The 119,583-nt window shown below is 32.8% G+C and overlaps 6 protein-coding genes and 1 non-coding gene across 8 annotated transcripts; 3 read left to right on the top strand and 4 right to left on the bottom strand.

The window, feature by feature from the left end:
- Positions 1-2,701: 2,701 nt before the first annotated feature.
- LOC129921332 (proton-coupled amino acid transporter-like protein pathetic) lies at positions 2,702-5,349 on the bottom strand. The gene has a single exon (XM_056003132.1). The coding sequence runs from the start codon at positions 4,908-4,910 to the stop codon at positions 3,477-3,479; it is 1,434 nt and encodes a 477-aa protein (XP_055859107.1). The 5' UTR covers positions 4,911-5,349; the 3' UTR covers positions 2,702-3,476.
- A 5,409-nt stretch (positions 5,350-10,758) lies between these two features.
- LOC129921331 (glycine receptor subunit alpha-2-like) lies at positions 10,759-35,669 on the top strand. Its single transcript, XM_056003131.1, has 11 exons — positions 10,759-11,290; positions 23,338-23,456; positions 27,559-27,626; positions 27,699-27,824; positions 27,947-28,056; positions 32,071-32,153; positions 32,221-32,373; positions 32,431-32,669; positions 33,098-33,268; positions 34,778-35,010; positions 35,098-35,669. Exons 1-11 carry the CDS (start codon positions 11,130-11,132, stop codon positions 35,258-35,260), a joined length of 1,626 nt encoding a protein of 541 aa, XP_055859106.1. The 5' UTR covers positions 10,759-11,129; the 3' UTR covers positions 35,261-35,669.
- On the bottom strand, positions 14,261-15,051 carry LOC129921334 (peptidyl-tRNA hydrolase 2, mitochondrial). The gene is made up of 2 exons (XM_056003135.1): positions 14,894-15,051; positions 14,261-14,828 (listed from the first exon to the last, which is right to left on the bottom strand). The coding sequence occupies exon 2, from the start codon at positions 14,686-14,688 to the stop codon at positions 14,293-14,295; it is 396 nt and encodes a 131-aa protein (XP_055859110.1). The 5' UTR covers positions 14,689-14,828; positions 14,894-15,051; the 3' UTR covers positions 14,261-14,292.
- A 17,983-nt stretch (positions 35,670-53,652) lies between the features above and the next one.
- Positions 53,653-85,141, bottom strand: LOC129921328 (protein FAM91A1). 2 transcript variants are annotated; one of them, XM_056003129.1, is made up of 10 exons: positions 75,063-75,185; positions 74,885-74,969; positions 74,606-74,815; positions 74,360-74,547; positions 74,195-74,295; positions 73,298-74,132; positions 73,108-73,235; positions 54,451-55,461; positions 54,320-54,389; positions 53,653-54,260 (listed from the first exon to the last, which is right to left on the bottom strand). In XM_056003129.1, exons 1-10 carry the CDS (start codon positions 75,111-75,113, stop codon positions 54,150-54,152), a joined length of 2,790 nt encoding a protein of 929 aa, XP_055859104.1. In that variant the 5' UTR covers positions 75,114-75,185; the 3' UTR covers positions 53,653-54,149. The 2 variants fall into 2 exon arrangements, with proteins under 2 accessions (XP_055859104.1, XP_055859103.1); XM_056003128.1 differs by lacking the exon at positions 75,063-75,185 and adding an exon at positions 84,872-85,141 and having other exon boundaries at positions 53,654-54,260.
- On the top strand, positions 59,754-67,065 carry LOC129921329 (delta-1-pyrroline-5-carboxylate dehydrogenase, mitochondrial). Its single transcript, XM_056003130.1, has 8 exons — positions 59,754-60,218; positions 64,922-65,398; positions 65,488-65,659; positions 65,711-65,898; positions 65,956-66,178; positions 66,237-66,604; positions 66,657-66,775; positions 66,843-67,065. Exons 1-8 carry the CDS (start codon positions 60,172-60,174, stop codon positions 66,956-66,958), a joined length of 1,710 nt encoding a protein of 569 aa, XP_055859105.1. The 5' UTR covers positions 59,754-60,171; the 3' UTR covers positions 66,959-67,065.
- A 3,167-nt stretch (positions 85,142-88,308) lies between the features above and the next one.
- On the bottom strand, positions 88,309-96,347 carry LOC129921333 (ras-related protein Rab-23). Its single transcript, XM_056003133.1, has 6 exons — positions 96,032-96,347; positions 90,464-90,585; positions 90,163-90,325; positions 88,840-88,919; positions 88,600-88,766; positions 88,309-88,532 (listed from the first exon to the last, which is right to left on the bottom strand). The coding sequence occupies exons 1-6, from the start codon at positions 96,125-96,127 to the stop codon at positions 88,426-88,428; spliced, it is 735 nt and encodes a 244-aa protein (XP_055859108.1). The 5' UTR covers positions 96,128-96,347; the 3' UTR covers positions 88,309-88,425.
- Positions 96,348-110,314: 13,967 nt separating this feature from the next.
- Positions 110,315-110,462, top strand: Trnay-gua (transfer RNA tyrosine (anticodon GUA)). The gene is made up of 2 exons: positions 110,315-110,351; positions 110,427-110,462. It is a non-coding gene; the product is annotated as a tRNA-Tyr (tRNA).
- The last annotated feature ends 9,121 nt before the right edge of the window (positions 110,463-119,583 follow it).

Below are 119,583 nucleotides of genomic sequence, written 5' to 3'. Positions count from 1 at the left end.
CGACTAAAAAGTATTTTGATAAATCTCATAATAATATTGTTCTCTGATAAATGTTTTTTTTATGTTTCTTTATTTATAAATAACATATTTTAAAGAATAACTTTTATGTTCTTTGCTTTAATTTTACCTAATAACTTAATAATATTATTGTCATATCATTTATTTGGGATTTTGTCCGCACCATTATTTTTGTTCCTATTTTATTATATATAAACTAAACTTATAATAATTTATCAACAAAATAAAATTGATAGATTTTTGTTTTTTTTCTTTTTTCAAAAGCACCAAGGTTATAACAATTACTGTCACAAAAAAGGAAATCATATACTAAATTAATTTTAACAAAAAATATTTGATATACATAATTTTTTGGTACAGAACTATTAAACCACTTTATTAAACAAAGGGAATGTTTAAACACAAATTTTTTTCTGTTTTCTTATTTTAAATAAAATAAACAACAAAAATTGTTTATAATAATGCTTTTATGCATGTGTGTATACATGGTTTTGTTATCATACTTTTTTTTCAATTGAACTAATCTTTAATTACAAAGTAATTGGCAATTTACTTAAATAAATCACAGAATAAAATAGCAAACATAATAATATACATAATTATATAAATTTTATAGAGTACCTACATATCATTATCATTTTTTTTTTTTTTTTTTTTTTATTATTTTGTAAAGCACCGAGTTGATTTTGAACAAAACAACTTGATATTTTGTTCTTATACTGTTATGTATTTTTATTTGAAAAAAAAAGATAATAAAGAAACTTGAAGAGGGTGGTTCATCATTGAGCATCAAAAATTAATTGAGAATAATTCGAGAGAAAGCAGGAAAATAAACAAATAATTACCAAACTATTCAGCAAACTCGAAAGAGATTACGATTTTTCACTTGTTGCCTTACGTAGGGTATTAAGATACATATATATAAATCAATTTCATGGAAAATTGATTAGAATTATAACTGATTTTATTTATATAGTAACATTGTGAGTTGAGCCTCAAGTAACTAATTCAGTAGATAAAACTGAGCTTCAAGAGTTTTTGGACGATTGAGTTGTTGAGATTATTGTTCTAGATCAATTCATCGAATGAAACATTTTCGGTGATGAAGAACTAAATAAGAACTGTTAGACTTAAGATTATGAGTCGGAAATTCATTTACGATTCCTTATTAAAAGCATGTTTTAAGCTTATCACACTCCAACAATTTTGAACATAACTTTTTTTGATAACATAATTTTTTTAATCAAATCTCTAAAGTTAAGCTAAAAATCTACCACTTTATACTTCTTATTACTATACTTCAGGTGATTTTTTCACTCATCTTAATTAAAAAACAAAATCCGAAAAACGTACCTTTTTTCCACTACCTGGAGTAGCCTAACTCTTCAAAGAAAATTTATATTCCGAATTTGAAAATATAGGAAATAGTTTAAGACTCAAGTTTGGAGAATACTTTTTCTGTGTTTCAAAAAGATTTGAATTCTTTTGTTTGTTTTTGATCTTCTTGGGATATGTTCATTCGCGAAGTGGCCATCTGTTTTAACAATTTTCTAAAACAACAACAGCTTATTGCCATATGCACCTGTCTGCCAAGTGGTTACAATTAAGAAGTAACAAAGCAAATAATAAGCAAACAAGCGATCTAAACAAATTAGATTTTAATTTATATCTTGAATTTCAGCAATGAAATTTATTTTTGATCACTATATAAACCAATAGAAACCAGTTTATTAATTTTGTGACATTATTTACTGTTTAAATTATTATTTAAACAGTAAAGTATATGACTACGTTTTCTAAAATTCCACAACTACAACTAAGCATCTTTCTCACGGTTTTGTTTGAACAATCAGTTGTTTCAATTTGCTGCTTGAGCGAAAAAATAACTGAAATTATAAACTTATTGTTATTCGAGTTCGTTTTCATTCCTTTCAAATTTTAGAAAAAAAAAAAAAAACATTTTAAATATCTTGGAAGTTTTTGAGACCATTTAGAATGAAAATTTTCCTTGAAAATCTTTAATCTTTTCAAATGTTCTCTTTTACGAATTCAATTGTATTGGAATTAAATTTGCTACATACTGAGTCGTAAAATGTACGAAAATAAGATAACAGGTTAGGTATTCCGTAGAAGAAAAAAAAAATTCTAGGAAATTCACTATAAGGACTATTATACCTGCTAGAAATGAAATTGAACAATCAACGGTATTTAAGAGGAAAAGGTTGTTTTAAACTTCTGTCTAAATGCAGAGTCTCTGCTTATTTATGATTTTGTAGGTGAAAGACCACATTATGTAGTCGCAAGTAAGCTGTAAACTCTTTTGAATTGAGCCTCTGAAATTGTCTTAAAGAATTCTGTGACTCAAGTATCTTATGATGAAATTCGTTCGAAAAAAAACATACAATTCGAATAGCCAACTATTGCATTTCACGCCAAAAAATGCAGCTCTTAAAAGTACAAAGGAATTCTACGGTCAAATATGTACTCAATTTGACGAGTTTCTTTCAAAACATTTTGGAAACTTTTTTCATATTAAACATTCTAACTATGAAAAGAAAATCCATGCAAAATTAGGTCAAAAATCTAATGAGGTAAAAAACTGCTGTCGAATTCTCACCTTGAACACTTACTCATTTTTAATTTTAATTAATTAATTACAATTAGAACGTTTTTTATATTTTTTTTAAATCATCATGGCTAAGGTTTCAATGAAAATAAGGCTAACACGACTATTTTAATTGGGAAGACTTTTATCCATAGAATCCGCTTAGGTAATAATTTCAATTGTATTATTATATTTACTTGGGACATCCCAAGTCGGATCTATAAAAAAAAAAGTTTAACTGCCTTGAAATCTAATTCGTAGTGGAGTTCAATTGGCTTAGATGAGTTGTCTTGAATTTAGTAGAACTTAGCCGAACTGCTTTGAAATGGCATATTTAATTTTTTTTAAACGTTTTATGGCTCTTGATATTTTATCATTGATTATAGCTTGCACATTGGCTTAATAATAGTTATACTAATTTAGAAATATTTATTTTTTTTAGACTAAACAGAGAAAAATGAATTCCTCTTTGATATATAATTTCGAAACTTATCAAAAATAGAACCTTTGATGCATTTTCAATGCAACTTTCGAATAATTTTCACCTAGAAACATTTTTCATTTCCCAACTTTCTGCTCTAGCATCATTATTTTTGTCTTAAATTATTATTATCAACAAAATTCAAAATTAAAAAACTATAACTGAACCACCCTCATTTTTTAACTTAATACATACTCATTATATCTAAAAAAAAATTATTATAATATTATCAACTTATACCTCACTGGCTTTTGTGGTTTAAATATTAAAAATCTTTTTGGTTTTAAACAACTTTTACCTTAGTTTGTTATTTATGTTTTTTTTTTGTACGTGTCTTTTTTTCATTCAATATAAACTTAATTCAAAAAAAGCTTAAATATTAACTGGTGGATTAAGAATTTGTGCAACACTCGTATAAGTACCAAATACAAATCCCAACAAACCAAATATCAATATAGCAATATCCTTCCACAGCATCCAATTATAACGTCCATATCCAACTGGCCAAAATGTTATCATTTCAATTATAGGTGGAGCAATTAATGCAACTATTGAACTTGAAACAGCACCCACAAGTGATATAATCGGTCCAAGATTTGGTATACATGCAGCCAAGACAAATGTAAATGTAACCATCATAATACGAAGTCCATTAGCAGCTAATTCTTTGCCTCGCTCAGTTTCAAAATGATCTCGAACTGTTGGTTCAATTATATTAACTGGGACATAAAACTGTAGAGTGTACGAGAAGAATATTGCCACAGCCATTGCCAAACGAACAACTTGTGATAGAATCTCATCTGGAGGAAGATTCAAAGTGACACTTCCTTCAACTTTATCACCGTATTTCAAGTAGCCAAAGAATCCTACAGCTGTGTAGGCGGAGGCAACTGTTACCATTCCTGTATTAAGGACTCCCGTAGTCCCACCAAAGTCCTGAGGATTTGCCATATTGTTTTCTAGTGGCAATACTACTCCAATGCCTTCAAAGGCGTATATAGCTGTTCCAAAGTAAAGTGGCAAAGTTGACCATGATCCAACATGACTCACAGTATCCACATGAGGAAGATTATCCAACATATAATAGAAGGTGATTCCCAAACCAGTGACAGTAAGAATGGAAGCGAATAGAGACATTGGCGTAATGAATTTCAAATTCTTAACCATATTAATCAAAATCATTGGAATCAATAGAATCATTAAATATATTCTCACATCGAGTTTAACAAAATAATGTGAGACAACTTCTTGGACATTCAAAGCAACAAAAAGAAAATACACACAACAAAAACCAAATTGTGTGACACAAAGAAAAGTCGTTATAGTTTTAGTGGCTGCTTTTGAGTATCTTCTCAAAGCTAACGGGCCAGTATCAAAACTAGCTGCAGCGACTTCTGGGAAGCTTAGCGCTGGCACTTGCAGACGCATACAAAGTTCATGTGAACACTTGACCAGCATATGCATGCAATGTGTACATATTGCGCCCATAATAAGTGTGCCCACTAAACCAATATATAAACCAGCATTTTTAAATGCATCTGGCATAGCTAAAATGCCTGTTCCAATGTTACCTTTTAGCAAATGTACTAAAGTGTCTAGATTAGAAGTTGGATGTTCATTTGTGCGATGTTCTGATGGAAGGTAATCGTTTTTTGTTTGTTTTTCGAGTGAGTCGAGACTATTGTCACTTTGGACATCGACTAGGCCATTGTCGGGTGAGTTTCGGAGATCGGGTCGAGCAATGATTCGACCTTGTTCATGGTCGGGTTGTTCTTGTAATTGTAAAAGTGGTTGTCGTTCTGTCATTTTCGATGGGAAGTTGTTCGTAGTTTCAATATGGAATTTATTGATTTTTTTTTTCTTTTTCTTTCTTTTATCTTCTCCGTGTTTTTTTTTTTTTTTTATTTTATTTCAATGTCAAGTTTAGAAATGATATGGAAAAAAGTCTTTGATATTTATTAAACTTATTTGAGAGATAATCAAGTATTTTTAATAGAAAATTTGGTCACAATTTGAGGGAGAATAAACTCAATTTAAACACACGTTGATAACAATACAAACGACAATGAAATTTTTTTGATTGATTTTTTCACTTTTTTTGTGTGTAAAATCCGATTATATGGGAGTGTTGTCAGTGCGGACTTTTAATGTTAAATGAGGAATTGAAATAAATGATAGAGGTACTGGGACTGGCTCCGAAGAGAGTTCGGATGAACTTGCGCGCTAGGAATATGGGATGAGAAAAATAAAGAAAAATATTTTCTTTGTTTTCGATTTTTTTGATATTTTTTTGACAGGTGGTTGATAAGGAAAATGACAGATGACATTTGTTTTTTGTATTTTTGAGGGATGTGTTGAAAAATAATTAAAATGAATGCATTCAGCACTTATTGAATTTATTTATTTTTAAAGGCTTCGCCACACCGAAGGGTATATGCGGTAGCGGTACGGGTAATTGTATAAAGGCTTGGCCACACCGGAGGGGACGCGGTAGCGGTACGGGTAGCGGCAACGATATTTGTATTAAAAAAATTCCACACCCGAACGTTGATGTGTCAGTTTGGAATTTTTTCCATACAAATACCCGTACCGTTACCTGTACCTCTACCGCGTACCCTCCGGTGTGGCCAAGCCTTAAGAAAAATCCAAACTGAAACAACAACGTTTAGGTGTGAAATACTAATCATACAACTACCCTTACCGCTACCGCATGTAACCTTCGGTGTGGTCAAGACTTCCTGACTAACAAATTTGCTTCTATAAAGCCTTACAGGTGGTAATGTAGCTTCTGTAAAGCTTTATAGAAAGGATATCCCGACTAACAATTTTGCTTCTAAAAAGCTTTACAGATGTAACTGTTGCTTCTGTAAAGCCTTATACCACCAACATTGTTAGCTGGGATTGTTTGTTGGGTTTAAGCCTTGTACTTATGTGTGTAAAGGCGGGTACTTGTGTGAAAAAAAAATCCACACCTGAACGTTGACGTTCCAGTTTGGAATTTGTTCAACCTTTCCCAACTAGCACAACAGCTTCTATAAATTGAAATCCCGCAGGATCTACTTTCTATACAGCTTGTATTGAGCTTGCTTCTGAATTTAACTGCTTATAGAAGTTCGGACTTGTTTAAAAACTTCTAATAAGTTGTTTAAATACTGTTAAAGAAACTTAAACGAAAAAAACTTGTTTTTCGGATAAGCCTGTTTAATGAATTTATAGAAGCTTTACAGAAATTAACAAGTTTTGTATTTGATTTTTGGTTTTGATATTAAATAATCTAGCTCGGACACTTTTTGGTTTTGACATTGAATAATTTAGCTCGGACATTTTTTTGCTATTTGAACTGATTAAGTTTTTGATTTCATTAATGAATATACTAGGATGGCCGAGTGGGTAGAGTGATGGACTACCACCAAGCAGATACGAAGTTCGATTCCTGGGTGTGGTAAAAAAATTATATACTTTTAAAATTATTATTAATAGATATACTAAAAACGAATGGAATGTTATATATAATATCAGATCAAAAGATAAAATTCATGATTTAAAACCAGTTGAAAAAGAATTCTTTTTTGTTTTTGTAGTTGTTTTTTTTTTTTTTAATTTCGATAAGACATGTATTAAAGAGCTATACAAGCTCTTCCGAAGCTATCTGTCAAACCTCAAAGCTTCTGTAGAGCTTCGGTAAAGCTTCGTTTAAGATCCTTATAGAGGGTCAAAGTTGTATAACGTTCTCCTTTTTCCATGCCCAACAACCTTACTAAAGTTTAAAAGAAGCTGAAATGTAGCTTTTGTAATACCTTAACCGAAGCTGAAATGTTAGTTGGGTTCCGGTGTGGTTGAGCATTAACTAATGGTTAATGTGGATTTAAGCCCAAGTAACAATTTTGCTTGCATAAGGTCCATTTTCTTCGATTCGGCAAGCTATAGTTTGTATACGTTTAGTTTAAGACTTACTTACGCAAATCATCCATTTTGGAAAAAAAGGAGGTCTCCTTAAGGCTATCTGGAAGTGTTTAAAAGAAGCCTTGTAAATATAAGTTAAAGAAGACCTTTATAAGACCTGTTTGAACCGTTCTAAAGAAGCCTTCTATTTTCAAGTGACAGAAGGCTTTCATAAGACCTGTTCCAAGAGGTTCTTGTAAGTATGCAATGTTTTCATCTCTCAAGTATGCAATGTTTTTCACCAATAAGTATGCAAAGCTTTTATCCTGCAGATATGCAATGTTTGTAACGCTTTAGAAAAAAACATTGCATTTTTATGTGAGGTTTCAATTAGCTTCCTTTTTTCCACTTATCTTTAATATGTCAGCTATTACATGAAGCCTCAAGAGGCGCGACTCTTTTTTCGAATTTTCTTTTGATAATCATTCTGTGAGGCGCGTACTATTACACGATGCCTCTTGAGTCGAAGACTCAAATTTGACATTTCTCTTTTGATTTAAGTATTGTTGTTGTTGTATTCCACCAAGAAGCAAAAAGAAATGAAAGGGAATGTTGAAAAAAGAAAGAGTGGAAAAAGAAACGTCAAAAAAGAGTCTCAGAATTTTGGCCCACGACTCTCCGGTCGGATAATTTTTTGTTTTATCTTCTTTCTCTTTTGTACTCATTGGTTTTGAAAAGAGGCGCGCCTCTTGAGGCTTCATGTAATAGCTGACTATTCGAGTATGGTCTACTGGTAAGGTGCTGGCTGGGTATGCAGAGGTACGTGGGATCGATTCCTGGCCGGGCCATGAGATGAAAATAAAAAAATGTGTTCTTTTTCAATTAAAATAATATTCTCATCATTTCAGAACAACAGAAAAAGCAGTGGAATTTCCGAAAAAGGAAAAGAAACAAAATGGAAGAAATGAAAAAAAAAATAAAATAAATTGAAGTAAAATAAAAAGTAGAAAATGCAAACAGAAAAAATCAAAAGAAAATAACAAAAAATTAAATAAAATTCAATAAATTCTTTTTTATGCATAAAATTCAACATTTTCTACAACACCTTCAACAACTTCTATAAGGTCTCATTATAACATCCTACGCAAGTAATCCGGTTTGTGCATTAGATAAACCCTCTGCAGGAAGACCTCCGTAAGGCCATTTTAAGCTGTTTGTCACAAGCTATTAGCTTGCGGATTACCTGTGAAGGAAAGTCCTATGCAATTTCGGTAAAATGCGCCAAAATGATTTGTATAAGACCTGTCCTTCTTGCCAAAAAATAGCTTGCATTGACCCTTATATTATTTTATATTTAATTATATTGCTTCTTTTTTCTATATCGCTTGTTGCATTATAGCCGTTTTTTTACTATATCCCACTTGATCTATATAGATCTTTAATAAACACGTATAACAAGAACTACATGAGACCTTGCTTGTCATCAGGATCACGATCACAAAATTACCATACAATATCCGTTCCTAACTCAAAAACCTGAAAAGTGGAGTATGGAACAAAACAATTCTGGGGCGACGCTATTCCTTCAAGTTTTTGACAAAAATTGAAAAATAAGAAAAAACTACTTTTTTATCAGATTTTTTTTATATTCTTAATAACTGTGTGATCAAAAGAGATCCTTAGAGTTGGTTTTTTGGGAGCATTGTGCGTAAAAGAAACACTACATATACGTTATGTACACGCAAAAAAAAGTGTCACGTTAAAATAAGATGATGCGCACATTAAATAACACCACCTTAAAATAAGGTGATATCCGCTTAAAATAAGGTGATTCCACTTAAACTCAGTTAAATTTAATGTTAACTTCATCTTATTTTAATGTTAATGTTCATCTTAAAAAAACCGGCCAAAAATAAAAATTTTAAAATTATATGCACACTTTAGCTTTACTTGCAGTTTATCACATTTATAACAGTGAGATAGCACAGTGGTATGACACTGGCCTAGTAACCCAACAGTTGTAGGTTCGATCCCCGGTGGCTGCCAGTTTTTTTTTAATTTGCGCATTCAAGATATAAATGTGACTTATCACCTTAATTTAAGGTGATGTCACCTTAATTTAAGGTGAAAGTCATCTTAGCAAAAAACTATACAGAAATCCGCTTAAATTAAGGTGTGATCCGCTTAGTTCTATATGGTCTGTTTTCTCCGTGTACGCTCACCGTGCGTAGGGAAGCCTAAAGTGCATGAAAATAAGTCCCTGCAAACTATAAGTCAACTGCGAAGAGACTTTTTTCTCTCTCTGAATACTCTGTTCGACTCACGCAACTTTGTTGCTCCTACTTAAGCCAGAACTATAATTTTAGGACGCAGCCGGAATCTAATGTCAATTGTTGTTGTTTTCTTTGACTTTTTCACAAATTTTCATCTATCGAGTGCGGTTGCGAGCTCTGTTAACCTCCGTTTCATCGCTTCAGTCAATTATAGTTCTACCTTTAGGGTATGAAAAGTGGCCAGGCAGGTGCTTATATGTCAACAGATTGCCTTTCCTGGCCCAGCTTCGCGGTTTCTCAGTAGATATATTTGATTTTTGCTTGCATGTTTTTTTGGAAAATCTAACCGATATAAGCTATTTCTCCGGTTCGGCATTCTACAAGTTTCTGTTTCTCAGATTCTATTGATAATGCTGTATGATTCTTCGTCTGTTGTCACAATTTTTTTTTTTTTTTTTTGTTATTAGGAACAAATAACACAGCAAATCTGAGACACATAAATCATACAGCATATCTACATACATATATTAAAATTATACAGTGTATTGTGTTGTTTTAACTGAGAAACAGCCTCCAATTGATCTATTCCCTGTGGAAAAATTATAACACATTAAACAACAAAAATCGTAAGCAAAATAATTGTAAGATGAGATTTAATTTATTTTTGTTTTTATCATCTCATTTTTTCTTATACTTTCAAAATATGCTTTTCAACATTAAACATTTTATAATATTTAAAAATTTGAAATCATTAGGTTTCAAATAATAAGGTATTAATTATTGTTTTTAATAAAATTTAAAATAATTTTTGAATCAAGTTAACCTCACTTCCGTTTTGTTTGCCATTACATTTCATATAACATTTAGCCACATTTTGCACCCTAAAACCACCACATCTACTAGAAATACAAGGAATAACAAACCCACACCCCTATTATGAAAACAATGACGACAGCAACACCAGCCTCCCCCAATCAACAAAACAATCAGCTGTGAAGAAAGCTTCTTGGCAAAAAGGAACTTAAGACTTTTTGGTTGATAAATTTTTCAAACTCAAAGTCATTTATTCATTCTTACCTTAGCTTAGCTTCGTTGAACTTGAAAGGTCTAATTGGATTTGCGGCTTGAAAAGGAATTTTGTTTTGACTAAAATGCAATAGCGCACAGTACCGGAAACGCTTTCGTGCCTTGCTATTCGTATAGTGTCTGTAGTGCGTGCAATTTTGTGATGTGTTGTTACTTTTCTGTTAGGTGTAACACTAGCCTACTGTCTGTTATTTTGAATTCCTTAAGATTATTGACAAAGAGAATTACACAAAATTGAATGTCCTAAGTGGTTTTCATATAAGATATGGTTGAATTAACTGACAAATACGTAGGTGATATTGCCTAAAAATATCTGCCCTTATTAATACAAAATCAAAAAATGTTTTTTTTTTGCAATAAATATTTGATTTGAAGCAAAGTAATAAATTTTCATGGGCATTTAAAAAAAAAAATGTTATTGAAAAACTTAAATGAAAAATTACAAAAAAAAAATAAAATTGTTGAAGCTAAATTAAATGTCAAATGAAAATCAATGGGAATTATAAGCCACCGGCTTAAGTTGTTTTTGTGTTATGTGTGTCTTGTGCGATGATATGTTTTTTCATTGTAATAACTGAGAGTGTTAGCTTGTAAACAAAACGAAGAAAATTAAAAGTGACGGTTTTTATTACATAAAACAAACATAAATAGAAAGACGATATCAAGACTTATATCGCTCATAACGGAAATAGAAAATGTTAACATGGTCTGTAAAGTTTCTTCAATACATTTACCTTCGGCAAAAAGTAAAATTCTATAGCTGCCAGCTTTTTAATATGAAAAAATGTTCTTTTTACGTTCCATTTTTAATAGCATAATACATAACAAATTAAAAGAGGAAGTTCTTACGAAAACCTTTCTTTTTATTTGTAATTACTCATTAAAAATTATCAACAGAAATAAATCAATTAAAAAGGATAGCATGAGATCGGTTTTAACCGTCAGGTAAGTAATGTTTACTACTTGTTAAGGTTTATTTTAAAATATTTAGTTTTTGATATTTTTTTTTAGTTTCAGACAAATTTAGGCACATATGGTTCTGAAATCTAAAAAAAAATCATTGTATTTTTTAATGTTAAGGAAATTGAAAAAGAACACATTCTTTAATAATTTCTACATGGTAATCCTTGAGAAAAATTCAAATTAAATAACTCACTTTAAAGCCTAATACGCTGCTGAAACGAAAAGTTTTGAAGTCTCCAAAGTCATCAGCGCACATGTTGACCAAAAAATACCATCAGGTATTATAGAAAAGTAAAAATAATAAAAGTACAAATCAAAAAATTCAAGAAAAAACATCAAAAAATAAGTTTAAAAGCAAAAACAAAACAAATTAAATTTCGTTCAAGATTTCGTTAACGAAATTTTGTATGGAAAATTTCGTTTCGCAACAGCAGCGTACTAGGCTTTAAAGTGAGTTATTTAATTTTTTGTTGTCATAATTCAATAAATTCCAAATTGCGGTTCCAAAATTCTGTACTTTACTCTACAAATCTGAAATTCTACAATTCAAAATTCTGTAAATAATAAAAGAAAATTGTTTTGATATTGAAAAAAATAAACTGCGCATTAATTTTCACTTTGAAATTAATTTTTCTCGTCAATATCAAAATCAATATCAAAAACAATTTTTAAAATCATTTTATAATTTTTGAGTACGGGAATTTTTAAATCCAGAAAATTTGAGTTTTTGTTAAAAAAAAGATGTGCATTTTTTTGCATTATAAAAATAATTTTTCTTTTATCATTTCTGCATATTTTTACTTCGACTTGCCAGATTTACAGATCTTCGAAAAGCAATATAGGCTTACACAATTCTGAAACACAAATATAGAATTTTTAAATATAAAAAATTGAAAAGTATAATAAAAGTATACCGAATTTTGGAATAGGGAATAACTATACGTTCTCTTTACAAAATCTTATCGTATATTAGCTGCGTTCCTTTGGAAATATTTATCTACTTTTTAGTACTTAAAGCTGCTTTGAACTACTTTTTCAGTATAGCAAAGTAGATCAAAGTAGTTTTAAGTACTAAAAAGTAGATAAATATTTCCAAAGGAACGCAGCTATTACTGGTTATCAACAAAACCAATGGATTGAAATAAAAAGTGAAAATTTTCAAACTCGTTTTGTGACATTTTTTCTGACCACAAAATTAAAAATAATGATGCAGAAAGCTTATTTTAAAACAATTTTTTTTTGGTTTCTCTAAAAACGAACAGCGCTAGAAATAAATAAAAAAAATTTTACTTTTGTAAATTTCCCACTTTTTAGGTCATTGTAGTTAAGGCTTAAACCCAAACCAAATTTCAGAAATGAGTGGAAGCGATTCAAACTGTTTAATTGGGTTTCAGAATTTTTAATTTTAAAGTTACTAAAATGATTCAGTAAGAAAAAAATCGTAGCAATCAGTTGAGTCGTTTACGATAGAGTCGAAAATCAAGAAACCGTTGGTACCATTAACAATGGTCTTTAACATATAATTTTTTTAATTCACTTTGAACAAAATTGCTGCAAATATAAGGGCTTTAAAGACATGAAAATAATATTTATTACCTTGATTTTGATTTTTCGTCAAACCCAGAGATATGACATAAAAACGTTTTTATTCAAGAAAATATTCAGCCCTATCGGCAATCTCACGTGAGAAATTTCCCTGGGAGTAGGTTTTGTCTCCCGGGAATTTTTCTCCTTATCGGCAATCTCCATCGGAATATCGTTTTCGGGAAAGAAGTACAGCCAACTTAACAAAACAAAAAAAACCTTCGAACACATATCTTCGAAAATTTTGACAACTCTAATTTGATTGTATTTAGTGCACAAAAACAATTAAAAAGTTTAATAGTCAATATTTATATAATTTTTTTCTTTGGTGTTGATTTGTGGATTTTTATTCAATATTTTTTTTTATTTTTTGCCCAACTTATTACTTTGTTTGTTTCTTCAGATGGACATGTAATTAGTTTTGTGTTTGTAATTTTAATTAAAGAATCAATCAATAAAGTTTCTTAAGCTTTGTTTTTTTTTGACATGATAAACAAATAACTGTAATACATTGAGGTATTCCACATAATTTGATCATTTCTTCGATCAAAGCAGCAAACTAATGCTCTCGGAATGGTCTCCTTTAGTTCCATGCTTTTTTTTTAAGGTTTTCTTATATTTTATTTTTGTCTACTATTGCGTTATCCAGTTGCAATATCATTTGCTTTTTGTTGGATTAAGGAAGTAAATAATTTAATATTTTTAACAGAATATTTTGAAAGAAAAACACGTACATTTTGGCTTCAAAAAATCTGTTCCCCATAAAAAATATGATAGAAATACTTCGGGGGAGAAACTTCATTCCCGATAGGTATTTTTGTGTGGGAATTTTTTCCTAGGAAATTTTTCCATTCAAAAAGTATTGCCGATACCGATTTTTCGGAATAGAGAAATTTTTCCAGGGAAATTGTATTGCCGATAGGGCTGATTATAAATTTTTTATTTATTAACACGGTTACAATAATTAAAAAATAGTTAAAGAAAATTTTAAATTTATCAAACATTCTACAATAGATACATTATGTAAATACTAGTATTTCTTAAAATTTTGCTGTAACAAATTTATTTAATGTTCAGATGTACATATGTAGGTACTTCAAAGAACATTTTTTTTTTAATTTGTTAATAGCAGGCGAAATCGAATTTTGTATAATTTTCGGAGTATGGAATCCTACTGTCCACATGTTATTTTTCCAAGCAGTGCAAACATGGCCTTACAAATCCCATATCTAACGTTGAATTTTAAAAGTATACTTTCAGGAGTTTAAAATATGCACTTCCTGCATTCCGCAAATTTGCATAGCAATTTGCAAATGAGAGGAAGCAACAACTACAACACCGACCATTTGAATAGAAAAGAAATAACAATTTTCAAAATAACAATTTTATTGAAGACTACTTCACAACAATTTTAAATGCCTCACTAATTTATCAATCTTCTCCCCCTCATCCGGCCCAATTCCCAAAACAGTAGCCGTTCCTGGTTCAAGTTGTGTTCGTCCAGCATCTTTAACAATTTCCGCCACCACATTCGCTTTATGTGCCTCATCACGAATCTGTAATATTTCTTCCAAAGAATCAACTTTCAGCACGATTTTTGGCTGACCCCAAATACACCATGATTCCAATGCACTAGCATTGACTTTCTGTGAACGTTGATAGCACAATATGGATGCATGTGAGCACTGAGCTGCAGTTTTACCCTTGGACATTTTGATGTCAGCTCGAACGAGTAGAGCTAATTTGTTTTGGCGTCGAGTTACATTTGAGAGAAGACGGAATACTTTTGTTAGCATTTTTGATGGAAAACTTAACGTTTTCACTTGATATTTTTATATTTTTCAGTTTGTTCTTTTGTGTATTTCAACATACACTCCTTGAATTCTTTTACTTTGTCTTGGCAGCTGCGCCAGTCTCCTGTTTCTGCAATGCACTCCTTTTTTTTTTGGGTAAGGTTAGTTTTCATTTCGAGGGGAAAAAAAACTGATTAAATGGATTTACCTGAACTTTGTAATGCAACTCAATGCAACCGGTCTTTTTGAGCATTAATTCTACGGGATCTTCAATATCTGACATTATTATTAGGAATTTTTATTTGCATTTATTTTGAATGCAAAAATTCTTTTAAAAATGTAAAAACATAACCAACAAACAGCTGATAGAATATGACAGCCGACAGACAAAAAGACAAGCTGTCAACAACTCATGACATATATCGCTGATATATTTAAGGTTGATACACAAGCAATTGGAATCGACTTGTGCTCAGCTCACACTGAAAATGACAAATAGGTATTTTTTTAAATTTTGATTCATGTTGTAGTTGCTTTTGCTTTGTTATAGAGCTGCTTTGAGCTTTTTATTTACATATACAAAAGCTGAATGTATTGGACTTGCGTGTTTTTAGTTCATTCATGTTTTAGGTATTGTAGATAACATATATATACAAAAAACAAAGTTATTTATGCGCTTTACCTACTTGCTCTTGTGATAAGAAATTAATAGGAAGCACGTGGCTTCTTCTGCATGTTTTTGAAAGAAACCTGTGAGCTCACTAGTGAAGGTATATATGTAAGCAATAATTTATTCTACTGAGCTTTTTTATTTATCTATAGTTATTGTAGTTTTAAGCTACCACTTAATGAAAAAAATAAAACTACGAATTAAGAAATATGTTCAAAATTGGTTCTGAAAAATCTTCATACCTATACTAAATCACCTATGTACATATCGCTGACTGAGAATTATAGGGTTGTATGTCTGCAGGGGTTTCCATAAAACATACAAGATACAACCTTATAATACCCGGCCAGTGATATCTTATTGAACAACCTTTCATATACAAAAGGAACCATTAAAATCGGTTCACCCACTCGAAAGTTCTGAGGTAACAAACATAAAAAAAAAACATAGGAATTGAGAAGCTCCTTCTTTTTGGTAGTCGGTTAAAAAACAAAACCATTGTATATATATTTCTATAGTACTATCAATCGAAGAAAACACTTTAGAGACATCTTTTGGTAGATCTGCATTTCCTGCAGATCTACCCAGCGATCCCATCTACTTCATGAGAGTACTATAGGAATACAATGACAGGACTATATACAATAATAATTATGAGAACTAGATGGTGCTAAGAACACTAGTTAATCAATTTGACATTCTTGTCAATAAAAGTAAAAAAAAATACCCAAAAAGTGTTTTCATTACAAAATCTATTTTCGTTTGACAGCTTATTTGATGGTTTTTCTATTCGATTCTCATACACTTCCTTCTATCCATTTTGTCACTTGTTTCATTCTCTCCTAGACAGAACTTATATAGTGATCTGTTCACAATAGAGTATTGGGTGTGTTCATAAAATCACCACTTACTTTCCTTAGTCATTTCGTATCTCACTGCAAATTTAAAGTTTGTATTTAAGGGGCCATGTTATAGCTATCATTGAAATTCATCATTTAAACAAATCAGTGAAGTGGTTTTTCACAAGTCAGTTATATCATTGAAAAATATACAGCATTGAAAAGCCCTGTCAGTGAAATTTACTACTAGAGTTGATCATTGAAATAAAAACTGACAGATGAGAACAGAAAGAGATTTGAACATCTTCAGTTCATATGGAAACGAAAATCAGCTGTTCATTGAAATCGCAATTTCAATCAGTGAAATGATAAAATTATATTTTAAGAAAGGTTTTATTCAAAATCAATTATTTTTTTAAGTAAAAATATTATATTTCTCATTATCTTCATGCTGATACCCTTTATAACCATTTTTGTTTGCTTCTCGAGGTTAAAATTGCAAATAAAAAATTTCAATAATGCATTTCATTAATATTTAGCTATAACTGGCCCCTCATCTCATTTCGTCGCTCATTTCATAGAAATCATTTGCTCTTTGAACAGCCTATTTAAAAAAAAAAAAACAATGGATTATCGTCGAATTGAGTATGTTTTTAATTATGTTAGCCGTTATTTGTTGTATGATGTAAAAGCTTTACAAGTTTTCAAAAACTTTTTGCCGAAAACCGCGTTAAACGTTTAGTTAGACTCAGCTTTTGGAATAAATGATAATGCCTTAGCGGTTAAATATACAAAAAAAATTAAGTGGTCACTGTGGTGTATGAGTATTTTTTTTAAGGATATCGAGATATATGCTTCCGATTATGTTTCGACACAGTTATGTAGTAAAGTAGACAGGAAGTGTCCTCTTCTGTGTTAATTTAAACTGACGCACAAATATTAAGAAGGTTTTCAACATAAGGCATGTCGCATTGATTTACGAACCATACCAAACGAAGGAAAAATCCATCTCAAATACATAATCAAGGATATTCAATTATTTTTGGTGACGACTTAAGTCTTAAATCAACAAATCGGTAATCCATCAAGGTCTTCAAAAATTCGACAAACTAAACTCTTCATATAAATAGTGGTTTAAATAATCTAAAGCGTGCAAATTTTCTTGCCTTCAAATTATATTTTCAAAATCATGCAAATTTACAATTTTATAAAGAGTCGCAATTACAATTCCAAGTAGGTACATTGTACATACGTTCATGTATTAAGGACCCAATTCTCATTATTTGCAACACGTAGTTTACGTACAGTAATGAAATTTTCTTCTAAGCTAATCACAAGTTTTCCTTTCAATGTGACATGAAACTCTTCAATTTCATTCATATCGTGATTCAAGTGAAAACAACTATGCAATATCCGATGACCTTGTTCGATAAGCAATAAACCGACGCGACGATAAGGTGGTGTGGTCCTACTTATAACCCTCATAAATATTTAGGCAAAAGAAAACTTCATAATTGTAGAAAAAAGAAAATAAAAATAAATAAATTTGAAAACAAACATGCACAATGCAATGTCGTGTGCTGGGCCTATAAAATGTTTAAAACAGGGTGATTCAAATAATTGCATTAGCTTATATATATTAATATGATTTAAATTGAAAATTCTTGTACAATGCAATTAAGATGGCGCCCTATCGAAATCCCTACCACATTACCTTGCATCCTTTTTTCGATAGCAAATGGGAAATTTTTATGGTGTCGCTAATCGATTTTGATAGATTTTTGATAAATTTAAGATACTAACTATTCTTGCACTTAATTATTCCGGAGAATTAAAATACCCAAAGTTAACTTAATAATATTTTTATCAAATAACAAAACCGACTTCCATTAATCAAAACTGGGTCTAATAGTTTCTATGGCCAAAAGTCAACGAAATTGAAATGGGACCACACTGCAGTCACCAGCTTTCTTATTGTTTCACTCAGTCCAAAGTTATGAGATAACAAACATAAAACAAAACAAAAAAAAAAAAAAAGACGAATTGAATACCTCCTCCTTTTTGGAAGTCGGTAAAAAAAACTCTGCACTTAAAAAATTCGACTTGAGAAGCTTTTAACTGAGGGAGTTTCATTAGTCAACTTAGGTCTTTAAAGTAATAAATTGTAAATTGATAGTTCCACAATTAGGTTAACGATCGTACCATTTGTACAAACGGGTTTAACCGCGGTTCTTGCCTATTTCAACCTAAATTAACCATACAACTTCACCTCACTACGCGGTTAAAAATTTTGGAGTATTTTTTTTTTTAATGCAGCTCTTGTATTAAAGGGGGAAATCCCTCCGGAATTTTATGTTTTTGCATTATTTTTTTTTTGCGTAATAAATTTATTTATCAACCGAAGAAACTATTTTCAGTGGTCTTAGCCTTAAATAAAGCCTCAAAAGTGCCTAGATAGTCCCGAAACCAATGCGCTCCGAACCTACCTAAGTACAAAAACGAAAACTTTAAACGCATTTTTTTCGAAACTAGTTTTTTTCCGCGCCTAGCAATGTAACTCAAAAACTAATGAAGCTATCGACTTGAAATTTGAAGAAAATTACTCCTTTAATCATTGGCCACAACATGAACCTAAAAGTTGAATAAAATTTGTACAGAAAATATTTTTTTTAACTACTTCTTTGTAAAAAAAACATGTTTTTTTTTCGTTTTTTTTTTATTTCTAATTTTTATTTTTCATTTAAAAAAAATTTAGGTTCATGCAATGCGTACTAATATCATCTAACGGAAAAAAATTTCCTTTTTGATTTAAGATGATTTCCTGGACCTGTACATTGCACGGCGCAAACTAGAGGCGTCAACTTTGAAAGGCTCCAGAGCCGCCATTTTGTTATTTTTTCATTTCAAAATTTTTTTTCAATTCTTGATAATGTCAGTAATATCTTGTCTTTTTCCAAAATTCAATAAGTGCTTTCAGTTTTTCATAAAAAAATAGTGAAAAATGCGTCGTCTGGAGGGTTTTCCCCCCTTAAAGCAACAATACAAAAAATATTACATTTTAATACTTCCAAAATATTAAAATTATTTTTAATCTTTTTTGTATTAAATTTAATAAATAGTTAAGTATAAAGCTTACAACATGTAAAATTTAAATGATTAGAAAATAACCTCCGTGGATATTATATATGTATATTTAAAATTAACCCGCCGGTATTAAATTCCAATCTTGTATTGAATTTTAATACCGCTGTATTAGATTTTAAAATTGCTGCATTACATTTTAATATCATTGCATTAAAATATAATAAAAATTTACTAAAAATTAATATGGCCATAATTACACGATTAAAATTCTTCTTTTTTTAATACAATAATATTAAATTTTAATCAAATTGAATTAAAAACCTAAACAACAACCGGAGCAATTTTAAAAAAGAAAACAAAAATCTTATCCATGGTTTGAGAGTTACCGTAACCTAAAAAAGTAGATTTTTTTAAAAAAAATTAAAAACACAAAAATTGTAAATTTGTACTAATTTGAAGGCGCTTTGTGTTTTTTCGAAGCAAAATGCATAAATTGCAGACCAAGTTTGATCGGTAATATGATTTCACTTGCCACAGTTTATTTATGAATTATGATGAATAATTATATTTTGAGTAATAAATTTTGGAAAAAGAATACATTTTATTACATTATGTAACTTTCAATACTTTTGGAATTAAATTGAAATAGTTTTGTATTATCTTTCAATGTAATTCTTATAAGAAATTAATACTTCCTAGGCAAATTTTAAAATAAAAAGATTAAATTTTAATATGCAAGAGTTAAATTTGTTATTAAATTGTAATTGCTGTATTTTTTTTTTTTTAATAAAATTTTTATTGAAAAGTAATACAATTTGTATTATAAAATATTATTTATGTAAATAAAATTTTAATATATTTTGTATTAACTGATGTATACAGATGGATGCACTAACACACAGACCGACACGACGGATGTCATGACGAAAAACACTTTTTTCGACTTCTTTGGCAACCAACACTTGGATCAAGTAAAAATTGTTAAACTTTCTCTTATTTTCAACTAAACCAGTTAAGAAGTAATATTATTGTTCAACATACCAAGCAATCAATCATTTAGTATTAAAGGGATTAAAGGGAAAGGGGATTAACATAACATATTCTTATAAATATTCAAAAAAATGTACAATTATTTGAAATGTTACATCGAGTAATAACAAGTTGATCCAGATAAAATCTTCGTAATCCTTCAGCTAAAACCTTATCCTTGTTGATTACTCAAGTGAATTGAATACTGAAACGGTAAAGGATATTAGGTATATAATCTTTCCATTTTACACGTGATATTGTGTATTGTTCTTTGTCAAAAAGCTTAGACTAATTACCTAAAAACTTAAACAAAATGAATGAACTTCTTCAAGTAAAAGTGAAAGCCACACCTTACTTTTTATTTCTTTAAAATATTAGCAAGCAAATTTTGAGGCATATGTATTTTCCTTTAAAGAAACGTGGTAAGTATAATGTGGCACGAAATTTGATTGCTTGGAATGCACCACCTACGCCAACACTTTGTGGTGGTGGTAAGGTTAAACAAGTACTTGACTGATGGTATTTTTTTCGCGGTATGGCACCAAAACTAACAAAACATTTGGTTAGACATGCGAATGGCTACTTACATTTTTTTTTTCTTAGCGTTTTGACTAGGAATTCCTTTAAATAAGGGGTTGAAGATTATGTATTGGATCTGTATGTAAAACTACGTAGGTTATGTTTTAGGTTCCAAAGCATATTTTAACACATAGTCCTTTTATTTTTGGTGGTTGAAACGTTAACCTCTGTTTGCTAACAATAATATAAGTATAAATTTATTTGTACTTATAAATGTTTATGTCACATAATGGGACTATATTTAAAATAAAATACTTGCTAGTCACACGAGGGCGAGATTCTGTAAATTAAAATGTTTATACAATATAAATTAAGAAATGATTTTTAAATTGTTATGAAGTTGAAATGACTATTTTTTAACATTGGGCCTAATTCTGTTTTGTTGTTTGATACAAAACTTGAGCTTTAAACAATGTAAATAAAATGGATGCATTTAAGCTTTTCTTAGCAACATCTTGTCTTTAAATACGAGCATATATTTTTAAGTAAAAAGTATGAATCGACCTGTAACACTGTGATAGTTCGATTTTGCAACAGAAGCGAGACACATCGATTCTAGTTAATTCGAGTATGCTGAATTCAGTGGTGGCAACCGTTTTGAAAGTTTGGCTCAAGTTTTCGAGATATATCGAAAATAAAATCTTAGGTCGGGACTATTAAAATACTGATAATTTCGAATAATTAAGTTTTTTTTAAGCAGTTTTTAGTTTAGAGAAAAGCTATTCCTGTATATAGCTATATGTTTAACACTATTCCAACCTAGGTTGTTATGTTTCGGTCGCTTACAAAGCATTTTATAAACAAAAACTTCACTTTTTCATGTTTTTTTTATTTTGTTGACTTTCAAAGCCTTTAATATTAAGGCAATTTGAGTTTAACATTGATTCGGGATATTTTATATTATTTAAATAGCATATCATTCCAAAAATGAATAAAATACTGCAAATCTGAAAAAGTTCACTAGTGCAAATCTGCCTACTAAGCTACGGAAATGTATCAAAACGTGAACTTAAGATTAAATTAAGATAGTTTTTGGATTTTCAGCTTAAGCTTAAGATATATCAGAAAATAAATTAATGAATTAAACAGTTTTTCAAAAACAAAAAACGTTCTTATATACTTACATCATGTCGGGATAAAAGCAGTCAAAATAACGTTTTTTCCCTTTTATAACTGTAATATTTAAAAAAAGGAAGCCAAATAAATATGTATGGCTTCGGATTCGAGTTCAGCACCCCTTTCACCTTCAGAAAAGTATATTTTGGTTCTTGTGGCAAAAAAAAAGTTTAATTTTGCTTACCAGTGTTATTTAATACATTTCCGTAGCTTAGTAGGCTGATTTTCACTAGTGAACTTTTTCAGATTTGCAGTATTTTATTCATTTTTGGAATGATATGCTATTTAAATAATATAAAATATCCCGAATCAATGTTAAACTCAAATTGCCTCCATATTAAAGGCTTTGAAAGTCAACATAATAAAAAAAAACATGAAAAAGTGAAGTTTTTGTTTATAAAATGCTTTGTAAGCGACCGAAACATAACAACCTAGGTTGGAATAGTGTTAAACATATAGCTATATACAGGAATAGCTTTTCTCTAAACTAAAAACTGCTTAAAAAAAACTTAATTATTCGAAATTATCAGTATTTTAATAGTCCCGACCTAAGATTTTATTTTCGAAATTTCTCGAAAACTTGAGCCAAACTTTCAAAACGGTTGCCACCACTGAATTCAGCATACTCGAATTAACTAGAATCAATGTGTCTCCGCTCTGTTGCAAAAAAAAAGTTATAAAAACTATCACAGTGAATTAACGACAAACAAAAATGTAAGAAAACGACGACATTGAAAAAATAACTAAGTGGACGTCAACTCCAAATCAATGTCAAATGTCAAACACTGTAGTAACAATCTATACATAAATAGTACCAACTATGACCCAAATTTAGCACTATAGTTCAAATAGTATGTAAGTTTCTAAACAAAATATCCTTCTCCTGGAAAAAAATACAACTTTTAGAGAATATGTTTCACAAAAATATATTGTTGAAGGTTTCGTGTTTGCATTTAATTTACATAACAAGTAATAATAATAATATAATTCTAGCACGGAAGAAAAAATTAATAAAAAATACTTTTAGGGTCATAAGTGGAAGAGGTATAATGTATATTCTTAAAGGAAAACATTAAGAAAATACCTAATCCATCAACAAAGTTCTTTTGCAAGTATAAATGATTAATTATGTCTAATCTCTGCACATTTTTCTAACAAGAATTAGAGTTACATTACTCACCAACTTCGTCACTTATTTAAATAATATGAAAATTATTTAAGTGTTATTTGACTTGTGTGCCAAAAATAAGAAGGTTTCTTTCAGACAGAAAGCTCTTATTATGAATTTATTAATAACCTATAATTATTAAAATTGTGTTTAATTTTTGCTTACAGTTTACTGATGTTATTGCTTCTCAAAAACAATGATATGATTACTATGTCCGAAACAGTGAATTCGAGTTCATCTTTAGATTACCATATGGAAGAAGGATATGACAAAAACCAAAGACCGAGTAAGTATAAGATGGTTGGTATTTTAAGAAATGAATTAAAAAACAATTGTGCATCAAAAAAAAATAAAAAATCTGATAATGTAGGTAAAAAAAAAAAAAATAATTTCGCGGTCACTACGGTGTATACGTAACTTTTTTTTTAAAGAGTGTTAAAAAAATGTGCTTCCGATGATGCACCGGTATTATTATATTTACAGGTACCTAAAAAAGTTTTATTTGTTATTTTGTTTATACTTTTTTTTGAACGCTCTGTGGGTTAATGAAGCAATTAAAATTAAATCATCGACAGGGTTGAGCAAAATTATTGTGATAATGTGATTTGACTGCATATTGTTAGAAATAAAAAAGCTCGATTTTCTTGTAAATTTAAATTCAAAAAATTATTTCGCTCAAATCACTACCCCGAAGTTGATGTACGTAAGTTTTACGTCATTTTTTATTGATGCTAGCTATACCTACAGGTACAACAAGTTTTCCATTTCATTTTCTTTTCTTGTTTTTCCTTAATCCATTAATCTTAAAATGGAAAATTAGAAGAAGAAAAGACAAAGATAATTTTTGAAACTGACCCATATAGCATATCTGACTAGGGTTATTTGGCCCAATTGCCAGATCAAGTTCAAACTCATCAGACAATTTACATAAAAACTAATTTTTAAGCTTATTTTAAAGGTTTCTTTCAAACAAAAGAAAATCGTATATTATACTGTTATACAGATGTGTTGTTCAAATTGGCTAACGTGTTCGTTCGGACAGCAAAAAATCAACCACATAATGACATTATTTTTCCATATCCTTGATCATGATTTAGCTTATTGTAAGCTGAAGAAAAAACGGTTTTTGGGCGCAGCCATTTTATTCTATAACAATCATACACCAAGAACACAAGTGCGGTGACTGTGTTTTGACCACCAACGAGTCTTTTTCCCGCAACTTCACAGCATGAGTAGATTGACGCAGCGTCACGGTACTTGTCTCTGATTCCTATATAATCAAGTGGCTCAATCATGCGTGTCCACAGCGCACTTGCTTCTTATCTGATTTTACCGCGGATCACTTTTCTCCAGTTTTGAATATTCCAAGGTACCGTGGTGATACCTAAGCATTTTATAAATGAACAGCTTAATTTTTCAAAATAGTTTTCTTTTTAAATCGAAGTTTGCAACGGTATTTATTTTGATGTTCCCGAGACTTGTATGGTACGCCAGGTTGACAGTTTAAATACCAAACTAAATCAATTAATAAGTAAAGACTTCAGAATTTGTTTTCTTAAATAAAATTTGATAAAAAAGCGTATAACATTCTAAAGGAAAAACTCTATGAGCCCTACTAATGATCAAATTTAAAGCTCACTTTAATATTCAACCATAGATTTTACATATTTCACCATACCAATAACCAATTTTATAGTCAGTTTAAAGGCTAAAGGAGAATGGGCATTTTGGACGTTGAGCGGCCATTAATGAAATTGGTATCAAATGAAAGGGCTATATCTAAGGACAAACTTTTACATTGGATGTTTCATTGTATTGCATTTAGAATGCAAGATATTGCAATATTAGTATTGTCAATGCATCGTTTAATGTGTGAATGAAAAATTGGATTACATTTTTATTTTAAATATGCAATATGAAGCTCTGTCATTTTCCCTGACCCTGAAGACATTGATCTTGAAAATCCGACCAATAGAACTCATAATACAAGATTTTTAAGCGAGAGTTTTTCAAACTATTCAAACTAACAAAAAATTGAACAACAAAGCTCTCAAAATAGGCTTAAAATTGTTGTTTAAAAAAGCTAATAGTTTGGGTTCTAGTGGTGGGATATTCAAGATTAAGGTCTTCAGAGTCAGGGAAAATAACAGAGTATCATAATATGCACTTTAAATACATATTAAAGATATAACATTGAGGACAATCTGCATAAATTGTTAAATGCAAAAATGCATTTTACCCGTTTCTGAAGTACGTCACAAGGATAAAACTTCTGCAAAACATATGTAAGACTTAATAACATCATAAAATAATAAATTCATTAATGGCCGCGTAACGTCCACGTTCCATACAAATTTTCCCATTCTCCTTTATAGTTGAGTTTTACAACTTTAAAATTTAACCGAATGATAGCCTTTAAACTGACTATTTAATTGGTTTTTGGTGTGGTGAAATATGTATATTAAAGTGAACTTTAAATTTGATTATTGGTAGGGTCCTAAAAACATATTGATTAATTAAATATTTAATCAAATAATTTTTTATTTACAAAAGAATAGACATCGTTAAGCCTTCTTTTATTGTTTCTTTTTATTATAAAGTGCCATAATTTACTGAACAAATATATATCTTAACTCTCTAACAATCCTTAAAACTGATTTTCAAATAAAGACATTAATTTCTGAAGAAACCGTTTAACCACACCATTTTGATGGGAAAGCCAAACTATATTGACCCAAATGTAGATAGACCACACCTCTATAGCGCTTTATGTTTCACTTTGTTTATTGTTAGTTTAAATCCCACAAAACATGAACTCCCTCTGTCTATAAGGTTTTGTTGGGTAAAAAAGTTTAAGTTAGAGGTCAAGTTAAATGTCAATAATAATAATAATAAACATTGGGGCATTATGTTCTCTAAGAGGTAATATTTGCATTAGGAATTAATCAAATAAAATTTTGATTCTTTGTAAAAATAAAACCAAAGCTCTCATAATTCGAATTATTTGATCCAGAAATTACATTAAGAGACTTTTCGTTTGAAATTTTTATAAATGCTTTTTTTGGCAAAGGGTATGTCAGCTATATTTTTTTTTTTTTTTGAAAATCTAAAAAAACCTGATTGGAAACGCATAATTTACTATAAACTCATAACTTGAAAGGCTTTAATGCTAAGTAAAGGCATTTCATCACTATGAAATAAAAAAAACCTCGATAATTACGTTTGCACACAAAAATATGTCTGCAGTCAATGAACTGGTCAAAAGAGTTTTCAAAATGCTCCAAAAAGGATTCATATTTCTTAATGAATAAATGAAATTGAATACTTAACAAACGACTCATCTATAACGGTTTAATTGGCGTTCAATTCTGTTTTTTTTTTGTAATGTTTGTTTAACAATTAATCATTTCATAGACGTGGGTTTTTTTTTTTTCTTAGAAGCCCCAAAATTTAAGCAATCAATCATTAAGAATTGAGAAAATTTCCAACCCCTATACATAATTCGGGGAGAATACGCACACTTCTGCTAAGTGCAAAAAAGGTTTCACCCAAACCATCAAACCAAATGACCAACTTTGATATTTTGGCCCAAAACGTCTAATATATTGACTTTGAAATTTTAACGTTTTATTTACACGAGCGAAAAAATATAGCGTGTTAATAGGATAAACCATCAACTCTTATCTCTTTATTTTACTTGAAAGAAAAAAAATTGATTGCCAATACCAACTATGCACCTCAAATTTAGTACAAAAAAATCTATAAATAACTTTTCTTTTTTTTTCAACACGACGACGACTTCCGGTTTAAATGTAGGTAAACATAACTTTAATTTAAAAAAACTAACTTCTGCTGGGAGGAAGTAGACATCACCTCTAACTTTTATCCTTGCAGAAACAGTAGAAGTAGGATATTATCTTTTTTCCAATTCTGGCAATAAGCTGTAATACAATAATTTCATCCATCTTCAATCTTTTAAAGTAGTAAAGAGGATTGTGTGTCGTCGCTGTCGATGTAGACAAACATCCAACCCACAACCAACGCAATATTGTGTTGGGCCATTTTATTTGCCACCTCATAGCTTCACTTCCGATTGAAATGCGTCTTGTGCTTTTGTTTGGCACATGCATGGCCACTGATGATGAACTCGCCTTATACAAGGGCGCACCTTTTCATTGATTTCAATATTTATGGTATTTCCTTCATGAGGTTCATTTGCTTTGTTGTATAAAAGGAGGTTGAGGTCTGTTTAAAATTTTTTTCTGTTCTTGTCTTGCCTTTTTCGCAATTATCTTGAAAAGTTGTATTAATAGAAAAAAAAAAACCTTGAAGGGCATCAGATAATTTGAAATGTTATGTTTTTTTTTTTTTAATTTTTGTATTTACAGATTCAACAACATATGTGGATGTTGGACTTTTTATTAATCGCATCTCTGCAGTTGAAGAAAATAAAGAAGTAAGGATTTAGCCAATTGGCCTATGAATGATGTCCTTTAAGCCGATTGATTAGTTGTCTGAAAAATTTCAGGAAATTTCATTTGATGTATTCCTTCAAGTTATATGGACAGATCGAAGGATACGACCGCGTGAAGCTAATTTGACACGGAGCAAAAATTTTACAGAATTACAAATTGAAGAGAGACAAAAAATGTGGGTATGTTAAAATATGTTAAAAAATACCAAACTATATTTTTTATAAAAATTAAGTTGTTTATTATGATATTTTTTACTTTTCTTTTAAGGCTCAGTAAATTTTATTTATTTTTTTTTTTTCAGGTACCAGACTTGTATATAAGACAACTAAAGGAAATGAAAATAATTAAATTATTCGAGGATATATCTAGTTTACGACTTTATCAAAATAGTACAATTGTTCTTAGTATAGGGTAAGTTTACAAAAAACAAAATTTTCAAGCGATTTTTTATTGAATCGATTGCCGTTGAATTGATCGATTGCCAATACGCAGACTGGTTATAAAAATTGGGTGCATTCAGTAGGAACGAAACCAACTTTAGTAAAGTGGCGTTCGTTCCCATGCAAGGCGGGATTAAACTCCATTATCTAATGGGAACCTAATACACACTCAAAATAATGAAAAGGGAACTAATTTATCAACAACGATTTAATAAAGAATAAAAAGAAATCAAATAAGAATCTCAGATTTTTGATAAAAGTTCTTTTTTGTTAAAAAAAAACCAAGGATATAAGTCCCGATTTTTTTTTCTTACTCATTTCCCACTTTACTGGATTATAGTAAGTCCCGAATCGAATTCGGGCCTCAAATTAAACACTACTTACACCTACATAATTTCCTAAACAAATTTTTAACCTTTGCGCTCGTACCTGTTAACCGTAGTTTTTGCATTTATATGCTACATAATAGACTTTAATTTGATTTGGTGTATTTTGAACTCCAAATGCCCCTCTGGGTATGGACTACCAAAATATTGTGTTCTCATTCCAACTACAAATTTGTACAAAATTTCAAAATTGAAACGGGGTCAAAATTGACTTTTAAGATTTCATTACATTGGTAGTTAGTGTGTTAGTTAGTTAAAATTGAAGCTAATAAAATCGTATTAAAAATAATTAATAATGATTACACAGAGAAAAATAGACCACATAAAATAGAACAAAAACAATAAGATTTCTCTATGGTTTTCATCCAAGAAGGAAACCTTATTAAAACAATCGGGTTTTCCTTATTGTTTTAAAATCTGCAAAAAAATAAAAAAAACGATGACCAGGCTGGGAATCGAACCGGAGACTTCAAATCATTAGTCGCCCACCTTACCACCTGGACCAACCTGCCATGAAAATATTGATCGCGATTTTTGTTCTAGTGCTAAGTTGCAAAAAAAAACAACTTTTCAGTCAAATTTTAATAAGATTTTCTCTATAAAAATAATAAGAAATCTCCTTAAAAAAACCTTATTAATCGTTGATTTTAATAAGATTTCCTTATGAAATGTATGGAAGGTAAAACAATATGGCAATCTGTTAGTTTTTAGCGGGTCATATTTTTCTCTGTATACAAAGGTTTTGACGTGATTTTTGTGTCTGACTTCTTACTATAAAATCCTAGTTCCTTGGACGTAATAAATAAAAGGAAAAATAAAATTTGTAATCAAAGTTTGCTTGAGAAAAGGCTGAAAAATTCTTCATACAAAATTCTGCTTTTTTTTGAATTTTTCTATTAATAAAATGCACGACTGGGGTCGCACGTACTTGCTCTTATGCTTAAAGTTACTCTAATGTTAAAGCTTTTTATTCAAGAAAATTAAAAATTTGATATTTTCAAGAAATTAAAAAAAAATAAAATCTGTTTTTATAATTAATTAAATACCGTTTTAAATGACCTTTCACAAAAAACCAAGTATGCATGTTTACTTCTTATATAAAAAGGAATTTTTAGAAAAAATTTTCGAAAATCGTTAGAGCCGTTTTTTAAAAAAATAATTTTTTATATATAAAAATTTTCTAACATTTTTCAAAAAAAAGTTGGTATGCCATTTTGAAGAAATAATTTATTTACGCAGAAAAACGAAATTTCAAAATTTTTCATAAACCCGTTTTCAAAAAATTGATTTTTCAAAAAAAAATTTTGAAATATTTTTTAAAAATCCAAAAATGAGTTTTTTGAAATTTTTCTAAAATTTTAATTTCACCTTCACCTAAACGCTTTTGTATAAAAATTTTCGTTGAAATCGGGGTGGTCTTGAACGAGATATTCATAAATCAAAAAAACCGTTCCATGACAGGTACCGTTAATAAAGGTAAAAAAAATATTTTTTTTATTTCGAAAGTTGGCTCTTATGTGTAATACTACACTCAAAAATTTTAATCAAAATCGTTAGAGCCGTTTTTGAAAAAAAATAACTTTTCTATTTCCGTTATATGACAGGTACCGTTAGTTTTGGTCCTAAAAAAAAAATTAGAATTTGACCTCTAGGGAATCACCCAAAACTGTTAACTACCAAGTTTGAACAAAATCACTAGAATAGACCCACTTTTTTGGCATTCTCCATCATCGTAATGTCATGTAAAATTGTTATCTCGAGTTCGATTTTTTTTACGAATCCTAAACTTGCCCTATAGTACCTATATCGCAAGTAAAAAATGAAGAGATAAAGTTATAATTATAAAAAACTTTTGATTACATTTTAATTTTTTTTTTTTTGTATTCAAAATAAGTTTTTTAATACAAAAATATTTGAAATTAATAAAAAATAAATTATGTAAAAACTGTAATAAAATCGAAATATGTGTCCATTTTTTTTTTTATTGGAAAACGTCAAAGTTGTTTTCATAACTACTACCGAATTTTGAACTGTGTAGCAAAAAAGGATACGTCAAACGTAACTAAAGTCTAAAAACAATATTCGGCCTGTTTTTCCAAAATGAAGCTTGAAAATAAAGCCAGAATTTTTCTAGTCTTGTTTCCATTTTATTTTCCGACTCTTTTTCCATAGCTGTTTGGTACAATTTCTGCTTTTAGTCAAAATTATTTCCTATTTTAATTTTTTTTTGGGTAAAAAAATAGTCAGTCGTTTTCTTTTCCAAAAATTTGGACTAAGTTTCCGGGAGCCTTTCTATAATAATATTTTAAAGTTTTTAAATCAAATATATATGAATTTTTAGTATTAAACAAGCTCGGTAGTAATGGGGTAAGTTTTTCGAAAGGAAAAAATGTTACGCATACGCAACAGTGACCCTCAAATTCCACAAGTTTTAGCTAAAATCAATAAAATTTGAAGACCCATCGCCTAATTTGTGTTTTAACGGATTTTAATAAGGCTGTCTTCCTTCATTTTACTTTTTTTAAGTATTTGTTTTAATTACTTACATATATTGGGGTTCATATGCAACTTTGAAGTGCTCTTACTTCCAAACGGAAAATGAATACACTAAAACCGCAAAATTAACTCAGTTTCATTCATTTCACTGGTCAGCAAAAAAACAAAAAAAGTCAGGAGAAAAAACTCTGTAAGGTGATATTTCTTAACCTGAATGTGATGAACTCAAAACTGTTTACAGATTATTTCCATCACATCTAGTTTTTGAGCTCTGCTCATCACTATTTTCTCTTAAAAGTCCCAAAAACAAATTTTTAATTAAATGTTTTTTGAAGTTTGATCTAAAATATATATTTTTCCGTAATATTTTGCTTTTTTTATACAAATCAGGAGTAAAAAATCGGAATTAACTTCAAATCTGCTTCATAACAACCAAAATGTCTACATCAAATATTTCTATATCAACAAATATATTTAAGATGATAAAATATGGCTTTTAGAGATTGCAAAACTAATTTAACGGCGATAAAATTCAACGACAAAAGTAAAAACAACGCGTTGAAATTTTGACTGGTTTGGTTGAAACTCTATTTTCGTCACCGACCAGTGTTTTCTTAAAAAAAAAAAACTAAATGGAAATAGATGTCATTGCAAAGTTGTCAAAAACTAACGCAACCAATTTACACCAATAAAGCAAAGCATATTACAATTTTTTTCTTAATTAAACAAAACACTCTCACTGGAATTTGAATCTTTGGCTTCCAAACTAGGAATAAAAATAATTGAAAACTTGATTTAAGAAACTTATAATTATTAAAAATAAGTGAATACAAAAGCAAAATAATTATTGTTCTATTCAGGGTTTTAGACTGTAGCTCTAAACAATATTTTTTTTATTATTTTTAAACCTAAAGCAACGTAAACTTTTTAAACAGGCTACTTTTTCGACTCGCGAGGACTAAATATTCTTTTACTTTATTCAAGCACTATGGATGGCTTTTATTATTTTTATTTTAATATTTATGTACTTTAAATTTATTCTTTTAAGGAATTTTATCGCATTGCATGACTTAAGTTTATCATTTCCTATATTCCTATTACAGTGCTACTATAATTATAAAATGTGATATGGACTTCGTTTTGTACCCGTTAGATGTACAAAAATGTCCAGTAGATTTCAGTAGTTGTAAGTTGTAAGAATTTACAATTAAAAGTTCTTCTTTTAACAGTTCTTCAATAACTATTCATTTTAGATAAATATTCTAGACATGAAATGGAATTCCATTGGAAACGAGGCAATGCCATTACATATCCAAATGATTTTGGCAATGGCTTTTTTCGACTGCCCAAATATGTTGTATCCTTTCATCCTGAATTGGATATGCGTATTATAAATTATGGTGATGGTAAAATAACCTTAAACCTTTTAAAAAATTATATACAAAACAATTTCTAATCCTTAGAGGACCATTCTTCAGCTCGTTTGGAGATAACACTATCACGTGAAGTCAAAAGCTACCTGCTCGAAAACTACCTGCCATCAACCCTATTCGTATCAATGTCCTGGGGAAGTTTTGTAGTGGTCCCAGAAGTTGTGCCCGGCCGAATGGTTCTACTGGTGACAACTCTTTTATCCTTAATAACAATGTTTGATACTGTACGCAATAATTCTCCAGATGCTCTAGAATTAAAATGCCTTGAGGTGAGTATAATCATTTAAATTGAAATTAAAATAAATTAGTTTTTTTTTTTTAATGTTTGTACACATTTATACGGCGCCAAGGATGGCTGAGTTTATTTTGAGAACACACACCCTTGGGTGCATATAAAACTCTCACGAGTGTCTCCTTGACATTGTCCAGTCCATTGTCCAGTATGCTTATTTTGCACAGTGTCGGTTTTATTTTGCTCTGTTGTGTTATTTTGATATTTAATTTTTTTTTTTATTTAATTAAATAAATTTAATGTTTTTTTGACGACACATTGTAGACGGAAATGGCGTGTATGACGAATATATGACCTGGAAATTTGTTCCTGTTAAATTTTTTTTTTTTTTGCAAAATTTAATAGATTTTTTTTTTTTTTCAAGAACTCCATTAGTACATCATGCAAGTAATTATACAATTTCAGGTGTGGCTTATATCATGTACGCTGTTCGTATTCCTCGCACTCATGGAGTACTTCATTGTACTTTTTGGTATACGATACGATAAGCATTGGCGCACTTCAAAAACACTCATACCAGGATTGGCTTCACCTACAATCAACTTGGCCGCTAGTGGAATGAGCTCAGAGACTCCAGTAAGATGCAAATAAAATAGATTTTTGTCTAAAAAATAAAATAATCTGCAAAATCACCAAATCTTTAATTGTTATTTTTATTTTTACTTTGTTCATACATTTCGACAAATTAATTGTTAAACTTAATGTTAAAAGAACGAAAAAGGGAAACCGGGCCAGTTCCAAAATAAACATAAAATCAAGGAATAATATAAAAAAAAATTAAAAGAACAACTCCAGTTGCAATGAATTAGATCGATCGATGGTGATTTATTTTACTACACTATTCAATAATATTAACTAAGCAGCAGTAGGTATTAGTTGGCCTTATCATGAATTCCATAAGTATGAAATGCGCTTTTGTCAAAACTTTGAAAAGAAGATTTTATGCATAAACGGTCACTATGGCGTATGTGTAACTTTTTTTCTTTTATTAAAACGTTTGCGGTTAGTCAACAGTGTTTTATGGTTAGTCAAATATTGAAAATACAATTGATTTGATTAGTATTCAGAAACTAATTTCAGGTTTAAATGTTATTCAGCAATGGAAGAATCTATGATATTAAAGTTTATCATTGTTTTTTGATAATTTTGGTTATTATTTTTTTTTTATAAAACCTTTTACTTAATCCAGTTTTTCAAAATTAGTGACAAATAATATCGAACACCACAGGAGAAAAGTTTTCTAAAACTGTAAACAAGGCCTTTTAGGGAGCTAGTTGAAGCAATTAGGACAATGAAAAATTAAATTGAATAATTTTTCTGATGTTGATTTATACATATCAGAGAAATTATATACATAAGTAGGCAAAATGATTGGTTCCATTTTGTTTAAAATGTTTATCAGCTGACACCATTGATTAAAAAATTGATATATTCCTTGAAAAGAATGCAAAATGTGGCTTAATACCACTTTCAAATATAACGACTCAATTGTTTTTTCCCAATACTAAGAACGAATAGGAAAAAAATGAATTTCTTAATTTTATGAACAATTGGTAATAAGGTAATAGAAGTTTTCAAAAGTCGCGAAATAATCGGCCCTATTGTAAATTTCACGTGAACAAGATTCCAGCTGGTAAATTTGAATTACACTTCTCCTCTATTGTGAGTTTCGGGCAAAAAGTTGTTCACTGAAACTTAATCGTATTTAGGTAGTACATATACGAATAAATCAACAGCTCTTTTCTCACTTAAATTTTGTTGAAGAACATTAACTAGTTTAACGAAAAAAAATTCGCAATAGCTTTTTAAATTCCTATCGAACAAAAATTTTCACGTTTAACCCACAATAGGTGGGTTTATATAATGTAGAAATATTGAGTTACCAGTAGAAGTGTAATTCAACTTTATTAAAGGTAAAACTTTTACTAGAGGTAGTCCCTAATGTAAAAATTCTTCCATTTTGTTTTTAAAGTTTCTTATTGACATTTTTGAGCCAATATACTACACAATTCATTCATCTTTTTCCTGAAATCACATTACATATATAAATAAATCACTGAAATATATAAACTTTTATAATTTTAGATGACTACATTTCGTGGTCCTCGAAGAAATGGCATCGAACACGCTGCAAGAGGTTTCCAGCTAAACAGAGTAAATCCTGAAACAAAAACAATCAAATCAACAAATTCCCTAAGTCCGAATGTACCTCCACCTTCGGCGGAACATCAAAATGCAACTCAACCACAAATATCAGAACATGAAGATCCAAACACAATCGATCCATCAACCATCAATACCCCAATGCATCGAAGAAGGTACAAAATATTTATTCCATTCAAATAAATTCATCCATGCATTCCGATCATCATCATCATGAAATGTAACCCTTTTTCAATCGACAGCTTTTACAGATTCCGCAATGCTGCCGAGTATGCTCTTCTCTATGCTGGATCACAACGTGGCAGGTTAGATCAAATATCTTTGGTCCTCTTTCCATTAAGCTTTTTGGTGTTCGCCATTGTCTACTGGGTGTTGTATCTGAGTGAATCGCGAAAGAAGATATGATACGATGCAGCATTGTTGGACAGTCTTATGAGGTTCTATTTTATGAAGCTTGTCCGATTTGTGTTTCTTTTTCTAAGCTTTATTCCTTAAGTTAGTTTTATTTATTAATTTTAAAGGAATGTGATACTGTACAAAATGATTAAAAAAAAACCAAAAGTGTCAAGAAGAATGTAAAGTTTTATTTATTATTTCGATTTTAAAAACTAAATTGTTAAATTTGTATTCCAAGTCAATATTTCATATTCATATCTCTATTAAAAATCTTCAATCTCATCCAAGTCTTACAAGAAAAATATATTCTGTACAAAAATAATAGATTATAGATTTGGTATATGGGGAAAACATTCATGAAATACTTTCTGTCAAAAATTCAATCTGTTACTTGAAGCCTTTTAAATAATAACAATAAGTAGACCAATGTTTGTTTTATAAAAAAAATCAATAAACATTTTAAATTTTATATAGAAAACAAAAATTATGTATTTACACATTTAAAAAAAATAAACGAAACAAATATTTAAATAAAGTTTTCCAATATTGTTACGTGCCTTCATTCTACATATTATATCAAATATACTATGTATGTATTATATTTATTACATTTAACAAAAGATAAGCAAAATTGTAAATTTTTAAAATCAAATATTTTACTTGAACGCAACAAAGATAAATAAAATAAATTTTAAATCAAATAGAAAATGTTAATGTTTATTGTTTTTTTTTTTTTTGTTTTTTTTTTTTTGTTTTTAAGGTTGGCAAAGTCAACTGTTCGGCGATAGAAAATTTTTATCAATTCATTTCAGTTTTTTTTATTGTAAAAAGGTTACACATACACCACAGTGACTCATCAAAAAATTACTATAGTAAAATTTGCTCTCCTAGCGCAAGGCTTTTTTTGAAGATTTAAAATTTTGATTTAATTTATCAATACTACTTTTTCCTGATAGTTATATTTATTTTAAGATGGTAACGCTAATGGACAGAATTAGCAAAACAAAAGTAGCTGCAAATTTTTGGGTGAAGATTAATTATTGTCCTTTGTCTTCTTTATGACCAGTCAAAATTACTTCTTATTTATGAAAGGTTACTCAAAAACATAGATTTCCTTCGTGGTGCATATTTGGTTCTAAAAAAAGGACAAACATAATATATACAAATCAATTCTTAGATAGGGGAGAGTGGGGAACATTTGAACACTTTTTGCTTTCGCAGCTGCTTGAACGAAATATGTTCGATTTCTTGATCTATAAAGTTTACTAACATTGAACAGTCACATTGAACTTCAATTTGAAATAACGTTTGGTTAGTTAGACGAACTATTTATATTTAATTTTGATGTTTAACCAATATAGGCTCTTATGTTCAAAAGTGCCCCTCATGGGGCATTTCAAATGCCCCACGTGCGTCATTTCCATATGCCCCACGTGGGTCATTTCCAAATGCCCCACGTGGGTCATTTCAATATGCCCCACGGGGGTCATTGCCAAATGCCCCACGTGGGTCATTTCCAAATGCCCCATGTGTGCCATTTCCAGATGCCCCACGTGGGTCATTTCCAAATGCCCCACGTGGGTCATTTCCAAATGCCCCTAGTGGGTCATTTCCAGATGCCCCACGTGGGTCATTTCCAGATGCCCCACGTGGGTCATTTCCAGATGCCTCACGTGGGTCATTTCCAAATGCCCCACGTGGGTCATTTTCAAATGCCCCACGTGGGTCATTTCCAGATGCCCCACGTGGGTCATTTCCAGATGCCCCACGTGGGTCATTTCCATATGCCCCACGTGGGTCATTTCCATATGCCCCACGTGGGTCATTTCCATATGCCCCACGTGGGTCATTTCCAAATGCCCCACGTGGGTCATTTCCAGATGCCCCACGTGGGTCATTTCCAGATGCCCCACGTGGGTCATTTTCATATGCCCCACGTGGGTCATTTCCAAATGCCCCACGTGGGTCATTTCCAGATGCCCCACGTGGGTCATTTCCAGATGCCCCACGTGGGTCATTTTCATATGCCCCACGTGGGTCATTTCCAAATGCCCCACGTGGGTCATTTCCAAATGCCCCACGTGGGTCATTTCCAGATGCCCCACGTGGGTCATTTCCAGATGCCCCACGTGGGTCATTTCAAGATGCCCCACGTGGGTCATTTCCAAATGCCCCACGTGGGTCATTTCCAGATGCCCCACGTGGGTTATTTCCAGATGCCCCACGTGGGTCATTTCCATATGCCCCACGTGCGTCATTTTCAAATGCCCCACGTGGGTTATTTTCAAATGCCCCACGTGGGTCATTTCCAAATGCCCCATGTGTGCCATTTCCAGATGCCCCACGTGGGTCATTTCCAAATGCCCCACGTGGGTCATTTCCAGATGCCCCACGTGGGTCATTTCCAGATGCCCCACGTGGGTCATTTCCATATGCCCCACGTGCGTCATTTTCAAATGCCCCACGTGAGTCATTTTCAAATGCCCCACGTGGGTCATTTTCAAATGCCCCACGTGGGTCATTTCCAAATGCCATATGTGGGTGATTTCCAAATGCCCCTAGTGGGTCATTTTCAGATGCCCCACATGGGTCATTTCCAGATGCCCCACGTGGGTCATTTCCAGATGCCCCACGTGGGTCATTTCCAGATGCCCCACGTGGGTCATTTCCAGATGCCCCACGTGGGTCATTTCCAAATGCCCCACGTGGGTCATTTTCAAATGCCCCACGTGGGTCATTTCCAGATGCCCCACGTGGGTCATTTCCAGATGCCCCACGTGGGTCATTTCCAGATGCCTCACGTGGGTCATTTCCATATGCCCCACGTGGGTCATTTCCATATGCCCCACGTGGGTCATTTCCAAATGCCCCACGTGGGTCATTTCCAGATGCCCCACGTGGGTCATTTCCAGATGCCCCACGTGGGTCATTTTCAAATGCCCCACGTGGGTCATTTCCATATGCCCCACGTGGGTCATTTCCAAATGCTCACGTGGGGCATTTCCAAATGCTCACGTGGGGCATTTCCAGATGCCCCACGTGGGTCATTTCCATATGCCCCACGTGGGTCATTTCCATATGCGCCACGTGGGTCATTTTCAAATGCCCCACGTGGGTCATTTCCAAATGCCCCATGTAGGTCATTTCCAAATGCCCCTAGTGGGTCATTTCCAGATGCCCCACGTGGGTCATTTCCAGATGCCCCACGTGGGTCATTTCCATATGCCCCACGTGGGTCATTTTCAAATGCCCCACGTGGGGCATCTGGAAATGACCCACGTGGGGCATCTGGAAATGACCCACGTGGGGCATTTGGAAATGACCCACGTGGGGCATTTGAAAATGACCCACGTGGGGCATTTGAAAATGACCCACGTGGGGCATTTTCAAATGCCCCACGTGGGTCATTTCCAAATGCCCCACGTGGGTCATTTCCAAATGCCCCACGTGGGTCATTTCCAAATGCCCCACGTGGGTCATTTCCAAATGCCCCACGTGGGTCATTTCCAAATGCCCCATGTGGGTCATTTCCAAATGCCCCACGTGGGTCATTTCCAAAAGCCCCACGTGGGTCATTTCCGAATGCCCCACGTGGGTCATTTCCGAATGCCCCACGTGGGTCATTTCCGAATGCCCCACGTGGGTCATTTCCAGATGCCCCACGTGGGTCATTTCCATATGCCCCACGTGGGTCATTTCCAAATGCTCACGTGGGGCATTTCCAGATGCCCCACGTGGGTCATTTCCATATGCCCCACGTGGGTCATTTCCATATGCCCCACGTGGGTCATTTCCAAATGCTCACGTGGGGCATTTCCAAATGCTCACGTGGGGCATTTCCAGATGCCCCACGTGGGTCATTTCCATATGCCCCACGTGGGTCATTTCCATATGCGCCACGTGGGTCATTTCCAAATGCCCCACGTGGGTCATTTCCAAATGCCCCACGTGGGTCATTTCCAAATGCCCCACGTGGGTCATTTCCAAATGCCCCACGTGGGTCATTTCCATATGCCTTACGTGGGTCATTTTCAAATGCCCCTAGTGGGTCATTTTCAAATGCCCCACGTGGGTCATTTCCAAATGCCCCACGTGGGTCATTTCCAAATGCCCCACGTGGGTCATTTCCATATGCCCCACGTGGGTCATTTTCAAATGCCCCACGTGGGTCATTTCCAGATGCCCCACGTGGGTCATTTTCAAATGCCCCACGTGGGTCATTTCCAAATGCCCCACGTGGGTCATTTCCAGATGCCCCACGTGGGTCATTTCCAGATGCCCCACGTGGGTCATTTCCAAATGCTCACGTGGGTCATTTCCAAATGCCCCACGTGGGTCATTTCCAAATGCCCCACGTGGGTCATTTCCAGATGCCCCACGTGGGTCATTTCCAGATGCCCCACGTGGGTCATTTCCAGATGCCCCACGTGGGTCATTTCCAAATGCTCACGTGGGGCATTTCCAAATGCCCCATGTGTGCCATTTCCAGATGCCCCACGTGGGTCATTTCCAAATGCCCCACGTGGGTCATTTCCATATGCCCCACGTGGGTCATTTTCAAATGCCCCACGTGGGTCATTTCCAAATGCCCCACGTGGGTCATTTCCAAATGCTCACGTGGGGCATTTCCAAATGCCCCACGTGGGTCATTTCCAGATGCCCCACGTGGGTCATTTCCAGATGCCCCGCGTGGGTCATTTCCAGATGCCCCACGTGGGTCATTTTCAAATGCCCCACGTGGGTCATTTTCAAATGAACCACGTGGGTCATTTCCATATGCCCCACGTGGGTCATTTCCATATGCCCCACGTGGGTCATTTCCATATGCCCCACGTGGGTCATTTCCAGATGCCCCACGTGGGTCATTTTCAAATGCCCCACGTGGGTCATTTCCAAATGCCCCACGTGGGTCATTTCCAAATGCCCCACGTGGGTCATTTCCAGATGCCCCACGTGGGTCATTTTCAAATGCCCCACGTGGGTCATTTTCAAATGCCCGACGTGAGGCATTTCCAGATGCTCCATGAGAGGCATTTCCATATGCCCCACGTGAGGCATTTCCAAATGCCCCACGTGAGGCATTTCCAAATGCCCCACGTGGGTCATATCCATATGCCTTACGTGGGTCATTTCCAAATGCTCACGTGGGGCATTTCCAGATGCCCCACATTGGTCATTTCCAAATGCCCCACGTCTGTCATTTCCAAATGACCCACGTGGGTCATTTCCAAATGCCCCACGTGGGTCATTTCCAGATGCCCCACGTGGGTCATTTCCATATGCCCCACGTGGGTCATTTCCAAATGCTCACGTGGGGCATTTCCAAATGCCCCACGTGGGTCATTTTCAAATGCCCCACGTGGGTCATTTTCAAATGCCCCACGTGGGTCATTTCCAAATGCCCCACGTGGGTCATTTCCAGATGCCCCACGTGGGTCATTTCCAGATGCCCCACGTGGGTCATTTCCAGATGCCCCACGTGGGTCATTTCCAGATGCCCCACGTGGGTCATTTTCAAATGCCCCACGTGGGTCATTTCCAAATGCCCCACGTGGGTCATTTCCAGATGCCCCACGTGGGTCATTTCCAGATGCCCCACGTGGGTCATTTCCAGATGCCCCACGTGGGTCATTTCCAAATGCTCACGTGGGGCATTTCCAAATGCCCCACGTGGGTCATTTCCAAATGCCCCACGTGGGTCATTTCCAAAAGCCCCAAGTGGGTCATTTCCGAATGCCCCACGTGGTCATTTCCATATGCCCCACGTGGGTCATTTTCAAATGCCCCACGTGGGTCATTTTCAAATGCCCCACGTGGGTCATTTTCAAATGCCCCACGTGGGTCATTTCCAAATGCCCCATGTGGGTCATTTCCAAATGCCCCACGTGGGTCATTTCCAGATGCCCCACGTGGGTCATTTCCAAATGCCCGACGTGAGGCATTTCCAGATGCTCCATGAGAGGCATTTCCATATGCCCCACGTGAGGCATTTCCAAATGCCCCACGTGAGGCATTTCCAAATGCCCCACGTGGGTCATATCCATATGCCTTACGTGGGTCATTTCCAAATGCCCCACGTGGGTCATTTCCAAATGCTCACGTGGGGTATTTCCAGATGCCCCACATTGGTCATTTCCAAATGCCCCACGTCTGTCATTTCCAAATGACCCACGTGGGGCATTTCCAAATGCCCCACGTGGGTCATTTCCAGATGCCCCACGTGGGTCATTTCCATATGCCCCACGTGGGTCATTTCCAAATGCTCACGTGGGGCATTTCCAAATGCCCCACGTGGGTCATTTCCAAATGCCCCACGTGGGTCATTTCCAAAAGCCCCACGTGGGTCATTTCCGAATGCCCCACGTGGTCATTTCCATATGCCCAACGTGGGTCATTTCCAAATGACCCATATGGGTCATTTCCAGATGCCCCACGTGGGTCATTTCCAAATGCCCCACGTGGGTCATTTCCAAATGCTCACGTGGGGCATTTCCAAATGCCCCACGTGGGTCATTTCCAAAAGCCCCACGTGGGTCATTTCCAAATGCCCCACGTGGGTCATTTCCAAATGAACCACGTGGGTCATTTCCAGATGCCCCACGTGGGTCATTTCCAAATGCCCCACGTGGGTCATTTCCAGATGCCCCACGTGGGTCATTTCCATATGCCCCACGTGGGTCATTTCCAAATGCTCACGTGGGGCATTTCCAAATGCCCCACGTGGGTCATTTCCAAATGCCCCACGTGGGTCATTTCCAAAAGCCCCACGTGGGTCATTTCCGAATGCCCCACGTGGTCATTTCCATATGCCCAACGTGGGTCATTTCCAAATGACCCATATGGGTCATTTCCAGATGCCCCACGTGGGTCATTTCCAAATGCCCCACGTGGGTCATTTCCAAATGCTCACGTGGGGCATTTCCAAATGCCCCACGTGGGTCATTTCCAAAAGCCCCACGTGGGTCATTTCCAGATGCCCCACGTGGGTCATTTCCAAATGAACCACGTGGGTCATTTCCAGATGCCCCACGTGGGTCATTTCCAAATGCCCCACGTGGGTCATTTCCAGATGCCCCACGTGGGTCATTTCCATATGCCCCACGTGGGTCATTTCCAAATGCTCACGTGGGGCATTTCCAAATGCCCCACGTGGGTCATTTCCAAATGCCCCACGTGGGTCATTTCCAAAAGCCCCACGTGGGTCATTTCCGAATGCCCCACGTGGTCATTTCCATATGCCCAACGTGGGTCATTTCCAAATGACCCATATGGGTCATTTCCAGATGCCCCACGTGGGTCATTTCCAAATGCCCCACGTGGGTCATTTCCAAATGCTCACGTGGGGCATTTCCAAATGCCCCACGTGGGTCATTTCCAAAAGCCCCACGTGGGTCATTTCCAGATGCCCCACGTGGGTCATTTCCAAATGCCCCACGTGGGTCATTTCCAGATGCCCCACGTGGGTCATTTCCATATGCCCCACGTGGGTCATTTCCAAATGCTCACGTGGGGCATTTCCAAATGCCCCACGTGGGTCATTTCCAAATGCCCCACGTGGGTCATTTCCAAAAGCCCCACGTGGGTCATTTCCGAATGCCCCACGTGGTCATTTCCATATGCCCAACGTGGGTCATTTCCAAATGACCCATATGGGTCATTTCCAGATGCCCCACGTGGGTCATTTCCAAATGCCCCACGTGGGTCATTTCCAAATGCTCACGTGGGGCATTTCCAAATGCCCCACGTGGGTCATTTCCAAAAGCCCCACGTGGGTCATTTCCAAATGCCCCACGTGGGTCATTTCCAAATGAACCACGTGGGTCATTTCCGAATGCCCCACGTGGTCATTTCCATATGCCCAACGTGGGTCATTTCCAAATGCCCCATGTGGGTCATTTCCAAAAGCCCCACGTGGGTCATTTCCAAATGCCCCACGTGGGTCATTTCCAAATGAACCACGTGGGTCATTTCCAGATGCCCCACGTGGGTCATTTCCATATGCCCCACGTGGGTCATTTCCAAATGCTCACGTGGGGCATTTCCAAATGCCCCACGTGGGTCATTGCCAAATGCCCCACGTGGGTCATTTCCAAAAACCCCACGTGGGTCATTTCCGAATGCCCCACGTGGTCCTTTCCATATGCCCAACGTGGGTCATTTCCAAATGACCCATATGGGTCATTTCCAGATGCCCCACGTGGGTCATTTCCAAATGCCCCACGTGGGTCATTTCCATATGCCCCACGTGGGTCATTTCCAAATGCTCACGTGGGGCATTTCCAAATGCCCCACGTGGGTCATTTCCAAATGCCCCACGTGGGTCATTTCCAAAAGCCCCAAGTGGGTCATTTCCGAATGCCCCACGTGGTCATTTCCATATGCCCAACGTGGGTCATTTCCAAATGACCAATATGGGTCATTTCCAGATGCCCCACGTGGGTCATTTCCAGATGCCCCACGTGGGTCATTTCCAAATGCCCCACGTGGGTCATATCCAAATGCCCCACGTGGGTCATTTCCAAATGCCCCACATGGGTCATTTCCAAATGCCCCACGTGGGTCATTTCCAAATGCCCCACGTGGGTCATTTCCAGATGCCCCACGTGGGTCATTTCCATATGCCCAACGTGGGTCATTTCCAAATGACCCATAAGGGTCATTTCCACATGCCCCACGTGGGTCATTTCCATATGCCCCCCGTGGGTCATTTCCATATGCCCCACGTGGGTCATTTCCATATGCCCCAAGTGGGTCATTTCCATATGCCCCACGTGGGTCATTTCCAAATGCCCCACGTGGGTCATTTTCAAATGCCCCACGTGGGTCATTTCCATATGCCTTACGTGGGTCATTTCCAAATGCCCCACGTGGGTCAATTCCAAATGCCCCATGTGGGTCATTTCCAGATGCCCCACGTGGGTCATTTCCAAATGCCCCACTTTTGTCGACGACTTTTGTCGACGACTTTTGTCGACGACTTTTGTCGAAGACTTTTGTCGACGACTTTTGTCGACGACTTTTGTCGACGACTTTTGCCGACGACTTTTGTCGACGACTTTTGTCGACGACTTTTGTCGACGATTTTTGTCGACGACTTTTGTCGAAGACTTTTGTCGACGATTTTTGTCGACGATTTTTGTCGACGACTTTTGTCGACGACTTTTGTCAACGACTTTTGTCGACGACTTTTGTCGACGACTTTTGTCGACGACTTTTGTCGACGACTTTTGTCAACGACTTTTGTCAACGACTTTTGTCGACGACTTTTGTCGACGACTTTTGTCGACGACTTTTGTCGACGACTTTAGTCGAAGAATTTGTCGACGACTTTTGTCGACGACTTTTGTCAACGACTTTTGTCGACGACTTTTGTCGACGACTTTTGTCGACGACTTTTGTCAACGACTTTTGTCAACGACTTTTGTCGACGACTTTTGTCGACGACTTTTGTCGACGACTTTTGTCGACGACTTCTGTCGACGATTTTCGTCGACGACTTTCGTCGACGACTTTTGTCGACGACTTTTGTCAACGACTTTTGTCGACGACTTTTGTCGACGACTTTTGTCGACGACTTTTGTCGACGACTTTTGTCAACGACTTTTGTCGACGACTTTTGTCGACGATTTTTGTCGACGATTTTTGTCGATGACTTTTGTCGACGACTTTTTTCGACGACTTTTGTCGACGACTTTTGTCGACGACTTTTGTCGACGACTTTTGTCGACGACTTTTGTCGACGACTTTTGTAGACGACTTTTGTCGACGACTTTTGTCGACGACTTTTGTCGACGACTTTTGTCAACGACTTTTGTCGACGACTTTTGTCGACGACTTCTGTCGACGATTTTTGTCGACGATTTTTGTCGACGATTTTCGTCGACGACTTTTGTCGACGACTTTTGTCGACGACTTTTGTCGACGACTTTTGTCGACGACTTCTGTCGACGATTTTTGTCGACGATTTTTGTCGACGACTTCTGTCGACGATTTTTGTCGACGACTTTTGTCAACGACTTTTTCGACGACTTTTGTCGACGACTTCTGTCGACGATTTTTGTCGACGACTTTTGTCGACGACTTTTGTCAACGACTTTTTCGACGACTTTTGTCGACGACTTTTGTCGACGACTTTTGTCGACGACTTTTGTCGACGACTTTTGTCGACGACTTTTGTCGACGACTTCTGTCGACGATTTTCGTCGACGACTTTTGTCGACGACTTTTGTCAACGACTTTTGTCGACGACTTTAGTCGAAGACTTTTGTCGACGACTTTTGTCGACGACTTTTGTCGACGACTTTTGTCGACGACTTTTGTCGACGACTTTTGTCAACGACTTTTGTCGACGACTTTTGTCGACGATTTTTGTCGACGACTTTTGTCGACGACTTTTTTCGACGACTTTTGTCGACGACTTTTGTCGACGACTTTTGTCAACGACTTTTGTCGACGACTTTTGTCGACGATTTTAGTCGACGACTTTTGTCGACTTTTGTCGACGACTTTTGTCAACGACTTTTGTCGACGACTTTTGTCGACGACTTCTGTCGACGATTTTTGTCGACGATTTTTGTCGACGACTTCTGTCGACGATTTTTGTCGACGACTTTTGTCGACGATTTTTGTCGACGATTTTTGTCAACGATTTTCTTTGACGATTTTCTTTGACGATTTTCGTCGACGACTTTTGTCAACGACTTTTGTCGACGATTTTTGTCGACGACTTTTGTCGACGACTTTTGTCGACGACTTTTGTCGACGACTTTTGTCGACGACTTTTGTCGACGACTTTTGTCGACGATTTTCGTCGACGACTTTTGTCGACGACTTTTGTCGACGATTTTCGTCGACGATTTTTGTCGACGACTTTTGTCGACGACTTTTGTTGACGATTCTAGTCGACGACTTTTGTCGACGATTTTTGTCGACGACTTTTGTCGACGACTTATGTCGACGACTTTTGTCGACGACTTTTTTCGACGACTTTTGTCGACGACTTTTGTCGACGATTTTTGTCGACGATTTTCTTTGACGATTTTCTTTGACGATTTTCGTCGACGACTTTTGTCAACGACTTTTGTCGACGATTTTTGTCGACGACTTTTGTCGACGACTTTTGTCGACGACTTTTGTCGACGACTTTTGTCGACGACTTTTGTCGACGACTTTTGTCGACGACTTTTGTCGAAGACTTTTGTCGACGACTTTTGTTGACGACTTTTGTTGACGACTTTTGTTGACGACTTTTGTTGACGACTTTTGTCGACGACTTTTGTCGACGACTTCTGTCGACGATTTTCGTCGACGACTTTCGTCGACGACTTTTGTCAACGACTTTTGTCGACGACTTTTGTCGACGACTTTTGTCGACGACTTTTGTCGACGACTTTTGTCGACGACTTTTGTCAACGACTTTTGTCGACGACTTTTGTCGACGATTTTTGTCGACGACTTTTGTCGACGACTTTTGTCGACGACTTTTGTCGACGATTTTAGTCGACGACTTTTGTCGACTTTTGTCGACGACTTTTGTCAACGACTTTTGTCGACGACTTTTGTCGACGACTTCTGTCGACGATTTTTGTCGACGATTTTTGTCGACGACTTCTGTCGACGATTTTTGTCGACGACTTTTGTCGACGATTTTTGTCGACGATTTTTGTCAACGATTTTCTTTGACGATTTTCTTTGACGATTTTCGTCGACGACTTTTGTCAACGACTTTTGTCGACGATTTTTGTCGACGACTTTTGTCGACGACTTTTGTCGACGACTTTTGTCGACGACTTTTGTCGACGACTTTTGTCGACGACTTTTGTCGAAGACTTTTGTCGACGACTTTTGTTGACGACTTTTGTTGACGACTTTTGTCGACGACTTTTGTCGATGACTTCTGTCGACGATTTTCGTCGACGACTTTCGTCGACGACTTTTGTCGACGACTTTTGTCAACGACTTTTGTCGACGACTTTTGTCAACGACTTTTGTCGACGACTTTTGTCGACGACTTTTGTCGACGACTTTTGTCAACGACTTTTGTCGACGACTTTTGTCGACGATTTTTGTCGACGACTTTTGTCGACGACTTTTTTCGACGACTTTTGTCGACGACTTTTGTCGACGACTTTTGTCGACGACTTTTGTCGACGACTTTTGTCGACGATTTTAGTCGACGACTTTTGTCGACTTTTGTCGACGACTTTTGTCAACGACTTTTGTCGACGACTTTTGTCGACGACTTCTGTCGACGATTTTTGTCGACGATTTTTGTAGACGACTTCTGTCGACGATTTTTGTCGACGACTTTTGTCGACGATTTTTGTCGACGATTTTTGTCAACGACTTTTGTCGACGACTTCTGTCGACGACTTCTGTCGACGATTTTTGTCGACGATTTTCGTCGACGATTTTCTTTGACGATTTTCGTCGACGACTTTTGTCAACGACTTTTGTCGACGATTTTTGTCGACGACTTTTGTCGACGACTTTTGTCAACGACTTTTGTCGACGATTTTCGTCGACGATTTTCTTTGACGATTTTCGTCGACGACTTTTGTCAACGACTTTTGTCGACGACTTTTGTCGACGATTTTTGTCGACGATTTTCGTCGACGATTTTCTTTGACGATTTTCGTCGACGACTTTTGTCAACGACTTTTGTCGACGATTTTTGTCGACGACTTTTGTCGACGACTTTTGTCGACGACTTTTGTCGACGACTTTTGTCGACGACTTTTGTCGACGACTTTTGTTGACGACTTTTGTCGACGACTTTTGTCGACGACTTCTGTCGACGATTTTCGTCGACGACTTTCGTCGACGACTTTTGTCGACGACTTTTGTCAACGACTTTTGTCGACGACTTTTGTCGACGACTTTTGTCGACGACTTTTGTCGACGACTTTTGTCAACGACTTTTGTCGACGACTTTTGTCGACGATTTTTGTCGACGATTTTTGTCGATGACTTTTGTCGACGACTTTTTTCGACGACTTTTGTCGACGACTTTTGTCGACGACTTTTGTCGACGACTTTTGTCGACGACTTTTGTCGACGACTTTTGTCGACGACTTTTGTCAACGACTTTTGTCGACGACTTTTGTCGACGATTTTTGTCGACGACTTTTGTCGACGACTTTTTTCGACGACTTTTGTCGACGACTTTTGTCGACGACTTTTGTCGACGACTTTTGTCGACGACTTTTGTCGACGATTTTAGTCGACGACTTTTGTCGACTTTTGTCGACGACTTTTGTCAACGACTTTTGTCGACGACTTTTGTCGACGACTTTTGTCGACGACTTTTGTCGACGACTTCTGTCGACGATTTTTGTCGACGATTTTTGTCGACGACTTCTGTCGACGATTTTTGTCGACGACTTTTGTCGACGATTTTTGTCGACGATTTTTGTCAACGATTTTCTTTGACGATTTTCTTTGACGATTTTCGTCGACGACTTTTGTCAACGACTTTTGTCGACGATTTTTGTCGACGACTTTTGTCGACGACTTTTGTCGACGACTTTTGTCGACGACTTTTGTCGACGACTTTTGTCGACGACTTTTGTCGAAGACTTTTGTCGACGACTTTTGTTGACGACTTTTGTTGACGACTTTTGTCGACGACTTTTGTCGACGACTTTTGTCGACGACTTCTGTCGACGACTTTTGTCAACGACTTTTGTCGACGACTTTTGTCGACGATTTTTGTCGACGACTTTTGTCGACGACTTTTTTCGACGACTTTTGTCGACGACTTTTGTCGACGACTTTTGTCGACGACTTTTGTCGACGACTTTTGTCGACGACTTTTGTCGAAGACTTTTGTCAACGACTTTTGTCGACGACTTTTGTCGACGACTTTTGTCGACGACTTTTGTCGACGACTTTTGTCGACGACTTTTGTCAACGACTTTTGTCGACGACTTTTGTCGACGATTTTTGTCGACGACTTTTGTCGACGACTTTTTTCGACGACTTTTGTCGACGACTTTTGTCGACGACTTTTGTCGACGACTTTTGTCGACGACTTTTGTCGACGATTTTAGTCGACGACTTTTGTCGACTTTTGTCAACGACTTTTGTCGACGACTTTTGTCGACGACTTCTGTCGACGATTTTTGTCGACGATTTTTGTCGACGACTTCTGTCGACGATTTTTGTCGACGACTTTTGTCGACGATTTTTGTCGACGATTTTTGTCAACGACTTTTGTCGACGACTTCTGTCGACGACTTCTGTCGACGATTTTTGTCGACGATTTTCGTCGACGATTTTCTTTGACGATTTTCGTCGACGACTTTTGTCAACGACTTTTGTCGACGATTTTTGTCGACGACTTTTGTCGACGACTTTTGTCAACGACTTTTGTCGACGATTTTCGTCGACGATTTTCTTTGACGATTTTCGTCGACGACTTTTGTCAACGACTTTTGTCGACGACTTTTGTCGACGATTTTTGTCGACGATTTTCGTCGACGATTTTCTTTGACGATTTTCGTCGACGACTTTTGTCAACGACTTTTGTCGACGATTTTTGTCGACGACTTTTGTCGACGACTTTTGTCGACGACTTTTGTCGACGACTTTTGTCGACGACTTTTGTCGACGACTTTTGTCGACGACTTTTGTCGACGACTTTTGTTGACGACTTTTGTCGACGACTTTTGTCGACGACTTCTGTCGACGATTTTCGTCGACGACTTTCGTCGACGACTTTTGTCGACGACTTTTGTCAACGACTTTTGTCGACGACTTTTGTCGACGACTTTTGTCGACGATTTTTGTCGACGATTTTTGTCGATGACTTTTGTCGACGACTTTTTTCGACGACTTTTGTCGACGACTTTTGTCGACGACTTTTGTCGACGACTTTTGTCGACGACTTTTGTAGACGACTTTTGTCGACGACTTTTGTCGACGACTTTTGTCGACGACTTTTGTCAACGACTTTTGTCGACGACTTTTGTCGACGACTTCTGTCGACGATTTTTGTCGACGATTTTTGTCGACGATTTTCGTCGACGACTTTTGTCGACGACTTTTGTCGACGACTTTTGTCGACGACTTTTGTCGACGACTTTTGTCGACGACTTTTGTCGACGACTTCTGTCGACGATTTTTGTCGACGATTTTTGTCGACGACTTCTGTCGACGATTTTTGTCGACGATTTTTGTCGACGATTTTCGTCGACGACTTTTGTCGACGACTTTTGTCGACGACTTTTGTCAACGACTTTTGTCGACGACTTTTGTCGACGACTTTTGTCGACGACTTTTGTCGACGACTTTTGTCGACGACTTTTGTCGACGACTTTTGTCGACGACTTTTGTCGACGACTTTTGTCGACGACTTTTGTCGACGACTTTTGTCGACGACTTCTGTCGACGACTTCTGTCGACGATTTTCGTCGACGACTTTTGTCGACGACTTTTGTCAACGACTTTTGTCGACGACTTTTGTCGACGACTTTTGTCGACGACTTTTGTCAACGACTTTTGTCGACGACTTTTGTCGAAGACTTTTGTCAACGACTTTTGTCGACGACTTTTGTCGACGACTTCTGTCGACGACTTCTGTCGACGATTTTTGTCGACGATTTTCGTCGACGACTTTTGTCGACGACTTTTTTCAACGACTTTTGTCGACGACTTTTGTCGAAGACTTTTGTCAACGACTTTTGTCGACGACTTTTGTCAACGACTTTTGTCGACGATTTTTGTCGACGATTTTCGTCGACGACTTTAGTCAACGACTTTTGTCGACGACTTTTGTCAACGACTTTTGTCGACGACTTTTGTCGAAGACTTTTGTCGACGACTGTTGTCGACGACTTTTGTCAACGACTTTAGTCGACGACTTTTGTCGAAGACTTTTGTCGAAGACTTTTCGTCGACGACTTTTGTCAACGACTTTTGTCGACGACTTTTGTCGACGACTTTTGTCGACGACTTTTGTCGACGACTTTTGTCGAAGACTTTTGTCGAAGACTTTTGTCGACGACTTCTGTCGACGACTTCTGTCGACGATTTTTGTCGACGATTTTCGTCGACGACTTTTGTCGACGACTTTTTTCAACGACTTTTGTCGACGACTTTTGTCGAAGACTTTTGTCAACGACTTTTGTCGACGACTTTTGTCGACGACTTTTGTCGACGACTTTTTTCAACGACTTTTGTCGACGATTTTTGTCGATGACTTTTGTCGACGACTTCTGTCGACGACTTTTGTCGACGACTTTTGTCGACGACTTTTGTCAACGACTTTTGTCGACGACTTTTGTCGAAGACTTTTGTCGAAGACTTTTGTCGACGACTTTTGTCGACGACTTTTGTCAACGACTTTTGTCGACGACTTTTGTCGAAGACTTTTGTCAACGACTTTTGTCGACGACTTTTGTCGACGACTTCTGTCGACGATTTTTGTCGACGATTTTCGTCGACGACTTTTGTCGACGACTTTTGTCAACGACTTTTGTCGACGACTTTTGTCGAAGACTTTTGTCAACGACTTTTGTCGACGACTTTTGTCGACGACTTCTGTCGACGACTTCTGTCGACGATTTTTGTCGACGATTTTCGTCGACGACTTTTGTCGACGACTTTTTTCAACGACTTTTGTCGACGACTTTTGTCGAAGACTTTTGTCAACGACTTTTGTCGACGACTTTTGTCAACGACTTTTGTCGACGATTTTTGTCGACGATTTTCGTCGACGACTTTAGTCAACGACTTTTGTCGACGACTTTTGTCAACGACTTTTGTCGACGACTTTTGTCGAAGACTTTTGTCGACGACTGTTGTCGACGACTTTTGTCGACGACTTTTGTCAACGACTTTAGTCGAAGACTTTTGTCGACGACTTTTGTCGACGACTTTTGTCGACGACTTTTGTCGACGACTTTTGTCGACGACTTTTGTCGACGACTTTTGTCTACGACTTTTGTCGACGACTTTTGTCGACGACTTTTGTCGACGACTTTTGTCGACGACTTTTGTCGACGACTTTTGTCGACGACTTTTGTCGACGACTTTTGTCGACGACTTTTGTCGACGACTTTTGTCGACGACTTTTGTCGACGACTTCTGTCGATGATTTTTGTCGACGACTTTTGTCGACGACTTTTGTCGACGACTTTTGTCGACGACTTTTGTCGACGACTTTTGTCGACGACTTTTGTCGACGACTTTTGTCGACGACTTTTGTCGACGACTTTTGTCGACGACTTTTGTCGACGACTTTTGTCGACGACTTTTGTCGACGACTTCTGTCGACGACTTTAGTGGAAGACTTTTGTTGAAGACTTGAATCGTAGATTGAGTCGCAGATGCGAGTCGCTTTTAATTTATGCGTTTCTTCCGTTCGTTCATATGTCAGACCAAAAAGATAAAATCATAATCCTTTTACTCCAATTTGCTTCATTCATATTTCAAACATCATCAAAGTCCTACAACCACTAAACCAAAGTCTATTGTTCTGCCCTTTATTTAAAACATGTCCAAAAGTGTCCCAACACACTTGTTCAAAACTGCCCCAACTGTGGCAACTACATAAAATGTCTAATAAATATTTAACATTAATAATATATTCATTCAAAATTTCACCGTGATTTTGTTTAAAATTTATTAAACATTAACAAAAATTGTATTGCGTTTTAAAATCACGCACCAAATTTTTTAATAAACTCTTACAACTAAAAAAACTGAAGTACAAAACCACTATAAAAATCACCTTCCACCTATAAATCTGAAAGCCAGCTGAGATAAACAAGGAAAGTCATTGACAATTATGGATATGGTGTTCACGAGTTCAAATATCGAATAACTTCTAAAAAAGCTTGATAAACTAAAATGTTATATGCAGTGTTCAAATGTGCCCCGTGTTCAAAAAAGGTTCGCGGGTTGACAGACAGACTTCAGCAAATCTCTCCAACTCTTCCCCACATTTTATTCCATACCTTGAATTTAAGATCACTCCTGTCTCATTTGAGAAAAAAAACCGTGATACTGTGACATAAAGTAATAAAAATAAAAATGTGATTTGATGTGAATAAATGGGATCATCTTTTTCTTCTTTTATGTTACTTGCATTAAAAGGTCTTTAATGTTAGGAGCATACGCAAAAATATATATCAATTCAATAAAATAAAACTGCTTTATTTTACTTACGTGATTTTTGATAAATACTTACTTCGGTTTAGCCATATTTTTTTTCCTTAAAAAACTTTTTCAAAGCTTTTTTCATGGAAAAATAATATCTTAAAAATCAAAACATAAGTCTTTCGAAATAAACATTAAAATTTTTGTTTTGTATACTTTTTTTTTAAATAAAACAAAATTAAGTGGACGTTTACAGAAAAAAAAAATTAAACTTAAAAAAAAATAAACTAAACTAAAAACTGCATTAAAAATTCAAAGCAAAAAAACTAAGAAATAAATATAAATGAATTTTTAAACTTGATAGTTTCTGGATCGTTATCTATTATCTCTCAACAAAAAAAAAATAAAACTTATATATTCTTATTTCATAAGAATCTATGTATTGCAAGTTTGCTGATTTTTTTTTTTTATTTATTTTGGCATATAAGATGCATACAATTTTTATATCAATCGCATAAGGTACACATTGCTTCTTGGACTATTTTCAATCGGTCCTAAGAGCTTTAATGGATTGTTATATTCCAATTTTTTATAATAATATTTCTGTTATACAAAAACACTTGAAAAATAAGTAGTAGTAGGGTATGTATAATATAATAAGAGGAAGAGGGAAGGAATTAAGGAGTAGGTGGGAATGTGGGAAAATATATATAAACTAATTAACTACATAGAAATAATTGTATTATGTAAAAGTTATGTGTGTAAAAAAGGAATGCGTAGCAGTTAGGTAGTTTTATCATTTGCCATTCCAGTAGCAAACTTTGCCATTTTCGAATGCTAAATTAATTCGTGGATGTGGCAGGAGTTTACCAATTTTAATCAGTCCAACATTTTCATCATCAAAGTACTAAAAATGGAAAAAAGAGAATTAAAACACGCAAACAAAGGATGTACTAAAATTCTTACCAAACACTGTTTGATGAACTTGAGGAACTTTTCATTCATTGCAGAGTTAATGGCTGGTAATCGTTGTAAGCTGAAAAATAAAAAAACATTTAAAGTGTTAAAAATCAACCCAATCAAAGTCAAAGACTCACCTTTCGTCGTTGCACAAATTTCGTACAATATATTCACAAATCCTTGTATTGCAGTCAACGTCAAAAAGTGGGACGCCAAAGTTAACATCAAGCACAGTCCATGGCTCACCAAAGTCTTCTTCCGAATGGGAATCTAATGAGGAGAGTCTCTCTTCCGATTGCATAGGAATTTCAACTGAGCCTTGTGATACCAGTTCTCTGGTAGGTTCACATTTGGCCAATTCCGATGCTAGCAATTCATTGCAATCCTCTGACATAAAAACATTTGATGGTGAGCCATGTTGTGGTGTCACCGAGAAGTAATCTTCATCGGGACTCTTTAAGTCGGCTCGTTTAGTCGGTGTTTGGCGATTGAAGCTAGTCACTTCGGAGGGATCTGTGGGTGATGTCAATTCTGGAACAATGGTTTTTGCTGGTTGAATGGGAGCAGTCTCAGATTGAGGTTTCACTTCAACTGCACCACCAGGTAAACTCTTTTTCTTTACACGTGGACGTTCCATATGAACATCAACATCATAATTATCGCAACCAATATCAGCTACGCCAGTGTTAACAAAAGTTATGAAACCACAAGTGTTTTCCAAGTCCAGTTGAGTGCGCAAATTTCGAACAGCTTTGTGTTCAGACCAAATAGTTTGTTCTTTTTCATTAAAAGGGAATGCTTCGTAACGAAGTTCGCCTGGTGAGCGTATTCCATAGCCTTGCAGTAAAATACAACCGTTTTTAAGTTGATCATTTAGGTTGCGGAAATTCTCCGAATTTATAACATAAGAGTCACTGTGTAGGATATTGACCAAGAGTTTACCATATCCCAGGAATAGTCGGGGTAGTACTTTTAGTGTTGTTCCTTTGCAAAGGAGCAAACTTGGTGGTCCATAGCCAGAGATATGATAGAAAAATAATTTCGACCATAAATGAGAGTTCTCGGAACTTCTGTAGAATTGGCCAAAAAATGGAATGTTGAACACATGCGTTGTGAAGCCGGTGAGGGGCGATGCCGATATGATAAATCTGAAAGAAATTCAAACATCATAAAATCAATTAAGAAGCTGTTAATAAATTTTTAAAATTGTTTCAAGGCTTAGGTGGAATATAAAAACAGAAAAGTAGATAAAAGTTCCATTTTTTCATATCCATGATGGGGAAAAGGCGGCTAGAGCCACAAGAATTATAAGTGTGAAAATAGCGATAAAAGCGAAAAAAACGGTCAAATTCACAAGGTGACAAAAGGTACAGGGGCGGCTAAAGCGACCAATGCGACAATAAAGGTAAAAGCGGCAAGGACGAAAAAACCGACGAGATAAAAAAAAAAAACCGACAAAAGCAACAGACAAAAAGCGACAAAAACAACAAGGGCTTCATAAACTACAAGAGCGACAAATACGAGAAGAGCGACAGAAGCGACAAGCGCACTCGTGTCGTTAAATTTATCTTGTCTTTTTTGTCGCTCTTGTCACTTTTGTTGCTGTTATTGCTCTTTTTACTACTGACGCTTTTGTCACCCTCTTCGCTTTTCTTGCTTTCAATGCTTTTGCCGTTCTTGTTGATTTTTGTTGGCAGTGCTTACGTTCTGTAATTCTCACATCGTGAAAGAGAGTTTTTTTTTTTCTTAATTTGTTTTCATAATGAAAGAAATTAACTTTTTTTTTACAAGTTTACAAACAAGAAGAAAAACTAGACTTTTTGAACAAAAATGGATAACTCGTTTCAAAAATGTAAAATAAATTTAATACCGCTAAAAATTGATTAGTTTTGTATTTCTGTAAATGTTACATTTTTGCTTTCAGCTTTTATGTGACACCAGTTTTAGTTTTTAGCTCTACACAAAAGCGTTATATTGCATCTAGACTCCAAGTTTAGTCTTTTTATTCTCTATTTGGTATTCAGCCGAATGTTACGGAACTTTGCGGAACTAATCGGCTGAATTCGGCCCAATATTCGGCGGCATATCTACTTCACAGTGTACTCAAGTCTTTCAATTCAAAGCTGCAAAATAAGTTTTATAGTTTTATACTACAAGTAGGTACATAACATATTATATACTTACAACATACAAAAAATTCATTTCGACAGCTCAAGTTTTTGCAACCTAAAACCAATTTTTTGTCTTATGTCACTGACCTATGTGTCGTGCGTCTTTTTTGTTAATTTTCGAAAATTTAAGGCAACGAGAATTATTGCAAAGAACTCAAATACGTTCAGGAGCATTTACACACAACACGAAATGCACAGTAAAATAAATTACAGAAAAAAAAACAAATTTAAATTCTTATATTTAAACGGGTCACTGTGGCGTATGTGGAACATTTTTTTTTTAATCAGAAACGATTTATATTTTATTGGTATTTTGAATTGAAATTGAACTACATAAATGAATTGCCAACTTGGAATGAAGAATATTATTTGTTGTTATTGTTTTGCAAACCAAAATTAAGTAACTCTGGGCACTTCCTGACTGATAAGAATTGACTTATCTTAACGTCAATATCCAGTAAATGAGAAAAAAAAATTTGTTTTCAAAAATCGGTAGGTTCCTCCCTAAAAACCATTTTTGTTTATTTCAGTATTCTCATGATGTACTGATACGATTAAAATGAACAACACAAAATATAAAAACACTCAGGTACCTTGCCGCAAAATAAGTCAAAAATAAAATTTAAAAAAGGAAAGTTTTAACGATAAAAAAAATAACTTTAAAAAATAATTTTGTTATGAATTTTTTTTTTTTTTAGAGTTTCTTCAAAAAATTGTTGGTATAAAGAAAAAAATAGTTATTTTAAGGGGTTAGAATACGAAAAAAAACATAGGTACCTACATACATACAATATCATTTAATTAATAAAATATAAACAAATAAAAACAAAAAATATTTTGAAAAAGAAAAATCTGATCAACTAGAAGACATAGAAACATATAGTTTTCACTGTTCGATAAGGAATCAATTAAGGAAGTTTTCTGTGTGAGTAATTTTTTTATTAAAATTCACAGTCTGGACAAAAATAGTATAAAATGAGTTTTAAAAAATTTTGTTTCGCCTATTTTTAACTTTGAAATCGATTATTTCAAAAACTATTGGTTATAATATATTGATTTAAAAATTAGAATTAAATGTACAATTTTGCCTCTCGGAAATGGTAAGGGAGACTGGGGCACATTTGAACACTTTTTGCTTTCGCAGCTGCTTGAACGAAATGTGTTCGTTTTCTTGATCTGTAAAAATTACTTACATTGAACAGTAACATTGAACTTCGATTTCAAATAACATTTGGTTATTTAGACGAAATATTTATATTAAATTTTGATGTTTAACCAATATAGGCTCTTATGTTCAAAAGTGCCCCATGTATGGGGCAGATTTGAACAGTAGTATTAGTTTTGCTTTAATGAATAAATAACACTCAACTTTTTGTTAGTTTTTTTTAATAAAAACATACACAAACTTCAAAATTGATTATTATATCATATTCAAGGAACCAAAAATTAAAAAAAACTCAGAAAAATAACCATAAAATTTAAACTATAGTTATCACATTTATTAGTTGAAAAGAAAAACAAAAAAACAAGAAAAATTCATTTAAAACATAACTTAGAAAAATGGAATTCATGCCATTTATGCTTCTCAGACTAAAATAGATTTATTTTGGGATCAATTATATTTCTAGACATTAAATGCAAATGTTAACAAAGTGGATGTCCTTCATGTACCAGGAGCGTTAATTGGTGTAGAACTTGAAGATTTCAGTAATTTCTTTTTTTTTATCTTCAATAATGTTGTACCTACATAATTTCCATTTTTTTCCTTAATTTTTCCCACAATTGATACTTTCATTATTCTTTTTATAAGAACATTACGATTTATTAAACAAAACACATTAAAGTTTCCTTTAAATGTCTGATACAAACTGCTGGGGGCGGTTTTGAACATGTTCAAAAGTGCCCAACACACTTGTTCAAAACTGCAGCAACTGTGTCAACGACATAAAATGTTGAATAAATATTTAACATTAATATATTCATTCCAAAATTCACCGTGATTTAGTTTAAAATTTATTAAACATGAACAAAAATTGTATTGCGTTTTGAAATCATGCACCAAATTTTGTTTAAACTCTTACAACTAAAAAACTGAAATGATGCAAAACCACTATAAAAATCACCTTCCACCTATAAATCTGAAAGCCAGCTGAGATAATCAAGGAAAGTCATTGACGTTTATGGATATGGTGTTGACGGCTTCAAATATGGAATAACTTCTAACAAAGATTGATAAACTAAAATTTTATATGCAGTGTTCAAATGTGCCCCGTGTTCAAAAGTGCCCCACTCTCCCCTATCATTTATAACTGTAAGTGTTGCCGTTGTTTTTTATTATTTTTTTTTATTTTGATAATTTTTTTTTTAGAAAACTGCCCCTCCCACCTAAACGTGGGGAGATAGACACATCTCCCTAAGGAAAAAATGTTTGTATTGAACTGCTCTACAAAAACCCGTTATCAAATCCTGGCGCCCATGTATAATAGCTGTGTTTCTTTGGCCTTAAGTATCTACTGCTAAGAACTTCTGGTTGTGTTCAACTCAATTTCTTCTATAGAAAAAATGTCTTTGAATAGATTCAGAAGTACCAAAAGAAAACAGCCAATAAATTACTGACAAAAAATAATTCCTTAAAATCGTTGCTTTTGTGTATCTCTAACTGCCTCTTATCCATTAAAAAAGGCTCTAAAGATTTTGATTTTTTTTTTCTGTTTTCAAAAAACCCAAAATAAATCAAAATATACTTTGTTTTATTTAAAAAAGAATAAACAAATTTCCCTAAAATCAACAGATAATATTCAGTTAAATTGAAACAATTAAACAATTTCCTTTGCCAACAACTAAATTTTGTTTTGTTTTGACATTTAAACCTTATCGTTTGCCAAAAAGAAAAAGACCTTCAACATATTTTTTGCGTTTACTAAAATAAAATTACTTTCACTAATCTACCCACCCATTCTTTTAATTTGTTTTTAAATTAAATTCATACTCAATTTCGATTTTTTCTCTCAACAAAAAATATATATTTATCCAACTAAATAGACACACCCTGTTTGATTTTATCCAGATTATTGTTTTGTGTAGGTATATTTTTTTTGTTTTTTTCTGCCTGCTGCGCTCTGAAAGCTAGCAGTCTGTCATTCTACTGTCACTTTTTTGTGACGTTTCTCTCTCTCTCATTTTTATACTTCATCATACAAAAACAAAAAGAAAAAAAAAATATGTACATCAACTTTTTAACAATTTTTCACACTCACTATTTTCTCAGCCAGATTTCAATTTCAGTCAGTATTCAATTCACACACAGAATTCTTCAAAAAATTTCAGTCGACTCTTCTTCGACCGACCGACAGTCGCACATCTAATTTTGATCTCATTATAATTTGAGAGATCCCAAATAAAATAAAATATTATATATACCTACTTATAACTTACAACAACCACTCGATTATAAAAAAATTTAATATATTGAAAGAAAATCAAAGAAGAACAAAAAAAAAAATCGAGCCCTATATTGGATAAAAAATCGATTTTATATCACATCGTCGTTTTGTCGTATTGTTGTAATTGAAATAAAATTTATTGTTATTTTCTATTCAAGAAGGAAACGACGTCTTGTTGTGAAAAAATCAAATCAAAAAAGCTTTTGTTGCTTGTTAATAAGTTAATTATTAAATTTATTGAAAGATGTTTTCCATATTACCAAGAATATCAAGGCAATCGGCGGCTTTTAGGTGAGTTTTTTTTTTTTTTTGCATATAGAACAAAAGACGTTTATTAGAAATACCAATTCCCAACACCTACAAAAAAACAACAACAACAAAAATTTGTTCCAATTGGATAAATTTTTGTTATGTGTGTTCCATTAGAAATGTGGTGTAAAAAAAAATATAAGACTTAATTGATAGAATAATTTAACTCTCCACCAATTTATTTAAATAAGAGGGTTCTTTTTTTTTTGTCTGTTTTGTCGCTTCAAAGCAAACAGACATCATCTGTAGAAGCACACAGAATCGGAGCCTGGATGGAAAATATTGACAGTAAAATAATTTTTATCTTACATAAGATTCTGGTTGCCTTTGAAACGTCGTTAAGTAGTAGTGAAAGTGGTGGAGAGGAAGAAGAGAGGGAGGTTCGGAGGGGGGTGGAGAGATGCAATGGAAAATGCGCCCGTATGTTTTTTTTACTACTATGACCAGTTATATATTTGGTTAAAAATCAATTTTTTGTTTTTTTTTTTTTTCTTAGATACTTTACTAGATGTAAAGTGATAGAGGATAGTTTACCTATTCACTTAGGAGAATAGTTAAAATAGAGACGACTGCGGTAATTTATTTCTTTGACCTTTTAATGCATAGTATTTCTATGTCTATGTTTATTTGGAGAGACAATATAGAAAAGAACATAATTTACATTATTTTTACATACTTATATCCACACCACATAAAGAACAAAAACAACAGAGAACGTGATAAAAGCAAAAATAATATTAATTTAGTAGGAAGAAAAAAAAAATAATATAAATGATGACCGATTTAACTGTGTGGAGAATTGGTGACCAAGTATATTATGACTATAACAAAAGAACAAAAAACAAAGTTACAAGCGAAACAAGAAAAAATCGCAATGAAAAAAAAAAATAAAGATATATTTGAATATTTTGCTACGTATCGATTTTTACATTCACGGTCTTGTGTTGGAAAAAAAAACATACACAATATAGGTAGGTAGTAAGGCAAAGCAAACCAAAAAAAAAAGATAGGAAAGGGATTGTGTATAAGTTATGTTATGTTAACTTAACCTTTTTTTTTTGAGGACTTGCGAATAAGTTTAAAGGTTTTGCTAAATTGAAGAAAAAACACGACTTTGAGAGCAACTTTGTATAATATGAAACTTTAATCTAACGAAGAAGGAAACACTTGAAAAGTAGAATAAAGAAGAGTGAAGTATATGCTTGTAGTGTTTTTTTTTTTTTTCAATTGCGAAACAGATAGGTACCTAACTATTTCGTCTGAAAATTTACAAAAGTTGAGATTTTGAGATTTAAAACCTTGAAAACAAAATAAAAGAAAAAAAAGATATGACTTTACAGCCTAATTATCAGAAGATACATGCAAAAGTGTCTACAAAACTAGGAGGACCAAATATCTAAATTGCATATTCTATCAATCCACTGAAAAACCTTAATGGAGTACCTAATTTACAGTTAAAAAAAAGTTTTCAGCCTTATTATGAAATTCGAAACATTTTCGATCGTCTCTTATTCATTAAAATGACCTAAATATTTTGTATTGTTTTTTTGTTTGTATATTTCGAGTTGAATGACTTCGATGTTACCAAAGTGCATATTGACATTTTTTTAAATTTTGAACCATAAGCTGACAAGCTTAAAAATCAAATTCGTAATTGGAATCGGCAGTACTTTGTGGTCTGATATTATGATTTTTATTTTATAGGTCAATGCTCTTCCTTGTTACGAATTACAAATAACAAATTTCTTGTATAGGATATAACAAAACTATTAAGAGAATGTATAAAAACAAAAAATCAACCACCCATTTAATCAAAAATCATCTTTTCAGTCCAATGAATGAGAAATTTTCGAACTCCGAGTTAGAAAAAAATTGTTGAAAATTCGAGTTTACATATAAAAAGAAGTTAGCACAATTAGCACGAATTGCAGGCAGTTTATTTACTTTTCTTAGCTTGTATGATGCGCTGATCTTGAATCAGATGTAAAAACTATAATGTAAAATGTTTTTTGAAAACTAAAGTTGATAGAGTAATTCTCAGACCATAATTGTTATTTGAACATGAAAAAAATCTTTAGAGAATGGAAAAGGAATATTTTTATAAAATTAACTCAAAATATGCTTCTATAGGCATTAGTCGTTGACAACACAAAAACCAGTTAGAAATCTCCAGTCAACAAGACTATTGATTCTTTAATATTTGTTGCTTATTCACTCCCTCACAAGATTCTCGTTAGATTTAATTCTAACTTAAAATAACCTTTCTGGTAAAAGTTGACTTTGTAAACTTTTAAATTTTAAAAATTTTAGGACTAAAAAGTAAAATGAGATTTAGCATCCGACTGAAATCAATCTGAAATGTATCACTGTTTTAAAAACTGATTATTAATTGTTTGGCATTGAGAATCAATATTCCAGAATTCTTTTGATTTGGCTTGCTCTGTTGGAAAATCTAAATTTTAAAACTATATCATAAAAATACTAGCATGATACTAAAATAGACGCAAACAACGATATGATACACGTGAAAAGAACTTTTAATTCGTGACAGTCTATCAGACAAAACATTACACAACGTCTACAAATACACTTTAAAAAAAATATTAATAACTACAAAATACCGCGTATAAAAAAACAAAATTCCAATTATATACAGGAACTGAGTTTTTTTATGATCACAAAGTTTGTTACAGAAAATTGCAAAACCTAATTGCAAAAATGTGGGTTTGACAACACTTCCATCATAAAATTGTGATTTAATAACAGCCTCAAATATTTGCTGAACTCAGATCGATAATGATATTTTAAATTCTCATTAAATATAGCCGGCTTAACATGCAAATCTGCTAACTACCACGTGGTATCTCCACATAAAAATTATTTCAAAAATTGATTTAAAAAAACGCTTTCAGATCTCTTAAATTCTTTTAAATTGTATAAGAATGGAGTCTAAAGAATACATAAATTTATATTGTTTTGGATTTATTCAAAAATTTAGAAAAAGTGTAAAGTCTAGTTGGCAGGTTTACAATTTTTAGCCGACGATATGTTAAGATTAGACTTTATTACATTACTAAAAAACCGACTCATGTTAACTCTATTTCATTCTAAATGCTGAGCTGATAAATTGAGCAGAATTTAAGTAAACATTGGTTATGTATAAGAACTCAATTAAGCCTCTTTGGAATGACATGTATTAGAGTGATCCGTTAAATTCAAACTTTAAATTGAATTAAGCCAAACCAACAAAAATCCAGTTTGCTTTTTTGATTTAGTTTTGTTTTTTTTTTTTAACACTTTATCATTAGATTTATAATAAACTTGTTTATTTTGTTTTTTTTTGTATCTATTTTGTTTATAAAAGTCACGTATACCACTTTAAAAACAAACTACTCGCATGCATGAAATCAACACTAAAAAAAAACTTTAAAAAACCTGTTCTTTGGGAGGAATATTAAACAAATAATGTTTATTGGCTTATAGTTAACTTCCACCGTCCGAATTTAGTTCAAGCTCAAGCAACCCGTTTGATTGGAGAATTTTATTTTGCCAAACTATTTGTCTGCCAATTGGCCAACTAAATGATAAACAATCTAATACACAATAGTTTGTTAATGTGGGTGAACCCAAACAAAAAATAATTGTATAAAGTGATAGGCTTTTGGATTGTCTATATTAGATGTTGAATTTTTGTAAAACCTCTGGGCAAAAGCGAATAATACAGCAACCTTATTTTACAAAAGCAAAAAAGTAAACCGCCTTGAACTGAACTATTTTGCTATGAGAAAGATGTTATTTTTGTTTTGGTTCTAACAAATTGTTTCTTTGGTAATTATTTTAAAAATAAATTCTTTGCCGCGCCCCCGAATATATGTATAAATGAAGAGCAGCCAGATAAATAAAAAAAAGAGAATAGCTCTTTAATTTTGGTTTATTTGTTTTATTAGTCTCTAATAACTTTACGTTTTTTTTTATTTAAGTTTGTTTGAAGTTCAGTTAATGCAACTTTGCAAGAGTCAACATTCGAATCAAGAAGGAATGCTAGTTTGACCATGGCCACAGGCCTACAAACTCTTGTTTACGTTTAACTTTCTAAGGAAGTTCTTGCTTCAATAGCATTTTTATTCAAGTCAGCAAAAATAAAAGATTTTTTAAACATTAATTGGTGTAGCGGCACGTGTTGCGCTATGAATCAGTGCTCATCTGTTTGCAAAAAATAAAAATTATAAACAAGAACCTTTATCTTCTCATTGGTATCTTTATTACGCAATGAAGTCATAATCGCAAATCGCCTTATCTAAAGAAATTTTTATTTTTTTTCTTCGTCGTTTGTTATGAATTTCAGGTTGGTGATAAAAAAGAGGCTTGGCTGCTATTATGACGTCGTCGTTTGTTATTAGCAATGAATACAAATTAGAATTATATAATTTTTTTGATTACCACACAAAAGATATTGTGGGCTTGGGGACTTTTATGTTTTCAATTTAAAGGAAATCAAATGATATTTATGTAAATTGACCAATTACCACGGAAAATTTTTATATAATCAACACACTCGTCCTTATTATTTTTTTTTTTTTTGGGATACGTAATATCTTAAATATAAGATATTGTTAAAAATACATCAAATTAATGTCTAACACGAAAACTTTATTGATTTGTCTTCTTCTTTTTTTCAATTTCAGATATCATGAACGCTGCATTAGTTCTGTAGTACCATTAGCAAATCTACCCGATACTGGTATTGTAAATGAACCAATTTTAACATATAGCAAGGATTCCCCCGAACGAAATGCTCTTAAAGCTGCCCTCAAATCGACCGCAGCTAAATGCGAAGAAATACCCATCATTATTGGTGGCAAGGAAATTAAAACAAAAGATGTACGTTATCAAGTGATGCCACATAATCATTCGCACAAAATAGCCAAATTCTATTGGGCCGATCAGAAGATTATCGAAAATGCAATTGAAGTTGCTTGTGATGCACAAACCAAATGGGATCGTACGCCATTAAGTGAGCGTGTTAAAATATGGAATCGAGCTGCCGATTTAATGGCTACAAAATATCGTCAAGAATTGAATGCCGCTACAATGTTGGGTCAAGCAAAGACTGTTATTCAAGCTGAAATTGATTCAGCAGCTGAATTAGTTGATTTTATACGGTAAGCTAAAAAAAATTTGTGGAGACTTTAGAAATATTTGTGTTTTTTGACTTTAATCTTCGAAAAAATAATGAATAAAAAATGAACAGAATGAATGCGTACTTTTTGAAAGAATGCACAAAATATCAGCCAATTAGCGAAAATGTAAAAGTGACTAGAAATTCGATGAGGTATCGTGGTATTGATGGTTTTGTTGCTGCTGTCAGTCCTTTCAACTTCTCAGCGATCGGTGGCAATTTGGCTTATACGCCTGCATTAATGGTAAGCTTGAAAGATTCTAGAATTTAAAAAAATCTTAATTTTGAATTTCAGGGATGTGCAGTATTATGGAAACCATCTGATACAGCAGTGCTGTCGAATTGGCGGATTTTCAATGCTATGAGGGAAGCAGGTGTTCCAGATGGTGTTGTGAACTTTGTTCCTGCTGATGGACCAGTTTTTGGTGATACAATTACTAAATCACCTCATTTGGCTGGTATTAATTTTACTGGTTCAGTGCCGTAAGTTGTTCTTTTTTTTAATTGACTTTGCTATTGCTACAAATTTGTCTTTTGTAGAACATTTAATCGTTTATGGAAACAAGTTGGCAACAACATTGACAAATACGTAAACTTCCCTCGATTAGTTGGAGAATGTGGTGGAAAGAACTTCCATTTTATCCATCCTTCAGCTGATTTAGAAAGTGCTGTAGCATCGACAATTCGTTCCGCATTTGAATTTTGTGGCCAAAAATGTTCAGCTTGTTCAAGGTGTTATGTTCCAGAATCATTATGGCCAAAAGTTAGTCTTATTACATTTAAAAAGTTTAAGTAATTCTGTATTTTATTTATTTTGCAAGATGAAAGCAGGACTTGTGGAAAAAGCTAGCAAATTGAAAATTGGTGATGTTCAAGATTTCTCATCATTTGCTGCAGCAGTTATTGATGAAAAGGCATTCCAGCGAATTACATCCTACATTGAACATGCGAAAAAAAATTCGAATACTGAAGTTTTAGTTGGTGGAACATATTCCGATGAGAAGGGATACTTTATACATCCAACTATTGTTGAGAGTAAGGATCCTCATGACAAATTGATGACGGAAGAAATTTTCGGGCCACTCTTAACGGTTTATGTGTACAAGGATAGTGCTTTAGAAGAGACTATGAAAATGGTTACCACGTCAACGCCATTTGCACTAACTGGTGCTGTATTTGCGACTGATGAGTAAGATTATAATAACCTTTAGCAGAACAAATATTCATTTTTTAATCTTTAGATCCTTCCTTATACATGCCCTGGATAAATTTAAAATGGCAGCTGGTAACTTCTACATCAATGACAAGTCAACTGGGGCCGTTGTAGGACAACAACCCTTTGGAGGTGGTCGAATGTCTGGTAAGATAAATTCGAATACACATTTACATAAAACCTATTTTTATACATAATTTTTTTTGTTATAAAGGAACAAACGACAAAGCTGGTGGCCCACATTATATACTTCGTTGGACATCACCTCAAGCTATTAAAGAGACATTTGTTCCTCAACGAGATGTTGAATATCCTTACATGAAGGAGTAAGCACTATCATATAACTCTATCTTTCTCTCTCTTTATTTTTTTATTTGAATATATTATAATGTTAACTATTTAAATACACGTTAATTAAGACAATAAGAAAAACAAAAGAATAAAATGAATAAATACAAAAAAAGAAAAAATTGTTGCTAAGGGGGCTAAGTTATATAGTTTCACATATTTATCATAGCATTTCACATTAAACAATTAATATATACAATAATATAAAATAACTATAGTCGTGTGTGTGGCTTTGTGTCTAATTAAAGTGTAAATCCATAACAAAATACATATAATAAAATAAACAATTTTAAATTATAAAAAAAATAATAGTATATTTGCTATTAGGTTTATTTGTATGTTAAATAAAATACAGATTGAATAACTTTTTTTGATTCAGAATTATCTAGATATCATACATGAAGGCCACCGTAAAGTGACAACACAACAGCTGTTCAAGTAGTAAAACCTACATATTTGTACAAACAAAAAAGTTTAAACAACGCTGTATCTGAAATACAGCTTTATTGCAAAAAATCTTGTTTATTGATTGAAATGTGCAACGTGTTTTTTAAATATTGGATTATCTTAGGCAAATGTATAATTTTTTGTCCAACTAATTTTTAATCGAACTTAGATATCAACATGAGTTTTTTTTTGTTCAAAATGTGATGCTTAGCTTATATCAATGCTTGGAATTGGAACTATGGTACTTATAACAATAATTTTAAAATAATATTTAGTTGCATTTCAACATTTAACCATATATTGCGTGACTAACTTATTAATTAAGTTGAATCACATTAAGAATTGTAAAGTACGAGAAAATTTACACATAAGCGTCTGGAGTGCTTTTAGATTGTAACCACGTACACACATTATGAACTTAGATTAGGGCGGTGTCTATTTTTAAAACGGAAAAATAGACAATACGAATGACAAGCGGTCGATTTTATCGAGAGATGCTATAACAGGGGTAACATCAGAAAATTCTACCAAAGGGTGAAACAAACCACACAAGAATATCAGCCCAAAATATCGCACTGCTGGTGCGGGTAACCTACTGGCCGAATTCTTTAAAACATCGGGAGATGATCTGGTCAGGAGCATATATACCAACTCATTTGTAATAATGGTCGGAAGAAGGTATGCCCATTGAATGGAAACTTGGCATAGTATACCCCGTCTACAAAAAGGGAAACGCTTTGATATATCATCGAATCAACATCGGATATAAAATTTTGTCGGCCCTTTTTAGGCGAGGAAAATCTACAATCTTCACACTCCTAAAAAAAAAAAGACGAGCTATATAAGGTCATATTGCGTGTCTGTATACTTTCCAAACTCGTTTGCTTCCGTCAAAGTCGGCCAGAATATCTCTGAAGGCTTTGATGTCGAGAAAGGTTTGCAACAAGACGATGCGCTACCATACAACCTCTTTAAAGTCGTGTTTGAAGCAATTGCGCTCATGTCAGAAGTCAACACCAGTGGCACTTTAACCTCACAATGACATAAGTTTGCAGATAAAGCCAAGAATTACTCTTGCCAATTGCTATTTTCTCTCTCAAAGAACCAAGGAGACCCTCTACAAGACCTTACTGGCTGAATACAATAGTGTAGCTGTGGCTGTAGCTTATAGTACTGTCAAAATTTTACTGAGGGAAAACCCTACAAAAGTTGGCGGCAGCTGAGCAAAAAGTTGAGAATTTTTCAACTTGCGCTACAAGCTACAACCCCAACTACACCATTGTATCACAGTCATGCTGTATGGGACGGAGATGAAACAAATTAGATGAATTTCAAATGTAAATGACTGATCAATTATGAATTTATCACATAAATATGTGATAATTTGAATTCAATCGATATAATATGTACTTAATCAAACACATATTCAGTTAAGAATTCACAATGATAACAGATTGTTTGCAATTAGAAACACCTAATTAAATATGGTGAATATACCTTATATTTAATTAGCGAATTTCTTAAGAAAATTGAAAAAAAAAACAAAAAATCATTCGTATTTCGTTAAAAAAAATTTTATAATTGGTCTCATAATTTTATGAGTCGATATACGAAGATACATTATCTACAATCTTTTTGGGAATAAATGTTAAAGTTTTTAAGTTTAATTTTAGTTTTGTTTTATAAAGGAACGTATGCCTCAATAATTACGAACAAGTTCGTTCGACTCAGTCGTCTATTTAATTATTTTCAATAAATAATTATGTCAATATAAATATGTACAAAATGTTTTAGGTTTGATTTCGTTGATTTTTTTTATTAAATATTTATATTTCGCCAAAATGTTTCTTTAACCTAGTTCAGTTATTCAGGTGTGTGAATTTAACGGCTGTTTCAACACTCGTCATATCAAGTTAATTGAAATTTATTCAAGAAATTAGCCTTGGCTAAAAATTTATGTTGATTTTGTGGGGAAAGTAAAGCCAACTGCTAAAAAAAATTAAAACACAAGGTGTTGATTGGCGCCATCGGATTTGTAGCCACTTATTTTAATATTCATGTTTCAATACACATATATTTGATTTGTTCACTTATGATGCCGTGGGTAATTCACAAGTATTGAGTATAAATATTTGACGTCATCGAGAGAAAGGCAAACAATTTATTTAAATATTTTATTTTTCCATGACGTGTGTAGGTCACATGTAGAACGAAACGGGAATAAAAAAAAAAAAAAAAACAAATAAGAGATCTGTTGCCAAAGTTAAATAAATGAAAGAGTAAATAGAGTGGAACAGCAATTTATAATAGTGCTCTACGGCGAATCCAATCAGGTTTTAAAGTCCATTCGATAAATAGGCAACGGTCAAACTACGACTAAAATTCAATAACTAATAAAAGACAGTTAAAGTAATGCAGATGAATTGATAAATTGAGGCTTTACAATAGTTGTTAGTTACATCCAAATCAATTTATCACCTACCACGTCCGATTTTTTAAACCTCTGTACTTATTTCTTTTGGGGTATATAAGTTAGAGTGTGAATTTTCATCAAAAAATAATTACACATTCGATGATGATTTTTTAGCAAACATTGAAAGATTCATTGACCAAGCACCGTACAAAACAAATGAAAGTGTTTGAAAATTTTCTTAATAGTTATGAATCTAGCCTAATTTACTATTCTACAGGGTGTCCCAAAAGTAATGGATCAAACGAAATATGCTGATAGGCCTATATAAGGGCTCTCAGAATTTGGTAACTTGTTCATCCCAAATCCTTACGGTTTTCGATTTAATGCAATTCTTCTGAAATTTCGAAAAATCCCTACTTTGCAACAGTATATTGCTACTTGCGCCCACTATTGATTTTTGTTTTTTTAAAATTCTTTTACAAAAACATTGTCAAATAATTAGGAACAATTTATTAATCAAAAAAATTTTTATTTCATACGCCATTTCGATGCAAATTAACTAACAGTTTAAAGTTTTATAAAAAATCAATTTCTAACTTTTTTTTTCAGAGCAACACCGCAAGAAAAATTTGTACGGTGTGTGGATGGTTTATTATTTTTAAAAGTTTCCCTGTTATTGCAGTTTTCAAAAAAGTATAAAAGTTTCCAAAGTTGCAGTTATATCGCAAAATATTACAATTTGAATTCAACAAAACAGGGTTTTTCAGAGCAAAAATACAAACAAAAATAGAGGCTTTTGTACAAAGAAAAATAAACAAATAACAGTTCGAGAAAATGTGTTTATTTTTGGTTGTTTTTTGTTCTGAAAAACCCTGTTTTGTTGAATTCAAATTGTAATATTTTGCGATATAACTGCAACTTTGGAAACTTTTATACTTTTTTGAAAACTGCAATAACAGGGCAACTTTTTAAAATAATAAACAATCCACACACCATACAATTTTTTTTTTGCGGTGTTGCTATCAAAAAAAAGTTAGAAAGTGATTTTTTATAAAACTTGAAACTGTTAGTTAATTTGCAGCGAAATGGAGTATGGAATACAAAATATTTTGATTAATAAATTGTTCCTAATTATTTGGCAATGTTTTTGTAAAAGAATTTTAAAAAACAAAAATCAATGGTGGGCGCAGGAAGCAATATACTGTTGCAAAGTAGGGATTTTTCGAAATTTCACAAGAATTGCATTAAATCGAAAACCGTAAGGACTTGGGATGAAAAAGTTACCAAATTCTGAGAGCCCTTAATAAGGCCTATCAGCATATTTCGTTTGATCCATTACTTTTGGGACACCCTGTATATGAAGTTTTTTTAAGCTTCAACGTACTATACCCAAAAGACATGCATACACATTGTCGTTATTAGGAATACTCGAAAAGAAACTGGAAAATAGCTGACCGAACTATTCCAAACATGTACAAGTTTTCGGGAGGCGAATGTGCTAAATACCGACTTCTTCAAACTAGTTCTGGCAATATCTTGTAAAGATAAATTCGAATTTGTATGCAAGTTGACATTAGAGTTTTTCACATGCATTACAAGTAAAAATATGTCCAACCGTCACGCAGGGTTTTTAACTGTTGATAACTGGGATTACTAGGATGTAGACAGTCTTTCTACCACGGAGTAATTACAAGGCGGAGATTCAGCGAAAAAATACTAAAGGAAATTGATGATTCTTAGCAAAAGTCATATTTAGCGGCTCCTTATAGTTCAAAGTAAGGGAGAGACAGAAACCAAAAGGGAAATTGTGTAGCAAATAAATGATCCCCAAACCATCAAAAATTGCGAATGAAATTCAAAATGTTTTACGGCCACTTTAATAAAATTTCATTCGCGAACCAGGGGAGTAAGTCTTATTCGCAAAGACACACTTTATATAAATCAGATGTTTTAAAACCAACTATCAATTTTGATCATGAAGACATTAATTTGCTGAAGTGATGAACTATTTTGGCTGATTTATTTCCCATTTTGTTCTTTATAAATCCCGGTTCACTGAGACCCGACCGACTCACTGTAACAATTATCCAGTTTTGACTATTGCCATTGTAGAAATGTTGCCATTGCAGAAATTTCTTTAAATGCAATCTTACTGTACGATAAGATATTAGTACTTTTATTAAAAAATTCATATGTACAAAACTGCTAGTTCTTCCACCTCCAAAGTGGTGATATAACAGTTAGAACGGAATGTTATAATAATTTAACAAACTGCCAGTATGCAACAATAGTTGGATAAATTCATCAAAATCCATTAGGAAAACAAGACGGAGTTTTTTAACTGTAAAAGTATTATACTGAACTCCCAAATGGACCTGATTGCTAGCCAAAAACAATGCCAAGTATATCGAAATCAACTTTAACGAGCTTCTTATATTCAACCCACATTTTTGTTCGGTCCTAAGAAAAGCCAACTATGCCTTCCAACGCCTTCATCTTTTGTTGAAGAGAAAAAGCAGAATAAGCCAGTCAACAAAAGAACTGATCTATGTGGTCCTTATATTGCTTTTTGCCAAAATTCACCGTGGAATAGCCATCAATTAGTTTTAAATAGCGAAAAAAAATTCTCTAATTTTTGCGAATTTTTATTGCAACTGCCTAGTCTCCCGGCACAATCCGGAAAACCCCACATGAAAATTTCACGTTGAATCCGGGCGTCAAATAAAAATCGAAACAAATTAGGAAACATTTTTTTCAGTATTTCCAACGTAATGGATCCAACTACATGTCCTAAATAAGGACCACCCTAATGTATGTACATACATAGCTTGTCCAACTAGTCATCGAATATATTTTGTAGTACACCATCTCGCATGAAGGAGCAAGAAATAATTAAAAAAAAACCCTTAGAATCAGCAATAAACTTTTCTTCAAACGAAAGCGACTCTAACGAAGCAAAAATCATGACGTTGGATAAGCACCTACTGCAATCAGCAAAGAAAATTATCTAAAGTATCGTCAATCACCCCAATTACCTAAAGAGAATGATAAAAATCCAATAACAAAATTTACATAATTCCAATGGACAAATACGCAGTCTGTATTCTATTGCGTTTAAATAACCTTTAAGTTCTAGATCTTGAGAGGAAATACGAATAGCCTGACTAATAAGTTAAGATAATCTTATCTGCATCTCTACATCTAAACGGATATTTTCTCCATTCATAGGGGAAAAAAAAAAAACAATTAACAAAATAAAAAATGAACTTACTTGTATTTCTTTTCCAAAAGTCGATCTCTAGTTTTATGATCCAAACTTTCCAAACATTCTAAACGTAGCAGATCCAGTCCGCCAGGAAGTATATTTCTCAAAGCGATTATAGTTGATCTCAAAATAATCTACAAGACAGAATACATTTCTTATTTCATTTCGAATGGATATTTAAAATATAAATTCTTACAGCATGAGCAAAATATCTGCTAACATCACCTTCTCCTTCTGCATCGAGTAAAGATACTTTCTCCAACTCAGCTAAAAATGTATCCATACTCTCATCACACAACTTGCCCACCTCAAACATAGTTACTGCATGATTTTTCAATCCCGGTGATAAATTACCCATCATCAAAAATGCCGTTAATGTCGAATCGAACAAAAATCCAACACGTTTTCCACTCTTCGGACTAGGACTCTCTTTCGCAGCAGATTTATTTGCAATAGCATCACTCACATCTTCCAATTCCGAGCTCAATTCATTCTCTGAACTACCTTTGTCAGGTGTTCGTTTTGTTTCTTGTACCGGCGAAGGTGTCGGTACGTTGGGAAATGAAAAATCACTATTATTCTCATCCGAAACATATTCAATGGAATTATTGTCTTTTTGTTGTTTTGGACTATTTTCTTGGGTTATCAGACCTGTTCCTTCTTCATTGATCAAAAGAGAATGATAATTAAGTGGGGTTACTTGTGGACGATCATCCTGGTGGGTTTCACGATTATTCTTATCCCAACTTGCATGATAAACTGCTGTGAAACTATCATCGAGTGGATCCTTTCTTTTAGCAAATCCTAAACGACAGAAAAGTGATACTGCTTGTTTGACAGTATCCAAGTCAATTTGGAGCATGTTTGATAATTCCGACATGGTCATGTGTTCATCGGTACTGACAAAGATTTTGTAAAGAAGATTTTCAAAATAATCGCCACTAACGCGATTCATTACAAAGTTACGAAGTGGTGGAATGCATATTCGATCTTCTCCACTTATTGGAACATCCAAATAGATAAGACCTTTTCTATAAGATCATATAGTTTTTACCAAAATGTTTTTAGATTGATAAATTGATATATTACAAACCTATAAAGACTATGAATGACAGCATAATCACACTTTCCAGCTGTTTGAGAGCCAAAATCAATCAAATCGTCAATAAGACTTCTCTCAGCATCGTTTACATACTGAAATTTTATTTGAAACATTTTTGATTAAAAGAAAATCAAAGAAGACCCTTAAGTATCTTACCCTAATATCACTTTCTAAAACATAGCCAACTTCAACTTTCCACCATGGTTCAATATTAATTCTGACTGGGAATTTGGGCAAAAATGTCATCGGATTGGGTTTGCTAAAAAGCAACTTGGACGTATTTGTTTTGAGATCGCTGATTAATGCCAAATATTCATTGCGACCAATGCCAAGAACCCTTAGACCTAGGAAAAAGAATCATAATATTATTACCAGGCCCTGAGAATAAGGGGATTTACTTACAATCTGCAGCAGTAAAATTTGGCAAAGTATCATAACTTTTATCATTTTTAACCAAAGTACTGATAACATCCAAATAATAATTGAATGGTGTTACTCGTAATCCTTTAGTTATTATGTCAGCCAAATGATATGGAAATAGGCAAAGACAATTGACACTTTTTTGCACAAGTAATTCATAGTAGCGTTGTTCATTGCGAAATACTTTTCGAGCTAGAAACAAAAAAAAAAATATGAAAATTTAAGATCATAGAATAGAAATGGATAATTTGGAATATTTACCTAAATTTCCTCGATGTCGAAGTTGATTTTTTAAACTGTAGTTGAAAACGTAACGTTCATAGTCCTTTTGGTTGTTATGTAGGATCTGCAAGGGAAAACAAATACAATTTAACAAAGAAAAATCACTTAATTAATATCACATAATAAATTTAATTTAAATATTTTTGAATCAAGTTACCATTTGTCTATTTGTTTGAGAACGTCTTGAAAATATAAAAAAGAAATACATTTTTACTGAATTAGGGATTGAAGTGGCAAAGCCACTAGACTACTTCTGCAGTTTTTCCCTAACTGAATGTTATCAATGGACGAGCTGTATGATCACCATATTTAAGCATAATCATGGCTAGACTACAATCAATATAATCTCTAAGTGAAAATAAAATTTAAATCATAAATGACCAGCAAATTGCTTTATTAATTGACTAAACTTTCACCCTCAAATAATATGTTTTGTAAATATGACAAAAATAGACTTTTTTGTGCTAAATGAGAATTTTGTTTTGCGATCTTTAATCTCTAATTTTATAAATTTGTTAAATGACTCTGAAAACATTATGAAATGATTTGAAAGAATGTTGTTTTTGTTTTGTAAATTAACGCAATTTCGATAACAAACAAATTTTTAAAAAATCGAACACACTTAAAATTGTATATCTGTTCAAAGAAATGGTTCGAACTGTACATAGAGAAACAGAAAGGTTGGTAGGAATTTTATGTTCCAAAATTTAGTGGTTGATAGTTAAATGACGTTTTATAAAACTAATTATGTACATTTTTGTACAGTTTTGGACTTCTATACCATCGTACTATTTGTTTGATTATTTTCAAAGGAAGCCAATACTTTTTTAGATCAAGTTTTTATGAATTACTTGCGAAGTTATGAAAAGAAACTAGCTACTTGATAAAAAGGCTCTCATTCATATTTGAAGTGATTTGCAGCAGTTTTTTAACACCCACAAATGTCAGGTTTAAGGCTTTTCAAACTAATGCGTTCTTTGAAGATATCATATTGTATGAGTGTCCATACAGAAACGTTTCTTATCGGTGTCGCTGCAAAACCGTCGCTTTGTTTAAAGTAAGGCAGCGTGTAAAAGAAATTTACTATAAAAGAATTAGAAATTACGTCTTTATCATTTGGTTCATATTCAGCAGATCCTCACTTTTTTTACCCTACCGATTCAGGAGATATTTTTTACATGAACGAACAACGTCTTGATTTTATTTTATTGACATTCAAGTTACATAGTTTCCCGAAATAAAGAGAATCAGCTCAGTCATTTTTGGGAGCGGGTAACAATTCTGATTTCAATATATCTTTTTAAGTTTGTTATCTTTCATAAATCATAAAAACTGTCGATGATATTTAAGGGTTCAACAAACTGCTCGTTTATTTATGAAGAAGACTTAGTAAAAAAATTCAAGTTTTTAATTTTCCTCTTTTGTTTTATTATACGAGTAGCAGTAGTAAAAAATGATATGCAAATGTTTATAACACATTTTGTTTACTAGCCAAATAAATACGTGTACACAATTGTTAAAAAGTTTCTCGAATGTGTTTACAAAAAATTGTTATAAAAATATTCAAATTCTTCGTAATCTTTTTATTCCTCTGTGTTTTATTTGTAAATTGACTTTTATATTAAGTTTAAATGATGGAAGTCATCAACTACTGCCTTCTTTTAGTATTGGAATTCATTTTGTGCGATATGTTTTGAATTTGAAATTAATTCAAAAAAATTTACATGAAGATACTGTTTATAATAGACGTGTTTTTTCTAATACTCAGTAGCTACTCATTTTTGATTTTATTCGCAAAACAATAATACAAATTACACAAGTAAGGCCCAATTTATTCACTCTCCATTATATTAAAAGTCTCCATTAAAAATTAAAAAACTGTCAAATCGCATACAAATTTTAAAATTTCCCCTTTTTAATGACGGTTTTAAATTTAATGGAGAGTGAATAAATTGAGCCTAAGTATTTGTTTTTATTGTTTTTCGAATAAAATAAAAAAATGAGTAGCTACTGAGTTGTAGAAAAAACACGCCTAATATAAAAATAAATAAAATGGAAAAACCAACTATTACACCGAAGAGTAGTAAAACTGGTTATTTCCCCGTTGCTTACGAATATATATTTAGTTGCAGCACTCAGAATCATAACAATTATAACAAATAATCTTATATATAAAAATGAGTTCGTTAAGTGTGTGTGGCCGATAAACTCGCGTTTGGCTGGTCCGATTTTGGTAATTTTTGTTTTGTTTGAAAGGTATTAATATGTAGATGGTTTGTATAAAAAAAATAATACCTTTTCTCCCATCTTCACATAGCTGTCAATTTGTACGAGTGAAGAAACACTCTAGCTTTTTAAAAAGTTTAACTAAGCTTAATTTAAAAAAAAAAATTATTATTGTTTATAGTCTGATTTTGAATATTGTGATGCCTGTCAAGGTTTGAATTTGCTTGAAGCAGAAACTCATTGGGATCCAACGCTTTCTGGTGCATTGATTGCTCTAATCTAATCAAAAAAGGATAACGTGATATTCTTAACTTTAGGGCAAGGACCCAGTCTAGCATAGATATAGAAGCTTCGAGCCTCGAGCCTCGACCCCGGATAATTACCAGACCGGTCCAATACTTATTTTTTTGTACCGAGGAATAACGTGGCATGCGCTTAACTTTATGGCAAGGATCGCAACTTGCATAAACATAGAAGCTCTGATCCTCTGGACAGTACGTAATGTTCTAAGATTTGGAGTAGTTTTTTTTTGTATAAGACCAGACAAGCAGTACGATATTCAAATAAAAAAAACATCATCTGATAATTCTCTGCCACCGGGTACAAAGGGGTTAAGTCGTAAATGATAGTTTGCAAAAAAAAAATGCGATTGAAGTTGAGGTATGAAAATCGATGAATTTTTGAGCATTGATTGCTCTAATCTATTTTAATAGGAAAGAGTTGCTCTAAATTTATGTTTTTAAAACCAAATAAAAGAGAAAAAAGAGATTATTCTTATTTCATCTAAACCCGAAAATGCAATTTTTTGACTTGACCCCTTTGTACCCGGCGGCAAAGAATTAGTGCTGTTTTGCTATTTCAAGGAAAGGCTCCAGACCAACACAAAAATGAGCTTGGGAACGTTTTGATTCTACGATTTCAGAATAGGCTCGAGGCTCGAAGCTTCTATATCTATGCAAGACTGGGTCCTTACATAAAGTTAAGAATGTCACGTCATTCCTTGAAATACAAATTTAAGTATTGCACGGGTCTGATAATTCTCCCGGCATGAATTCCATAGGAAACGTCTTTTGGAGCTTATCCTTTTTTGTACGTTATTTTGTATCAAAAAGGATGAATTCTTTGACTTTTTTTAAGGCAATCCTTATCAACATGATAAGCGCAGGTAAATGGGACAGAAAAAAAGTTTAAGACATTTAGACAAAAACTTTAAAAATTCAGCAGCATGAACCAAAAAATTTTATTTTTTTGCTTGGGACTAATAATATGGCAAGGCTTTTTGATACACACCATTTTTTGTTTTTCCATCTTTGATATATGTAAATATAGCATATGGTTTTCTAACTCGCTAACAGCCAACATATATGTAGTTGACAATGAGAAAAAACAGGATTCTCTAAATTAATACCACATATTTTTAAAGATAGACCTTATTTATGGTTATAGCAAATGCCAATGTTACAGAAAATTGAAGACGCTTAAATTCAAATGGGAAATCTGACAGAATCATTGGACCTTGAGAAATCAACACATCTTCCCCTTTGAATTTTCCACAAAAAATGGTAGCTTCAATTAGCCATTAACTTCTTCAAGACAAGTCTTGTACATTGCATTATAATGGGCGCTACTACTTTCCGCGCTAAATGATGTGGCGGCAGTCCTGGTATATCCAATGAATTCAAAAACTTCGTTTGGTAATTTAATACAATGCTTTCATTTGTGATAGGGTCAACCGATTTGTTCGCGAAAAAAATGTGTGTTTATATCGTTAAAAATTGTTGCATTGATTTCAGAAACATTTTTATTTGTACCAGCCATTATTGCACGTTACTAAGCCAAGCATGATTTTTGTAATTTGTCTTTATACATGGAAATACACTTTGAATCAATTCATTTTTTGAATTTACATTACAGTTAAAATTGCTTTGAAGTGTAATTCGGCCTTCAGAATCAAGTGCCATTATTCCATTAACAATGCCCAATATCTGCTTAGATTACAATAAATTGGTTAATGTTCATTACAATAAACAAGTTTTTTTTTCGGTTTAAATTTATTTTCAAATAGGTTCTATTTTTTTAAAAGTGCACTCAGCGAAGCGGGTGGGGTTAGCTAGTCTTATATATAAAAATGAGTTCGTTTAGTGTGTGTGGCCGATAAACTCGCGTTTGGCTGGTCCGATTTTGGTAGTTTTTGTTTTGTTTTAAAGGTTTTTATATGTAGATGGTTTGTATCAAAAAAAATAATACCTTTTCGCGCATCCTTACATAGCTGTCAATTTGAACGAGTAAAAAAACACTCTCGCTTTTTAAAAATTTTAACTAAGCTTAATTTGTAAGTCTTTCAAAATAATAATAATTTTGAGTGAAACAAATAATTATTCGTCTTGTGACATTGAATCCACATATGGACTGCACAAATAAAATGTATATTCAGTCTCTGATCTTCATTGAGGACACGTGTTTGATTATTGCGAGCAAAGCATTGGCACAGTTAGGATTGGTTGTTCCAAATCGTGCAGAACAAGATGTTCTTGATCAGAAATACTACGCGAAAGGCAATACAATTACGTTGAATAAATTAAAAATATTTGTGCAAACCATTGTGCCGAAGTTAAACGATCAACAAAAGTATGTAAGGTGTCATCAATCAGAGTTATGGTTTGTATCTATTGTATATATTTCTCCTGTGCCTTTGTTTGTGACCCTACTCCTAAACGACTAGACAGATTTTTCTGAAATTTTGTGTGAAATGTATGTATGTGAAAAGGTCCATCCGAAACAAGTTTTGTTTTATAATTGGACCCGGTAGGTGGCGCTGCTGTCAATTTATAGGCAAATTCCAAATTTGGGGTCGAATAACAGATTTTTGTGAAATTTTGTGTATGTGATAAGGTCTATCCTTTACAGGTTTTGTTTTACAATTTGATCCGGTAGGTGGCGCTGTTTTCAAGTTATATGCAAATTCCATAGTTGGGGTCGAATGACTGGACAGATTTTTGTGAAATTTTGTGTTATGACAAGGTTCATTCGAGACAAGTTTTGTTGCATGATGGACCCAGTAGTTTGGAACTGTTGTCAAGTTTTAAGAAAATTGCATATTTTGAATGAACGACTGGACAGTCGTTAGTGGCGCTGTTGTCATGTTCTAGGAAATTGCATATTTTGAACGAACGACTGGACAGATTTTTATGAAATTTTTTGTGTCTGATTCATTCAAAACATGTTTTTTTTTCATAAATTGGACCCGGTAGGTGGCACTGTTGCCGAAGAATGTATAGACAAATTTCATATTTGGAGTCCGAAAGACTTGACAGATTTTTGTGAAAGTTCGTTTGTGTGATAAGGTCCATCCATGTTTTGTAAATTATAATTGTATGCGGTAGGTGACGCTGTTGTCAAATTATGGGCAAATATTCCATATTTGGAGTTCGAAAGACTTGACGCTGTTGTCAAGTTATAGTTAAATTCCATATTTGGAGTCCGAACGGCTGTATAGAGTTTTATGTAATTTTTTGCGTTTGATAAGGTTCATTCGAGACAGGGTTTGTTTTATAGTTGGACCTGCGCTGCTGTAAAGTTATGAGCAAATTAAATATTTGGGGTTCAAAGAGCTCATATTCAAGGCTAATAAAAACAAACATGATTTAACTCTTTAAAATGTTATTTCCTTAATTAAAATTGTTAACCACTAAGCTATCTCACAGTTGAAAATTGGTATGATAGACTGAAACTTAAAATTTGTTTAAATTGTTTCAACTACCAATTTATTAATACAATTTCCGCATTAATTTAAAATGATTTAATCTTTTTAAGAAAATATTTTAATATTTAGATGTATGCATAGACGGGACCTTTTCATTTTAAGTCGGGTTTTGTACAATTTACAAAAAAAGATCGCTACTTTTTGAAATTCCTAAATAGCCAAAAACATATCAAATTTTAGTAGCGATTCCAAGTGATTAAATGGATTTCGAGACACATAAGAATTTATTTTTAAAAACATTTTTTTACTATTTGACGCAAAAAACCCGTGCCAATAACAAAAAAAAAACAGTGGCATGCATACAACATACATATCGCCTGGAAAGCAAAATTATTGTAACTCCATAGGATCTGTTAAGAACATAGCACCATTTTGCTTTCCGCTGAAGATTTATGTTGTTATATCTTAATAATAATATTAATGAAACTTCGTACACATTCCAATTAAAAGTATAATAGCTGTCAAACAAATGGTTTGCTTTTTTTAATACTTTATACAATTTAATGTTTGTGCTCCATATATCAAGTTGTGGCCCGATTTTTTTTTATATTGGAAAAGTTTAACACATTACAAAGCCAAAAATTGGAAATAAATGCTAGAAAAATGCGGTACGAAGTCCGCCGGGTCAGCTAGTTATAATATAAAACATGATAAATTCAAATTGATTCTACTCAACAAAACAAACAAGACACAACTTAACGTGTGGATTTTTTAAATTATGTATTTGTGGTAGAAGTAATTATTGATTGTTATAAATAAAATAAATCTGCATTGATACAGTAGTAAAATTCTTCTTAACGAGACAATTCATTCGAATTTGAAAACATTATTTTGAATTAATTATTATGAATAAATAAAGAAGAAAAAAAAAACAAAAACCATTTTTATCACAGGGAAGGAATGAAAGTAATTTTGTAAATTAAGGACAAAATTGGAGAGATGTTGAAAAGGTATTATTTATATAAAACCTACCAAAAATTATGAAAAACTATCTTCAATCATAAGGATTTCTCGGAAGTATGCTACTTAAATGTTTTTAAGTAGACAAGTTGTAGTAATATACATCAAAGGGACATCTTTTATATTCAGACTAATTATGAAATTCGTATCGTTTTAAAATATTGCACAAATATTAAACTTAGCTCAAAAAAATTCTTTAAACTTCATTATTTTTTGTGAATACAAAAATGATTGCATGATTTCACTTATGAGGTTTTTGATTCTGATCATGAAAATAAAGTACTTTTAATAGCAATTTCCTGGGTACAAGAAACAAGAGTGACTGTTGTAATATTTCTCTTGGATGATCTTGGTTCCGATCATAAAAATATTTCTGACGTAGTTGAAAATCGCTCAAACTCGCTGAACATTAACTTGAGATACGGAGCTTCTGTATTACAATAGTTTTAATATGCGTATATCGCAGCTACAAGAAGTGCAAATGGATGAACTTATTAAAAATGATAACTTCTTTGCAAAGAGCAAAAAAAAGCGTCTCTTTGTGTGTGCCTCCGTGATAAAAGGATTAAAAACATCAAGTTGATTTCTGATCACGTCCCAACAGACGAAAGAAATTACCCAAAATTTTCAGGGTATTATAGGTCAAAATTATCCTTGGCAATAAACATTTAGATCGTTAAGGAGGGAATTTTTGATTCCACGGCCTGATCGAGTTTGCGCCGGTGCACAATGTGATCACAGCAACCACTTGACTCCTAAACCCCATTAATTTTTAATAATAATTATACGAATTAACGGCTTTCATATCAAAAAATGTATCTAAAATATTGGTCTTGCTGCAATCGCCGTTTAATATTGCTCTAGTGTTTCGTATCAAATCATTACCTCCTAGACAAGGACATGGCTCTCTTCATTTGGGCTGCAGCATCTTCTGTCAAGTACTTTTTATTACTTTTGAGTGCATTCAAGCACCTTCATTCTATAGAAGAAAAGGACTTGAATCCAACCAGGAGCACTTAACAGTAGATACTGGAGTCGAAAAGAATACATCTAAAGCCTAGTGCGAATATCGAGCAAAAATTTAGGTCTCCTACAAATTTTTTTTAAAAATCTTACGTCGTCTAAATTTCGAATGGAAGGTTACATTTAGCTCGATCTGCATTCTAACCTAAATGATGGAATATTGTGAAGATATTTTCAAAATTTCGTATTGCAACAAACTATCAAATTTATTTGCTGATCGAGCGTGTTATTTAATCCTTATAAAACTGCCAACAGAATTGACATCACTGATGTTGTGATCAATGATCTCAGGATTGCAAATTTGTAAATTTCAAAATCGTACCTGATCCCTTTTTTGAGTTACAGGCATTTTACATACATATATACACGCGGGAGGGCATTTGGGAAAAAAATTTTAAATAAAATCAAAAGCACATTATAATGTCCTATACCTTTTTGAAAAGCTAAAATATACTCCTTGAATTTGATGTTTATATGAAGTTGATTGAGTAAATAGTTTTTGAGAAATTTAATTTTAAAGTTATTGTTTTAGAAAAAAATAACCACCGTGTTGGAGTTAAGGACAAAGGCTATAAATTCATGTTCAATTCCTGAAAAAAACAAATTATGAAAGGCAGTAGAAAACGGAGCACAAAATTCAATCGGATTGTAATGGCAAGGGGAGTACAATATCAAGTGTATTTTTCAAAATTCTTGTCAAAATATTAAACGATTTACTTAAGACTACAATGCTACAATAGAAACCCACAATGACAGGCATAGAAATAAAGTAGTAGGTACACATGCAGTCATTATCGAACATTTAGGAATAAACTTTTTCTAGCGACCTTTTTTTCAGTGTATCCGGTTAACAGAAAAAGTTAAACTTTTTAAAATCATAAAATGCATCATCGGGCAGGCAAAGCATCTGTTTGCTCAATTGTTTTTTTTTTTTTTTTTTTTTTTTCAAAATAAGTTTACAGACATTTAAAAAAAAAAAAAAAAAAAAAACAGTAGCAAATTCAAATAAAAACATTCCAAACCATTTATGTGTGTGAATTAAGTTATTCTCATCAACTTATCTGTATTTTTAGTTCAAATTTACTTTTCTTATCTTTTTATATAAATATTGTTCGCTGATAATAATGAGTGTATTAGGCATTCCCAACAAAATACTACACAATTAAAAAGTAAGTATAAACTTATTGAAATATGGTAATGTATTGGAAATTCTACAAGATAAAAAAAAACCTTTTCCTCATGAATATTTTTCCAAGAATTAATGATTATTTAATTGCACAGACAGAAATGAAAACAACTATGATCCCCATCGATGTAATTAGTTTTTATTTATTTTTAACCTTTTAGGGGGCACATCCGAATGCGGTTTCAAGTTCTTAAGAAAGTAAAAGTAAAGTGAGTTTTTTGAACTTGTTTTTAGAGCAGTTAGCATGTCGCAGGCGCAAGCATTATAAACTAAAAAGTAATCTTCTTCCCCACTAACTACTCCATTGACAGACAAGTCTTGATTTTTTTATTGAGATTAGAAGAAACAAATTGAAACAAAATCTTCAACTAAGAGTATAAGGTTTCAATCAACAACAACCAAAAACACCTAGCGAAGGTTAATGTAAAAAGTACCCACAACAACTCTAGACTAAAATCTTTGCTCTAATAAATAAATTGTGTTCTCTTATTTGAAGGCCACCTACACAATTTCAGTTCAACAAAAGTCGTGTGTTTTTATAAACAAATAGAATTAGAAAAAAACATCGAACATTCTACGAGTCAAAGAATCGACAAAAAAAACTAGCATATTTTTTTATCGTTGACAACACGAAAACACTTTAATGGGGTATTCAGGTGTTATTAAAGTTAATGGCTAGATTTCTAGAATAACCATGAAACGGTAATTTTATATAGACCAAACATTTCTTTTATAATTTTATAATATTTCTACTTATCTTATAATAAGAATTAATCTAATTATTGATGATTTTAATTGTTTTTCATACCTGTTTTAGATGCACTGGCAGATTTTGCCAATTGATGTTATTGCGAACACAATTTTCAATTTCTGCATTTATTTTTCCACTCATTTTTGTGTTGCAGTAAGTTGATAGTAATTTAAATGAGACTTTAAATTTTGCAGTGGTTTTTTTTTAATACTATTCTGAAATAATAGTATTTTCTACATTGTTTTGAGATTTATTTTTTATTTTGCAAATGCAACAAAAAATCTTTCTTGAATTCTATTCCGTGAGTGTAGCAAAATGAAAATATTTTGACACCTGTCTGGACAGGAGGCGGAGTTTTGGCAGAAGTGGAATGATATGGAAATGAAATGAATGAAATCATTCAGACCTAGTGGGCAATGAAGGTGTTCAGTGAATGAATGAAAGAATACAACACTTAAAAGTTTAAATTTTAATAAAAATCTTCATAGTTGCACAAAACACTATTAAATATTTATTGCTTCGTTAAATTTTAAAATGGCATTTATCGGTTGCACCAACCAATTTTAGTTTTAAAACCGCAATAAACAAGCCAATAAACTAAAATACCATTTTCTTCCAGATAAATTTTAAAAGCGAGTTTTAACGAAAAATATGACTTTTGACCAGTGTTGCCAGGACCGGCTATTTATAGCCAAACCGGCTCCTTCAAGTTTTCTCTGGCTCCTTCAAATTCTGATTTCCGATTTATCAAAATTTGGCTCCTTAAGTTTTCAATTTGGCGATTTTCGGCTCCTTCAAAATTAAAAACTTTTATAATAAAAGTACTTGATTATTATGATCACGCCTTAAAAGTCTTCGAAGTAGAATCTGACCTGACACGTCTTGCTGAAAAGTGCAATTGTGAATGTACCTATGTACTTCCATTTTCATTCATATATGAGGCGTTCAGAATTATAATGGGTGAAGTCCACTTCTCTTTAGGTTGGATGTTTTAAGGTCTTAAAAATTAAGGGTTTCGTTTTAAGTCAAATAAAATAAAAGAAAGAAATTTTGGAGATATCGATCTGTGAAACATTTATTTCAAAAGTTCCTTCAGTTTCTGAGAAAAAGCTTGGGCTTGACCCATTATTGTTCTGAACGCCTCATATTTTGTTTCCACTTTTCCACAATGTAGGTATATTTGTTTTGTTATTTATTACTAAAATAAAAATTAAAGAATCTAACTTGAAGTCTGATAAATTTAATACCGAGTTTTATTTATTTTTTTTTTAATTTTTTGTTTGTGTTATCATATGTATGTATATCTAAGTTAATTTGAAGTTGGAAAAAATGATAAAAAAAAAAATTTAAAAAATGGTACAAAATACATTAATATGAGTTTTATGAACAATTTTTGAAATTGGCGATTTTTGGCTCCAAGATTTCTAAAATTCGGCTCCTTGCCTCTAAAATTCTCTGGCAACACTGCTTTTGACAGGAAATTGGAAAGTGACGATTATAAAAATTATTCGATTATTTCCAACTCAATAAAAAAAATATTACAGAATTTTAGATTGGTCATATGGTCATCCTCATTTCTGAAGATGATTTATTTGAGGAAATATAACAACACGGCCAAGAGTTGTTCTTCGAGTTCACAGGAATTCTAGGACTTGGATTTCAAAATTAAATTCAGAGTTTCGAAACAGTATGTGTAACAACTTTTAAGATTATTTGGTACTCATTTAGAGTCGAAAAACTTAAGAAACCACCCCGTCTGTCAGTGCAAAAACCCAACTTCTTATGGCATTTTTTTTTACTGCCACATGCAGAGAATTTTTCTCTTCCTCTACATAATTTTTTTCTCTTGCTCTTTTTTTGTATCCATTTTTAAAACACGAATAATAAGTATACACAACACAATACAAAAATAAAATAATTGTTCGAGTTTAACATCTCGCATATTGCTGTCTCACTTGCACTAGTGAAACTTTTTAGTTCAGTTAAAAAATCATCTGACAAAATCCAGGGATGGTTCACAATCAGCATTTTAGCTAAAAAATAAGTGGAAGACATTTTTGCAACCCAATAAATCTATCAGGTCGATAAATTCTATAAGTCGCAACTGGGCATTAGCTAAGTAGATTTAGAATAATTCTCGAGATTTATCTTAAATCTCGCATTGAAAGTATATGTAGGTGAAAATCTTGGATTTAGGCTAGGTGAACCCAAATCCGAGATTTAGCGAAGTGGATTTAGATAAATCTCGAGATTTTTAAATACAAAAACAAAAATAGCACAAATAAATCTTGAACGAAATTTTTTTTAAACTTATTTTCTGATATTTTTCTTGATTTTTTAATTTATATTTTTATTATTTTGACTTTCACATAACACTCGATGGTATTTTTTCGTTAACATGTTCGCTGTTGACTTTGGAGACTTAAAATTGTTTGTTTCGCTTAATCTACGTACTAGGCTTAACTTTCTAAAGAGGGGTATTCCTGCAACGATGTAAACTGTAGGTAAACCTGGTAAAGTGGTAATTGTGATAAACGAACTGTCAAATCCATACAAAATTTTGACACATTTAACATTTTACCACGTTTACCCAGAGTTTATATCGTTTCATGAATACCCCTTATTTTTATTTCATGAAACGGTGTTAACTCTGGGTAATCCTGGCAAACATGGTAAAGTGGCAAATGACTGTGTCAAAATTGTGTATATGTTTTTTGCTTTTGACATTGACATTGAATAATTTAGTCTACAACTTTTATTGTTTTTTTTTTTTGTCTACGACCAGTAGAAAACGAGATATTTGACAAAGACTAAAATTCAAGATGGCGACCAAAAGGTGAATTTTAAAGGTACATATGAGAAAATAAAATCTCGGAGTGGTGCCAACTGCTTGCTCAGATTATAAATTTACCTTGAAACATAAATAACATCATCGGTTCAAAAAGTGAAAAAGTACATAAATAAAATGCACGAATGGGTTGCCACAAAGATATCTCTCAATTCCTCCACAATTTTATGACAAAAAATTACTTGAGATTTTTTCAATTTCTAGATATCACTTCTTTTCTTACTAGGATTAGCTGGAAAGCCTCTATTTACTCCACCAGCAGCATTTGTTTTTTTTTTGCTTAGTTAACAAATTTCGTCCAAACGCACCTGAATTCCTGCATTTTTTTTAAGTTCCAAACTAATTTTTTTATACTTTCAATGAAAATGCCTTTTTTAAGAATAAAACCAATCTTCAACTTTATATATTAAATTTATTAAAAAAATGTTATTGAAAAATCGTCATTTTTATCATTTTATATAATATTTTTCTTTCACATGCAATCTCTTATATTAAATAATTATAATAAAATATCTAAAGCTATTATAAACTTTTAAATTATTAGAAACTTTCAAATTTATCTACTTAATTGTATTTGAAATCTTAAACAAACTAAATTATGACTCATTTTTTTTTATTGATTTCAACTTAATTAAATACTGTCTTTTTCTTAAAAGAAATCAAAAACATAATTATCATTCACATTCTTATTAAGATACAAAAAAAAAAAAATACACTTTAACATAATGTAAGTCATTTAAATAAATATATAATTTTCTTTTTCTTAAAGTATTCCACATTTTTTCAACACAAGTTTCTTTTTTGATGATTTTTTGGCTGGCCTTAAAATTATCGTTCCATTTGATTTTGTAAATGTTGGACTTAAAGGACCTTAAAAAAAACATTTGTTATTAAAAACGATATTGTTTTTTTTTTATTTTTTCTTAGAAACACTTACTTATTTGTGGTTGACCAATAGGCAGAACTGTATTATAGGATTGTGTCATTTGTTGATGACATTTGGTTGCCAAATATCGAAATACTGACGCCACATTTACATCTTCTTTGACGGAGGTCCTTATCAGTCGGCAACCAAGATTTCTTGCAACAGTTTCAACCTCATCGCTAAGTAGTCAAAGCAAAAATTATTCATTAATTTATACTGTTTTAAATATTCACTAAGAAAATAAAAACATACGCAGTAACTATAGCTTGATCCATTAGATCAATTTTATTTTGGACTATAACTGTGGGTATTTCATTGCACTCATTTTCAACCTGCAAAGAAAAATTGAAACAAGAAGAATATTTTTTTAAGATTCATTTCCATATAAAATCAAAACGAACAGTAATGCTTCTATTAAGCTTTACAGATGTATGTTGCTCCTGTAAAGGCTTATAGAAGCAAAAGTTGTTAGTGGGAATACAAAGTGACTTAATGTGAGAATTACTCAATAAATGCTGGTAGTGGCCATCATAAGCAAGTAGATGTATTATGAAATTACACTGGGGCGTATACGTACTATTTTTTTTTTTTTTTTTTGCAATAAATTGTCGGAACCATTGACTTAATATATATGGACTGCTAGAAGCATATTCAGGTTGGTTCCACTTGTTTCTTCGCGATACTAGCGCCCTAAAAAAAAGCGGAGAATAAGTGCAACATTTTTGACGAAGTGCGAAAGGACCAAATATAGAAAAACAGAGAAAGCACTACCCTTTAACGACAGATGTCATTCACTAAAAGTTTCCTTTTTTCGCCGTCTAAGGTTATACCGCTAGTAGAGCTAGAAAGATATGGAATCATTTTTTTTCAATTTTTGTATGGAAAAGTCAAACGACTAGCAGTCCATATATAGTAGGTCAATGGTCGGAACCATTTGCAACAAACATATGCAGTTGCAAGTGAATTGGATATTAAATATCCAATAAATGCAAGTAGCTTAAAATTTGCACATAGAAATTGTTATGCACATAAATTATTTTGAAGTACATAACATCTTTTTTTTTACTGGGATTAAACCTAGTTATTTTCTGAAAAAAATATGTTACGCTTAAACTCAAATGTTTTATTTTCTTTCAGATACATTGTCAGTATACGGAAATCACATGTATCTACGTTCCTAGACTTAATACAAACTCATGAATAAAAACCCTTCACCACCAGGTTCAAGGCTAACTTATTCCGCATACCTTCAGTAATTTTTTTCAATGCGCCACAAAGTTTCAATTATAATGAGACACCGGTGAAAGAAAGTGTTAATAAGCAAAAATACACGGCTATCATTAGTGCTCCTTAAACTGCATGTTAATTCGTGTTTCTCCCACCGGCAGCATGGCATATCGAAAGACAGCAGAAGCAAAATAGCAGGAGCAGAAAAACCTTCAGCACTTCAATCAATCCTAAAACCCCCAACACACAGATGGGTAAACTTACATTTGTGCATATATTTGATCCTCTCAAGAAGCACAAAAAAAAAAAAACATCACACACACGGTGCGGCATTTAAATTCAAATTACCTTCATTTTCCAATCCTTTAAGGCCTCGAACGACGTTCGATCTGTTGTACTGAACGTCAGCACACACGCTTGCGCACCGCGGTAATAGGCTTTGGTAATAGCATCGAATTCCTCCTGCCCGGCTGTGTCCCACAGCATTATTCTGACATCTTCACCATCAATTCTGTATACGTAAATGGAATTAGGCGTACGTTATTAGGGTCCAAAAGATATATACAAAAAGTGATTCTAAGCATTTTTTGTATGTGTGTATATGTGGATAGGTGGATATTGAAATAGCTAAAAAAAAATTTATACTCACTCGATTTGTCTCTCAAGGAAATCAACACCAATTGTTTTCTTGTAGTCCTTTGTGTAGATTCCTTTGCAGTAGCGCTGTATCATTGAACTTTTTCCAACGCCACCATTGCCCACAATTACAACCTGAAATATAAAACAGATACTTAGTTTGGACTTGACTTGGTTTTTTGCTTTGCTTTTTTTTTTTTAGTTGCTTTTGATTGGAATTTTATTTGATCGTGCTTGGTGATTGCGGGTTATAACATTAAAAAAGAATTTCTGTGTGCCTTCCCCTTTAAACGAAAAGAAATTGGCTTTGTTTCTATATTATTGTATATCATTGAAGTTCAATGGCCATTTAAATAAAGCAGGCTATAAAATTAGGAATACTCTGCTTTGGGTTAATTTAAATTGAATTCTTTTTCATTGACCTTGTGTATTGAAGCTAGTTTGTTTTTTTTTTCAGAGAATCGTTATGACTCGGCCTTATAAATTGGTCTCTATCATGATATTTACATAATTGTTAATAACTTTTGGAATTTATCTCACACGGCAGATGATAACAAGTAACTACCAATTTTATTGATCGAACAATGTATTTTTTCAGCCAATGCGATTTTTGGATTTCATTGTTAAAAACGGAATTTTTTTAACACCAAACGAAATGTTGTTTTTGTTGAAAAAAAAACCGCGCTCAGCTGACATTTTTTGTAATCCAACATACCTCCTTCTTTTTAAGGCACCTAAATGTGTATAAGCTAACGGCATTGGAGAGGCTGTAAATCAGTTTAAAATTCTGTTTGAATGAAGACCCAAAATGGACTTGATTTAAGACTTAACTATGAACTAAGTGATGTGAAAGGATCTCCTGCAACTAATTTATTTATGTTCTATAAAGCCTTAAAAAAGGATGTAGCATTTAAAACGTTTCATAGAAACTGAAATGTAAATCGGGTTACCTAAACCGTTATAAGATGAAGTCATTCGATCATATGAAACGACGTATGTATGTATGTAAAATTTCTGATTAGGATTCATATCAGATTCAGAAAATTTAAAAGAATGATCGTTATGTTCAGCATATTTTTTGGCTATTTAGTCAATACACATTGATATTCCGCCCTTTTCAGGTTGTTTTTCGTTGATGGAAATAAGTTGCGTCACAGTCATTGGAGAGCCCTGCATCGAAAATTGGGTCAAACGAATTGACCACTGTAAACTTGCATGTGGTGACCGTATAAAGGACGTCGAAATCAATCGCATTGCTTCCATGCAACCAATGACATGCATTTGAAAAACACAGTGAGGTTATTTAAAGAGTACATAAACGATATATCAAGTGTACCTAATCAGATGTCAGAATTACGGATTTGTCGCATAAAACTTTTGAAAACGGCAAGTACCGAAAAAAAAATCATCGCAAAGTGTTTGCACTATGAGACCTATATTTTTCTTTTTGCAGCACAGGTCAGTTAAAAATTTAAAAATTAAAAAGCTTCCAATAACCGTGCAAACATGTTAAACAGTCAAAATCAAAGATTTTTTCAGTTAAGTGTGTATTTCCCGAGTTTTTTTTACTTTACTTGCGTTATAGGCAATATTAAAATTTCCAAACATTTTCCAAAAATAAATGTTTTTGACGGACCGATGATTTTTTTTTAAATTTTATTTTAATGTGTAAAATAATAATTTCTTCAGGGGTGAGATTCTGTATGGCGAAAACGAACAAACGTTTTCGTGTGTGCTAAAGGTTTGATTCATACAACTTGAAAAACGAAAGAATTTGTTCTGTATCTGTCGCAAATTTTCTTTCGTTTTTCAAAAACGAACGATCGTTTTCGTTTCGTTTTTTATAGAATGTACCCCCAGGATTACACTAAAATTTTTGTTTAAATGTTTTAAAATTTTTATTTACAAGTACGTGCCACCGTACGTTTTACATTATATTTATTTTATTACTTTGCAAAATACTGTTTAAAAAATTTTCAAATTTGCTAATAATTATTAATTTTATCTACATTATTTTAATTAATTATGCTAAATTTGAGCAACCAATCGGCTTATACGTTAAAAATTCGTACGAATTCATGGATAAAACAAGAAATATTACCATACCAGAAGACTACATTCAAGCCTCTATTGATATCGACAATATGTATAACAGTATACCAGTTATAGAAGCTGAAAAATCAATTGAAAATTGGCTGAAAAGTTTAAATACACTTAATGATTTAAAGGTAAGTGAGTACATGCATCTAGTACATTTATGTTTCTCAAAGAATTATATACAATTTAATAATAATGTCTACGAACAAATAAGTGGTTTAGCAATGGGTAACCCTCTTGCTGCTTTTGCTGCTAATTGTTTCATGGCTAATTTTGAAATAAATGTAAAAAAGAATTTTTCAGACTTTCCAATATTATGGATAAGATATGTAGATGACACTTACATAATAATTCATAAAGACAAACTACACATATTTCTAAATTTCTTAAAATAATAAAAGAAATTGACTTTTGTTTACCATTTTTAGATATTATGGTAAAAAGAATAGAAAATCATGTTGAATTCGATATTTATAGAAAATCTACAAGTACTGATAGATGCATTACATCAAATTCGTATCATCCTAAACAAACTAAATTTGCAGCTTTAAATTCATTTTGCTATCGTGCTATTTAAATTCCCCTAAGTGAACAAAATTATAAAAAAGAAGTTAAAAATATTTATCGAATAGCTGAAGTTAATGGATACAGTAAAAACATAGTAAATTCTTTATTAAAAAAACATAAAGTTAAAAAAGATTTAAAAAATTTAACATCATTAACTCCATCTATCGATAACCCGTTTATATACATAAGTAGTTCATTCGTTGAGGGATTAACTTATTTTTTAGGAAAAATATTCAAAAAGTATTTTATTAAATTGGCTCCAAATTCATCAAGGAATAAAGTAAAAAATCTTATTGGAACAGTTAAAGATAAAACAAAAACTATTGAAAAATCGGGAATATATTCGGTTATTTGTCAAAATTGTGATGAAGTATACATTGGTCAGACAAGAAGATCGGTAAAGACTAGATGGTCAGAGCACTACAAGTCAATTTACTCTAAAACATTAAACGAGTCCACTCCTGCTGACCATATGATAAATAATAACCATGTTATAGCTGGCTTTCGTTTGTTAAAACAAATAAATAAACCTAAATTATTAGATGCGTATGAAGAAATTTACATCAATAGAACAAAAAATATGAACAAAAATAAAACATTCGACCGATCTTTATTACACAAATTTTTAGTACCACTTTCGACCAGAGAAATATTTGAGAAAAAATTCTAGATGCATTTATTCACTTTTACTTTATGATATTTTTAGTTTATTACTTTTTTAAATTATTTTAGAAAACCTTTTTAAAAAAATTATGTTTAGAATTTAACGACAAAAAATTTATTTAAATAATTTTAGTTTTGCTAATAATCTGAAGATGAGAATTGTAATTCTTGAAAACGTTCATTATTAATAAATAATATTCTTGTATGAGTATAAGAAGTTTGTCTTTTAATTAATTCTACATTATTTTACATAACATACATAATATCATTTTGCCATTCTCATTTTGATCATATAGAAAATTTTTATTTTGCTTTTTTATTGTTTTCGACAAAAAGCTGGGCGAAATGATAAGATTTCGACTAAAATCAATGACCAACTGAAGATTCGCGGGATAAAAAATGCTAAATTCATTTTTTTTTTTGATAATGGCATAGTTTTGTAACTCTTAAAGGAAACCATAATATCCTTCCAAAGATCGTAACATTAATTTATAAAAGAATTTCTTATATCCTAGCATCCACAATCAAAAAATTAAAAACATTTTATTCTTCCTTTGAGGAATTGACAAAGCCTTTATGAATATCATTGTAATGAAAAAGCGAATCTCTGCTTAGCCGTTCGGACTCGGCGCTAAATTGTAATCCCCAGGGATTTATTATGTAGTTATTGACTTGCTCCACAAATGTAAAACAAATTTATTTATATCTGTAATATATTTCCCGAAATTTAATATTTTAAACTTTCCTCAATTATAATGCTACTAACTAATAAACATCTTCACCAACAGATTTTCTAGCTTTCAATTGATAAATGACAGTTTGTTATATTCTTATATCTTGAAGTGTTTAATTTAAACTGTCCTTTTCGCTTATTATTAGCCCAGTCATTTTAGTCATTTTTAAGCCCAATCTGCGGAAAAATTCCTACTGGGCTACTTCGATAAAAACCTCAAAAATCGAGCAAAATAAACCAAAAATATGTATTTTTTCGTATGTGAGTGCAATCTAGTCACCTTCTCTGCGCTCTACTCGCGAAACGAATCATCTTACAGAAAAATGTGCTGGGCATATGTTGTAGATAATTTCACGACCATCAATTTTTATGCAATCTGATGAGATCCGATCAATAGGTCGCGAGATATTTGCGAAAAACTTTTCGTGACCTTTTGACCCCTATAACTCTTAACGCGGACACGATATCAATGTCGATTTTTCACATCTTCATAACAAAGCCGTCATTAAGCTGTATACCAAAATTCAGCCCAGTAGGAATTTTTCCGCAGATAAAACCTAAAATTACTGGACTATATCTCTTATTTATTTTTTATTATTTTCTACGAATGCGAAATGGGTGTGCAATGCAGTCAAATAAAGTTGGTTGGTTCCATCAATGGGAAGCATTGATTTAAAACAAATTAAACTTAATTGTTTACTGTGGCGTATGCGTAACATTTTCTTCAAAAGAAAAAAATTATCGCTTAGCAATAATTTGTGTATTCCTCTCCAAATTAAGAATCATCTTGGTTCTTACTAATCATTTTTTGACCTTTAAATCGATTAAGGTGATTATTTGGAGTCAGTGAATCAAATTTAGAGTTGAACAGTTACTAACTTATTTTTAATTCTAAAATCCTAGTCTACTGGTTAGACCTTAAAAATCTTGAGTGAAATTTAAATGAAATTTTTGAGATTTTTTAAGAATGTTTAAATAAGAGAAGCACGGCAACGGATACTTTTCGTTGAGACTCAAAAAAAAACTTTTTTGAAAAATTTTCTTACAGCTAATTTTCTAGGGTAACAAAAGTATTAACTATTTTGTATGAACTATTTTCTTGAAGTTTTGATTAAAATTAATCTAACAACCGGATTTTATAAAAATTAGTTTTCCTCGCTGTTATTTATAAATGTTACACAAAGATAATCATTTTAAGTTTGTTTTAAAAAATATCTGCATATAAAACCACCGTAAAATGTGAAAAAAACATAAACTCAGGACTGAAATATATTATAATAAGCTCCAATTAAAAATCTTAACAATTCTTCAACATATTTTCCTGGTTCTTTTCTGCCCAAGTATTTTTTTTTTTATTGGTACTTAAATCTTCGAAACACCAAAACACCACAACCGCTGCCAGCCTATAGCCTAAAACCAACTAAACTCTCTTTTCTCTATAGATAAATCTCATCCGAACGACGACGAGTAACGAGCAAGCTTAACATCAATTAAGATTCTCCAAACTTCTCCGAGACTCACTTTGATTGCAATTTCAATATCCTCTTCTCGCATGCTGCTCGTCCCACTGGCGCTGCTGCTGCAGTAACCTCTGTCGTAAACAGGTTGAAGTCTCATTCAAATTCTTAGATGTTTGCCTTTTTGTTGTTGTATACAGTATGTTTGAAAAAAACACACAGTTTGGTCTTCTACCAAAAGATTGTGGAGAATTTTTGTTTCCGGATGACTCTTCTCTGGATCTGAAGAAGGTGTTTTATGCCAGATTCAAATCATCAAAAAAAAAAAAAAGGCAGGTACATGTGGGAAAGATGTTAAAACTTTACCACGACACACTCTGAGAAATCCTGAAAAAAAAAGAAATTTCATTTCGTTAAAGAAAAAATTGTTTTTTAATAAAAATATTTATGTTTAATGATTGATGAGCAAGAAAAATAAAGAAAGTGTGAACTTAAGACCTTACACCAAGATGAAAATTTATTTATTTTTTTTCCGCTATTTCATTTGGTTTGTTTTGTTTTCTTTTTGCAAATAGTCAAACGCAAGACACTCGATGAAATTAAGGAAACACAATTTTTCTTGCGTGTTGGATTGTGGAGGCACCAGGCAAGTATCTCTTCTCTACCTGGATTGTCATTAATTAGAAACTTAGAGACCATTACTAATGGGTATAGTGCATGATACTCTTTAAAGTGCTGTACTTTAATTAATGAGTTTGATTTGGCCGATAAAAAGTTTGCATTTTGATAAATACTCCAACTTCTTGCTTTTTATTGGTATTATTTGTCATGAAAAATCTTTAAGATACTAATCGGATAGACACAAACTTATCAAAGCAAACAGAGGCAAAATAACTGGTAATTTTGGATAAGATAAGTAGAAGATTAAGATAGAAGTAAAACTACTTAAATGCAATCATATAGAAAAAATTAAATCTGATTTATCTGACGGATTTTGGTGTTGAGGACAGGGGCGTATACAAGTTTGCTTCTTGGGGGGGGTCATGCCAATTTTTTTTTTTTTTCAAAAGTTTTGATAGCAGCCATAAACCTGAAAATGGGCTTTTTGAATTATTAAGGCCCATTTGCTGAAACGAGTCTTAAATATTTATGTGAAACATAAACCCTAAAGTTATACATAGCGGTTTGCACGAACTTCAAATTGTGTCATAAATTCCTCTAAGTTTAACATAACTTAGGGGGAAGAAATAGTAGAACTTAAGGATTTTATGATCTATACTTAAAGTATTTAATTGACCAAAAAAGAAAGAACGCGGCTTAAAAAATTGATGTATGTGGGGGAAAAGGAAATAAATTATCAATTTAATATAAATTCACTCACATTTATTAGCAGATATTCAGATCGTAAAATTTACAACATACATTTTTGAAACACTGTTCACTTTTTGTTTTTATATATCTCATATTATTTTTTGACAAACAAAAATATTTGCAAAACAAATTCTGTCAAATGAATAATCAAGGGGCACGGTAGTGCCCAGCCAAGTTCTCTAGCAACTTTGGCACTACACCCTTATTTACAGGAAACAACTCAGGCCATTTTCGACCCGCCTCTAACTTCCACACCAAAGATGCTAGAAATTTCAAACTCGCTACATTTATTGAGCTTGTCAAAACCAAACTTCTCACAAAATTTCAGCCTTTTACGATGAGTAGTTTCTGAGATATAGGGCTTCAAAAATCGCAAAAACCGTAACTGACCGACTGACTCACTCACTCACTCACTCACTCACTCACTCACTGACAGATCATCAAAATTATGGAGAACTTCCCGTTAACGTAGAAACTTGAAATTTTACACGGTGATAGGACTTGTGGTGTATACAAAGGGAAAAATCGAAAATTTGAGATTTTCAATTCAGGGGGCGTGGCATCCGCCCATTTCCACTGAATTTTCATTAAATATTATAGAGCACTTCTGATTATCGTAGAATCTTGAAATTTGGTAGAATGGTAGAGATGGTAGTTTACGCAAAGGAAAAAATTTTAAATTTGAGAATTTCAGCCAGGGGGCGTGGTAACCGCCCATTTCCGCTGAATTTTCATTAAATATTATAGAGCACTTCTGACTATCGTAGAATCTTGAAATTTGGTAGAATGGTAGAGATGGTAGTTTACACAAAGGAAAAAATTTAAAATTTGAGAATTTCAGCCAGGGGGCGTGGCAACCGCCCATTTTCACTGAATTTTCATCAAATATAGAGATTTTCAATTCTACAGCCATACCTTGCAAAAAGTAGTGAAATCACAACAAAAACATTACTGTTAAAAAAGGAGCCAAGTTCTCCTATTTTGAAATTATGCTGGCACAAAAAGTACTGAGATGTAAAAGTGTACCAAGTTCTAAAGTTTGGGTTCAAATTCGTATCAATAAAATTTTGATTGTTTACTTGGCAATTTTTGAAATAACTTTAAAAATCGGTAATTAAAAGAAAAATTGTCAAGAAAGCAATCAAAATTTTATTGATACGAATTTGAACCCAAACTTTAGAACTTGGTACACTTTTACATCTCAGTACTTTTTGTGCCAGCATAATTTCAAAATAGGAGAACTTGGCTCCTTTTTTAACAGTAATGTTTTTGTTGTGATTTTTTTTATTAAATTAAACACACTTTTATTGCCACTTTCACTATTTTACACTTTTTTCTGCAATAAAAATTGCCAAAATAATAAATTTGTTGAATTATTCCCGGTTAATTTCTCAAAAACAATTCAAATACACTGACGTTTGAGTCGTTTGACATTTTAATTTGAAGCTCTCAGCGATTTCTCGCATGAAAGTGAATCGTTGCTAGGTTTAACATAAATATTTTTTAGAAACTTAGAATAAACTAAGTAAAACATTAGAGCTATATTCGACCTATCTAAGATTAGAATTTATGACTAGTATGAGCAAATGGGCCTAAACATTAAAATTTGTGCGTCTTGCATTTCGAATAGAAAAGTTCCGAATGTAGTTCTAAAAATAACCAAACAAAAACGGTATGAGATTCGTTTAAGTTTAGCGTTAAGCCTTAAAGCCTAGAACGCTGCTGATGTGAAACGAAATTTTTCGTCGGTCTCCACGAGGACAACGAAATGCTTGCGAAATCTGGACCGAAAAATTGCAAAACATAAATGAAAAAAAAGCAAACACGCATCGCAGAAAGACATGCAATGACAAAATGAACAACAAAAACAAACAAAAAACTCAAAATGTCATTTTTCCACACACAATGAGTGTCCACGGCGAAAAAGAAGTTTAGGCTTTCAATTTCGTTGTGGCGAACAGCGTAGGTACTACAGAACGAAAAGTTGAACGAAATTTTTGGTTTACCATTTCGTTGTTTCATTTTTGTATGGGATTTTTCGTTTCTTATCAGCAGCGTACTAGGCTATAATTTTGACCAATTGAGGCTATCCTCTCCTAAAAATAAAATGTACTGTACGAGTACTTCGATTGAATAATTTGCCTCAAAACAACTGTTCATTGTTCTCCGCTAGCCCAGAAAGTTAAAATAAAAATCGTTTTTACTTAATAACAGTTTTAACTTTTGAATTAAAAGTCTTCCTAACCTCAGGCAAACGAATCGCAAAGTTTTGTAAAAAAAATTGCATTGAAAATATAATTTTTTTTAAATTTTGTTTTAAAATTGTATTTAATATTTAAAATACCTCTATTAAAATAGTAAAGACAAAAAAAATTATTTTGGCGATATTTTGGAATTCGTCCGTTTTCAGGTATTAATCAGCGGTTTACAATTTAAAAAACATTCAGTTGTATTTATTAGATTAAGCCCTGCCTTTTCAATCGTCAGATAGACTATCACAAGAATAAATGTCACTATAAAAAAAAAAACTTTTATTCCTAGGAACAAGCTCTAACTTAGGTTTATCTAACTATTCAAAAAATTAGCCCTAAGTGATATTTAATAATAATATTTAAATTGCCTTAGATAAGGTTGCTTACATTGCTTCTATGATGATTAACAAATCGATAGTTTTTTCAAAAAATGCAACAGATCTAGCAAATTTAGTATGTACAATTGTACAAAATACTGTTATATTCTGTAAGCAAACAAAATTCACCAAATTTTATCAGACGAATGTATTGAACTGGAACATTGCAAAAAAACTAAAAAGATTTGAGAAATGATATCCTTCTTTAACATTTTGCCGAGGACGAATTTTATCAACAGAATTGACCTCCACACAGCAAGGCCACAGAAAGCTTCCCTATTTAAAACATATTTTATTCACTTCATCATATAAAAAAATAGAAGATATGGCTGCTTCTTTTATTTGCTGGTAAGCAGTGTCTTACCCTTAAGATATTATTTTTGTGTACCTACTAGATTCAATTTCTTTTAAAAAGCTTTGAATATAATACTTATCCGGATTTTGTTTTCATACAAAACTCTACAGCTCAACTAATATTATCGAACGAATCAAAATAATCCTAATCCAGCATAGCGTTCGCTAAAAATATGACCACATCCCCAAAATATGGTAAAATAGTTTGTTTGAATACCAAAAATTTTTTTTACTTTTAATTTTCGTTCATGTTCTAAAACTTCAACATTTTGAAAATAATCTTACTCAAGAGATTTCAGTATCACATAACAAATTCTTTTTTAAGTTCTGAGTTCTTGGGGGGGGTCATGACCCCGTGACCCCCCCCTTGTATACGCCGTTGGTTGAGGATGACATTAAGCTTATAACTAGATTTAACCAAGACAAGATAATTATGTGTTGAAAATAAATTTCTGAAAAAAAACTGCTTTATACAAATCAAAACACTTCGCTTTCCTAGTGAATCTTATTGCGACATCCCAATATCAGGTTACAGATCAGTATAGACATTTTCTATAGTTATGTAGGATTTATATCAGTATGCATCAATTATCCTCTTACCTATGTAGGGGAGAAGGGGGGTACATTTGACACTTAGTTTTTAAAGGTCTGTATTTTCGAAAACTGTTAATTTTTTCCAATGTTTTGTTTTGTATTTGTTTTATTGACTATTCAAGATTATACTAACAGTACATTTTTTTGTTTTACCATATTACAACATTTAAAACAATAATGTTTTCTAAAAAAAATCATTTTGTCAAAAGTGCAATGGGACCGGATCACATTTGACTTTAAAAGGGGTACATTTCACAATGGTGGATTAAACCCCACATCGTGTGCATTATATTTTTAAAACTATCAGCGAATCTTGCTTGTCTATTGTTTTATTAGAAAAAAAAAATAAATTTTTGGTTTTAAACAATCTACTAAACAATATAACGAAAAAAAAAAATCAAAAAATGTATTTTCTAAAATGAAGAAGAAAAAACAAAAAACCATAAAATATTTCAAAAAATCTCTCCATTTAAATCTTAATCAAAATTAATCGATGTCGATTTATTTTTAAATAATTTATTTAATATATAATTCCCCAAAATCAACGTAAAATTGTGCCCACATTGCAAAAGTCAAAGGTGCCCCGAAGGAGCCACAGAACTGTTTTTCTTTTTTTTTTCAATAACTAATACTATTTTTTTACAAAGCTGGTTTTAATTTACTTAATTTTAAGCTTAGTGCTATCAAAATAATGATTCACCATTAAAAAAAACTGTTTTATTAGGTTCAGGAATCGCTTACATACCGGTGGTCAAAAATTAGATTAGAAATACAGAAAACACGAAAACACGTGGTACTTCGCGAAAAGTTAATGAAAGACTGCGAAATTTTGCAAAATTTCTTTAAATCAAACTAAGCTTCTTTCTTCATCCAAACTATTGTTAATTAAGGGCACGATCATACCGAAAAACACAAAGTCAAATGTGCCCGGTGTCAAATGTACCCCCGCTTACCCTAGAGTTATGTGGTAATGTCTAGACTTTTGATAAAATTTTTATAAAATTTGCAATTTGTATAATTGTTTGTAAGTCATAAGGGAGAATAATGATCCCTGAGTTAAAGATAAATATGCCCAAAAGAACGCAGGTATTTTATTCGATGAAACAAATCGGCACAGGGTTGCCAGAGTTATCTAACCCGATATATAAAATAAAGTTTTATATAAAGCCCCAATGAGCTTTAAGGCTTAGGTTTAATTGGTTTTCATATTGATGGCTTTGCGTCAAAAGTGATAATCTATAGGTAATGTGTTAATAACAAAGATTTTAGGATGGTACAAGATTTGTAGAAAAGTAGGTGATTTTGAAAGATTTGTAGAAAAGTAGGTTATTTTGAAAGGACCGTCAGAAGTCATAAAAGTTCATAAATAAAAAAGAACACATTTTTGATTTTTCAAGTGAAATTTTTTGGTCATTTAAAAAGGATGCAAATAATACAAAGGAGTTTGCCTAAAAATATTTATGGAGAGTAAAATCAGAATCAATTAAAATGACACCTAATCCCAACCCAGATTCTTAATTTCTCAATTATAAAGTGTTTTTTCATACGAAAGAATATTCGGGGAAGTCGGATTTTCTTGGTTTTAGTTCTTTCAGATCCAGCATCGAAAAATACCCAATTATCATGTCCATTGTTATATAAATGACGAATTAGGCTTATTTTCTTTTGATTCATTTTTCCCAACCTTTCGTCTTTTTTAGCGACTTCAATATAATAATAAGAAATAAGACTAACAGCTATTTGTATGCTTACTACATTGTTTAATTTTATTCATAAATTTTGAAGATAAATTATGTCCTGTGATCCTATCTCAAACATTTTAAACATTCTACTTAGTGTTGTTTTTTTGTTTTAATTGTTCTCGGTGTTCACTGGTAAAGCTTATTATGTACTTAAAGTTGTGAATAATTCTATTCCATGAGGTACAAATTTCATACTAGGTATGCCAAAAATACCTTCAATTCAATTTGATGTTTGTTCTTTGTTTGTGCAATCTAAAACGTTGTGGGTGTTTTTTAAGACCATAAAGTGAATAAAAATAAAAATAATACATTTTGGTGTTATAGACATTCTTCACCAACTATCAGAAGTAAGACTAAACATATAGAACAAAGATAGAAAAAAGTCTGTTCGAACCAAGCAAATGCTGTGCAATGAATCTCTTTTGCAAAATAAAACTACCAAATCAAATGTTATGTTACAACACTCCAAAGTTTTATCGTGAATAATTATATAGCCTACAGGTGGGCACTTTCCAAGCCAACAGAAATGTACCATCAAATTGCCATTTGTTTTGATATAAAGATGCTCTTTAAGCCAGAATTCCCTACCGTCATCGTAGTCGTGGTATTTCTCGAGCAGAGCGAGCAACACAAGAAGACCTTAGACAGTTTAGTTTTGTACTGAATATCTTTTATTCCAAGTGCAAGAGAGTTCACTGAACTTTTTCTAGAAACTAGAAGTATATGTGTGGTACACTACACCGTTCTGGATGCTCCTGCCTTGAACAAAATATATACCTACAGCTCCACCAGAGGCGGCGCTAGACCAAAATGAGGCGTGTGCTAGAGTAAATTTTCGGGGCCCCTGAGAAAATGAATTTGGACTATCATTTTGAAAAAAGTATCAAATCTTCCGTCCAAGTTCAAGTTCAAAATTGTTATAACAAGCTTAAGACAAAACGTTTGTAATGTAAGCCCTGTTCCTTTGGGAGGTGGCAAAGTACTACTAGTAGTTTACTAGCGATTTCCAAGACAGTAGATTAACCAAAACATCTACTATTAGAAAACTACCACTTCCAATGGAACAGGACAGTAGATAAAAAACAAAATGCACGACTCGATCTCTCGAACTTTTTCTTAAGTTTCAGAGTGCTTTAATTTTTAAAACTTTTTATATAAATAAGATTTTTTGTTAAATGTTCTAAAACGTACATATCAAATAAAAATTAATTCGTTCTTCAAACCAAACAAAATAACAACATCTAGAATGAATTTCAGCAATTTGATTTCTTTTATTAGGGCTCGTTATTAGAAAAAATCAAAATCGTTAGAAATCGCTATAAACATTTTTCGGAAAAAAGGCAGAAATTCTTGTTTTCGTCAGTTTGTTCTCGGTTTCTTTTTTAGAATATAAAAATATCAATTGAATTACCAAATTGGAAAAAGGGAATAAATCTCATCTTATTGTTGGCAAAACGCAAATAACTGCACGACTTCTTTATTTGATGGTTCTAAGAATGTGATTCGGCTAGTCTTACGTTAGTCTTAAAATTTGAAAATTTACACTTTTCAAACAACCTGTAATATAGCTGAGTGCCAATGCTATATTAAAATTAAAAATTAAAATTTATCAGTAGGAAGAAGGACATAAGGCCGAAGGAAAAACTCTTTATATTTGTTTTAGTTGTAAAGATATAAACTTTTATTGAACTAATTAAGTTATTGTTCTCGGCTGACTGATCTTCTGCAACTGAGCTTGCTCAGCATCACCAATAGTCCAGCAAACATATTCAATCAATCAATAAGAGAAATGAAGTAACGGAGAGTTGTTTACGAGAGAGCGAATGGTCAATCGATGTAGTATGGTCAGCAAGTGTTTTCTTGCCTATGCAAATTCCATTTTATGTTGTTTATCGATTTGCCAAATGCAACTGTAACTTGTTTACTAAATCTGAGTTTTTGATTTTGTGTAAACAGCATACAGCATACATAACTTATATATGATTTCTATTAGAAAATCGTTTTTTTTTTTCTTTCTTTTGTATAGAGACAAGATATGCATCAAAATGTAATTTTAGGAATATTGTGGACCGGAAAAAACCAAGGGGCTCTCCCTGCCAAATACACGAAGATATATAAAAAATTGAAATTGTTTTTGTTGATGTTTGCTTTCCTCTGTTAGATACTTATCAATCATTTAATTTTTTTTTACAAAATAACTGATAAATACATAAATTATTCGCATGTTTGTTTGAGCAAAAATTTTGATTTAAAACGGGTTTTTAAAGTTTGGTGGATTGTAAATCCGTCCGTATTTTGAAACATCAATGAATCCGCAAAATTCGAAAATTCCACTAAATAAAATGGTTCATTTTAATCATTAAAGTGGCGGCGGAAACAGAAATGTTCTTAAGTCCTTAACAAAGTGTTTAAATTGGCAGAAAGTGTGAAAAATCAGTTTATATAATTTGCGAGCGTTAGCGATAAAAAAATTTTTTTTTAAGGAAAATAAAGTTTACCCATTCTTAAGCTTTACAAAATATTATTCCATACAATTTTAAAAACCTATACAAAATTGAAAAATAGAAAAAAGAAAAAAAAATATTTCTTATCACTGAGATTTTGTAAAAAAAAATGTATTCATTTCATTAAGTTTTTAATTTAATTGGGAATTTTAAAAGCAAAATGTTAGATAATCCAAGTTGCTTGGCAAACTAATAATCTGCTTCACTTGAGAAAAAGAAAACAAACAATAATCTTAAATTGTTTAATTTATTTTTCCTACTTTTGCAAAAAGTGGCCAATGTATGCTTCGACTCATCTCAATGCAATTATAGAAATCGACCGGAAACAAGCCAATTTCAATTATTTGATTGTTTTGAATAAAGAGAAGAGACATGTTTTTTCGGATTTTATTATTTCTGAGACATTTTCATTTAGCGCCCGCGGGGCCCTTCAAAGCGCGGGGCCGTGTGCGGGGGCACACTCCGCACACCCCTTCCGCCGCCTCTGAGCTCCACACGCGTTGGACATTGAATTGAATGCAAGGCTATATAAATTGATGTTAGCCAGGCTTTAAAGTCAGACAGAGTCTTTGGTGGAAATTTATTTCGCATTTTTGTAACTTAATAACCAACTTAAATGGAATAGAAAACTCGCGCAGAAGAACATGAAATGGAAGTCATGTTCGTTCTCTTTTTGCTTTCATTGATTGGATAGAGGAGCTGCTATAGGATAGACAAGACAAACCTAACCTAACTTAGGCCAAAGAATAAAAGATACAAATGTGCGCTGCGCTTGCGCACACCTTAGAATGCGCCGTCCCGTCCGTCTGATCTTGTACACAAGCGTACTCGTATTTTTTTTACTTTACGAGTACCGCAAAGAAGAAATCGAAATGGACCTCACTTGGATTTTGTTTTGTATTATAACTTGAATGGAAGACAAGGTCGGTCGATGAAATAATAAAATGAAATGTGCGCGCAAAAACAACCTCTATTGAAGTTGTCGTTGTCGTACGTCGTTCGTCGTCGGTTATTGCTGACTTTCATTGATAACTGTGCGCATGAATACTTGCAAAATAAATCAAATGACATAACGGATTTCAGAGGCTTGCATGAGATGCTTGGATATTTTTCTTATATGCGATATAAGTTGAAAAATTGCTAATCTGCAACGGAATTGCGCACTCTTGCGAGGCAAATAAAAATATCATTTAAGATAAATTTTGTTTCCAAGATGAAAACATTGGTAAATATAATTTGAACAGTTTTTTCATCGATGATAGTTAAATTAAAATTTTTTGTATCGCAATAAATTACAAACACACCCTTGTCATAGGTTATAAGATATTGGCTTATGACTTTTATCTATGACTCATGTGTCTCGATTGGAAATTCGACCGAGTATGTTCCACCATAACTTCTAAATTATTTATCATAATTTGTCAAATTAGATGTCGTTGAAAGCTTCCTTCTTGTCAGCTGGTTATAGGCTATGTGACCATAGATTAAATTGAATATGGCACCCTGTAGAAGCAAAAGACATCGGCATGTACATTGTAACTACAAAATACTAAACCTCAAAATTATAAGAGATGTTGATTCTGCCCTACCAGGGCAGATACGGACTAAAAAGTTTTAGAATTCTGTGCAATTATTTAGGGCTGGTGTATGTGCATCAAAAAACTTGTTTTTAATAAGAGGCACACTTTGCAACTTCAGCTTCAGAATGAATGACAAAAGTATATATGTAGGTAAAAAAATAGTATAAACAATCAATAAATTAAAAAAAAAGTAACCTTCGTGAAACTTGGCAAAAAGTCTGCATTTGGAAAAAAAAACAAGGAACAAAAGTTTCGAAAAAAAACACCCTTTCATCCAAAATAATTGTATGGTCTCCATAGATACTTAACTCTTATCCCAATGTAGCATTATTTCTAGATTTCAATCGGGTACCAATTTTAAAACTGATATTTGGCAATAATAACTTATATTTTTTATTCACCCAAAAACCAAAAAAATACACTTTCACCCAAAGGTTATTTTTCTTTATTTCGATGACAAATTTAACTTTTATACCAAAGTTCTAAGGCGAACTACAAAAATCATTGATTTTATGGAACAAAATTCATTCCCTCGTAGAAAAAACCCTTTAACTCAAAATTTTTTCGCATTAAGTCTCTTTATTCTTGGTTTATATCTTAATTATTTGTTTCAATAAAAAAAAAAACACCCATTTTACCATAATATTTTTATAGAGACTTGATTAAATTCATAGTTCCATTTTCAAATGTAACAAAATTCCAGGATTTCAATAGGGGACCCTTATTATTACTTATTAATTGGGCAAGTATTGGTTTCGTGTAGAAAAAAAAATCGAGGTTTTAATCAAAACCAACATTACGATTATGGAGAAGATCAAAAAAGTGGGTTTCGTCATGCCGCGGCATGCCGTCCGTCGGTCTGTGCGTCTGTGCGTCTGTACGTGCATCTGTACATCGAGCTAGGGCCTAAACGGATGGATGGATTTGCTTGAAACTTGGTACAGATGATTTTTACATAATTCCCTAGACCCGTTTTTTTTATTTTTTTAATATCTCCATTTTAACGCATATCTTCCATATAACGTTTTCGAGGTATTGCAAATTTCTCGAAAACGGCTCTAACGATTTCGATTAAATTTGGTGTGCGCAATACTCTTATTGATTCTAACAAAACTGCGTTTTTAGTTTTTCTCAAAAAATGCGGAGAACGGAAATATGGCGTTGCCGTTTTTCAAAAATTGACATATTTTTTAAGTTCATATATTTCATCAAAGCATAAGTCAATTTTATTAAAAATTTACAGACATCATTTTGAAGTATAAAATATTAAAAAAAAAATATTAAAAAAAAAACATTTTTGAAAAAAAAAAATTTGAATTTAATTTTTAAATTTTCGATTTTTTTTTTTTTTTGATTTTTTTTTCTCGACACTAAACAAAATCTTAAATTTCCAATAGATATTCAAGATAAAGATACTGTGAACTACAAGAGCAAGTACGTGCGACCCAGTTGTGCATTTTATTTTATTCGCAATTCACATCGCAAAAACAACATTTTTAATAAAGTTCTTAAAGTAACCATTTTGTATACCATTAATATAATTGAAATTATCACGGATTTTCCTATTTGCCAAAAAAACACCCTTCCATCTAAAATATTTTTACTGACTGCTTTGATTCGGTATCGGGTAAAAATTCTGACTTCAATACTGATATCCAAAATTTCTTTTAATACAATTATTTTTCAAACTGCCTACAAGACTGACTTTCTTATAACTATATACGGTTGAAAAATAATTAAAAACGATGTTGTGTGTTTTTGATTAATTTAAAAAAGTTAAATTTTATTATTTTTCGAAGATATTTATTATTATTATTACAAAATTTGACAAAGTACTCGTCACTTCAAAAAAAGCGCACGCTTTTTAACATTCTTAAAACTCTTTTTTAGTTTTTTGCAAAATTTCGTAAAACAGAATTAAGAAAAGAAGAATTTTTAAAATACATTTTAAAATACATTTTTAAAAAAGCTGAATTTTGATAGCAGATTTTAAAAAGCAGAATTTTGACAAAAGAATTTTTACCCCGGCAGAATTTTCACCTCAAACCCCTTTGATTCATTTTTTCTGTTATTAATAAAACACTTTTACCATCTTTTATTGGGGTATCATTTTTGTTTGTATAGCAAAAAAAGAAACACCCCATCACCCAAGATAATTTTGTAAACTGTTAGATTCTTTGTTCTTACAGTTCTTTTTGATAAAAAAAAATAAGTGGTGAAAAAAAAATTTTTTTTTTGAAAAAAAATATCTGGTAAAAGATGACAGTTGTAAATTTTTTTCCGCCAAAACAATGGGCTGCATATTGTTTTGCGAGAAAAAAAACAAAAAACCGTGGTGAGTATAATTTTTTTTTTTTCGATTTTGGTTTACAGATGTTGTGAGTTAAAAAATATTTTTTTTCGGAAAAAATCTAAAAAAAATCTCTCTCATAAGAATTGCATTGGTTTTTTTTTGCTAGAAGAACTGTATAATAGGATTATAACAAAAAAAAAAGTTTAAAAAATAAAAACAAACTGTTATAAAACTTTTCTCACGTAATATGTGTTGTTATATTATAACAAAGCCAATAAAAAAAAAAAACACCCTTTCATTATTTCATCAAAAACTTCCATTCCGGAATTCAGAAACCTTTTTGCAAAGCTTCACAACAATTTATTTTTGTAAATGCCTATTTGACCTGTACTACAAAAGGATAAAAGTTTTTGAAATATATTTTTTTGGACAAGCTATTTATTAACTTAAAAAATTTCATAAGATCACTTGTCCGTAAGTTGCGATTGTAAAGGTCTAATGCAGACTTTTCACGAGTCGATTTTAGCCGCACAATATGCCGAATGGCTTAAGTCGTTTGAGTTTTTTTTATTAAATTTTCATTAAATTCAAGTTTAACTTTCTTTCAACAAAATATAAAACACATTGCACAATGAACATTGCAGAACAAAATGAAAATTGATCAATAAATATAAATACTTCAATCCCCATAGACAGCACCTACCTACCTCAAGTTAGATAAAATCTTAATTTATTGCATAGTTCGAGTAATTTTTTAATCAAAACCATGCTCCGTCATCGAACATTGAAAGCCCAACAAATAAGTACTTTACTTTCGTTTTGTTCAACAGCGATACGACGAGGAGTGAACAAAATTCCAACCCAAAGTCATCAAGTGCAACAAAACGTCAAGCAAGATAGCAAAAGTTGGTGTTGAAGTTGAAGTAGATACGAGAATATAGTAGAGATAGAGCAGAAACATTAATGACAAACTAGTATAATACACCACGCAGAAAAATTTTATTTATGCGAGTATATTCGAATACAACAACAAACAACACCTCCCATCAACATTTATTAAATTTGCGTCAGACTACAAGAGCTAACTTATAGACAGACACACTACAGCACACACAAACAAATTACACTCTCACTAAAAATAGATACAGATACAGAATATAGCTTCAACGTTTTTTTTTTAATATTGGAAGCCCCGAGCCGCCCCAAAACCTCAAGAGTCTTTTTAGTTTGCAAATTCGATTGTTGTTTTGTTTGGAGAATTGGCGAAGCTTGCTGCATCGCCTTCGATAGCTCAGTTGGTAGAGCGGTGGACTGTAGAAGTAAATAATGATAAGATGTGCTCGGAAAGTGTAAAAACAATTCGAACATGTTTGCCTCATGAAATCAGTCGATATCCATAGGTCGCTGGTTCAAATCCGGCTCGAAGGAATTTGTATTTATTTTTTTTTTTTTTTATTTTTTTTTTTTATAAAGAATAATAAATTTAATAAGCAAATTTATTTATCTATGAAGAGAGTGAGAATGCGTTGAGTGCATACATCAGTTAAAAATAAAAAAAAAACATACTAAATACAAATAACAGAGCTAGGGTCCATTCATTATACGAATGTGTGCTTTGCAATTGTAGTTAAGTTTCATAAAGCACCCTTTGAAATATAGTATTTGTCCAAATTTCGATTATTTTAGAAATGGGTCACTGTGGTGTATACGCAACATGTTTTATTACTATAAAAATATGTAATTATTTATTTTTACTTGCGATATAGGTACTATATAGGGTGTCCCAAAAGTTTACGTCGAAACAGTTATCAGAAAAAAAATTAATTAATTAAAAAAATCGCAGCCATATATTTTGTGAGTAATGGGCATTCGAAAAAAAATCGAAAAAATGGTCACCCTGTGACGGTTTTTCATGTGCCGTGACTACAAATCTTAATTTTACCAAATGCATTCAAAAATGTTAACTCAGCTGCGTCAGTTTTAAAGCAAATAATACTTTTTTGCCCAACTAAGTTCTAAAAAATTTTACATCAATCTATAAATAAGCTTAATTTATATATTTTTTTTCAAGCAACTGTTCAGAATATATCGCATTTTAAAATAAAATGCACGATATTCTAAATCCATTCTAACTTTCTATCTGGAAGTTCGATTTTTTGTAATATTATATACAAACATAGAGATTTTTCAACAAAAGTAGCAGTGTTTTTTGTTGGCAAAGTTATCCGCCGTAGGATTTCCCCAATATCAACATTGAACACAAATATCTATTACGATAAAGGAAATAAGAAACTAAAACACTTTGTAAAAGTTCTATTCGCAGCTGGATTTAGCTGCTATTCTTATCGGCAGATGCGTGTTGTGTTGCAATGCCAATAAAAAGTTAGTGTTGCCTCATAAATTATAAAAATGCAAAAAGTACACTTTTGCAAAAAATCATTTTCAAAAATCCAATTTTTTTCTGAATACGATTGGCGGTATGACACTTTCGTAGAGAGAGGAGCTGGAGCATATGTGTATTAAAAAAAAAAGAAACTGGTCTAATTAAAATAAATAAAATACACGACTGGGTCGCAGGTATGTTAAAAGTTGCTTGGGATATTAAAGATTTTTAAAAATTCAGAAAAGATTTTTTTCAACAAATTTTAAAAATAAAAAAATTGAAAAATAATATTAATTTAATTTGAAGCTACAAAAACATCTCTTTAAATGATTCTGAAAAAAAAACGGAATATGCCATTTAATTTCCTGCACCTATAACAAAAAAATTAATTGTATAGATATTAGGATGCCTAATATTAACGAAAATAAGGGTTGAACTAATACAAACGTACCTTGAACTACATTTTATTTTGTTTAACGTATGGTATTATTTTAAAAATAATATTCACAAGCTGAGTTAAATAAAGTCCCATAATTTCGCATTTTGAGTACTCAAAATATTTTGTATTACAGTTTTTCGCCTGATTTTAATCTTTTTTCAAAGTGGATCACTATGGTGTATGCGCAATATTTATTTCTATTAAAAAACTGAAAGAGTTAGTAAAAGGATTCAAAAGTTTTAAGCGATAGTTTAGATAGATAGTAAACGGTAGTTCTATATTTTAAGCAATAAAACCCTGTTCGCAAAAAATTTTGCACATACAGCCATGGAAAGAGAAATAGCACACTATTGAGAAAAATCTGCGAATCGCATTTTAGATATTAGGAATGCTTTTTATAATTTTTTTTCTTTTGGTATATTGTCGAAATAAAGTGATGGAGACAAAAATATCTTAAAAGTACCGTTATTTTCTATATTTATTTGCACTAGCAATATAATGATTTTTCTGTCTCTTTCGCTAGTGGACATAGAAATAGCACACATTTGTTTAACCGTAAAATACTTATTCCGCGTTCAAAAGTTGTAGACGAAAATTAATTTATTTTATTGCTACTATTTAATTAACATATATTTTTGAAAAAAATAGGCAAACAAAATTATTAAACTGCGAAAAAAGGGAGAATTACTTTCGATCTTCATAGTCAAGGGCAAAAACCCTTCTCAATTAGCTTAAACTCAAAATATTTCGAATAAATGATAAATAAAGCCATTTATTTAGAAAGAGCAAATAGAAATTTAATCTCTGAAATTAAATTGTTTTAACTTCTTCACCGCAAAACTTCCATACGAGTGGATAGAGCGATCACAAAGAAACGCAAATGTGGGCCTTTTAAGTCATCTCGCACGATTTTGCCCGAAGTAAATATAGAATTCGGCGAAAAAAGTGTAAAGCAGACTTTTAAGAAGGATACTTAATGATGCTGAGTTGTATAGACAGGTAAGCAAGAAAAATTCAATGATTTAAAAAGACAAATGAAAGATCACCTAACATTAGCTAAAAAACATCTGAATAAAAACATGCAGTTTTGAATGAGAGCCTTTTGGAGTGATGAAATAAAGGTTAACCGCATTGGAACCGATGACAAAACATTTGTCCATCGCCCTAAATGTTAAAAGGACAGGCCAAAGTATTATCTCAAGACGATGAAACTAGGAGGATAGGATTTGATGGTCTGGGGCGCATTTTCCTGGCATGGTAAGGACCCATTGGTTAGGTGGATAGCAGAATTGATAAATTCTTTTGTCTTGATATTACATTAGAATACCAAAAAACCATATTTCTCGCCAGTTAATTAGATATTCATACATGACAATGGCCCAAACATGCATCAAAAATAGTACAAGATAGGTTTTCCGACGAAAAAATCGATGTTTGCACCTAGCCATCTCAAATTCACGATCTTAACCCCATACAAAATTTATAAATTGATGTCAAGGTTAAGCTTGGGGAAAGAAAATTCGAAAATTCAAACGATTTTTGGGCAAGAATCAAAGAAGCGTTGTACCGTACTCCACAAAGTGGATACCAGACGTTAGTTGAAAGTTTACCAAAGAGGTGCGAAAGAACTTTGAAAAACTGTGGTCTACTAACAAGTTACTAACTTAGTAGTTTTTAATGTATTGGAAATTGTAAGAAGTTTTGCTTAAATTATTGATTATTTTTATGATTTTCGGAATGTGTGCTATTTCTTTGTGCACATAAGAAAAAAGGGTGTTCTCTACAAATTATAATTTTTAAAAATTGAATTGAAATGAAATAATTTATAATTACTAGTTTTATGGATCCCCATAAGCTAGTGCATGCCCTGATATAAAAATTATAATATATAAGTAAAAGGTCCCAAACAAATCCAATTTTTGTAAGAAAAATCAAAAGTGTGCTATTTCTTTGTCCATAGCTGTATAAAACTCGTATACGAATTGACAAAGCCCAACTTCATCACATCACAAAACAAATGTGATGTGTGTTTACAATTACACAATGAACAAATATATGCCTGCCATTCAATTCTAAATATAATTTTCTAATAAATCCAAATCCTCCTACGCTAAATCAAAAACCCATCCTAGGTGTATTTTTGTCATCTTTAACGTCAATAAATATCGTTTCAATGATGATATACCGGCTTATACAAACAACTAGAAAACTTACTTAAAATTCAGGTCAAGCCTGACATTTTCATTCATAAATCATCTAAGCCATCAACAAATATTAGCACATTCATAATCGTTAACTGTCAGAGTTGCGCACGCACTCCGCACATTGTTTTTTTTTTTTTGCGTAGGACAATGAGTATTCCTCTCACTCACAGACACGTAGAGAAAGGAGGGGGATTTAAATGGAACTTTACATTTATTCTTGTCGAATTAAATAAGTTTATTCCTATTTGATTCTGGAGTTGTCATAACTTGGCAAATCTAATAACCGCAGTATCAGTATTTGGAAAGGTGTCGAAATACTCGTAAATGACAATTACAAATTTTCTTCCTCCACCAAGTCCCCCCTCCAGACTACTGCCCTGACCCGCGTAAACAATTGTACGCGCAAAAGCGGCTGCGATTTTAAATTCCAATCGTATGGTTGATGACATAAAGATATTTATAATTTTGTTATTTTTGCATAAAATTCAAAGTTCAAAAAACTCAAAACATCAACACAAAAAAAAAAAATAAACACAAGAACTCGTGAACTCACACGAAACACGAATTCCGTTTAAATAAAATTGAGCTGATCATGCAACAGAGCTTTTCATGTGTTTGTGTGTGCTGCCATTGTTCCATAATGCAAATCCAGAGCATGAACACAACACAATCTATCATTATCTCAGGTGGAAACAATGGGATTTTGTCACAATGGCCATTGGGTCCACGACATCCAAACGACAAATGATTACAACCGCGATGCATCCTCTTTTTAGCTCTTTAGCACACCGCATACACTGCATAGTGTAAACCCAGCAAAAGGTTGTATTTTTTGCAGTTTAGAGAAGCCCAGATTCATTATGTCGCCCAGTTAATTAATTACACGAACGTGATATGTAGCCGATGGCATCTCTCACAGATCAGCCACCTCGAAATGCTAAGTTGCACAAACCTAAGTGTTGCATGATGGCGTAGGCGTAATTACCTTTCGCGGATTTATAGTTTGCGAAGTGAAGAAGACCCCGGTTTCTCTGCTCTGTGGATGATGATAAAATAGCTCGAGTGGATGGAAAGATGTCTTGTTTTGAATACTACTGTGTTGCAAAACAAAGATGGATGCTCCAAGAGAATCTGGGATGCTTTGATGCAAAGATGTGATGATATAAGTGACGAAGACGAAGATCGTTTTCTTTTAACTGTTATATAGAAGAGCTTGATGGCCATCAAGTAGGTAGTATACCCAGAGATAGGTATACTATATTTATACGGTTTGGAGGATCAGTAGTAGTTGTTGTTTTTGCGTTGTTTCAATGACTATATGATGATGAAGTTTCGTTTAACGTTGATATAGCTGACTAAATCTATATATATTGTGTATGTTGCAATTCAATTGTGTACTCGCGTATCTTCTAGGTGGTTCCGTTTTTTTTTTTTTTTTTGTCTTCTATTTGTTCCCAACGTTGGTTGGTTTTTTTTCCAACATTTCTATTTTGTGCTTGGGTAAATCAATGCAAAAACTGCCTCTGGGGACAATCATCCCATGCTCTATCCGACCTACTTAGGTGGGATTTTAAGAAAAATAAGAGAAAAAAATAAATGAAAAAATGCATCAGCTAAACTGACAGAATCAAGAGAATGAATCTTTAAAGTCGTTATTTATTTGGTGCTGGCATCCAGTGTACTTAAAGTTGGATAATGTAAAAAAAGTCGAATGCCTAAGATCACTGGAGAAAATCTATTTAATCGGTCTTAAAATAAGAAGTTTTGTATGTGAACCTTTTTTTGCATTGCATTGAGTACATAATGCTCAATTATTTATGTAAGTTTTGCTTTCATGGGATTTTTTTTTTTTTTCAAAATCTGAAATTTAGGACGAAGATTGAAAGGGTGACTTTAAGATAAAGTAAATATTAACTACCTTCACACTCGATAATAAGTTTTAATTTTTATATAGGCTGTGGAGCGATTTCAGGCTTCTTAAAAAAATTGAATGAGAGATATGTAACAATCGGTCCCAAAATTCTGTCTGTCTGCAACAGTCTGAGCCACAAACTCAACTACTATAGACCGATTTTCTTTAACGCCGGTTTACCTCTCTGAAAAACACCATTTTGAAGCATTTCCAAATTTGGTGTTTCAATCGGAAGGGTTTGTTGATTACATTCATATGAAAAAGTTCAAAAATGTACACTAAGTTTTTTAAATAATTCCCAGACCTCTAAAAATCCAATACTAAAAAATGTTGATTAAACAACTATATTATTTTGAAAGACAGTGAATGGTTAAGAAAAGTTCACTTGTTTCACTATTTCCTCAGTGATTTAAATTAGAAGAAACTTATTGGATCACTGAGGCGTATGCGTAACCTTTTTCTACCTTTAACTTTTGTTGTGACCATTAAAATAGGGACTATTAACCCTATGTAGGCACACCTCTTTTTTGCGAATTTGGTTTATACTTTTTCATGTCGCTAGAACTTTTTTCGATCTCACTATTTTATAGAGTATCATACATATATGAAATTGATGTAGAATATTCCGAGGAATTCGAATATTGTATTCACAATTCAAAAAAAAAAAAAATAAATTTTCACCCTTAAAAAGACACTTTTTTGTGACCACTTTTAATTTTTGTCCTGCCAAATTCGCACCCGTGTGCCGACAGAGGGTTAAAATGGTGAAATTTGTCTTGCGCATTAAAGGTACCACCTAAGAGTTTGTTAAAAACATCATCAGTTCGAAAAAGCGATATCTGTCATAGATCTATATTTTTTTTTTATTTTTCATTTACTCGTATTTATGATAATGTAAGAGTTCTTCAGAATAACTATTAATCGCATTCGCAAAAGAATAATTTTAATTTAATTTTTAATTTTCGCGGGAAAAAAATATGTTTTCATAGAATGTGTTCGGGTGGTTGTCCTTATCATAAAAATCAACTTGTTGGGATGATTGGAGGTCGGGAGTAGCCGCCATCTTGGAAAAGAGATTTGTATCGTTTTTATTGAATAGCTCCATTGTTGTTCACTTTAACAAAAAATGACAAAGGTGAGACAATAAAATTATATAACACAATTCCGTGAGTTGATTAAATAAAATTTTATAGTTGGTCAAAGACTCAAAGTGCGGGTTTGTCTCGCAAGTTTGGGGCAAAATGACATTTTTGAAGTGAAAACTTCTTTAGTATCGTAGTGATTTGAAACAAGATGAAACGAAAACGCGACACGACTTCAACTTGTTATAACTTTTTTGTTTTAATAGATAGATGAATGAAATTTGTACTGTAGATAGGTAATTAAATAAATTATAATTGTACAAAATTTCAATTAATTTTATGTTCAAAATTCGGAGATAACTGTAAAAAGTTGTTCTTTTTCAACACACGTTATATCTTTTGATCTAGTGCACATACAAATTTGATTTAGCTTTAATACGCATGCTGATAACATAACCTTTTATTTGATATATCACACATAACATTACGTGCTCTACAAGTTACACAATCTTAAATTGAAAAAAAAATTTAAAAATACCTCAAAACACCTGTGGAGATCTGTTGGCGATGACCAGCTACCAGTGTAGGAAGTACCGTAATCTCAGTCTGGAAATTCGACATGGTTGACTTTAAAAAATTCTAACTTCTCTTGTAGACATCTTTGAAATAAGATTTATACACCATTATACAAGGTGAAACAATAAGCTTTCACATGTTATAAAATTTTTTATAGGTTGTCAAATAAAAAAATTGATTTAATAGCATGAGAACATAAAAATAAATGTTTTTTTGCTTTTTGGATGAAATTTCATCGAGTTTAAAAAATTCTAGCTCTTTTTGTAGATGTCTCATAGACTTGATCGATATAAATATTTTGAGCTAAGACAATAAGCTTTCAAAAATAAAAATTTGTATAGGTTGTTAGGTAAAAAATGCATTAATAGCGTGAGAAGATAAAAATACGTGTTTTTTTCGCTTTTTTTTGATGAAAATTGATCGAGTTCAAAAAATTCTAGCTCTTTTTGTAGATGTCTCATATAAAATTTATATAGGTTGTCATATAAAAAACATAGATTTGAAGGTGATAGAATAAAAATAGGTAGATTTTTTCTATTTTTTTTTTTTTGCAAGAAAAATGATTTTTTAAGGTTTTACTTCTACCACGTGTTAATTGCACACATGATTTTTGTTCATATATCTGACGATCTTTTGATTTGTTTGGATAATTCTTCAACAATGAATTATAGTACTCATAATAATTATTATCTATAAAATAAGCCTTTAATCGTTATTGTAACCATCATATTGTAGACGCATTCTTACTCCGAATTTCTCTATGTACTAGTCAAAAGTAAGAAAAAAACTAGTTTTCTGCTATTGGGCTGAGAAAATTTTGGGAATAGAGGTATTGTTTTGTAGCCATATCGAATTCAAAGGTCTGACAACTCTTATTTTTTCCAATTCTAAATAAAAAAAATTGATGCCCTGTCATTTTTCCTAGATCTAGTAGGAACACAGTTAAAAAAAAGTTTGATAGAGTCAAATTTCCAACAAACCAAAGCAACTTTAAGTACTAAGCAGTACATAAATGCGCCCAAAGGAAAGCAGCTAAAAAAAGAGAAAAGTGATCAACAAGTGATTTGTTTAAGAATAAAAAAGTGTATGGGAATTTTTCCTCAAATATTTTGTTTTAATTTCCGTAGTTTTTGGGAGGATTTCATCCCCACTTGAAAAGTTTGACTCTTAACATATTTAAGCCCAGGAATTACCCAAACGGACTTTGTGTTAGCCATTTTAATACACTGGCTCTTGCTATTTGAGCAGTGTTGTTTTAGAATCTGGCTTTATAATTTGGGCGTCCAGAAAAATAAGTATTCTCTACAAGTTGAATATTTTCAGGTCTTATAAATTAAGGACCAATTTATTCACACTCCATTAAATTTTAACCCGCCATTAAAAAAGGGAATTTTTTTAAATTTGTATGCGATTTGACAGTTTTCTAATTTTTAATGGAGCTTTTAAATATAATGGAGAGTGAATAAATTAGGATTAAGTGTTCATTTTTTACCGACTTCGAAAAAGGAGGAGGTATTCAATTCGCCTGTATTTTTTTTTTTTTTTATGTTTGTTACCGCATAACTTTGGACTGAGTGAACGAATTTTGATAATTCTTTTTGTATTGTATAAGCTGGTGGCTGCCATAGCCATAGCAACTATTAGAAAAACCCAGTTTTGATCCATGGAAGTCGGTTTTGTTTTTTGATAAAAAAGATTATTCTAAAATAAAGTGGAAGAAATAATTTAAGGACACATAAAGCTGTTGGTTTCATACAGCCTAATGTGTCCTGAAATTATTCCACATTTTGTTTTCAAAAGTTATTTTATTTTCTAAAACAGAACTTGTCCAAGTTATGGGTAATGCACCAATTTCAAATATACCTGACCCATTTTTATTCTGAGTGAATTGGGGCGTTATCCCACTTGCAGTATTCTTTGTTTCATTATCTTCGTCTTATTTGTGTAAGAAGA

The sequence above is a fragment of the Episyrphus balteatus genome, chromosome 1 (assembly GCF_945859705.1).
Source record: "Episyrphus balteatus chromosome 1, idEpiBalt1.1, whole genome shotgun sequence".
NCBI classification, from domain to species: Eukaryota; Metazoa; Arthropoda; class Insecta; order Diptera; family Syrphidae; genus Episyrphus; species Episyrphus balteatus.
Note: the sequence above shows the minus strand (reverse complement) of the source record. Positions and strands in the feature narration are given on the sequence as shown.

What these genes read in the sequence shown, in the direction of transcription:
- LOC129921329 (XM_056003130.1), top strand. Translation starts at nt 60,172, where the DNA reads ATGTTTTCCATATTACCAAGAATATCAAGGCAATCGGCGGCTTTTAG. An exon ending in CTTATACGCCTGCATTAATG is followed by an intron (nt 65,660 to 65,710) that starts GTAAGCTTGAAA and finishes TTTGAATTTCAG; the next exon opens with GGATGTGCAGTATTATGGAA. An exon ending in AATTTTACTGGTTCAGTGCC is followed by an intron (nt 65,899 to 65,955) that starts GTAAGTTGTTCT and finishes TGTCTTTTGTAG; the next exon opens with AACATTTAATCGTTTATGGA.
- LOC129921334 (XM_056003135.1), bottom strand. Translation starts at nt 14,688, where the DNA reads ATGCTAACAAAAGTATTCCGTCTTCTCTCAAATGTAACTCGACGCCAA.
- LOC129921328 (XM_056003128.1), bottom strand. Translation starts at nt 84,955, where the DNA reads ATGAGTGGAAAAATAAATGCAGAAATTGAAAATTGTGTTCGCAATAAC. An exon ending in GTCATTCATAGTCTTTATAG is followed by an intron (nt 74,133 to 74,194) that starts GTTTGTAATATA and finishes ATGATCTTATAG; the next exon opens with AAAAGGTCTTATCTATTTGG. An exon ending in GCAGATATTTTGCTCATGCT is followed by an intron (nt 73,236 to 73,297) that starts GTAAGAATTTAT and finishes TCTGTCTTGTAG; the next exon opens with ATTATTTTGAGATCAACTAT.
- LOC129921332 (XM_056003132.1), bottom strand. Translation starts at nt 4,910, where the DNA reads ATGACAGAACGACAACCACTTTTACAATTACAAGAACAACCCGACCAT.
- LOC129921331 (XM_056003131.1), top strand. Translation starts at nt 11,130, where the DNA reads ATGTTCTTTTTACGTTCCATTTTTAATAGCATAATACATAACAAATTA. An exon ending in TATTATAAATTATGGTGATG is followed by an intron (nt 32,374 to 32,430) that starts GTAAAATAACCT and finishes TCTAATCCTTAG; the next exon opens with AGGACCATTCTTCAGCTCGT. An exon ending in ACCCCAATGCATCGAAGAAG is followed by an intron (nt 35,011 to 35,097) that starts GTACAAAATATT and finishes TTCAATCGACAG; the next exon opens with CTTTTACAGATTCCGCAATG.
- LOC129921333 (XM_056003133.1), bottom strand. Translation starts at nt 96,127, where the DNA reads ATGAGACTTCAACCTGTTTACGACAGAGGTTACTGCAGCAGCAGCGCC. An exon ending in TAAAGGATTGGAAAATGAAG is followed by an intron (nt 88,920 to 90,162) that starts GTAATTTGAATT and finishes TTTTCTTTGCAG; the next exon opens with GTTGAAAATGAGTGCAATGA. An exon ending in GATCAAGCTATAGTTACTGC is followed by an intron (nt 88,767 to 88,839) that starts GTATGTTTTTAT and finishes TTGACTACTTAG; the next exon opens with CGATGAGGTTGAAACTGTTG.